The sequence below is a fragment of the Triplophysa rosa genome, linkage group LG8 (assembly GCF_024868665.1).
Source record: "Triplophysa rosa linkage group LG8, Trosa_1v2, whole genome shotgun sequence".
Lineage (NCBI taxonomy): Eukaryota > Metazoa > Chordata > Actinopteri > Cypriniformes > Nemacheilidae > Triplophysa > Triplophysa rosa.
This window is the reverse complement of record NC_079897.1, coordinates 25,654,452-25,798,630: the sequence shown is the minus strand read 5'-3', so window position 1 is coordinate 25,798,630 and position 144,179 is coordinate 25,654,452. Positions and strand designations below refer to the sequence as shown.

The 144,179-nt window shown below is 39.8% G+C and overlaps 3 protein-coding genes and 1 long non-coding RNA gene across 4 annotated transcripts; 2 read left to right on the top strand and 2 right to left on the bottom strand.

Moving 5' to 3' along the window:
- Positions 1–19,940: 19,940 nt before the first annotated feature.
- On the bottom strand, positions 19,941–46,163 carry emc2 (ER membrane protein complex subunit 2). The gene is made up of 11 exons (XM_057340035.1): positions 46,074–46,163; positions 44,637–44,750; positions 41,895–41,959; positions 40,230–40,315; positions 38,769–38,826; positions 30,466–30,551; positions 30,234–30,293; positions 27,636–27,717; positions 27,393–27,503; positions 24,786–24,890; positions 19,941–20,531 (listed from the first exon to the last, which is right to left on the bottom strand). The coding sequence occupies exons 1-11, from the start codon at positions 46,111–46,113 to the stop codon at positions 20,445–20,447; spliced, it is 894 nt and encodes a 297-aa protein (XP_057196018.1). The 5' UTR covers positions 46,114–46,163; the 3' UTR covers positions 19,941–20,444.
- A 1,364-nt stretch (positions 46,164–47,527) lies between these two features.
- Positions 47,528–48,824, bottom strand: LOC130558537 (uncharacterized). The gene is made up of 3 exons (XR_008963438.1): positions 48,630–48,824; positions 48,443–48,489; positions 47,528–48,333 (listed from the first exon to the last, which is right to left on the bottom strand). It is a non-coding gene; the product is annotated as an uncharacterized LOC130558537 (long non-coding RNA).
- An 11,492-nt stretch (positions 48,825–60,316) lies between these two features.
- On the top strand, positions 60,317–94,614 carry eif3ea (eukaryotic translation initiation factor 3, subunit E, a). Its single transcript, XM_057340673.1, has 13 exons — positions 60,317–60,425; positions 61,020–61,137; positions 61,265–61,382; positions 66,390–66,432; positions 67,477–67,581; positions 74,147–74,272; positions 75,261–75,385; positions 82,036–82,162; positions 83,506–83,607; positions 88,078–88,187; positions 92,855–92,957; positions 93,437–93,571; positions 94,378–94,614. The coding sequence occupies exons 1-13, from the start codon at positions 60,336–60,338 to the stop codon at positions 94,414–94,416; spliced, it is 1,341 nt and encodes a 446-aa protein (XP_057196656.1). The 5' UTR covers positions 60,317–60,335; the 3' UTR covers positions 94,417–94,614.
- A 2,346-nt stretch (positions 94,615–96,960) lies between these two features.
- Positions 96,961–143,415, top strand: rspo2 (R-spondin 2). Its single transcript, XM_057340716.1, has 6 exons — positions 96,961–97,405; positions 97,616–97,970; positions 116,407–116,595; positions 124,134–124,277; positions 124,622–124,810; positions 142,210–143,415. The coding sequence occupies exons 2-6, from the start codon at positions 97,868–97,870 to the stop codon at positions 142,329–142,331; spliced, it is 747 nt and encodes a 248-aa protein (XP_057196699.1). The 5' UTR covers positions 96,961–97,405; positions 97,616–97,867; the 3' UTR covers positions 142,332–143,415.
- Positions 143,416–144,179: the final 764 nt, after the last annotated feature.

The window sequence follows — 144,179 nt, the reverse complement described above, 5'->3', positions numbered from 1 at the left end:
GGAAAGAGGAGCTTCGAGGGACGAAGGCAAGAAGTTCCCCGCCACATCACATGAGTCAAACATCCATGCGTCTCACAAAAACAGCCTTGCAGCAAATACCACAGACTCAAAAATACTGTTGTTTTTTTATCTTTTGTGGTTTGTTTTGACATTAAAATGATTTTAAAGATATGTATTTATTATATTCAGCATCATTATTTAACCTCAGACGATACAATGTTAACTGACAGAGGCAAGTTTGACTAATGTACTCGGCTTAGACACACATGGAAAGGAAACGTCTTATTTTGTCTATGAGGGAGTGAAACCATTTTTGTTTTTGATGACAAAATTAGTGTCACTGACTTCACATTCATTTACCCCTCCTTGGTTTTTTGGTTTATTAAAGTACTAGTACACCCCAAAATGAAACGCGTCATTGTTTACTCTTTCTTCTAAGAAACACAAGGATCATTTTTAAGAATTGTAATGATCACTTTTGTTGAACAGTGTGACAAAAAGTTCTTTTATCAACTTTGTGTGCGAAACAGACTGACGTGACGTTTAAATCATTATTCACTCATTCTTTAAATCCTGCCGGTCACATTAATGTTAGTTTTTAATACATCATTATCCATTCCAGGTGGGGAATGATTAGATCATTAAATATTATTATTACATATCTGTATGATGATGCCAGCGCTGCTTTTTCACAATGCGCAGGCTGGGAACACAAAAATATTCCCACCTCAGCTTGAGGTCAGTGAAGTTCAGACTATTTAATCCAGAGTTTTAATGGTTCGATTACGTGTCTGTTTCTCATGGGGAAGGTTTACACCCGAACAACACAAACCTCCTTGTCTGAACGCTCCGATGCAAATTGACTGAATGATGTTATACTGAGAACTTTTTAATGGCCGCTGTGAGAGCCATGAACTGTACCAATATTACCTTTGAAAAGGATACATATTTTTGGACCGACGCTACAATGGTGCAGACCCTCAGAAACGTGCATTAATGGACGCGAGAGTAGAGTTGTGGGTAATTATGGGGAAATGAAAGTAAAGGCGATACTGACAGCATTGAGCCTCGCTGTGCTAATGTAACAAAACGCTTCTCACTTTAACAGAGCAATATGAGAAACATCTGTTTCAACAGCTCCCGCTTTCTAAAGCACTTTCTCAAGCCGATGAGTGCATGTGAGCACTGATTGTGTTTCGCTTTCATTTGGCTGTTGGGCGGCCTGGTGGCAGGTTGAAAGTGTCTTTCTGTTTCAATTAGCAAATTCTTTTCTCAGTTATTGTCTCAATTTCCTCTTGATTATTTTGATTTGATTAAAAAGTGACGTAGAAAATATTTGATAGAGTTTAAGCTTGATCTGTAAGTTAACAGTAGGAAGAAAAGGTTGTCACAAGAGACTGAAGAGAGACCAAACTTAAATGCATCGATGGAATTCGTAATGGACATTTATAAAATGGAGCAAATAACAGCATTTGTAAATCATAAACTGGAACAATTTGCTTTGTACGGGGAAACATGGACCATACTGTATATATATGCAACCTCTCATAGGCCTGATTTTATTTTTTTATCAATATTTACGATGTGAAGAAAGATCACTTCCTAACATCGTTTTTTTGTTTCCATTTTTTCTTCTATGTTTATATTCCGGATGATGTCATTCCAAACCTGCATGACTTTCTTTCTTCTGCAGAACACAAAAGAAGATATTTTGAAGAACGTTTTTAACCAAACAACATTGGACCCCAGTGTATGGACAGAAAACCACTGAAACATATCTCAAAATATCTTCTTTTATACTACACAAAAAAGAGTCATACACAGGTTTTGAACGACATAAGGGGGAATAAATGATGATTTTTTTCAGTGAACTTGCAACTTTAATTAGAATTTTGTTCAAAGTTTAATTTTTACTGAAATTATATATTTGAAGTGCATTGTATTGTTAAATTCTTCATCTTACATACTCAGTTCACGTCCTCATGTCCTTGTTACGAGGAAAGATGCTTAGGGTCAAATTCTCTTCCCGTCCATAGCATTAGAATCCCACTGTGTTTCTATTTTCACACACTACCCCGCAATTCCAGGACAGATCGGTCTCAATAGACCCAGAAAATCAAATATTAGCCTTCAAAAACACAGTATGTGGGCACGACCGTGGCAGTTAATGACCTGGCCCTTGCCCTTAATCCACACCTCCCACGGGTACATGGCGGTGTGGCCATTCGTTCCCGCAGAATGAGAGGAATGTCTTCACGCCGAGCAGAGGTCATTGGTCACTTGAGGGTCTTCAGCGAAGGCCACAAAAACTTGCTCCGTCTGTGAGAACTTGCTCGCGCACACACCTCCAAAACACTACAGAGTCAATTCTTGGAAGCGTCAACATTCTCTTCTCAGATTGCAATGTTGATACTGTACATTTAGTGGGAAGGAATAGCTAAAGGTGTGTCTGCATCCCTGTGGGCAGTGGCTACTGGCGCCTCTATTGTTTCGTTCTGTTATTTCAGAGCTTAGAAACCCCTGAATGTTCATTTTCTCTGGACGTTTGTCTGAGAGTTGTGCTGACGGTTTTCTGGAGGTCTCCATTTTTTAGTTCCATATCTGATTCTCTGTTTCCTCACGTTGCTCTGAAACAGGCCACACAGAGATAAAACTGTGGCCAACATAACGTCACTGCCTGCTGTCAAATCCTGTTACAGAGACCGACTGCTTCAAAACAAAGCACGCAGAAATGGGATGAGGCCGTTGGGAGTTACTGAAAAGGGCAGACGTGAGTCGAATCATGAAAGCGTTGATTCTAGTCAGTGAAATCTAGTAGCCTATTTATTGTTTTTATTAGTTTTTGTATAAATAGTGCAGAGAGCACAGGAAAGTGAAAAAAGATCAGGTATTATTATTATTATACAATTTTTTAAAATACTACTACTACTACTAATAATAATAATAATTGTTGATTTATTGACAGCTATGCTATTGGCTACTGTGTTGTGGTAATGTTAATGTAAACATCATATTCTTATGTAGCTTTCGACTTCAAACACGGCAGAAAACGACAGAAACCCTACAAACATGTGTTTCTCATGCCCTATGGAATTTGAACATACATTTCCTACCGTGTCCTTATGTGATCCTTACGATTCAAAGGCCTTTAAATAGGCCAAAAATCACAATGAGTCCAAGTAACTTCTAAAGCTATTAGACATCCTTCAACAGCCAATTAACATAGATAATCCATTAGGACCACCTCTGTGGCTTTATTGTTCCTCGCACAAAAAGGAGAAAGGATTGTGGTACAGCATTTGGAGGGTGTGCCAAAGGCAGATGAGGACAAGCTAAATGTAATCACAGTCTAAACCATCAGGTCTTTTCTGTTGCGTGAATGTAAATTTGTGAACGGTTAATGGCTGAAGGTCTTCAAAAAGCACTCACTTGTCATTGATTATGTCAGGTTCACTGACGTGAAAGAATCAAGTGTATTTTCGACTCTTCCCTTTCTAAATGTCTTGCAAGACGGGGGTTTTGTTGGCTGTAGCATGGGTCTGGAGCACAGGGTTGAATGAGCAAAAATACCCTCCTGGTGGCAATGGATTTAGAGTCTCTCTTGAAAGTCACTGGATAATAATCGGCCAACAGCGACCCCAAAATCCAGAAACTTTCTGCTTGGGCAGGGCTCATAATGAAGGAACAGGTTGAGTCAGATGGGAAGCAAAAAGGGGCATTTGTATGTTTGCACATTTTTGGCAAGAAATCATATATAGGCTACTGTGTTATTTAAAGAATACAATGTCAGTAAAGCAACGGCAAAATGATCATCCATCGGCAGATGTTCAGCGGTAACGTACTTTGAATGTCAGGACAGCCACCGACCATTGACTTCGCATTTGCCTTATATTGCTGAGAAAACGTATTTGCTGCACATTTTTCCATTCCATTTACCAAACGTTTGACCTTTTTCATTCTATTCGGGCTGACTTTGGCTCAGAAACTGTTAGAATACACTGTATGAATTGCACAGTTCACTTCAGGCTATGTGAAAACATCTCTGAGACTGACGTTTTGATGTTTCTCTCTCAGCAGGCATTTGACCAGACATTCGGAGGAAAAAGAAACGAATCATTTCTAGTGCGTTCTCTTGGAGCATCAATGTACTCTTTGCTGGCTGTCTAAATCTGTTAAGGTTTGGTTTTAAACGGTTCTCTTCTAACACTGAGGTCGATGTGGCCCTTCGCTGCCCTGACTGGCGAGTCTGCGGTCTCACCATTTCATGAGCTGTATACAATAACATTTTACTAAGTTCATAAAGCTCTCATGAATGTAAGAATTGCTCTCCCCCATAAAACAGGAGGTGTTTAAGGCATGCCTGTAAAGTTGAAGCAGTGGAAAAGGGAAATGCATAGGGGGGCAGGACTCCAACGTGTTGGACAAGGCCAGATGATCCTGCCTGAAATAATACACTTATTCACAATGCTAATCAAAAATGAAAACGTATGGTAATAACTTTTACTTCTGCACATAATTCACATTAGGCAGATGGTGGAAATTGGTTGGAAATAGATATTTTTAAGGAACTTTTTTTAGTTACAGGCCAAAGTGTCAATGTTTGGCGGGTTGGCACGGTCCCTAGACGCTAGATGTCATAAGTACACAACCTGGTTCCAAAAAGTATATTTCTTCATTGATGAAACACATTTGGTTGGCTACCAACATATATTGCTGATATTTCATTAGATCTTCATGAGATCTTTTGCCAGTGCAATATTTTTTAAAGGGCTCTTAAAAGCAAAGACTTACGTTTTTCTTTGTCTGCTGCCTTTCACGAATTCACGTCACAGCTCAGGTTGGCCATTTGAAGGGTTTGAGACTGCCCAGAGGAAAAATAATATTTCAGTCAACTTAGTCAAGTGTCTCCTAAAAGTACAAATCAAATCTAAACAAATGAGACAGTTGGTGAAATACATAAAGAGTATGGAGTTGTAAAGTTAAAGAAGATTGTATAGATAAACGAATCTGGATTTTGGGTAAATTTGATGAGGAATGTTTGAGTTCATATTGAAATCTTCAGTAATATTGACTTTTGATTGCAGACCTGGCAAATCTGAGTTCAGTTGGTGACATTGAAACTGGAAACATTTGTGAGATTTCTGGGTCTTATTCTCAGGAGAAATATTAAGGAAATGTTTCCATTGGCTCTCCTTTCATTCTCATTGATGTCTTGGATAAATCAAAGAGATATTAAAGAGCTCTCATCTGTGATTTTTCTTACTTATGGGTGTGCATTGCCATGACATCATTTTCCTTCAATTCCAGGGTGAATAGTCACAGAGCAAAAATGATCTGATACCATGTCAGCTTTTTGTAAGTCATATAAACTTTAATTTCTCTTGCAAGGTTTTTTAAAATCACTTGACCATGATCAAAATGTGGTCATTAGGTCCATACAACTTTTTCATAATTTTTTTTCAGTCATCCGAAACCATGTGGTTTTCAATGGGGTATATGTATGCACACGGGCCGTTGACGTACTTCCCCTAAAATCTTCTGCTCTCATAGTGCTGAGATAACACTGTGTTTACAAAGAAAACGTCCAAATTTCAACGAACCGACAGCACTACTGCTGAGCATTGTTATATGCCTCTGTGACCGAGCCTTTTTTATTTGTGGATGTAGCTTGAAACGTGTTGCTTGAAGCCCTCAGGTTGTTGACCATAATCCTAAATGCATCTTGAAGCGGCCGAGTGCACCGGACGTAACAGAGCTGTCTGAGAGTTTAGGGGAAGTGTGTCATCGCCCCTTTTGCATATACCGCATTTGCTTACAGTATGTCATTTCACTTTCTGTGATCTTGTGCCCATGAAACACACAACACCTGTTTTCCCTCTATTCTACTCTTTTTACAAACTATCTAGCTATTAAATAGAAGAAATCCCTGTTGAAAATGTAATGAAAATTGTATTTTTTGACGCATGGTAGCTGGTTTAAGCTGGTTTGAGTGGGTTTAAGATGGTCATGTGCTTGTAGCCTACCGGACACGCAGTCGCCTTATCGAGGTCCACTGGGTGAGAAAAGACACACACACACTTCTCTGATCATCCACAGATGTTCTGATAACAGAAAAATGAGAATGGATTCTTGGGTAGTGGTATGTCTAATCATATTTCTGTACAAATAACGATAAGCCATTCAAGCCAAAATGTTAAGGTAATTCAGACAGATTGTTGTTGGATGTGCACCATGGCTGATGTAAACAGGCACATGCTTAGTGAATACATCATGTGGACATCAGTGGATTAAATGTCTAGTCAAGGCATGTCACATTTTTCATTAGTCAGCTTAAAATGATCTCATGAAACACAAGCCATACAGCCCGAGACAGTCGATCTGTGCATTGCTCAGCTACCAAAGGGTCACTGTCAGAGCGTTTCATTATCAGTCAAAAGTAACTTCCAACCTCAAGTTGCTCAAATGCTGCCTGCAGGATCTCTCTGAAGTATGGGATTTAAAATGTCATCTGTGCTTATGGAAGCCATCGTCCTTTTTGAGCCAATTAACTTGAGTCCTAAATGTCATGTGACTAATTGCACCAGAGCAGCAGGCAATGACATCATTAAATCTCTGATTGGCCCTTCACTATTTAAAAACTAACATTTACAGAAGGTCTATTTCATGCTTATTAGAATTCTCCAATAAACCACCTGAATAACTTATTATTTAAAGAAATTAGTATTTTTCTTGAAAAAAAGGTGATTTTATCCGAATGCATGCTAACCAACCAAACATTGTCACGTTTTTGACACCCCTTACCCAACACAGTCTCATTGTCACGAACTGTAATCTATTCCTTCATGTCCATGGACACAAAATTCCCCCTTTTTTCGTATCACCCAGCACTACTTTCAATCTAACTGGGTTAGAGTAGCCATTTACTCTGGCCTGGACTATTCTGACACTTTGATATCTGTCATTTATCATATATGAAATTTGCCTCAAGTTTGAACTTAAAATTTAAAGAACACCTTTAAAAAGACTGGGTTTATAGTGACCAACTGAAACTGGAAGTATGAGTTATGTAATACCCTCAGGCAAGATTGCATGTGTGCAGAACTTCACACTTTCTCACCTTCCCGTCCTACTGTCTGAAGAGTGCCGCCACGTGTAATGAACCTCTTTAGTAACTCTGCACCCCTCCTGCTGTGCTAACATCTCTCCGGGAGACCCGTTTCACACACATCGCTCAACTTTAGCACTGAATGTAAACACAACATGTTCCCCGTGTAAACTCGATGAGAAGGCCCACACAGAATCTGCATAAAGTTCAGCAACTCGAACACATCCCCCAACCATTGTGTGTTTGTTTAATAACATTTTGGGCTAATTTGATCATGTTTCAACTACCCATAAAAGACTAGTACTATATGATGCGTTCTGTTTAACATATAGTTTACAAATTTATAACCAAATTAATTGTCTGGCGATTGCATTTGGGCCTGCTAATATAAATGCTTTGTAAATCCAAAAAAGCATTTTATGGTTGAGAGATTGCTTACAGTTCAGAAGATTTGTAAAAAAAAATTGTGGGCGGCAGATATTTTGCTCTTCTTCATGAGAATTTGATGAGAAATCTCTGACTTTTGATTGCAGACGTGGCAAATTTTGAGAATAATTTGAAACATCGTTGAGATTGTTGAGACACCTGTGAGATATGAGATTATATGAGATCATATTAAATTTGCATAGATATGGCTATGTGACTTTTTGTCACCACTGAGATTGTCGACAAAGGATTTGTGATTGTAGAGTAATGTGTAACCTTAGGGGTCTTGCGTCAAAGAAATTGATTATTAATAAAAACTTAACTGGACTCCAACCATTGGCATGAAAAGACGAGAAGAACAACATGTCAGAAATAACTGATGTGGATAACATTCCAGGATGGCCTAAGGTTTCCCACAGGCCAGGCATGCTGTTCCCCTTTCTTTATTAAATTGGAAATCTATGAGAGCAGTTTAAGTGGACACAGAGACCTGGCATTTCATCATCTTGCTTCCAGAACATTGCGTGATTCTTGCATGTTTAAAGTCTCCTCACCAGAAAGGATATGTGGTGGACTCTTGGCACGATTACGTTACAGAACTACTAAACTATTAAAGGGGTCATACCATCCCTTTTATATTAGCATTTAATTTCTGAGGTCCACAAAAAATATTAGTGGTGTCCTTTGTGCCAAAAACAGTCATCATTTAGTTTTTATGACATCTTTCACACTTGAAGTATAAAAGTGTCTTTTTTACTGTTTTGCTGCTGTGGATTTACAGTAAGACTTCTGTTTAAACTGTTCTATCACCTGATAAAGTGTCAAATCCACTGGTATGGCAAATGCCTGGCTGGTGACATCAACTGAAATTGCCGCAGAAACCCCGTCGTCGTAGTAGGCCGGCATGCATTGCCAGGCAGCATCGAGTGTTAAGACAAGCAAAGTGAAAAATAACAGCACTTGATCTGTCAAAAGTAAGAAATGGCAGAACCGTCTACAGGACGTTGTGGGTTACAGAGCCAGGCTCATTAATCTCGTTTGACTGTTCTGCGTGCTGAGCCAGGGTCAGCGTGTGATCTTACCCCGGCACACATGCAGTAGGGTTGGACTTTACTATCCCACCATTCCATTCCCCCAAAACATCCCATTCCCCCAACCCAAGAAATGCTTTGGCACCCACATTCTTCCTGAGATCAAAAATAAAGGATCCAAATTTGGCAGTCATCATCTTTGGGTCTTGTATGGAGATGTCCTTCTTCAGTCATGTGTCCTTTACTGGTGCTATTTTTCAACCTACAGCAAAGAGAGAACACAAGAATGCAAGTCATTGACTCGGGAACATAATAACTTTGGTTTTTAATCCGACCTTCTTGAAAAATGAGTCCAATTTGGGTTTTGAGGAGGCGGCCTCATCCTACTGCTGGTTACGGTTTTATCCCCAAATGTGTGTATGTGTGCTTTCCATCAGTTGTGGATGAAAGTTCACAATAAATGCTCACATTAGAGCATCCAAATGTAGCCAAAGTTTTTAGTGACATTTGGCTACGAGTCAGATGGTGTACATCAAAATTGTTGTATGTGGAGGTCATTTTGTTACCATTTGTCTGTTTGTGTAACTGTCTGACTAGGATTTAACCATGAATTATGATTTGATATCATAACTGAAAGGGCTTTACAACTAATTGCATGTCAAAATACAACAGTTGTTCAATTTAAACAGTGCCTGGAGTAACAATGTTTTGCATTGATTTGTTTGTTGTGGTTTTAATCTTTTCATCCCTTTCCCGAGTTCAGTTCTTTTGTTTGTCATGGTCAAATATTTTAATTCGAAAACTAATATTACATAATAACACGAGTTGGCAAAAGCAAATGCAATGCTGTAGGTGGGCTGTTTAAACACAGGCGTCTTCCAACAGCCTTTCATTACCATTGTTTTCATTCAACCATCATTCATGAAGCCAGCTAACCACTTAAACTTTGGTTTATTGTCCAACCTCTGAATAGCTCTTTTTTCTCTTCACTTCTCATTCCAAATGTGATAAATGTTGTTGGATGTCTAATATCGGTGTAGAATTTGAGTAGATCTCTAACTGTGTTTTGTATTATTCTTCCATCAAAAGCAACCACTCCAGTTGTAAGAAATTAGTTATGGTTCCTGTAAAGCAAGATTTCTGAGGGCGATGAATACATAAACCAAAGATTTTAATATCTACATGCGATCAATTTTGCTGCTGTGATTAGAAATAAATGCCTGACAAATGAGACGTGTTATGCCTATTATTAATCTGTGCCTATTACTTACTTTTTAACAACTGTAAGTCAAACAGAACATAATATGCATAATATGTAATCATAGTTGTGGATATCTAGTTTGCTTCAAGCAAAACATAGACTATCTTTCAGAAAAACCTCATACACTTGACTAGCTCTTTCTAAAAATGCTAAATATTGAATGTTGATTTTTTAAAGACTGTTCAGCAATGTGCATATTCCAGAGAACATCTGGAGTTTAGGGAAGAATCAAAGTTAAAATATGTTTCAATTATCATTTACAAATACTTTCAATTCAAAACAATGCACGTGATGGCAGCGAACAGTTTGCTTTTGTCATCTTTGGCACGTCTAAAGATGTTTATTCTCATTTCCCAACATAAAAACTATTGAACCGTGGCTTTTTGGCTGGTAGGCTCTTGGAAAAACAGTTATTGCTTTGTAAAATATACAACAAAAACCACTGTGTCTCAATAACTACAGGAAGAAGAGAGAGAGAGAGAGAGAGAGAGAGAGAGAGAGAGAGAGAGAGAGAAAAGAGAGAGAGAGAGAGGAGAGGAGAGAGAGAGAGAGAGAGAGAGAGAGAGAGAGAGAGAGAGAGAGAGAGAGCGAGAGAGAGAGAGAGAGAGAGAGAGAGAGAGAGAGAGGAGAGAGAGAGAGAGAGAGAGAGAGAGAGAGAGAGAGAGAGAGAGAGAGAGAGAGAGGAGAGAGAGAGAGAGAGAGCGAGAGAGAGAGAGAGAGACGAGAGAGAGAGAGAGAGAGAGAGAGAGAGAGAGAGAGAGAGAGAGAGAGAGAGAGAGAGAGAGAGAGAGAGAGAGAGAGAGAGAGAGGAGAGAGAGAGAGAGAGAGAGAGAGAGAGGAGAGAGAGAGAGAGAGGAGAGAGAGGGAGAGAGAGATAGAGGGGAGGGTAGAGGAGAGGTGAGAAGAAGAGACGAGCGAGAGAGAGAGAGAGGAGGGAGAGAGAGAGAGAGGAGAGAGAGAGAGAGAGAGAGAAGACGAGAGAGAAGCAGAGCGAGGAGCGAAGAGAGAGAGAGAGAGAGAGAGAGAGAGAGAGAGAGAGAAGAGAGAGAGAGAGAGAGAGGGAGGCGAGGAGGGGAGGAGGAGTGAGGAGAGAGGGAGGAGGAGAGAGAGAGAGAAGAGAGAGAGAGAGAGAGCAGGAGGGGAGAGAGAGAGAGAGAGAGAGAGAGAGAGAGAGAGAGAGAGAGAGAGAGAGAGAGAGAGAGAGAGAGAGAGAGAGAGAGCGAGAGAGAGAGAGAGAGACTGGCTGTTTAGAATCAAGAGAGTATTTAGCCCTAATAATCGTGTGGGGCAATTGAGGCATTGAAGTTTTTGCAGTTGGCCACGTGATGTGGAGAAAGACCCGAGACTTTGGAGCTCTTCAATATTACCTTGGTTGTTTGTGGTGGTCCTTCTGGCATCTCGTTTTCCCACAAACAGATGGTATCCCTCCTGCCAACTATTTAGAGAGAGAAGCAGCCGCAATATGTTCCTCACACCAAAAGTTTTGCATCAGATCTCTTGTGCATGCTACAAACCATGCCATCTTTGGCATCACTGCAGAAAGTAGTTTATAAGGTACAGTAAGGGTACTTTTATTTTGCTTATAATTATATCAAGCAGGTTTGCAGTATGTTAAATGTAAGATCTATTATCATAAAATGATAGAATAATGAACCAATTATTATAAAAAAGTCACAATTATGTGAACGAAACCCCTAGCTTGAGAGAGTGCTGGTTGGCAATGCAAAAGTCATGCAATTGAGCTAAAGCAACATCTCCACAAAATTAAGAAAACTCGAGGTTACACAAAGCATAAGTTTCTTACCTTTTTAATCAGCGAGATTGTGAAAGTGATGCAGGGAATGAAAGAGATTTACAGCATGAATGTTACATTCCAGACATGCCCTGTGGAATAAGAAGAGTGAAGAAGAAAAATCTGGGATGCATTTCAAACAAACAGCTCAAATCTGGCAAAGATCCTGTTGTTTGGATGGGATCGCACGACAGGGATGTGGTTACATGACAGATCTGAGATATCCACAATATCATAACCGGCCACATCAAACGGTTCAATCTCTGACTCAGCTCATGCTGAGAAACATGTTTGTCAACATAGGTTGACCGTGCTCTGTTTGCGCAAAAGTCGACATGTTAAGATACCGGACATGTAAAACTTACAGATGCACGAGAATCCAGCTTGGTGAGCACAATTAAAGAAAAACGTTGGGATGTGAGGGAACGGAGATCATATCTTTTGGTTTGTAAAATCTTTCAAGTTTTCCAATGATTATTTTTAAATTAGCAGCGGCCAATTACCTTTGGTTCTGTGGAGGAACTGAACATGCTCACCAAGGAAAACTAAACAGCCTACTGGTAAATCAAACCATGCGTGTCCACAAATCTTTTCGGCACATGCGGATGTCATAAATAATACTGTTGTTGGGTTGAGTGTGGAGAGGACAAAAAAACAATAAAAGAAAACATTATAAAGCATAATAAAATTATACATATTTTCAAGCAGGATGCTAAAATCGCCAAACCTCCATCCCGCGAACAGTCAAAACAATATGCTCCCCTCACCACAAGAGGCAGAAAACGATTTAGAATCATTTTAGTTTTAATATCATTGCTTTTTATTAACGGAGTCCTTCACAATGATAAAGCCCAAATAAAATGTGACAGGACTGAGCTAGCAAACAAAACGCTAGCAGCAAATGATATAATAGTTTGTAATATAATGATATGACATTATGCCGTTATTTGTGCTTCCTAATAGCTGGTGTCATTTAGATACAGTTCATCCTGACAGTTTAAAGTGAAAATCACACTCCAATACGTGTCATCATTGCAAAATAATAGCGCAATATATAATTGTATAATTACGGTAGACAAAAGCTTCTGCCGGTAGAAGCGCTATTTTAGGAAACGTTCCACGGGGTCATATTTGGGGAACGACGTTATAAATGACCAATGAGTTGGAGGACTTGTTGCACAATAACATTGGACCCTCTGTTGTCCACACCAGCACCCATGTGCAATCCAAAGAAACACCAGGTTACATGTGCGCTACACAACACTATTGACAGTCCCTGGAAAATTAATCTGAATTTTGAGTTTTATTCAGTCAAATTGCAAAAGTAATTGCAACATGCTGCCCATGCAAAAATCATGCTCTGATTAGCAAACTTCAAAGCTGTTGAGATCCAGTGCTTCATGAACAAAACTTCTATACTTGCAGGGGCGCAGGTTTATGCACATGTGAGAGATAGACGTAGACTTGTGTTGTTCACAAGATATCTAAACCAAGAAGAGGAAGTGTCAGCATCAAAGGAGGGAGATGTAGTGAAATTCCTTTCGCCTCCAATAGCTGCCATTATGAATTCTTTCTGGCACATGTCTAAGACTCCTTTGTCCTGGAGCTGAAAGGCATCATTGTTTAGGAAGAAGAAATGAGAAGCAGAGCGAAATACTCGTGAAGAAGTTAGCGCAAGCACAGAGTTGGTGTTTTTTGAAACTCAACACGAACATCTTCTCACATCAACGTAACGTGTCTCGACCTGAACACTATTCGCTAAGTAAAAGGACCTCGGTGAAAAAAGGAAAAAAAATTGTCGTAAAAGTTCATATTTTGGGTCATCTGTTTGATGCACAAAATTCTAATCGTACAATATTATGTACCGCACATTTCACCTTGCAACACATTTAACTTTGTACAAAATATTAGTCTTATATCAAAGAGGTAATTTAACAAAATACAAGACTGATTATTTCGAAGGGTGTGCATGTGATGACTAGCATCACTTTGTGATGGTTGGCTGCATTGGAAAGAGTCTTTTCACACTATTAACACAGGAAAGGCAGTAATGTTCTTCTTACAGCATTATATGTCAATGCAGGATACTCTGCACGGTTAATTTCTAAAGAGCTGCTTGTAGAAATGTCAATAAGACTTTTGGTAGGTACAGCGAATCCTGTTAGCTGTAAATGGGAACATACGATGCACACTCACGTCTGACCGGAAAAGATACATTGATTAGCTAATTTAATTCGATCTATTTTACATTGAAACTAGCATTGTGCAGTTTGTGCACTTGAAGTTTTTGACATACATGAACTTGATTATTTTAATCTTTAATTGTTAAAAAGCTTGTTTGGGCCAACAATACTATTCTGTTTTATGCTAATCCTAGTGGAAAGCCCTCATGCAGCATACATTTGCAAAGGTTAGAGTCTGTTTAGAGTCGCATAAAAATTCCTTTCAATTTTGTGGTTACTGAAAAGTTCCTTGTGAAATATTTCAAATTTAATCCGAGACTCCGGCCCAAATCTTTTGTCAAGATTTCATTTGAAGTCTTAAAAACAGGCCTCCTCAAGGCCACCTGTGATTCACACCCCGTTAAAGCCTCACATTGGATTCATTTTAGAGCACCAGTCTGAAAAAAAATGGATTGGAGTGATAAGGTTCTATGTGACATTTTTATCAAAATTGAGTTCTTCACATATTCTTATTCTGTAACAACGTATTTACAGTATGTAATGTTTTTTTATAACGTTGTGCACGTTTTGGGACATTTTTTAAAATGTAAAATGGAACGCAAAAACTTTGAAGCATGTAATCTCAAAATTGTTCAGAACGCGGATAGTTCAAAAGCGACAAATTTTGTCTAAATGTGTGCCTCTATTCCCCTCACATCCTGACAGATTGTTGAATTTGCTATGTGAAGTGCAGGCTTGACGCTAGCAACTCTGTCCACCCTACGAGTACTTGCATTTAAAGTAGGCCTACCGCACAAAGTGATCACACATAATTTACAACTTTAAAGTAAAATCAGTCAAACTGACAGATCTGGCAAAAAATCTGTTACTTGTCAAATTTAAAATATTCACAAAGGACTTTGATTTCTCGCCTGTCTGTGGTAAAATTTGACTTGAATTGTGAATCTGGAATATGTATTTCCATCATATTATAACTACATTCTTTGGCAAAACTGCGGAGTGCAACTTGCAGTCATTGCTTAAGATGGGAAGAACATTCCACTTTGGGCTAATACATGTTTCATGAATATAAACAATAAGATTTGCATTGGCTCTGTGAAACTGCACATTTTTTCCTTTTTTCACGTGTTCATATAATGAAATATTACAACATGAATAGATTTGAATCAGCTTGCTTCACTGATACCAACTGAAAAAATGCACCATTTAAAAAATATATCATTTAAACTTGATTTAGCATTGCGCCATATCCTTCAGGCAGACTGAAATAACAAAAGCAAATAGCCTTGAGACTTCCATTTTGACAAATTAGATGTTATATATATATATACAAGACTGACATCTGTAAAGCAACATGCGTACACATGACTTCACCAGAGCGGAAAACTGCGATGGCCATTCTAAATCAATAGTGTCTAAGAAAATAATTATTTTACCCAGTAGTCAATAATGTAGTCAATGCTTGGACAGCTCAGTAAATGAAGGGTAAATTCACAGAACGAACTTCTTTAAAAAAAACTTGGGTTGTTTTTCATGGCTGTACTTGGAGGATCGTTACATAAGAAAACACATTGTTCCTGGAAATTGTGCATTTCACTTTAAACAACACATGCGTCCAAAAAACAGATATAAAGTAAGAGATGCTGAGTTAGTTCACATAAGGTTTCTATGCATCACGGAATTGGCCAGACATCAACCCAAAACATTGTTTTATACTGTAAAACAAGTAGCACATTGAACAATGAGGTGTGATAATATTTCTCAACGCAATCTCACTTACGCACGTTACTGGCACCAATTGACACAATTCATCAATAAATCTTTAAACGGAAACGCGCTTTTGATCCCCAGCTTTCAAAAGCTCAATAAAAGTTTTTTGCTGACGTCTTGCTGTCTGTGTGGAGAGTTTCCATGTCGAATATCAAAGAACCAAATGGACTCCCTCCAGCCAAAAGGACACGAGGCCACAGGAACTACTGTGGTCTGAGAACATCATCTTGAATTTATTTATTTATTTGCTTTTTGAAGTGGAAAAATATCCACATATTCCGACATATTCCGAAAAAAAAAACACTTTTGCCCAGGTGATGGAAAGAAAAATACAAATGAAACTAACCCACCAGAATTATTTACTTGACTTGTTCGAGTTCTTCCAAACAGTATTTTTTATTCGAAAATGTCCTGCCAGTAGATAATGTACTGTGGATGCATTTGTATCAGTCATGTTTAGTTGCTAAACAGATCATTATCCTCTCAATTCCTCCATCCTTGATTCCATTCCCAGAAATGCAAAACATTGTTTCTTGATTGACTGGAAAGGGTTAACGTGCCTCATTCTTTATCAGTCTCTAAACCAAAGACAGACAGATGCTGTGGGTTGGGGGGCATTCCAATTTTCTTGCCAATTCCAACCACCGAGGGAATTCTATGGGGAACCATGGGGAGACTCCCTCTTTCCCCACCTCCTCCGACTTCCTCTGATCGTTTAATTTCTCTTCGAAAAATAGCACAGAACAAAGTCACTTTCTACACGAGGAGATTTATCTCCATTCCCCGTCTGTGGTGCTGAGTGTGTGGATTACAGATGATTAATACCTTCTCTGACTCATCACCTGGGGAGTATCCATAGGGGCTTAAGTGTGTAATGCACAGCAGACATCCAAGTGTCTCCTACCCGCCCCCAATTCCCATGCATCGCAGATCACCATTGGACTAATCCGCCAGCTCGCCATCCGGGTTTACAACCAGGCCGAGCTGTGACATAACATGACTGAAGGCTGGTTGAGGCCTACGCTACTGCCATCCCGTTGGGAGTGAGGTATTAAAAATAACTCGGGGAACTAATCCGCAATGCTTTGTTTTCGACCTTTGAGGCGTAGCCTTTAAATACTCCAGCTGCTTGATGTCTATGGCATGGATGGGTGCCTGGTTCGGCTGGTTTTCCATCTTCATAAGAAGAACCACAGACACGAGCTGTGATTACTGGAACAGTAAATCAAATGCAGTCAATTTCACTCTGACAGTGTTATATACACATTCCAATAAATGTCATTAGTTGCTACCTGTACAAATGTCATATGCGTAATTAGTAACTAAGTGTTACGGCGTGCCAACGTGATCACAAGATGGTTGACAGTTCCGAGTTGGCTTTCCAAACAGTTCTTATATTTTAAGAATAATATAACCGTATTTGACATCCTAAAATTGTCCAAAGAGGAAAGCACACAACAAACTACCGCCCTCTCGACTACAGATGGCACTATTGCGTCAAGTTGAAGCTCACTTTCAGGGTCTCGCGCATCAAAGTGATTGACGTGCTCTTTTACAGACCACTAACAAGCCTTTAATGACCTTTACAAGGGAGGGCATTCGCTTCTTCCATTCCTTGTTGCCTGGGAGACGGAGGTCCACATGTAAATGATATTCTCTCTCAAATGAACCATCCTTGATGGCTTCTCAAAAAGCTACACTTCAATGCAGCGGTTCCTGTAAAAATAACCGCCCTGTCAGTCTCCCTCCGCGGTCCCCGGCCTTTCATCGGTTCTGCTAGTTTGGAATGCGAAATCAAACGCAGACACATCCACCGACCAAAGTATTAAAACTGATGAGTAAATGACTTGCACCGCTTCCACTTCGGGTTTTCGAGCCCTTAACAAGTCAGCCGGTCCATGAGAAAAACGGGAGGCAATAAAGTCGACGCTCAACTTTTCCACCGGACCGCGAGTGAAATTATGAGACAATCGCCGCGATTTAATAAACAAAAGAGATTGAAGTAGCAGCTGACCCTGCACGGGCGACTGAGAAAATAACGCTTTGGTCCCGAAGCGCAGTGGCCGTTACGGACGCGCGCGGTAGGAAACCAGACCTTCACAGCATCTCTCAATCTTTCCCACTTGAGAAAAAACATTCTGTTCTATGCCTTTGTTTTAATTACTGGCGGATGGTCTTTCTGTAATTGAGGGGCACGAGTCCCAGTGTGAGACTGCCTGCTGCTCGGCCTTCTTTTAATGGGAGTTTCTGTTCCCCGTAAGTGTTTCAGCAGAGCCTCGCGACCGACTGAGGTAGCGTGAAGCCGGGGCTCTATCGCTTCAATTGGGTTTTCTGAGGGCGCATTACATGATCGTATTTATGGTGATTATTATCCTCTTTATTGATATTATCATACAAGCATACTGTGCGGTGCACGAGTGGGTTTATTTAAACTAAGAACAGTGGGCTCCTAACCGCGGTTCTCTTCAGCTACGGATGAGGAGAGCACGAGAACCTGGACGAATGAAAACGACTAACGTTAGTTAAAATCTCAAAGAAAACGAAAAGTGAGAGAAAAGAAATGATTCTTGAAAGGGATTGTTCACCCAAAAATGAAAATTCTGTCATATTTACTCACCCCCTTCGACATTTCAAACCTGTACGACAAATAGGGTTGCCAACTTTGTCACTATGAAATATGGGACAAAATTTGACATGCGTAGTGCAGAAATAAGTGTGATCAGGACCCGAAGCGGAGGGTCTTGTGTCACACTGGAGCATTATCCCGCTTATTATACGGCTACTTGCCACATGAGATAAAAACTGGACATGAAATGTGAACTGAAATATTTTATTGGCTCATTTTTACTGAATGCAGACCTTCCGCGAGAAAAAGCTGTCACATATGTTACTAAAATACATATTTATATTTAATTTGTCAAAAAAAAAACGTCAAAATGATTTGTTGCGTCCGGGTTACTGTGCGTTATTAGTTTTGAGAGGTTGTTATGTAAGGAATAATTGACGACCGGCATCGTCTCCGTGGCCGCATTACCACCTCGGGGTGTGCATTAACTTTCGATAATTGAACGGACCGGAGTCAATTATTCCGCTTATACCACGGTTACCACATCACAAGTAATTCTCACAGTTGCATAGAAAGCTGCAGGTGGTTGTTTAAAGCGTTTCCCCCCTCTCTTTCTACCTCATCAGCAAACGTATTTTTTGTTTTAAGCCAATCGTTGAACACATTTACTGCCCAAGCTGTTGTCTTTTTGGTGTTTTCTTCGTGTTTTTCACCTTCAATTTTGTCTAGTTGTTCTTCAGTGGCCGTTTTATGACGTTTGCTAATGCTGGCTGCCTTCGATGTTCGCTTTCTTTTTTTTCATATTCTGGACTGTCAAGCTTACAGCTTTCGCCCAATTTTCGAAATGTTCGTACTTTCCATAAATATTAAAAGTTATTTCTGGAAATTTAAATCATTCTCCATGTTGTTTGCGGTGGTGGACTGTAGCTACATTATCCGTTATAACAGTTAAACTTGGCGCAGTGATATCGAACTGTAATTCGGTCGACAGATCTGGAATTACTTCATAGGTGTGCGTTTGACTGAAAAATAATGCGCACCTGTACAACCTTTGTCAGCTAATCAGAATCAAGCATTCCACAGCCCCGTGGTATAACTGGGAATAACGAACCTGCAAATGTCACGACTGGCCAATCAGAATCAAGCATTCCAATGAGCCGTGTAATAAAGTATTTTAATACAACTAAATGCCCAATACAGAGCCGATTGAAGGTTGGTAAGGCTGTCCCGATTCAAAGGTTGCTTCAAATGCAGCCCCAAAAAAGCCTTTATTTCCGTGGGATTTTAAAGATAGAACGAATGTATCCTTTACAACCTCGGCTATCCCAAGATTCATTGCGCGCCTGTAACGGCTTGAAATTTTTAAATAATCATTCAAAACTTTAGTTAAATTAAAGTATGTAATTCACAAAAACTGTCCATTTCATATTATATATGATGTTGTTCATTAACATTATTGGTGCATTATTGTGTTTTGAAATTTGTAAGATTGGTTAATTTAATATACTGTTGGGCTGTTTTAATCTACATAAACGTGTCATATTCTCTAAAATAAAATATCATTTTCTGGCTCCGGGAAGTCACGTGTGGGACAAATCAGGCAGGCTCAATATACGGGACAGTTGGCAACCCTAAACAAAATAAGATATTTCGAAGAATGTTGGTGACCGAACAACGGCGGTACCCATTGACTTGCATTGGTTTTGTTTCCGTACAATAGAAGTGAATGGGTACTGCTGTTCGGCTTTTATTTTCTACAGAAGCAAGAAGTCTTTGGACCGGATAATTAATAAATGAAGAAATGTAAATCATTGTTGAAAAAAATGCAGTCCTTTATTTCACAAAAAGACATATTTTATAATGTTATTCTGTTGCATGTACAGTTAGCGTCGCTAGTCAAAGTCACATCTTTATTCTTTGTTAAATATCACTCGCTAATCACAGCCTTAAATCTACAACGACCTTTAGAATTAGAAACGTTACGAAACACGGATTTTCCCTGCGCTCTCACTTCCATCGCAGACACGGTCGATTCCCCCAAATCAATCCAAACACTAAGCTCTTAATAAATTAATAAAAAGAGTGCTGAAGTTTGGAAAAAGAAAATGTGTGGAATGGCTGGGGGCGTATGAAGGCTGTCCAGGAACCTCATACAATACAAAGATGGATGAACAGATAGAGAGAGCGTAGGCCGGGGCGGTTGGGTGGTCTGGTCTGTGGGTGGTGGCGGTGGTGTACTGTAGTGAGCAGGGAGCGCTGCCATGATGTTGTGGTGATGGAGGTTGGGGGAATGGGGGACAGCGCTGAAGTTTAGGACATGGTGATCTGCATGGACTCCAGCATTTCCTCCACCGCCTTCACCGAGCATTTGTTCTCTTTCTTCCCACGGCCGGCAATCTAAAAAAAAAGAGAGAGAGAGAGGTTGACGAAGGGACATTGTTGAATTACCAATGTTTTTGTACGTATTACTTCGAACACAAACACTGCGGCGCGTCAGACTCAATAACATGCTAATGCTAAAAGACAAGTATCGTATCTCTTTGCATGAGCTGCATTCATAAAACGATTCATCCTTTATTTTAAGAGGATGAAGAGCAATGACCGTTAGAAGTGGTGCGATAAACCTCAAGGGTTCAATGGCAGCTCTTTGACCTCTGGCCTATCCTGCACTACTGTGGTAATTGAGATGCAGTCCCAGGTCTTCTTTCTCTCCTTGTTCGTCCCGTGAGAGCAAGTGGATTGAAGGGCTACTACGACCTAATGAGTCACACGCTCGCTCATGAAGACCCAGCAGCCCCGTGGCCAAGTATACTTAGTCACGCTTTTGCCACATCCGGTGTGACTCATCTGCTGAGATTCTGTCTGCTCCTCAAACAGAACAAATTGACCACATCGGCCAAAGCCCACTTCTCCATCCTCCCCTCGGGTCATTGACACAACAAACCAATCCACTATCTGATAATGGCTGTGCTCTGTATCTCTTCTCATTAGTCACGTCTTAAGTCTGGAATATATTTTGGGCTAAAACTTTACTTTCCTGTTCAGTTATTGTAGTTCTACTAATATTTTAAATGAGCTTTTCATTGTTTTCATATACATTTTTTAGCTAATTTTGTCATTTTATTATTTATTCTTTATATTAATTGTTTAATGTTTCAGTTTTGTTTTTACATATTTTAAGTTAATCATTTTGGTGCCTTAACTTCAACTTTTTTTCAAGGATACATTTCTAATTTTCAAGTTTTTAAAATGATATTTTGACCTTTTATATTATATTTGATTTCAATCAACAGAATTTAAGTTAACAATAATAACATTAACTTATGAGCACCATAAATATATATTATATAAAAAAATACAAAAACAATATATGAAATATAAAAAAATGTAAAAAGCATTTCATTTGAAAACATAAAATGCATGAATGAATTGTGCAAGTTAATTATTAGGAAATAACTTTATTAGAAATTAGGAAAATAATTTCCATTGCTTAAAAAAACATTTGTGATGGTATAAAGATGCAGCATTAAATTACTTTAAAATGAATTATCTTAATATTCTCATAGGCTCATAAAATCACTCTGCACACAGGTTATGTAGTCATGTAATTGGTTATGTCACCATTCGGCTCTCGAATCAGAAGAAATGTTCTAATAGCAATTTGCAGATTGCCTGGCGGAGCACTGATTCCTGTACAGTAAACAGCACTATTTCAGACAAAAAGAAGTGCCAGTGAACTCACTGGGTAAATATAAATAAGCACATGAAGCATGGCAGAGAAAGCATGGCATTGGCGTTTCTGGATTTGGAAATGCATATCTGTTTCCTCGCAAATCATTCACGAGTCCTGCTGGACGTGTACACACACAGAGACAAATGTTATTTTCTTACCAGGAAACCTCGCTAGATTAATAGAGATGATATGTGGTCTGTGTGCCAAGCTGCTTTTCCCAGCATTCTCACAAAATCCCCATTGTGCAAGTGAGCTTTGTGGTTTCTCCTAAATGATGGATTCCATCACACTTAATTTTCAGACCAGCATAAAAGTTAAGAACTTCAATAAATGGTGCAGAGGACAACTCAATATTCACCAGTCCCTGCACAAAATGCACTTCACAGAAATGATGCATGCATGCTAACTCAATGCCTTTCATTATTAATCCCAAATTAAAAAAGAATCTGTTTGCACATTCTATACCAAACTGACCACACTGTATCTCTGGTCCCTGCATCTACAGCATTACGCATCAGAAGTCCTGTGGTGCATCCTAATCCATCAATGAGATGAGTCATCCTTCTATGAAACGTGTAATGACGCAAGCCTCGACGGCAGCTAACACAGATTGTGAGTTGTCAGTTGTGAATTATTAGTTCAATATTGAGACGGGGGGACGAACTTAATGCATTTACTCTTGAAGTCACAAGAAGACAAGTGCTAGGAAGAAGAGAGATGAGTCGAGGATATGCCATCAAATTCAATTCTAACAATTTAATTCCTCTCAAAGAACTTCAATGTGGCCAGCATGTGACCACTTCAGGTGCTCTTCACTTGCATCCTCTTACATAAAGGTATGCTTACAGTGGCTCATACCTGGAGGTTGACCTCCAAAAGACCTCATCAATCAAAGCTTTTCTGCTAGAGAGAATCAACTTCTCTTTGAAAGACCTCAGAAGTTCTTCAAAGCAAAGAATACAACAGGTTGACCTTCCAACCTGCTGTGACAAAATACAGGTACAGAATACAGTGAAGGGCAAGGGATAGATGGCTTATTCAGAACAGCCTTGGGTTAATTCTTTAACTGTTCCTCCAAAACTGACCGACTATAACTCACGGCTTTAGATGTACAAAATGTCTTGTCTTAAAGGGATAGTTCACCCAAAAATAAAATCATTTATTTACCCCCAGGTCGTTCAAAACCTGTGTATGACTCTTCTGTAAAACACAAAAGAAGATATTTTGAGAAATGTACAGGAAGCTAATGTAAGTCAATGGAAGCTAATGTTGTTTTGCTACCAACATTCTTCAAAGTATCTTCTTTTGTGTTCGGCACAATAAAGTGAAGTGAAAGTGAACTATTAGTCAGATATGGTGACCCATACCCGAAATGTGACCTCTGCATTTAACCCATCCAGAGAGTAGTGAACACACGCACAGCAAGTAGTGACCACACGTACACCCGGAGCAGTGGGCAGCTATCACTGCAGCGCCCGGGAGCAAGTAGGGGTAAGAAGGGCACCTCAGTCGTTACCCGCCGGCCCTGGGAATCGAACCGGCAACCTTCTGGTCACGAGTCTGACTCTCTAACCATTAGGCCACGACTGTCCCGCAAAAGAATTTTTTTGACAGATTTTTTATCTTTTGGGCGAACTATACCTTTAAGTTTTGTCCTCATTGAAAATTAACATCTGATGTTTAGGGTTATAGGGAACATGACTTTGGACCAATCAGATTACACTGTGGAAGGGACTAGCCTATGCAATGCGCTAAAAATAGATCCGAAAAAATTGTCACTGCCATGTCTTGACACATAATACTGTTGATGGTCTTTGACATCAAGATAGGACGTCAAGAATCATTTCCACCCGTAACCAATGACGCTCTCGTAAGTGGGGTCTCTGCTCAGGCAAAGTTTAGATCAGGTGATAAAGGAATCTAGAAAGAGAAATCCTTGATACATAGATAAAGTGAAGATAGAACGAGTGACATTAATAACCGTATTGGGTGGTCTGGAAATTCTTACAGAAAACTGGCCAAGTTTTAAAATACCCTCAGGATAACTTTGTAACCATGTACATATAATTGGTCCCCTCAGCGCTAATGGCAAGTTCCTGTTTATTCAAATTTCAAGTTTGTACTGATTAGAGCTGCCATTTTTCAACAAGGTCTGCCTTGCTGTTTGTCAGTGCTGCCAATAGAATCTAATACAAGAATTAAGTGGTAATGATCTCATGACACAGCCCTGAGGGACCCCATGGCACTGAGACACCCACCAACATATAGAGGGGCTCAGTTCTAGACAGTGTGACACCAGTCCTCCAACCACACAGGAAACACTTTAACAGTACCCACACGCTTTTGTGTGGCCCTTGATAGCCCCACTTGCTGAGTAAAGACCCCTTTATTACACTTAATAGTCAATGCTTGAATAAGGAATGTATACCACGCTGATGACAGTTAAGATTAGGAATAAATCTATAATATTTATAGTCTGTGTACCATGGCAACAGTATAAACCCCCTTAGTGATACCATTTGTGCTACACTTAAAATTTTCCTCTCTTCTGCTATCATTATTGCCTCCCTGTGCAGCCGTGGTGTGCACACTGCATACTTTCCCCTTCCTAACCCCCAAAGCCTGTGTTTGGCACCAGCTGTTATGCTTCATAGGGATAGTGGCGCTTTAACATGCAGACATAGAAAACAGCTGCGAAACACTATGCCAGGCCCTGTGGGCTTAAGTCAACATACTAGCTGCTCTCTGCCCAGGCACGCGCATCCAGTGCACAACCAGCGTGAAGGCATGGCATACTCTCACCGTCTGGTGATGTGCTCTACTGTCTGTGTATCAGATTGTGCCCCGAATCGGTGAGAAAGAGAGAAACCAGGCAGCCAACCAAACCACAATAACAGTAACTTGTGAAGTTCTCTCACCTGATAGGCTCTGCTGATTTGAGAGGTGGCCCATGCGGCGTATTTCACATTATCCTTCTTGACCTTTGCGCTAACTTTCGGGCTGGCAGCGATATGACTCGCCGACTGCAAGAGAGGAAGATAAAGAGAAAACAAACGAGAGTGAGACATACCACAGTGATGGAGGAGACACGAAGCGGCCGTATTTACACAGCAGGGGAATACAGTTGGGATAGTTTACCCCAAAATGAAAATTCTGTCATCATTTACTCACCCTCTTGTCATTTCAAACCTGTTTGATTTTCTTCTGTCTGCAGAACACAAAAGAAGATATTTTGAAGAATGTTGGTAACCGAACAACGGCGGCAGCAATTCACTTCTATTGTATGGACACAACCAATGCAAGTCAATGGGTCCGCTGTTGTTCGGTTACCAACATTCCTCAAAATATCTTCTTTTGTGAAATGTCTTCTTTTGTGTTCTGCAGAAGAAAGAATGCCATACAGGTTTGAAATGTCATTTTTGGGTGAACTCTCTCTTTTATAGAGTTCACACACATTCATACACAACCAGGTTCTAAATCAGTGCAAAAACCCCCAAAATCTATAACTGAACCGTTTCTGTTACAAGGACTGTATCTCCATTCCTGGAAAGTGTCAATAACGCGTCATAGAGACAAATGCTCATGCTCTACCACTTAAAGCCCACATAATGGAAGGGTGGCTAAACCCAGACGGCAATAGAAGGTATTTTTTAAAGGGTGGAAAATGTGAGGGTTTTGGGCCTGGCTGTGTAGCGAAAAGTCAGACCGCTGTGTCACTTATCATAGGCTGATGTGTCTTGCATCAGAGATATGCAGTGCTGACAGGGGCTGGGCGTTTCTGGGAGGCGGCGTGTGAACGGCGTGGTGCAGTGTGAATCATGTTATCCAGCCGCGCAAAGATCTCCCTTCCACAACCACTAATCCTCGATCGTTCCCTCATTATTGCTTTCAGAGCCCCTCGGCAGGGCTCACAGGACTCTTTCGTCTGGAACGTGAAAGTCTTTCCCCGTGAATGTGCTGAAACCTTAACTTCGCACCAATCAGCTTCATCTGTTTCTGGCACCTTCTAGATTTTTTGGGATTTTGGTGTGTGTATTTCATACTTTTTTAAATTATTGTCACCAGAAGCACGATCTCGGTTTCAAAACCTAGAGAGCTGCCTCGGTGCCTACATAGACACCTGCCCTTCTATAGAAGTCAGTGATAAAATGACATTACATCTAGAGCTGCACCGATATATCTGCCAATAGTCGCTATCGGCCAATAGTTTGAAAACAGACGATGATCAGTGCCGATAAATCCTGTCAATCAAAAGAGAACAGGAAAATGCACTGAATTCGTGCTCTGTATATAGAAAATGTTAAGAAGCATCATCAGTTTGATGTTCAATATTAATAGTCATAATATGAATTAATAAAATTTAAAAAAGACATATTAACTGAATTTTCAGAATCTGTACCAGAATAATCAGTATAGGTGGAGAAATGTAGTATCAGTACATCTCTAGTTCTTAGTCAAAGTGATATAAAAACGAGAGAATCTTTTTTTACTATTAAAGTCACTATTATTCAAGATTAAACTACTTGTATATTATTACAAAATGTAAAAATATAAAATAAAGGTTATATTTTTCAGAATATTAGCTCGTTTGAGGACTAAAATCATTGTGTGTCAAGAAAAATCTCATTATTTAACTTGGCCTGCATCCTCTTCCGTACATACTTCTCAGTAATGAAATACTTATTCCTTCTTCGTGAAGGGAACATTCGATGCCTTGATTTTGGCGAAACGAGGGATCTTAAAAGGCAGCATAATTAAGTTGCCTACCTTTTAAGAACAGCCTTCCCGTAAGGGGTGCGCCTACGATGCTGTAAAACACTGAATGCGGAGGCCGCGTGCTATGTATTGCAACAGTTCGAACACTCGTGAGGTGGTTGTTTTTGGCAAGTCTCATCCTATTGGCCACATACCGGTGGAAAGGTCATTCACATTCAGCGTCTCCCTTTAGAGGGAGATCTCTCTCTGTTTTGTTGTATTGACTTGCTTCCGTGCCTGCTTCTGCCAGCCTTGACACACATGCAAATCACACATCAAAGACAGCTGATGACCGTCGCGGCTCTGTGTTTGCACTACCGAAGCGTGCATGTGTGCGCGACCGTATGTTTGAATAGTGCGTCTGTGTGTGGCTCCCTGCGCGCTCTGTCAGCCTTCTGCTCCTGGCTGGCTGTTTGTATTCATATGTCAAGAGTCACTTACAAATGATGCATTGGTGTTAATGGACAACATCCTGTTTAAATAAATACAGATGAAAGGCTTATTCAGCGCAGATATTGCCGAAACCTCTGCAGCGGAGCAACGTGTGAAAGAGCAGCGGCCATTTCTCTTCCATTCTTTTTGTTGTCAAAGGTTTGTTTATCTTTGGCATAAACACAGAAATGCCCCACAAAGGGTTACATTACAGCAAAATTACAACCGGTGGTTTTTCCAACACGGAAAATGGAAACGCAGAATGCGACTGGCCCTACGTGCACCAATTACGCCCCCTGTATTCAGTGTTTGTTTTCTAAGTGCAGTATAGATCTCACCATGTAAAGGCCGAACAAGGCCCTCATGTTTCTGTTGTTCAGCTTCAGTGCCTGCGCAAAATACTTCCTGGCCAGCTCGAGGTTTTCCAGCCCTCCTTGGGTGTACTTTACCTGCAAGAGATCGGAAAAGAAACACGAAGGTAATGTTTTGTTACAGGCGTACTGACCTGGTTGAGAGTAGTTGACAAACGCTAGAAGGCAGAGTTATAGACTGTGAGGCATGGAAAAAGACATTTACTGTACCTCAGCGTACTGTTCGCAATACAGGTGATTGTGCGGGTTTGTCATCATCAGCTCTTCGAGACAAAACGCCGCTTTCGCATAACTGCGGGAATACAAATGAGGGTAACACATACTCTAAAACATTTCCCAGTAGCTTTGTGGCCGATTATGCAAAGCAGAGCTCGGTCTCGCTGACAGTCATAGACGGGACGGTCTGAGGTTTCCCTTTAATCAGCTTTTAAGAGGGTTAATGGAAATCTGTGTATGAATGCCCATATGGTCAAATGATGAATGAAGTTTTGCAACAGAGGTGGCAATTCTGCCCTAGTCCTCTTTTCCAGAACCTAAAAGATGAATGAGGGGCAAAAGCCGTGAGATCGTCATTGCATTTCTAGACGCCGTCTACCAATCTGTCCCTTCTTGGATGAGATCACTACTAAGCAGACTGCTGAGCTGTTGATCTTACGCTAATCTACAGTTCCATGTCTAAGACGCTCTCGACTATATGAGAATACAGTACGGGCATGAGCGTTTCCCATCGCACCGACCAAATAACCAAACAATTTCACGAAGAACTGCAGGACCATTACAGCAAAGCCGCAAGACACAAAAATGAGCCGAATGTGTCCAAACGCCAGTGACGAGGACGAAATGCTTGTTACCGTCTCTAACATCGACACGTTCCTAAAACCGCACGGCCTTTTCAGCTACTGTAAGCTAGCACTCGGTTTCATTTCGTGCGAGGTCCACACATCTAGGCCCGCATCGTACGTGCTTGTGCACACAAATCTATTTATCACAACACATCAAATCGTGAAACAGAGCTGGACCGCTTCCAATCTAGTTGTGGATGCTAATCTTGAGCAATCATACGGCTAAGAACTGGCAGAAAAAAACGCGCTGACGTAAACGAGGCTTTTTTGGGTGGAAAAAAAAGAGCGTTGGCATTACCGACTCGCACGAGATGATGAGCCTATCTAGCCATTTAGAAAATGTTAGAGACTTTGAAGAAAAAAAGAGAGATGGGCGAGAGAGGAACACAGACAGTGAGAGAGTTCGAGAGAGCGAGCCAGTGAGATCAGGCCGCTCAGAAGGTTGAAGGCTGCTTGCAATTACCATTTCCTCTCCATAAAAACTTTCAGATGTGCTCTTGCCGTGCCATAAACTCTGGCAGAGCGGAGCGAAGAGTGAGAGAAAGAGATGGAGCCAGAAACAGAGAAGGCAACACGGGCATCAACCAACATGACTCCTAACTCAAACACACCTGAGGATTACATGACACCTCATTCAACACTATAGCCAATGGACCAAGACCGCCATCTATATTTGTGTTTGCAAAGATGTTGTTGGTTATTGCACCATATATAATTGTTTTTAAGACAATTGCATTTCAATTACAAAAGAAAATCTGAACATGAATCTGTCATAGCTCAAAGCTGCGTAATCAGCTGGGTGGCGTTTGTTTCTCTTCATCTTGTTTTGACTGGTTGGGAGAACGGGTGGCACCTCATTCTCTTGGGAATTGAACTTTTTCCCCTTTTCATTTCTTTCACAGCGTAGACAAGGTGATAATACGGGTTTTGCCGGAAGAGGAGGAAAATGGAAAAAAGGGAGTCTGTGACCTAAAATAAAAAGCAGACACTGACACGCCTATAGATAGGGGGTTGTCAAAGAATGGTGTGATATTAGAAAAGTTGTGTTAAGCAGGCAGATAATCCTCTCACCCCTGGATTTGCTACAGCAATAAAGCCCTTTACACAAAACCGTCTAATAAGCGACTCTCTCACCGAGCGCCAGCATTCCTACGGCCTGCGCCCTCTGACCGTGACAACGCACACTAACTCCCAAAGCCCACCTTGCAGATGATAAGTCGAAAACAATTAAAGAAGGATGGAGGAGACAAGACATACACAAAGTTCCCTACAATCCTGATGCGTGGCAGAAAGTAACCTCTGGCAAAAGAGATATCAGCAGGGGAGCGCAATCTTTTCCCGGGAGTTGAAGAGAGGGCTCAAGGAACAAATCCTATTAAGGCCCTACTCCGTGGGACAAACAGACACCGGGCTTTAAGAAGGGCCCCCTGGCTGAGACTGGCATTTCACTGGCTTTTACTCTGAAGCGTCCCAACGCTCAGCAGTAACCATCAGGCTTCAACGCAAGGTCCTGAGAATGACCTGCAAGTTTGCGGTGAATGTGACCTCGTAACCCTCCTAAACATCACGTTCCGCACAGACAACTTCTGGATATTTTGTTGACACCTTGGTGTTTGGTGATTTACTGATAATGACACGCAATAATATAACCAATTTTAGGTTTTTACAATGTAAGAAGTAAAATGTTGATTTACTGCTGAATTAACTTAATACCTACACAAACACTTGTTTCTTGTCTTATAGGAAAGATACACCATATAGACCATGTAAATCAAAAAAAAAAAAAGGTCATACAATAAAAAGAGACTTTTTTAAACTTATGGAAATTTTACATAAACGGCAATATTAATCAAACTATCAACTTCTCGACCCTTCTCAGCCGTTCCCAAAAGAGTAATGATCCTATCGCGCCCTGACTTTAAGGGGGTATAACAAAGACTAATAAAACAAAGTGAGAAATCATTACTCATGCTCGTTGATGTAGAGTTCGGACAGCTCATGCCATGCTTCCTGGTCTCCCACAAACCTGCAAGACAGAAGAGTGGTCGTTAGCTCATCAGAAAGGCCACTCGGGACAAAAGGGGGGTTAGGGAATGGCTTGGGGGGGCCACTCAATCACATGCAAAACCACTTTTAATTAAAAAGTGGAGGGGAAGGGGAGGAGAACGGGGGTCTAAATCCTCTTGTAAAACACTCACTGCTCCAAATATTCGTTGAGCTCACGGATGGCTTCGCTGCTTTTGCCTTGCGCTCGCAGGATGGAGATCTTGCGCTTCCGTGCTGCCTGTGGGTTGACATCACAGAGGATTAAGGCTTTAGTGTTTCAAGTGTTTGTTTGGAACAGAAAAGAGCAAATAGTGAAAGACGGATGTAAAAAGATCATAGAAAATTTGTGAGCTGAAGGAATCTGCAAATCCCCCAGTTGTTCCGAGCCCTAGACAGTAGGAACAGCAGAGGCAGGGGCGTAAATCCCGGGGGGGGATGGAGGGGACACGCCCCCTCCATCCGAGGGTTGTCCCCCCCAAATCATTAAAAATCACACTGTCTATTGTGCTAAATATATTTATGTATACCTAAACTAATTGTGTAATTAGAAAAAAATACAAACGCAAAAAATGCGTTTTAAGTTTAGAAACAGTCCCCTGCCTCACAGTGGTTTGGCCCACTCCCTGCTTTCCCCGTTCATCTCACCTACGCTACACATAAGTAAGGTATGCGGCGCAGTTCAGCAGTGGTTGTTGAACTCCAGTAGGAAGGCTATTTTATTCACGTTAAACGAAGTGATTCTCTTTAATGTAGTTGATGCTGATTCATTCATAACTTAGTTGTGGCAAAAAAGGCTGATTACTGATGCATTTTTCCATGTTAGCGATTAAAACGCTAACATGGAATCGCTAATATGGCAGATTAAAACGTTACTTAGCTAGTTAACGTTAGCTTGTTTACAATAGTGCGTCACACACTGCAACTAACACGCCGAAGCTGTTTCCCATGCATTGTTTTATTTGGGGCGACCTGGCATAATGTTAACATTAACGGCCACAATCAGCCACCGATCCTTGCCATTCAGGTCCCGTGTCACACACAGTCGCGCCCATACCGGTGACAATTTAGTGACTTTGGCACTATATTTAGCGAATTTCAGACCCCTTTTGTCCACAAAAGGCGCACAGCTTTCATTCAGTTGGAAAAGCTCATTTTCTCAGCATCTATTTTGTGCAGTGTGTGCACGGCGGATACGCTAAACATTCAGTTGACTGAAACTCGACGATTCATCAACGAGTACAACACAGAATTTAAGCATCTGTTACTGTAACTGACTGTTTGGGTACATGAACATGAACTTAGTACATCTATGCACATAGTTTGTTGGCAGAGGAAGTGCACTACATGGGAAAATAACCACCACTCTTTAATGTAGATGTATGGTGACTTTGTCAGACGATGTTGCAGTATAACTCAGGATAAAAATTAAAAAGTGTTTAAAAAGTGACTCATTGTTAACATGTAGTATCATGGGTAGTGTGTTTTATACTTGTTTCCTGTCTTGACAACAGAGACAAAAAAATGGAAATGGAAACAGCTTTATTAGGTGTTCACTTGTATTACAGTACGTGGCAGTTATAATATGACTGCAAGTCTGAATGATAAACCTATGAATTTAACGCATATTGTTGCTTTGTGACGCAGTAAGTACAATTTTGACTATTATTTGTGTCCCCTTCAAAAATTGCTCTTGAGAAATTTTATGTTTATTGTCCCCCCCTACTGTTAAATGAGATTTACGCCCCTGAGCAGAGGCACCAAAATCTAAAATCTTGAATTTACAAAAATTTGATAAAACATGGTTAGACATGCAAGACGTTGCTTTTGATGCTATATCAAAATGACGTATTTTTAAACTCTCAGCAAGTAATGCTATGATGTAATGCAACATGTTCACATTTAAACTTTTTATTATTCAAACTATCCAAAAATACAAGTGTTAAACAACATCAAAAATAGCCTTCCAGCATCAGCCTTACATTCACGCATTTGGCAGACATTTTATTCAAAGTGCATTTTACATGTATGCGTTTCCTTAGATGCGTGTTATATAGCTTTAAACTCTGCGATACTTTGATCTGGATTTCGATTTAAAGCAACAGACATCACGGGTGCGTGTCAACCGTGCCGGGCGCTGCTGCAGTTCGGCCTTCCTCCCCCGAGGCCGTGTTGTAATAAACAGCCTTGCACCATAAGACCGTCCAATACGTTTCCCTGAAAGCATATTATTACCGACACGCTACATCCAAGTCATAAGTAATATACCAGCAGATACAGAAGAGTAATGTCTTTATCAGATTAGAAAGTTTGCGGATTCTGGCGTGCGAAGCATCGGCTTTCTGCTGAGGGACAGGCGAGGATGCTGCTCGCTCGAACGGGAGAAGATAAGTGAAGACTCAACTTATTTAAGTGGTGAAAACAGCCCGCTGCCAAAGAGCCGTGGGCCATATGCATTCACATAAACTTACGAAGCACGGTTTGCATCAGCCACAAAATAACGTCCGCCTTGTTCCGACGCAGAAGTGACCTTCAGGCGGATTAGAATCTCATCAATCTGAATCAGAAAGTATTACGCCGGTTTTGACGACTTTTCCAGGGCCGCTTCTTTCCCTTTGCTGGTAAAAGGAGACCGAGATGCAGAAGCTTTACCATTAGAAGAGAACCTCTCTGCCCTAGATATTATTTATGGACTGGCACTTGATAAAGTGGGTCTTCCCTGCTACCACAGCACGGACCAAACCCCATCAAGCTGGGCATGAGTCACGTCTGAAAGGCCATAAATCTGGAACTGCTATGATACTACCGTCACTCCAAATCCACTTATCCATCAACCAGGCAGCCGAACGAACCTGCTTCACTTGCCGCTTTAAGCCGAGACACACTAACACACACAAGAAATGAAGCCTAAGAGCTGCCAAACCTCGACTATACACGAGTCTGATAGTACTTACTGGATCAGTAGAAGATGTGGTTTCACATTTCTGGACTATAGATGACAGGTAAAATAAGGCCGTAGCTATAACCTCAAGCTGTTTGGACTATCGCACTATTTCTGTATCGCCATACAACTTCATCCGCAGAACGTATTTAAAGAAACTATGGAATGGAACCAAACACCCATTTAAAATAGTTTCAGCCATCAAATTTTATTGCTAATATTCACTCACTTTACTTTTTTCTACTTCGTGCTGAACAAGGTGGAAGACCACAGGTCATGTACTGGACCCAATATCGGTCTTCGAGCACTTGGGACCGATAGAAACATACAGGGGCTTACGAAACTTTATTAAACAGCGAGCTATTCCAAGCCATTCCGCTCTCTTTCCCTCCCTCTCGATGTGATCCAGATCATCTCGTTTTCATGCTCCTCATGACTCTTTCTGCTAAAGTGTTTTTGAGTGGCTCTCATGCTGAAGGACCTGGCTGTCTCTATCAATCCCTGGCTCCACTTTCACACGACTGCCGTTAAGAGTCCACCTCCAGGGATTGCATGGACGGCCATCGTTCCCACAGGGTGAAGAGGTGCCGTCTCGCAGCGCTGTGGTATACCGACATGACCTGACTTCAAATTCACCCTCAAATAGAAGAATAACCTGCTACTGGTTTTAAAGGGATAGTTCACCCCAAAATGAAAATTCTGTCATCATTTACTCACCCTCTTGTCATTTTAAACGTGATGTATGGACACAAAACCAATGCAAATGAATAGGTGCAGTCGCAATTCGGTTAACACAATTTTTTTCTGCGGAATAAAGTAAATCATACAGGTTTGAAATGACAAGAGGGTGAGTAAATGTTGACAGAATCATTAAAGGGATAGTTCACCCAGAAATGAAACTTAGGGAATTTTTAAAGAAGAGTTACAGTACAATAAATGTGAATGTCGGCTCACACTGTCAATCACAAGCCTTAAATATTACCGTCTGACGTTCTTCAAATTTTCTACTATTGTGTTCAACTAACAAATGTTCTTTTAAAGGAAACATTTTTTATTTTCTACTGCAGAAAACAAATAAATATTTAAAAGAATGTTGGTCATCGAACAATGGCACACTGCAAAAAGTGATGTGTAGTGTGTTCAGGGACAACACATGTTGTGTCAAATTTAACACAATATGTGTGCAAGCCATTTTAACACACAAATTGTGTCAGATAATTTAACACACAAATGTGTGTTTTTAAGCAATTAATGTGTTACCATGTAAAGTATTTTTAGTTTTAAAATTACGCCCTCCCTTCAGGAGATAACACATTTACTGTGTTAATTTTTCCAGGGGTATTTTTTAATAAAATGCACACTATGTGTGTAGAAATCTACACAGCATGTGTCATTATACTATTAACACAGTGATGTGTGTTGTTTTTTAACACATCAGTTTTTGCAGTGCAGTGCCTATTCACTTCATATTGTACACAGGTGTCCATGGTGTGACACATAGTAGAATTTAGAAAACAAACTGTTAATATGGCATTGTTTTATAATAATATTTATATTTATCATATGAAATAGCATAAGAGAGATTTGTCTCCATTGCTCTTTTTTTTCTCACACCAAAGGACACATCAACTACCCAGACACAAAACCAATGGGTCAATGGGTACCGCCATTGTTCGGTTACCAACATTCTTCAAAAAAAAAACATTTCGTGTTGTGCAGAAGAAAGAAAGTCATTCAGGTTGGAAATGACATAAGGGTGAGTAAATGATATCGTTTTTGGGTGAACTATCCCTTTTGCAAAATGTCAGTTTAGATGACATCTGAGCCAGTTTAGATGACATTTCTAACTGTTTTTGAACTTTAAAAACCCGCAACTGTGTGTAATTCTAAGGGTCAAGCTCAGGAGGTCTCTCATTGACCTCAGTTGCTTACACAAGCAAAATCATGTTTATCAAAAAGTGCTGAAAATCAAGTCAAATAGGCCTGTCAATCGCAGTGAAAATAAACAGATTACTATCTTTAAGTCTTCGCATGGGAAGACCACTTTAAAGAAAAGTATAGGGCGTGCTGCTGGTGGGGTAGAAGCAAAGAAAACAAACAAAATATGATGCAACGATGCATTAGCAAATGATTTATCGAACAAACTAATCAGAGAGAGACAGTCATATCGATAGACAAATGCGCCAGGAAGAATTCTTCCAAATCATTGCTGTAGGTATTGAACCATAATGAGCGATGTAAGGTCTAGGAGTTCGAACATTTTTTGGACACCGCCATGGCAGAGAAACCTTGAGCAATTTTTGTTGATTCAACAATTCTGGTTAATGGGTACCACATCTATTCCACAGCCTATAATTACAACAGTTCAGTTTCCAATCGCAGCCCCGCATGCTGGGATGCCTCACAAGTCCTCACAATAGTCGCCAATTTTCCGCCATTTTCTTGGACCGTGCCCTTGTCCCATTCCACTGATCATGTTAAAAAAACAGCCTTTAGATAAGCCTTGCCACCACCAAACATTTACAGACAGGTGACCTAGATGATGTCATCTCTCCCACACCACAACCTCTGCCACCCCGCCCACTAACCAGCCACAGAGAAATGGATTGTGGGACAAAACGGTCTAGTCGACAATGCACAAGGGCTCTTATTTTATTTTATTCTATTCCATTCCCTCCCCTGATTTCAAAAACACGTACGATTTGATGGGGAGGTGGCTTGAGTTTAGAGATCAGGAAAGAGGAATCCAGTTTGGGCCCATCAAAGAAATCTGGGCTGAACCTAACTGTGTCCGGGTAGGGTGGTTCACATGGTGCCTGCCTACAACATTTCCACAAGTAGGGTGCATTCTACCAAACCCACAGTCAAGTGAGAGTGTGATGATAACACGTGGAAATTTCATGCTTTTCACAGCAAAAAAAAAAAACAAGCTTCACTGATGGTGTGTTTTGGTCTTTTATAGGTGTGATATCATCAGGAGGTTTTTGTGGGATTTCTCAGAGAGCCACCAAAATCAAGTTCAAACCAGATCGGATCCTGAACGAACGCAGTCACACAATCCCACAGCATGACATTTCACAGTGTCCATGTATTTCCTGCGATGAAGCGAGGGTTTAAAAGTCCAAGTGTCCCGTCAGCCCATTTCACTTCATTTCCCTGACTTCCTGGTGCAAAAAATGATGGCTGTCTAAGTGATCATTCACAAACGCACATTTCCTTTTCGATGACGGCTGCAGACATTTTCTGAACGAGACTGGTGAGGTAATGAGACGTGGTTGGACACTATTTTCCAGCGATTTTCCTGCTTAACTGTGTGTAAAAGGATCATTTCATTATATTGATGATGACAATTCACATTTGAAAATTTGGTTAAATGACAGATCCTCTAACAGATCTGTGGAGAGAAAATGTCATTTGGCACATTCAGCCTTTTTTCCATGTCAAAGCATAATTAATTATCACAGTTGAACAGTTTTGGATTATCTTAAAAAAAGAAGAAGAAATAAAGAGGACAACTTTATAATAAGGTTCCATTTGTTAACATTCGTTAAAGCATTCGCTAGCATAAACTAACAAAGAGCAATGTATTTTTACAGCACATCTTAATTTTGTTTTGTCGGTAAACAGTTGTTTAGCGTTATTTAAAATAAGCTCATTGAGTATTATTTAATGCCAAAAATATATTAGTAAATGGTGAAATTCTAAGTAATAAACGCTGTAGAGGTATTGTTCATTCACATCGACTGATGTTCAAATAAAGAACCTTACAGTGCAGTTGAACCAAAATAGTCTTTCACATAGATTTCCCAAAAGGCCTGTGGTTAACATGTTTACAATAAGTGTATATAAACACTGAATTTCACAAATTATTCTTCCCTGCAGGTGTTCAGTAACAGGATATCACATTTTTCCTGATGGTTTTCATTACTGCGGCAGGCTAGGGTCACACAAAATGCAAGACTTTGACAGGGACATTTACAAAATCACACTACTGCCACTTTTTCCCTACAAACCGTGTTTTGCTTGGACAACACCAGGACAGAAACGCATTTCTCAGAGGGAACATTTGTCTCATATCTTGTAAATGTTAACAGAGGGGCAAAGCGATATGATTACTAGATTGTAAAGAGTAATGTAACCACAGTGGTTTGATGATATCCTTTTCACGCCATTCTTCTCAACTGCCTATTTACACGCCGTTGAATATATGCTCGCAATTTAAACCCTGATCATGGGAATAGGCAGAGTGCCTCGGTTAAAATGCACGAAAAACAAACACAGCAGACCTTTCGCTTTCAGAAGAAGAAAGACGGACTGGTCCAACGGTAAAAGATTAAAGTTAAATAAATATCAATTGTAATGATATAATAAATTCAGGGGACAGGCGGTAAATGCTCTCAATACAATGTCAATTATTATGCCTGATAACAGTACGAAAAACAGTATATTTATGTCTACACAGAACGCGACCGGCACGACGCATACGATGTAGACACAGTATAAAACATTGTAAGTATAATTCTGCCAACCCAAACTGCTTTTAAAATGTGAATTAAATACAGTAAGAACTCAATCCACAAGAAACTAACACCATAAGCAGACTCTGAAACATTAATGCAAACATTAATGCCTTGTCCTTCCGGTGACTCTCAGTTAGCGTTGGTGGCGAGGAAAAAACGAAGAAGAGGCTGTTGGAGGATTCTGCATGTGAGGGTTACAAACAGGCAAACAATAAGATGTAGAATAAACAAAAGGCTCTTCATTATCTTTGCCAGTGCAGAGAAAATGTTATGTGTAAAACAGCATAAAATATATAATGTGTGTTTTAAGCCAAAACAAATACAGTATGGTTATGAAAACACATGTATTTCATTGCATGGTGATCACATGCAAGTCCTTATGTAAGAGAAAAAGGAAGGAAAAGGAAGGTACAATGCGTTTTAAGGTAGGAACAGAATGGACAAACACAGTATACAGTACATGGACACCAAAAAACACTCAATATAATCTTACATATATTTCGAGAAAACAAAACAAATTGTGTGTGTTATGCCAAGACTAGAGAAATCAATAGTAATACTTATGTGATCTTTAAATAATAAATCAGTTCAGACTGAACCGCAAACGTTAAGTTACCTAAAGATTAATTGTTTCAAAAATAAGAGAATTGAGAAGCCCTCAACGGGGTCTCAGGACAAGCGATAAATCCCCATCTTCAAAAGAAAAGGCATTTATTCTCGCCAGGGTTGCCCCCGCAATGTTTAATGCAACTAAAGTCCATAAATCAATGGTCTTTGTGTGTGTGCGTGTGTGTGTGTGTGCGTGTGTGTGTGTGTGTGTGTGTGCGTGCGTGTGTTTGTGTGTGTGCGTGTGTTTGTGTGTGTATGTGTTATTTTGTGATGGGGCTCAGGTCACTGAGGGGGAGAGAAAGTTTTATATGTGCCACAGACAAGTTAAAAAAACATACAAGGTACATTTCAGGAAGTTTCAAGCACAATCTTGAGATTTTTTGCTTACCGTATTAGTCGGGTCATCCTGCAGTATCGAGTCGTACAGCTTGTTGGCGTCCTCATACCTTTACCGGCAAAGGGAGATCATATTTTAGGAAAATCAACAGAACGTCGCTCATATGAAATTTGGTGGTAGGGATATCAGATACACTTTTCACAGTAACCAACTTCTTGTGTACACAGCGCCGTGTTTCCATAGTGACCGAAAATACATTTTCTGTGCGTATCTAAGGGGCAGAAATAAACAGTCATTATCGTAGCAGCTCAAATGGCCGGTATTGTCAAAGGTTCACTAGCTCGCCGAAGTGAGTAATCCACAAACATGATTGCCTGCACTTTAATTTACCTCTAAACAAATCAGCCTGCACGTCCACCACAAATCAGGCATCGTTTCTGAGAGCCGTTCGCTTAAAAGGCCTTCCGAGGAGACACGTATATGAGTTACAGATGTCAAAAACCCAAATAAATACTCTCCTCAAAGCACATCAGAGCATCGGCCTCTTCAACCTGAACCGAGGCTTGGAGAGCGTCGCGTGTTTATGAATTACGATGCTTAACTCATAAAGTGTATTCTGAGTAATGGAGCGGATGATGCCACAGGCACTTCACTTGTCATGTTGAATAAGCGTGGCGGGATGGAATCGAGCTCGATTTTTTATTAGGGACAACCTGCGAAGCTAATGCTTACGCAGCCAAACCCCCGGCCTTATGATCAAAACCTGTTTCAGCCCTCAACCAACAACAGAAGCAGCTCTGGTTCCCATTATCATCGAGTTCCAACGCCACTCCTTCTCTCACATCCACATTAGAGCTCAAACTCTCTCTGGCACATCTCATACGGCACCAGCCGCTTCGACTTACTCTGTTTACGTAGGATCCAGCTTTGTGGGAGCGGGGAGGCCGAGCGTCTGATGGCAATTAGACCCACATTTGCAGTTTATTTAATACAGCAAATTTGACTGCGCAGGAGTGATCACTTACAATTATGAAACGACTCCTGGCATAAGCGATAAACAAGTCGACGATATGGTGACCAGACCGAACAGACCTGAAATCCTTTGAAATTCTATACATTAACATCAATTTACCATTGGCGTAATTGTTTGCTCAAAAGTAGATGGAGAGCGAAATTCTCTAGCAGAGAAAACACAGGCCTAGGTTTGTGGGAGCGCCTGTGTTTACAGGTCTGGCCTGGCTTGTTTTCCTAACCAGGGAGTTAAACAAAAAAAGAGGGGTGGGGGGACTATCGAAATAATATCGGGAAAGACCGGAATTCCTCGCTCAGGCAAAAGAGCCACTGGACTACAAAAGGCTCAACCCATTTCTCTCGCTTTCCCACTTAGCGACAGTGGCTTGAAAAATAAACAGCCTCCCTTACCACGTATCCTGCCGCTCACGTCCCAGAACCCCCCACCCCTGCAGCCTATCCAAGGCTGTGGTGTTGAGAGGGTGCTGTGGTGTATCATACCTCTCCAGAGCCTCCAGCCGCATCCCTGCTAATCGCTTCACTCTGTGACTGTCTGGAAACTGCCTCTTCAGCTCCTGCAGACAACTCTACGCAAAGAACAACAACACCAGCGAGCATGAGGATGTGAGCATGTCCATAAACCAGCAAAACACAATTCACAATGTTAACAAAAACAAAGCAGTTAACTTTGAAATATGTGGGCAATTCTAGCTTCTGGGTGTGACTTTTTAAGTCAAAACTTGAAATAAAAATTCTCATAGAATGTATTTATTACCAATATATTGAATCATCTGTTTATATTTTACTAAACCCCTGATGATAGAGTCCAGACATCAGGGAAATATCAGTCAATGCATAAGTTTTCTATTTTAAAAGAAAGAAAAAATCATTCGTAAAGGATGTGACAAATAAGGATACTTTTGGAGAACATTCTTTGTAGGATTTCTGTGAATTGAAATGTACAAACCAGAAGCAATAATACCAGACAAATGGAGAAGGGATGACCCTTTATAGACCACAAAATAGTTACTATATTTTATTATTTTTTCATGTGCCCATTTATGAGGAATATGGGCTGTTATGGATGTGACAGTTCACTTACCAGACTATGGAAAACTATGCTTTAAAAACACACCAACACATAAATGGGTATTAAAACCACCAAATATTGGCATGTGACCTATCAAAACACTTTTAATTTTAAGATTTTAATTTTAAGATTAAGATATTGCCAAGTTGTGGCACAAACAGATAAGTAGCACAAATAACCAGTAGTTAAAAGTATTTTTTAACATCAGACTTTCTGTAGTTAATTCTAAAAGAAAGAATTTAATTTTTTTCATCAGAGACTGACATTGCCAAGCTTATATTATGAAGCCCTCAAAAATCCTCCTTCAGGGGTGATGAAATGTGGGCTTTGTCCATTTTTCACCCACAACGTTTAAAACTTTATAGACCTACTCTAAAAAGTGTGATGTGACTAGTCTGACAAGACAATATTACAGGGAAGGCTTCTGCTGACCATAAAGTGAAACAGTAACTTTTCTGTCCGTGGATGCCATGATAAACAGGTCGGCCATACAGCTGTGAGGGAAGACGTGAAAAATTGCAAGTGACGTGGGTGAGAATTTAGAACGCTGCACAGCGGGATCCCACAATTCCACACTGGCTACTATAAAAGTCAGAGGCAGGATGCTACATTTACCAGCTCTTTCCCTCCGAGATGAACTGGGTCCTGGTTTTTTTTACACACTCATGACTTGGTGAGGGATGGTTACTGTCAATTCCAATGTTTTTCTGGTTCGGATGGAAAGTTTGCTCTGTGGCTTAACCCGACTGACCCATTGTGCTCACAGACGTTTTTTCCCGCTGTTTTCCTAGCCACCGCTAGGAACCTCAGAAACTGACTACTTTACGTTTTTAAAGTCAACAAGAAGGGTCTAAGTAACATCTTTTTCTATGGCTGAGCACCTCTGTTATTTTTACTGTCCTCTTAAACCATTTCCTAAACATCTCTAAAAAGAACAGACAAAATGTGCTTTTATGTTTGAAAACTATTTTAGATTTGGCAAGCAGGGTGAAAAGCTCATTTTGCGGTGGCTGATGTGGGGCAGGTGAGCAAGACGAAAGGAGAAAAAAAGTCACTGAAGCATAACAGAAACTCACCCAGGCCAAATCGTCCCGACTGCAGTCCAGCGCCGCGATCATCACCTGCTCGTAAATTATCCAAACTGGGTGAAGGAGACAAGCATAAAGCGATACCACATTAGCAGGCCTATTTTTCAACCTTGTAGCAAAGATGATGAATGAACATACAGCCCATTTGAACTCAAGCAAACTGTGACGTTTCATTAGAAAAGACCATCTTAAACATCCATCAGTAACAGAGTTTATCTTGGTAATCTCTGGGTGTGGACTAGCTGGCAGGTCTTATGGAAACGGTCAAGAAATTCACACCATGACGCCAAATAAAACCTAGACGATGAATTTTGACAAGAAAACCTTAGCGTATTCATTGGTTTTATGTATCAGTTCAATGATTTCCATCATCTTTATGTCATGACATGTTACATGCTGAAATTAAGCACCTATTCGCTGATACTTGAGTAATAGGACAGAAATGTTTGAATCAATTATTTTTGGATTTATCTGTTCCAACATTCTCACATGTACATGTGGGTACAACCTTCTGCTTCTTCAATTTTCTCACAAAACATGTTTGTTTCTTAAATATTACATGCACATCAACACCGCCATTTATTTTTTTAAATTTGTGTGACAGAGTTGACATCACAGTTGTGACAAAAACATTAACACAATTCTTAGTTTTATTTAAAACAAATTATAGAATTCACAGGAGCTTTTGTGACCTCGGTGAACTTATCTTTACCATAAGTTCTGATATTTCTGATGAAATTGAAGAGTTTCGACAAGCATGCCCACATCTATTGGCTGAATGATTTCAACAGTGTTAATTGAAAAAGAACAAGAAAATTCAGCAGAGCAAGAAAAACTGATATGCCAAAACAAACAAATGCCTAGAGGTTTTTTTCTGTTTTTATGATTCCAAGTCGTGCTTTGATAATTACCATCTTGTTTCACAGCCAATTTAAGAGCTGGTTTCAATAAAACCAAGCTGTGTAATGTGTTTAGCCTGCTCTTTAAAGACGGTATGAATCATAAAGACGACAACAAAAAAGTAGCCGAAAAAGCTACATCATGAATCAATAAAATCCATCATGAATCAATAAAAATCCACCATGAATCAATAAAATGCAACTAGTCATCACACAGCGAGTGCTTGAATTCTACATTTCACTACATTCAGACATTTGTGTGAGAGGGAGAACGATGTCTATCTAAAATTTTCACTTATCTTTTCGTGATAAGATAACAGACCCTATCTAGATTTTTGAAACTCTTCCTAGAGCCACGGAAACATTATTCTTTTTTGTTTGCTTGTATGAGTACATGCATCACTGTAAATGTCTTTCTAAGGGCTATCTGGCAACTTGTGACTTGGCTCCTTCATTGTTGTTTGCAAAGATTCCTCAACCGGTGGTGACAAAACATCCAAGATACATTTAATAATAGTTATTTGAGATTACATGTGGTTTTAAAATAACAATACAGATGAGAAGAAAAATGGCATAAATTCAATTTGAATAGAAAAGAGCTCAATTTCTACAATTGGTAAACCAAAATTGTCATCTATGAAGTGAGTTTTAGAGCCAATATCAAGGACTGGATCACCTCTGAGATAATGATTTTAGCTGAAAGGAGTCTTGGCTTTACAGGCTATGCTTGACAACATGAATGCAAGACTTCATCTGCTTGTCTGGCCTGGAAAGAGAAGCTAACTGACCAAAGCAAATAAAGAATAAGCCATCTGAAATGTGTCTGCCATATAAACCCATATTAATTTAATAAGAAAAGCTGAAAAGTCTCTTTGTTATTGAACCTTTAGAGACAAACCAAGACCAGAGAAAAGAAAAATTGTGTTGTGTTGTTTTTAATAATCTGCAATAGTTTTATTCATAAGCTCAGACATTAGGGAACAAAACATTACTTTCACAACGAGTTCCAATAGCATACTAGATGATTTTACATAATAGTAATAGTATTCAGTCAAATTGTGAGCGAAAGCTGTCTTTGTTAACATTACTACCTTAATTAGCTAAGTAACATGTAATTTAACTGATGCAAAGTGAAATGTATGCCAAAAACATACATGACACACGTGCATGCAGACACTCATCCGGCGCATGCTAACGTGCACTCAAGGTTGAAGATAAGAAACTTCTGTACGCAAGGTCAAAACTCAATGCTCAAGGTTTTATGCGTCATTTCGAGTGAGTCATCCTTTTAGTGAAGTGAATTCTCTGACTGATTAAGTCTATGATTCATACAGATGACTCCTGCATTTCAATTGAGTGCAAACTCAGGTTGACTGGGTATGACACTTCTGGCCATCACTATGCATATGGCAGATGTTTTCGTCCAAAAGAGTGCATTCAAGGAATACATGTGCAGTAAGCGGCTTTACAAGTCAAACCCATAACATACAGGAATGTTTTTAATAAATAAAACGAAAATGACAATTTACTAAAATCAGCATTTGTGTGCTTGAGAAATTCGACTAAACACGTTCTTGCACTAAATTGCACTGACATTTTTGACTCAAAAGACATTGCTGCATTGCAAAATTAATATTAATCGGTGGCTGAATACCATGCGACTCAAAATATTGCTGTATTTATTAAGCTAATATTTATTTAAGGACTGCCACTGCCTTTGAAAACCAAGTCATTTACTTTAAGAGCATTGTAAATGAGAATGCAATGGAGACGATACGGAAGGTTCTTGTGCATGGCTTTGTTTTTGTTTAGACACACTAATTGTACTTACTGTCATCTCCCAGTTTAGATGCGTGCTCATTAATCAGCTCTTCACCGACATCCACAATCTGCTCACTGTTTCTGTAACTCTCTTCTCTCCACTTACGGAGTTTGTCACGCATCTCTGAAATGTAATAAAGAAACGCATTAGCCCTCTCATTTGTTTTTTCATCAATTATTTATCATTATTATAGCTTGCATTTTCTTTCTTTCTTTATTAATCTGACTGCTTTGTTTTAGCAATTAAGTGATCCATTAGACTGACATGTCCTCTGACTCAGACCTCCATCTTGACTCTTTATAAATAAAACTTTTTCAAACTAACTAGATAAGAATAAAATAGTAAAAAATACTGTTTCAATTGCAATCATTCATATAATAGAGTTAAACAGATAAATAAAACACACACATGTGAAATTCATATACATGCTGCGTGCTCCTATAGTTAAAAAAACTATATAGTTCTTTAAGAGTGCATTTTTCACTGTGGTATTTGTAATACATTAAACAAGCAAAATACATGGATGGCTCTTTAATACACTTGTAAATGTATAACTCATATGAATTAAACTCTGAAACTCATTATATAAAACAGAATCCTAAACTTCTGTATATCTATAACAATTCATAATCATAATTGCCACTGGTAAAATAAACATTAATTCCCATGCAGGTATGTGCGATAAATAATACAATAATAACTCCAAAAATAGCATATTATATATCTGTCACAGTTGGTTTTACTATAGTAATACTATAGTAAATCTGCTATAGTAGATTTTTAAGAGTTTAATCTCTGCTTTGCTTAGTGTACACTTCTGTACATTTGGGCAATATACAAAAGCACACACAATAAATATGATGAGTGACTGGGCATCAAAATGCTTGTCAATGGATAAATTTGCTGTATTACACAGAGAATCAAAAAGAACATCAAGAGTTGATCAGCTGAATCGTTTAAATCTCTAGCTGTGAATGGTTGACATGTAACGTTACATCAGCTTAAATACATCTGCTCTCAAATAAACTATGTAAAACATTTACATAAACTGACCGGACAGACATAAAAGCCAAATAGTCAGAACAATCTTAAATGAAACAACTGTCTTGTGTTAGCTAACGTTACTAACAGTTAGCAATGATAAAAACAGGCACAATGCTTTCAGAAACTATTTAACATTTAACACACAACTCACATTTTTGTGATATAATATTAAGCAAGGATATCACAGGATGTTGTTGCCCTAATAAACAGCTTTTGTTACTACCCTGTAGAATCATAAGCTAACTGGCTACTTAGCATGCTATGCTGAATGAAAAGCTTAACTGTTAAAAGACTAAAATCACGAAGCATTACAAAAGCACATAACTTGGATCATGAAAAATGAATACACCGAAACACTGAAGCCATTACAATGCGTTGTAAACAAAAAAATACGTTATTTACCTTCCCAAGTGACATCGTACAGCTCCGATATGGACGACATGTTTTCTAAGCTCCCTCCTTCCTGTGCGCTGATTGGTGCATAGTCGTGACGTCAAGGGTTAACGCCGTAAAAGGGGTCAAAAGAAGGGCATAGGTTAAACCCAAACATGGGTCGTAAGATTTAATCGATTTCTATCCATGTTTCTTTGTTTAATATGATCTGCCTCTGTAAGTTTCGCTTTTAAAACGACGAGCCATCAAATAAGAACACTGGTTTGAGAAGTGATTCATTGAATTAACCTTAAATGTATTTTTGCATTGTTGAACAGTACCCTTAAGCAAAGAAAATATGTTTACCTATAAGTTATATTAAGTGTGAATATATAAGATCATTTATTATGTATTTAAATACATATAATAATATATTGTTAAAATATTACAATGTTACAACATATTGAGTTACACATAAGGAATTGCTGTTTTTTATATATTAAGAAATAAATAAGCACTTTGTTCGAATAGCAAGGTAAGGGTAGTAGCTTAAATACATTTTAAAACAATCTGTGAAGACATAAGAAAACAGTATTAGAAATAGGGAAAAAATAAATGTAAAAAACTGAAAAAAATCAAATGCAGGTACACTGTAAAAAAAAATATCGTAAAAAAACGGTCAAATCACTGGCAGCAGCGGCTGCCAAACAAAAACCATAAAATGAAGATGAAACTCCGTAAATCAAATAATGGGGAAAAACATTACATTTACGTAATTTTTCTTTAAATGTTTTACAGGGAAACACAGTTATTTCATAGACTTTTCCTTAATTTTTACGATCAAACACCTTCAATAAAGTGACTGCACATAAGGTTTTACAGAAAAATATTGTTATTTTATGCTTTTTTTTCTGAATTATAATGATAAGCCTCCTTAAACTATGTGAAAGTACTAATGTTCTGCAGAAAAACACTGTTATTTTACAGTTTCTTTCCTGAATTTTTTCAGTCAAATACAGTAAATGCACTTAATGTTCTGTAACTTTACAGATATTGTCCATGAATTACTAGTCAGATACTGTCAATAAAATGAAAAACACATGTTTAGGATTGTAGAATAACATTTTATTTAGGTAAAAATATTAATCATGAACACAATCACCATAATTTGTAAAAGTACACTCAGAATACACAAAGATTAACTTCTTTACATTACAGAATTACAGTATACGCTTTAAACAAATGGTTGAATATAATAAAGTAAATAATAAGTACATCACCATACAATACATTCATCAAATTCTTATAAAACAAACTTTTAATCCTGGAGAAATACAAAACAGTTTCAAGTTGTGTTTAAAACATTTACACAGGGTCACAAATAGATATTGGAGGAAGTTTTGATAGTATATTTGGACAAACATCAAACTGTCAGAATAAGTAAATCATACCATAAGTAAAAATATACCACAAAAAAAGTCAATGAGTCTGTGGCAATATGCAATGTAGTAGCAATGCTAACTTAAATGTAAGTCTTCCATCATTAAATCAGCAAAACAAGTCACCAGTTTAAAGGAATAGACAATGTTTCTTTCACAAATTATGTAAATGTTTACGTGGATGTTATTACAGTATTAAGCATATACAGTTGCGCTCAAAAGTTTACACACCCCTTGCAGAATCTGGAAAAAGCTGTTGGCAGCACTGGATGTTTCTATCTATTGTAATAGTTGTGTATGAGTCTCTTGATTGTCCTCAATGTAAAAAGAGGAATCTCAACATCATACAGTTACTGCTGGACATGAGTCAAATATCCAGAAATGCTGAAAAAGCAAAGATTGTGGAGGACCTGGGTGATTGTTTTGAAGATCAGTGGACAGTCTAATGACTCATGACAAACAAGAAACCCTTAAACAACTATGACTAAACATAAAAACTCATTGATTGTTTAGGTAACATCATACATTAAGAATCAGGGGCATGTAAACTTTTGCCCTGGGCTATTTTTAGAAATTCTGTTATTATTCTTTAGTGTGAACTATATGTTAACATTTCTTTAGTGAAATAACTTGCTCAGGGCAGGACTAAATTAAAAATAAACCTTAATTTTCAAAAATCCTCTTATTTTCCAAACGTTTCAGCTTTTTCCAGATTCTGCAAGGGGTGTGTAAACTTTTGAGCACAACTGTACATAATATTACACATTTGTTAATACAAATACTCAGGTCGAATGTTTAAACACTTACTACTGATGGAGTTTGGGGGCCTGGGTAGCTTTTCTTCCCTTCATCTAAAAAATGAGAGCAAATGTTTTATCATTAACAGTTATTGTTGAAATTAGTGTTGAAATTGGAATGCAAAAGAAAGTCAGAAAGAAATCTAACGTTTCATATACTTACCAGGTGTGTGTACTGCCCAGGCAAATCTTATCATATATTTCTGTGTACTTAAAGAAAAACACGTGTGAGAAGAGGAAGATTACTTAAGCTCAATATTATGTAGAATGTTATAGCATTGAAGTTAGTGCTAATATCGCTAATCTCGATTAGCATCACACTAGACGAAAATACAAAAACAAGTTTTTACCTTCTGCTGGTAAAGCTGTTAATGCGTGTGATTATTCTCCAGCAGCCTGCAACTTCCACACGACTTCGTGTCTTCAGCGCTGTTTACATATAACTGTACCATCAATACTACTGAAACTAACTGACAGACATCAATTCCTCGCGTATCTTCAAAATGAACCAGTGAAGGGCGCGAACAGCTCTAATTGGCTAGTTTCCTGAATGACAGTCAAATCAACTAATCATTTTCAAAGCAGCACAGGGAGTCAACCAATGACATCTGTTTACCATTAGCAAGTGTAGTAAAAACAGCTATAGTTAAGATAGGTTGTTTTTAAAAGAAAATAGTTGTTTAGTTTTATTTGAATGTTGCTATATATTTAGTTGGTCAGATGTTTTCATTGCAGTATATGAAGTATATGAATAAAATTAACTAATGTATGGTACAAGTTTAATGGACTGTAGTGGTTAGGCCATAGCCATTCATGATATGGGAAAAGGTGAATTTATTAATGGTTATCATTAATAATGTTTTTGTTGGCTAGACTATTGCAACTATTGTCAGGTTTACTGCCACGTGCTGTCTCTCCCTGTTGAAAAAAACAGCATATGCTACTGTAGTTAGGTATGTTTTGAAGCATGGTAGCTGGTTTGAGCTGGTCATATGCGGGGCCTGGTTGCATAAAGCACCTTAAGTTTTTCCCTTAAGTATGACACTTAAGAGGTGATTTCCCTTTACAGAAGACAATAGGAGAATAACTTAAGTAAAACTTAAGGTATACAGTACTTAAGGACACACTTAAGGCAAAATTACATTTAAGGTGCTTTATGCAACCGGCTGGTCCTCAGCTTAAACCAGCTACCATGCTTCAAAACATACCTAACCAGCATATGCTGTTTTTTTCAACGGGGCTGTCATATCACTTTCAGGAAACATGAATGTTCCAACCTCAAGAGTAGTGCAGCTTTGTAATTTTGACTGTGTATTGTTTAAATGTACTGTAGCCTAACTAAACAGATTGCTAAAAATTTTAATGTAAGAATATGCATATACACTAATAAAAAAACCAAGATCTGACTTAAAAATACAGAAGAAAAACGTTAAATTATTTGTATAGAAATAAACCTTTATATAATGAGCAACAAATTTAATTACAGAAAATTATCATCATTTTACATAAATTTGTATGTTATTTAAGAAAGCAGTAAAAATACTGTATAAATATTACAGTATTTTTTCTCTACAAAAACAAGAAAAACATGTAATTTGACATTATTGTCTTAACACGTAAAATAATATGTGGGTTATTAATTAACAGATAATTGTCCGTAATTTTAATAAAATTTGTATACAATTTAATAAAAAGAAAAAATTACAGTAAAATATTAAGGTTTTTTCTTGTTAAAATACAATCTTTTTTTACAGTGTATGCATGGTATTAGTATTGCATAATGCAAATACTTGTGTACCTCATGAACATCATATTCATGTTTTAATTTGAAAACTTGTCAAACGTTCTTGCCATTACAATTTTGACCACATGTACAGAACAACGAACTAAGACAAACTAATGTCAAATTGCAAGCCAAGCTGCAGTCAGACTAAAATCAAATAATGTCTTGTTTTATGTCCTGTTTATTCCTTTTCTTGGCATTACCAATCATCAAATATGTTGAGTTGATTTGGTAATGACAATCTGACCTTGTGTATATCCTTTGAAGTAAGGAATATTTAATTCTCAAGCTTTAGTGCATTTTATTACCACAGAGAGTCTATGTAGCATTCGTAAATGTTACTGTGGTTTCATGTGCTGTGTCTATTTTTTCTTTCTATGTGCTCAATTGGTCTCTTAGGAGCTGTGGATCTGGCGCAGTGTGTTTCAGTCTGCTGTGTCTACCACATCGTGCATTCAACCAAGCAGACTCAGCACATGCTTGTTCATAGCAGCGTAAACTAAAATTGATGTCATTCCCATTGTGGCTGCTCATGTATTGTTGAAACTTTGCCGGGGTTTTCGTTTCATAAAGGCCATTGCTAGAGTAGTGGTATAAAAAGAACATCTACAATGTCATCGTCTCTGCTGGCAAGCATGGACAGGGAGTAAAAACAAACTGGGACCAGCGCTGGCTCAGCACATATGCATGTTGTAAAAAATGTTGCCTGATGTTAGTCTAGTGAGTATATTTGCATTTTTACAGCATCTTGAAAACATTTTTTTATGTTTAATAGTTCATATACAATAAGTACCTGGAGTACATTAAAATGCATTTATATTACTTATATTTATATTATTGCCAAGTGTGCTTGCACACACAAGGAATTTTCTTTGGTGTTGGAAGCTTCTAGTACAGACATTCAACACAATGACAATACAATATAATACGATTTACAGTCTAAAAGATTCTAAATTGTGCATATATAAAATAAAGACTATTTTACAGAAAATGGGGGATAATAACACATATAGATCTGAATGTCTTTGTGTTTTTTACTGGAAGACTAAACACAGTTTAACATTAACAATAAAAAAGCAAGCACACACCAGTAAAATAAAGACATTTTCACTGTCTGAAAGGGTAGTCTGTTAAATACCAACTTGTAACCTGTTCAGCAGACCAGACAGCACAATCTCTCTAGAAATTGTGGAGGTTGAAGACAACCTGTGTTCACGGGTTCTTCAAGATGCCTTTACAGGTGTCAATTTCATTCACAATTGGGTCTGTATAAGTGAGGAAAAAAGGTAGCACATGCTCCGTGTTTACTTTGGACCTCCACTTCATGCCAAAAGTGTCACCATAAGGAGAGATCAATAGCAACCGTTTCAAACCCAAATTGTGCTTCTTAACTGTTCCTTGAATAGTTTTCTGTGCCTTTGGAGGACCACGTGTGACAACCAGACCTGTGTTTTCCCTAAAATGCCTTAGTGCACAGAAAGAGTGCATTCAAATGAAAGACATTTCATTTTGATTTCTGACAGAAGCTTTTAAGGCTACTGATCTCTGACACGAGCCGTTATAAAGGCGAAGGGAAGCTCTGGGTGAGGTGTTCTGTGTCTTTTAACAACCACTAAGCTTTTCCAGTCTTTTTTTTGTTCCGAGCAATATCTTCCAATTACAGAAAATGAAGGCAGATGCAATTGCAACAGTACTCGAGCTCAGCTTTTGGAACCCGCTGGCTCGTGTTTGTTTTGAAAGAAAATTTCAACCCCAGGTTGGCATTCAACCTTAAACAAACCGTGCACGTGACCTTAATTATGGGCTCGGTTTGTTGTAGTGAAACTTCTTCCACAGCACTTTTGACCTCTGTTCTGTCCAAAGTGTCGAGCCAGTGGCAGAACATTATGGCAATTATTCCCCAGACTCTGCCGAGTCCGACACACAAACAAATGCTTTCTTTTTCCCTTCTCCTGTTGAATACATGACCCGAGGCCTTTTGTTTTCAATTTTATTTCCCCCAAAACTCCAAATAGCAACAAATCCAGCACATTTTCTAAGCACTGAAATTTTCGTAATCTATTAGAATTAGATCACTGCATGTAATGACAGAATTTGACCTTTTTAATGCTGGAAATATAAAAAAGAGAGAAGTATTATTCTTTAAAAAGTATGCTACTCCAGCAATATTACATTTAGAATTGTTTTTTATTAAACAATATGTTAGAAATGTATTATTTTATATTATTTAATAAATGTTGTATTTCTATTCAAAATATTATTTAAACTGTTATTTCATGTTTTATTCATATTTTGATTTAAGATCATTTCATTTCATAACAGAACTTGACTTAAATTTAAAAAAAATATTATTAATGTTTGTGTTGCTACAGCAATATTATTTAGCAATATAAATGAAAAATCTCTACATTATGTGGCGATAGATAACAAAAAGAACGTAGTCACGCTATGCCATTGTTTCTTTTTTCTCAAACATGTGCTGTAAAGCTGTGAAACCACAACCAAAGAGCACCTCATTTAAGATGACAGCCAGGAAACCTTTTTCCTGTTGTGAAATAGTTTTTAAGCGTACAACACTGCACATTATTCCCTTTCCTCAATTGGAACTCATTTTGTTTAGCATAACATTTCCTGAGACCGAATGCGTCACGCCTCAGTTGCCCTCAATATGTGGGGGCAATAGAGCATGACCCCCAACTCACCCGTGCCACTGTCGCTCCTTGGACCGAGTTCGTCAGATCCATAAAGACATTTCAGAGTGTTCATGTGTCTTCTGGGGTTAGCAAAGCACAACCACATCAGAAAAGATACAGGACTCCTACTGTAAAAATGCCAATACAAAGGAATGACTGTTGTCACCAGTTTTGTAAACAGAAAGCACAATTAGAAACCGCTGGAAGTATAGCTTGTTTTTAAAGCGCGTCTGTAATTTCCTCAGCTTTACTCTGGCGGTGCCGGAGCTCAATGATTTCACAAGACCACTGCTTGAATCGGTCTTCCCAAAGTTGCAGGATCCAAAGTAGCGGTGGTCTAGGCCTTCGCTATTGTTGCAACTGAAGACGTCTCTTTCCTCAGGGGGTCTGCGATCATTTGAGGTTTTGGTACTTTCAAAAATGTAAAGTTAGCGCCATTTCATTTTCATTTTTAGTTAGCTCATTCTTGCCTTTTCTTTATGGTATTTAGACAGGCGAGACCAACCAAGGTCATCTAGGCCTTTTCTCAATGCATTTAACATTCGGTATAAATATTCCATTCAGAAACCTCTTAAAAATGTACATTTAGTTCCATTTTATTTATACAGCACGTTTTGTATTGTAACTCAAAAACTTTACCTTTTTTTATGTATCAAAATTATGAACTAGGAAAATAATATGACAGACAGGTACAGATAAAAACGGTATGTTTTTACAATATGTTCTGTCTGCGTCGCTGCTGTCATTCTTTTCAATACAATATGTATAGTGTAGTTTTATTTAATTCACGTTTTCACAAGTTCTCACAATATCTCGAATGCATTCGCACGTCCAGAAAAACATTAATGGACATTCAGCTTTTTCCATTAAATCATTAAAAGGTTTGAAATGTTGAACTCGATTGTGGTTTACATGTGCGCTGCAGATGTCTCACCGCACTCGGTGCTATGGGAGGCTCTGTGCGAGTTTGCATTGTTCACTGGCCCCCTTGGCTACAGCGATAACCCAAGTCCAATGGCATCAAAACCGACGGTTCTGAACTCAGCACTGGGCATGAGATTAGCGATCCGGCTGATGAATTATCACTAGACACGTCCAACGGACGAGGTGATGCATATCTAAAAAGGGGGAAAAAAGAATAATTTGAATTCATATTACTGGCACTGGGGCCCAGAGAGAATGTTTGACTTTGAGGTATATAGCATGGAGGCATTTTGTCTTTTAAGAATATTGATTTGGATTCATTTGATATTGGAATAAAAAGCAGCTGCATCATTTGTCTGGCAGTGTCTTCAACATAATAAGGCAGCTGTCAGGGGAATGGTTTTTCATAGAAAGTTTGGCTGTGTTTTACTACGTCTATCATACTATTTGATTAGATCTTTTTTTGCATTGCACGTCATGAACTTTATTGAGACGTGTTCAGTTTTTCAACCTATCATCTCCATTAAGACGCAGTTGAATATTAAGTCTTAGCCAAGTTTCATTCAAAGATAACACGGCTTGAAGGAATCTGGGATCCAAGAGCAAAACCTAGTAAAAGAACTGATGTTGCCCTCATGAGATGATGATCATGTGTGTTTCTTGTAGCATGTCACCCCCAACACAGCTCAGAAATAAGGGGCACGTCAAAATATACATTCAAAAGTAAAGGAAAGCATTTAATAAAATACGGTACGCATGCGCAGTGGATCTGTAACAGCATAAACACACCTTACAAGACACAGTTGTTTTATATACAGTATAAAGAACTGTATGTTAGTTTTTTCAAGCATCCAAATTCTCAGTTCATCCTTTGTAAGTGCCCGGTGTCCCTGGCATTTTTATTTACAGCACAGACCCTAATGAACGTAGACTAAAGTGCGCCTGGCAGCAGCAGCCCACACAAAGGTGCAGAGAAACTGGCCAGACGTAGTTTCTCTGAGGACCACCCTTCACTCTTTCCCCCCGATGGAGTAAGAAACAACAGGGGGGCGTGTCGACACTGCACTTAACAGTTCTGCATGGTTACAGAGGCGCCTGCAGGGTCTCGTGATACACACGAACAGGGTAGGATGCCAGGCTGCTCAATGGGGTGTTACGTCACTTCCTCTGTGTACTATAGTGATGGGTTTCCTCATCTTTAGAATTTAGGTATGTGTTTGTATCCCCAAAATACATTTAAATTAAAATGCTTTCTTTTAATTTCACCTTACAGTTTCTATAGATATACACTATACAGTATACCTCTTTCCTAAGTGCTTCGACTAATTTAACAATGAACTAATTTCATATATTGCCATACACGGTGATGTAAAACGTCATGCGTGACATTATAAAGTGTGATAGATTTAAAACACAAAATAAAGAAGTGGTTTTCAGTTACATGTCTTATGTAAAGTGCTGTTTTTTACTTTGAGGCTTGAGGTTTATGATAGTGAAAGGAAGAAAGATGTGCATTAGTGTGGAATACTTAATTGTGCAAGTTATTATTTTTGTGGTCAGACCCACCACTTTTCTCAGTTGAGATGGGTGGAGATGGAGTGTAGGCGTGTATTCAATCCAGCGTGTTGTGGAGCATCTGCAAGCGGAGTTTCCAGACAGAAGAGTTGTAAAAAAGCAGCAACAACATCTGGGGCAATCAGAACTTTTCCTGCAAACATTTTACTGTCTACCACAGACATTTAAACCATCCATTTCCATCTACATAAACATTTCACGTCCAAAGACATCAAGCAAGATATTTTTGCAAAATATTAATTGAGTCAGTTTTATACATCAAATTGATTTGCAGCTTTTTTCTGGGAAACGTATATTCCCTCAACCATGAGCTCATTCAACACTTCGTCAGTCAAACAAGGTTATAAAATTTAGGTTAGAATTAGGTCTCCTTTTAAGAAACTGCCTTTAAGCATCCAGAGGGATTTGGGTTTACTAACTCCGTCCAATTGCAAATGCAGAAAGGTCTCTATTTTTCCGCAGTAATGGGTACGTTTCCCTCAAAGGAACATCAACGATTTAATCACCTTAGCGCTCACAGTTTCCTGTGCATTAACAAAGCCACAACTTGCTATGATTCACTGTAAAGCACAGTTCCTCTTTTTAAATGGGTCTGTTTGGGTTAAAATGACCTGTTACGGAGTAGTACCGAAGCCAAGAGAAAAGTTTCTGAATCACCAGTGTCACTTGTACTTAAAACACTAAGTATTTACTACACTGTATACACTCCAGTCGCTGTGTTTGAGCAAGTTTGTTGCTAAGGTCTGTAACTACACATGCTGTATCCATAAGAGATGTTCTTACATGATTTTATTTTAGATTTTGATTTGCACCTACAACTTCTGAAAGGTATTTGTCACACCAAACCAACAAATGAGATGTTTATTGCATGACAGCCCAGCTAGAATTACGTTAATGTCATACTTCTCGTCGTTTTTATTATCTACACAATAAGGTGTGTTATTTGTATTTGTACTGTAATATATAATGTTTTGTGATGTATATTTTGTTCAATTTCGTAAAGGATGTGTAGGAGAACTTTACACCTCTCTGTCTCCTATAGCGTCAGTTCTGCTTGCTGGAGAGGGTAAACGTGGATTTTCCAATGTTGTGCTCCAGAGGCTCCTTCATTAAAATGATTGGCTGGTTGAAACAGGAGAAACCAAAGCGATTTGGCCTCAGAATTAATTTTTCGAACGTAAGACTTAATGTCAATTAGTATTCTATTGCGGCGTTTAACCTATGCTCCTTCATTTTCCAATAGCCTCGGCCAGCATTGCCTCTTTCTGGAAATCATTGCCTTATCAAGTTTACAAGCGAAGACTGATGATCCTATTTGTTTATTTCATCACGTAAAAAAACAGATTTGTTCTTAAAATAATAAATAGAAACAGTTTGCCACCCATAATATTTCAAATGTGAATCAAAATAAACTGTTTCACATTTTATGTGACACCTTGATTCCATATTGAAAAGGTGCAACACATAAGAACTTTAAAAATAGGAACAGTGAGGAAAAAAAATCTTACCTTAAGTGCTCAGGCATTTACAGTCCCCTACATGGTGCCAATTTGCACAGTTAAACCAAACCACTTTGTAATACCTGGTAATTTCCTTAAAGTTACGCCATGAATAATAATTTCACAAGAATTCTCACGGATGCCCTCCCAAGCTTTAGTGCCGGCTGATGTGCCAAATTGTTGAGACAGGGAGAAATAAATGTCCTATGCAAAATAATAAAACAAACAAGAGTATTAAAGAATTAAGTCCTTTCTTTGCTTTGGTAAAAACCCAACCCTGTCTAAATGCATATGCTTGCTTTCATGCACAAAATACATTATGGATGGTGAAATGTGGGACAAAAAAGGTTTCTCGTGAACTTGGAATGTTTAGTGGGTGTGACAGCAAAAACGTTCAAAACAATACAAAAACCCTCTCATGCACAAATAAAGACTGTGAAAATTGGCTTACAGCATGGTAAAGCAAGCGAGAAATTGTGATGTCATTTCTTATTTTTAAAAGGAAAAGTTAAAAATCATATTAACCTTTCGATTTCAAGACACCAACAAGTTATCAAGCCTCAAATTAGTATTGAAAATCAATAGACAAATGTTGTTGCAATGGCAATGGCAACGACAATAAACGAGACCTTTGTTGTGTACTGCATGTTACGAGTGCTCAAACATAGATGTCTTTAACTATACTTCTGTTGTTTTCCTTCCAGCATTCAGAGTTTGAAAAACGTCAGAGGTACGCAGTATAACAAATTGAGCTAAGTGACAATTCAGCATTTGTGACTCACTCGTACGTGCAGACAGTCAGGAGAATGAGGGGTTTCACTGTTACAAGTGGGAAATTGTTTAGGGATTTAGAATAGTGCCGTGTGGTTGTCAAGTAAACATGGTGCTAGTGGAACCTAATAGAGATGGACCATTTAAGAGCTGATATTGGCTCTTCTCTGCAGTGTATGGCCAACACATGGGCATCTTTAGAAGACTGCTGCTATGAGGGGTAAAACACTTTGTGCGCTGCTGTTCTCATATTATCTTCTCTTTTCCATCTAAGCTAGCACCCCATGGAGCAAACCCTGCAATAAGTGAACTGTCCGTAAATCAAATTGCATGATTAGTTTGACAGTAACAATGAAAGCTACACTTGAGTGAAGTTTTTTGTTTTGATCTTTTGAAGTGTAGATAAATCTGTGAGGTCACTTTCCCTGGGTCCTTTTCTTGAACTCTTGCTGACATATGTCAGGATGAGGAGGAGTTTCAGTGGGTTCTGGAAGACGCTCAATATTTGAGCAAGATTTTAAAAATTCAGCAAGCTCACTTGGCAAAGCACAGCCCTCTTGTAAATAAAATGTTTCATTGTATCGATTTTGCAGTCAAATTATAGGACTTTGAAAGTTTTACAGCGTAATCATGCTCCTATTTCCCTCTTTAAATGAATATCAGAGTACTATTTACTTTCACAGATTCTATTCTATTCTATTGAAAGTGTGGAGTACAGTTGAGTAAACTTTTTTACTTTTCTATTGACTATTATTTTACATTTACTTCTATCTTATTTTATTATCTTGTTTATCCAATAATTTTTTGTTTAATTTTTAACTTTTTTATTTCATTTTCTACTGTTTCTGTTGGTTTTCTTGTTATTCTTATGTATTATTAACCTCAAGTATGGGGTCTCCAGCACTCACTCTATAGCCCCACCAGCAGTTCAAAAATGCACTTTTCAAACGGCTGTAACTTTTGAACCCATTGATCTACAGAAATTCTACTCGGCACATGTCATGCACTCATCACGCTTATCGCATTCCATGCGTTACATTAAGAGGAGCGGCCATCTTGATTAGATGTGTGAGTATTGCGTTTTTTCGCTACTAGTCCAAATTGTGACAAATTGTCATGAAAATTGGCTCAGACGATCTTTGGACTGAGCCGCACAGACGTGACCCCACAGACATGCGATTATCGCTGTTGTTCAAAAGTTAGGACATGGCAAACTTTTCAAAGTTGACCCAAAAATTGATCTGAGGCTGTATCGCGGCCATTTTTTGATCTATCGGTACAAAACTTTGTAGCATAAGCTTCATCGACACCTAGGACTGGGACCCTTGTCAAAATTGGGAACAGCGCCACCTATGGGTCGTGAGACTTCAAAAATTGCTATTCTTGCTCGTAACTTTTGAAAGGTTGTCAGAAATTTGTGATCTCTGTGTCTACGGATTCCTCGTGTCATGCCGGATTGTTAGATTACGAATCAGTCACGATTGAATGATCGGCCTGTCCGCCATTTTGAATTGGTCATTAATCTTGATATATTTTGAACTGTATGATATATCGGCACCAAATTTGACACACGTCACCGAATTACAGTCCCAAACGTACCCTTGAAGTTTCAAGACAGCGGCACCTAGCGTTCATAAGATATAACGCTTTTATATAATTGCTTATAACTCTTGAACACTTTGTGTGAAATTTGTTTTCTATTTGTTTTCTATGTTCGATTGGCCCATGTCTATGTTTGAATCTCTGAAAGATGTCCTCTGGTCAAGCACGTCAACTGAGTGGCACGTAAACTGAGTGGCACACCTGATAAACCGCAAGCCTGGAGTCTCTGAGGTTGATGGTTCGAATCTCATCTTGTGAATTTCTGTACGTTTAAATTTAAGTGTGCTTTATTGGCATGACAAAATGTTAGGGCTGTCAAATGATTGATCGCGATTAATCGCATCCAGAATAAAAGACATGTTTACATAATCGATGTCTGTGTACTGTGCATATTAATTTTGTATTTATAAACACACATGTACACAAACATGTATATATTTAGAAAATGTTTACCTGTATTTATTTATATTTTACAACCATTTAAATTATATGTAAATGTTAATTAATATTAATATTTTATTTTTCCTAAATAAATGCGTATGTTTTTATTAATACAAAATTAATATGCACAGTACACAGACATACCTAATGTAAACACAAACTTTTATTATGGATGCGATTAATCGTGATTAATCGTTTGACAGCCCTACAAAATGTACATTCGTATTGCCAAAGCATTTGCAGCCGGGCTGCGTACAAATAGTGCAAGTATGTAAACAAACAAAAAGAAAGATAAATATAGTAATAATAGTGCTGGTAAGGCTCTGCTCTGTGCTTGCTGCATTTTGTGGGCTTGGCCCCGTGTCGCTGCTTGTTTTCTACTGTTTTTATTATTTAACTTGTATTTACATAAACATTTAGACAAAATAAATATACCTGTTGTACCAAGTAAATTCTATTTTTTATTTTCTAATCTATTTGTGTAGAAAAAAATAGAGTAAATGATTAAAACAACTTCATTCTAACATTCTGCTAGTATAATGGTATAGTTGAATAAATGATTAAAACCGTTATTATTTATTATATTTTAACTTTATTATTTTAATAAAAATGACTCTAACTATAGAGTAAATTACTTTAAAATATATTACTTATGATCATTGGTATCGTATGGCACTTTCTCAAAGAGGCGGTCTGCTGGTGTGCGTACGTTTTTTTTTAAATAAAGTTTTCTTGTTTTGAATCATCAAGTCCTCTTCCGTAGCCAAGATGGCGGAATATGATCTTACAACCAAAATCGCCCACTTTCTGGACAGGCACCTGGTTTTCCCACTGCTGGAATTCCTTTCAGTAAAAGAGGTATATGTGTAATTTAACTTTTTGCATTAAACCATGGTGTAGGACTATTTTCAGGTATAAAGAATACATAGTTTTAACCACGTGCGCGCGCGTGTCAGTCACAGTGCTGCTGCCTCACCGGCATATCCGGGTTCTCTAAAGCAGAGGAGAGCATTACTGCTGAATCAGTATAAACAATAACAGAGTAAACAGCATTTAAAACGAATGAGAGACTGTCTTTTCATAATGCAGGCCATTTTTTAAAAGCAGTGGGCTGTGTTTTAAAAACCCAGTAAGTTGTCCAACGTTACCTAGGCTGCATTTTAGGCAACCTTGTGAGCTGGCTACATAGTTAGCATTTATACAGCGAAGTGAATTTCAATCTATACAGCATTTTAGGTTGACATTTTTTACCAATGTAGTAAGATTTTGGAATACCAAATTAAGTTTAAATGTAAGCTTGTCTTGTTGATGTTTTTGTATTATTCTCAACTGTGTTGAGATTTTGTATTATATTAAATATATTTATCTGCGCTATAGGTAGTTACAGGTTTTATAATAAGCTTATTGGTTATAAATGTGCTTTTTGGTCTGTCTTCAATAACTACTTTGTAGATCTACAATGATCATGAGCTCTTCCATGGAAAGCTGGATCTTCTCAGTGAAACCAACATGGTGGATTTCGCCATGGATGTTTACAGGAACTTATTTCCTAACAAAGACATCCCCAACTGTAAGTGATGATGTTGTTTTTTGTCTTATGACTGAACAAAGCACTGTTAAAGGTGTTTATTAGCAAAACATAATAATTAGTTGCTGTAAGAGTTTCTGACCAACTATGATGTGTCACCTCTTTGCAGCTCTCAGAGAAAAGAGGACTGATGTTGTGGCTCAGTTGAAGCAACTGCAAGCTGATACTGAGCCAATCGTGAAGGTGTTTGAAGACCCAGAGACCACCAGGCAGATGCAGTCGACTAGGTAATTATGAAATTAGCTGGGCCTGGAACTTTTAAATGTGTCCGCCACCTGTAATACGTTGGTTAGATCCTTAAAAAAAATGTCAGATGGTTCTTATCTAAATTTTGAAACCATGATTTGAATCCAGACCATTATAAAACAATGGCTTCTATTATTTGAACTAAACAATTTTATAATTACATAATATGTCAATATGGTTGTCAAACTAAGGGAGCGTGTAGAATTGTTAAATGATTATTACGCATGGCACATGTGTAATATTACACATGACTATTAGACTTATATTAGATTATTAGATATATAGACTAATAGGTCACTTTCACCTTTCACATAATATGTACTATTTGCATTTCTGAAACGTAAGTGCCAGCAAACAACTGGAATCAAAACCGCAAATGTGCAGAGTCAAATAATGCTTAAATGTTCCTAGTAATGCTAAGGTATTGAATACACGCTTCAGGGTGTATTGTGGTTGCCTAGCAATTAAAAGCGATCATCTTTCCGTACTTTGCTGTACAACTTTAGTGCGTCAGCGGTTTTTATTGGAACACAACTTACGGAGAATTGTTTGGATTTTAAACTAAATTGTGACTGTAAATTAGTAATTTTCCTTTAAATATAAGGTATCTTTTGTCCTAATTCTAAAGCACGTAGAATTGCAGAAAGATGAGACATTCCTCATGGATGTGGGATGGAGCCCTTTGCAATGCTAGACGATACTCCAAACAGAACATTTGTGGCTCTTCTCTGGATGGTCAGGCTTAAGTGTCATTTAATTAAATCGATGTCAGGACATCAGCAGGCATTTGTAATCACAATTGATTCATATTTGATGGAAATTGCAGTGGGGATGAGTGTATGGTTTCATTCTGCAATTTCAGAAGAGCAGAATCCTCGTGCGTACTGTGGTGAGTTTGGAGGGGTGAGTTTGTCTAATGCTGACTTTGCTGTAATTGAAATATTTTGGTAACTCGGTTCTCGTTCTTTGCTTGCTTTTTTTTTGAACAAATGAATATTTCTTTATTCATTTGATAACTGCTGCACTGATCAATCTAGATGTTTTAGGCTTGGTTATTTGGTGTAGAAGGCATTATTTATTTAAAAACAAAAATCTTTCATCATTTACTCACCCTCATGTCAGTCCAATAATGTATGCTATGTATTTAGGTATTATAAAAGAATAGAGCGAGTGTTCAAAATTCAATCAAAAGTGCGCTAAAAGTAGTCCATTTGATAAGTTTTCATGACCACAATTTAAGTTGTCATTAGACATTATTACACTCCACTGGAATTGCAGCGATTGGAACATTGCTTAAATGAGATATGCATTCAGGTTTTGCAATTTGGATGAACTGATTTATAAAATGGGTCAGGCTCAAAGCAAAGATCTGTTCACCAAACGAATATAGCTACTTGTTTTATAAGAGTTGTCTGTATTTCAAGATTTATAATTATTCATAAAGTTATACCTCACAAAAAGCAATGAAATTGTTTCTTGTATACATGTGTTGTGTGGACTGTTTCTGTGGTGGTGGTGTTTTGTTGGAGCCGTTTTGCTATAAACCTGCCGACTGTACTTTTTCTCACATTCACAAACATTCACCAGATTTTGTATTATTCTGAGTTTGTATCGTTTTGTATTGTTAATCTCCAGTTGAAGTTGGAGACACAATTTTTCACTTATATTATTAAATATTCTCGTGTCTTTCTTGTTTTCTGGTCTAGTTTTAGTTTAGTTGTGTGCTAATAATTTAGGACTTTTAACAAATAAGGAATTTTAGATGCTTGTCTTAGCACACACCACAAATAAGTACATCAGCTGCGTCTGTGATCTGCAGTTAGTTATTGTTAATCGTTCTTTTGGACTAGCGCTAATACAGCACCTTGCTTCCATATATTTTGTCGTGCTACCAGTGTGTGTTTGCGGTGTCTCCCAAGTGTGAAATCGCAGTAGGTGGTATCGCCTTTTCTAGACATCTTTTACACCAGTTTGTTTTTCTTTTCTCCCAAACATGTTTTTGTCACAGTACAGGATTAAGTTTGTGGCCTTCGAACCAGGCACAGTCTTAATTAACCCGCTCAAATGGATGTCTGCTCTTCATTAACGAGTCACTTTGAAGTTTACTCGTTCGATTGGAATATTTCGGGTTTCGGAGGGCATTTTTCGGTGTCTGGAGTTTCACAGGCCGAGACGCCACCGGGAAGTGCATATCAGGACTTGTCTTTTATTTGTCCATTATTTGTTAATTGCTTGTGTGTGTCTGTGCGCACGTTTTTTCGGATGTTTGCAGTGTCTCTGCCAATGTCATTCATAGACAGGATGTAACAAGCAGGTGATATCGTGTTTGCGAATCTGTCAGGGTCAGTGTTTCGGGAGTGTTGGAACATATGAGGTGAGGATGGATTCGTCTCTTAAACGGCTGAGCCTGATGGACGCTTGAGCTGCTCTGAATGGCAGAGGGCCTAGTGTTCTCACCGTTCCCTCAGCATTGACCTCCGTGTTGGACTTGCTCCCTTCCCCCATCCCAATTTCTGCCTAGACGGGCAGTGATGCGAGTTGATTGAGTTAATGTATAATATCCACTAACAGACAGACGTGTACAGGCTGACAAGTAATAAATAGGTAAGGGAGATGCTAGGTGAGAGCCGACCTGCCAGACTTCTGACTGTTGGTCTTTCTGCAGTTTCAAAAAAAGTGGGCAGTAGACAGAAAGAGCTCTCTGACTGACATGTTTTGAGATCGATCAGTTTTTTTTTATTTGTGATGTTGAGAGGCAGGATTATGAGAAGTATATTTTAACACAGGATGGTGTGTCTATTAATGGCATGACACACTCCGTAAACTATTGTAATGGAAAACACTTGGTAAACTATATAGAGACTATAAGTGCAGTATAGGAAAACATGGCCTCAGAGCTGTTTTATATATGTGATTAATAGGATTTCACAATGGGCGGCACTACGGAGCAAAATATAAGTCATTCAGAGAAATCTCCTGTTGTCCTTTGCTTACTGTGATTGTTAGTACAGAATACATTTCGATTTGCATTAAATATAGAGCTTTGATTGATGAATGCATTATGGTGTAGCGGCGTAAGGGTGGCTCGTCCCCACCCAGAGTCCCAGCATCTGTCGGATAACAGTATAATGGAACAGAAGCAGTTGTGCAGGAGAACGCCTTTATAAACAGCCTTTGAACATTCCCACAAATAAAATAAACTTGCAACCTCCTCTCTCTGTCTGGGGCGCTCGGTGACGCACTTCTTCATTTGCCGACTTCTTTGGAGACCGGCCACATTTGGCGGAGGTGGTCGTGCGGTTAGCATGGTTACCAACCCGAGTGCCATGCCGAGCGTTTTGCCAAAACTCAATGATACAAGTAGCAGTAGCTTGTTTCTGCCTACCTGAAGAGTTGACAGTGGTTTTTTTTGTGCTTGTTTCTATATTTCCTCATTCTTTCATTTTGTTATGGCTTACATGCTGTAGGTGTTTTTGTGTGGCAAGCACTGATGTTTATTTCTGGCCTTTTGTCATTTTTTTATTTATTTAGTAGATCATTGAAATAAGACCGAAATGATGGAGGGAATGAAGGAGATGACACATTCGACTCATGAGAGCTCAATGAGTTGGTGCATGTTTGCTTAAAGGTGCCATTCCCCGTGATGCCAATTTTCAACCTTTAGTTAGTGTGTGATGTTGCTGTTAGAACATAAATAATATCTACAAAATGATAAAGCTCAAAGTTCAGTGCCAAGCGAGATATTGTCTTTAACAGAATTCGCTTTTCAAGGACTACAGAGAACGGCTGGAATCGGACTACAGCACTTTACTTCCCGGGTACATGATGTCACTATTCCGATTGCTTTTAGTAACCTCCGCCCACAGGAATACCCCAAAAAAGGGGCGAGGCCTTCTTCAGAGAAGATGAAGAGCCGGTGGAGTAGTGTTTGGTTATCAGAGATAGTAAACATTTGACTAAGCTGTGCGCTTAATTACTTTCACATTTACATCACAGTCCTACAGCTGGTAATAAGAATTCAGCTACACATATTCTAAGATAACCAAATTCAAATAACAGCTTCCGTGACTTCAACATCGGCTGTGAAAGCTGTTCTGTGTAACACACTGATATTGTGTGTGTGTGCGCATACCTCTAAAACACTTGTGTGAAACGTCCCTTGAGTCCTGCTTGCAAATGTCTCCTGGTCAATCTGCTTTTTTTATTATACAACTAGGGTCCAATATAAAAAGGCAAAACTAACGCTTCTGTTATTTGTTTTCATAACTGGTCTGATGCCAATCGGTCCGGTGTCATTTCCCTCGTCATAGTAGGAAAAAATTGCGATCTCTAAGAAAGATTGATGTTTGCACATGCGCTAGCAGACCTCCGTTACACTTCGATCGATCCGCATGTGTTTAACTGATGAAGTGAAGTTGACGCCAGTGTTACTGTTTATTGCTAAAAGCCAAAGCTTATGAATACACTTGCACTAAGAGGGGGACCGACCAATCACAACAGCCTGAGAAGCGGAAGCTCACTGATATGGTATGGGTGGGACATCTACAGACACACGCTCTAAGCAGGGAACCAATCACGACAGACCTGGTCAGCTTTACCAATCAGAGCGTTTTGGAAGGATGGACTTTATATAGACCGGAAAAATCCTATTGTATTGTGAGAAGAGGGACAGGGGTGAACGATAGACTTGAAATATGTGAAATATAAAAAGAACTAGAAACATGAAAATCCATTGTTAAACACCCAAAAACCATAATCAAAGCTTCAGATACAGCCAAAGAACGGCCGCTTTAAAACAATATCATGTCTCTTCATTCATTGATTCCTTTGTTTTCTATGATTGTGTATTAACTTCTGTATTTTTTAAATCTCTTGTCAAGCAATATTTTTATTGTTGAACATCCACCAAATGGTCACATCAAAAGAATTATGCACATTCTTACCATCTTAAAAAGTCATTTCTGACCACAAAACGTTTTTTCCTACAGGGATGGGCGTATGCTTTTTGACTATTTGGCCGACAAGCATGGTGTAAGTACTTTTGCTGATTCTTTCACCCTTTTGAGAAGTTCTCATGACTTTTCTCTGAACCCTGTGTTGTTTTGGGGGCAGACGGTAGGGGAGGGCCCCAAGCAGAAAGACATTAAATGACTTCCCAAAACCTTAACTTAACTTTGGGGGATTTTATGGCTTGCAGAAATTTCTGCGGACATTTACATTCTGTGGCGAATTGTTAAGAATAAACGGAATGGTCCGAGAACCGTGGGTATGGCCTCAAGAATGCTGGGGATTCTATATTTGATTTAACGGCACTCCCACCCCAGCATCCTGGGGCTGACCTGGGGCCTGTCCTCAGTGCACCTTCACAGCGCTGGCTCTTCTGATTGCCCCGCTACTGCCCCCGGGAAGGCCCCTGTAGGCTTAACATCCACACCGGGGTTCTAGTTTACTGTGACCACACAAACATACAATACAAACGCGCACACACACACACACACACACACAATGAGCTCTGTGTTCCAAGATGCTCTGCCAGCATGTTTCTCAAACGTCTGGTACCGTCTTGTCATCACTGTTTGCTAAACTCATGGATTGTGGTTTAAAGTGGTGGATGTGTGGTTTAACAACCCCCATGAAATCATATTTGGGATTTTGTGACTTTTAGCTCATGTTTATGAGCTTTTGAAGCTATTTATTTGCAAGTGCTCCCAAAAGCTAACTTGTAACAAAACTGAAAATTGTACAGTTTTGCAAAATATTGACATTATGCACATTTTTGTCTAATCAAATGTCTCTAGAGTTTGCTTCAACTTTTCAACCAACTAGCACTAAATGATTAAGATGTCTATTGGCTTTCTGTTTCAATTGAAAATGATTCAACAACTGCCCTTTAAGTGATTCCTAGGGTTTTTTAATGACCTTGGTATCAGACGTTTTCAGCAAATAATGATATAGTTTTGTTTCCGTGTGCTGAGGTTTGCAAACATCTATTGCTCATATTGCTGGAAATCAAATCTAACATAAATGATTTCCAATTGATTTGTGTTCTCTTTTAACTTCTGACTTGCCTTGCAGTTCCGCCAGGAGTACTTGGACACCTTGTACCGATACGCCAAGTTCCAGTACGAGTGTGGGAACTACTCAGGTGCAGCGGAGTACCTCTACTTCTTCAGAGTCTTGGTATGTGTTTTACCACACCCCCATCTTTAACAGATGACAACGTTGTGTTTTCCAGCATTCTCCTCTAGGACGTTCCCAGCAGGGCAATTTAAAAGAGCTTCTTTTCATCACGACACCCTTTCATTTTCTCCTTCGTAAATTGACGCCATTAAATGCATTCTTGGTCTAATGGACAAACTTTATTTTGATGGAGAGCTCCCCATTGAGAGTCTGAATTATTGTCTCCGCTTAATATGGTTCTGCTTTTTAGTACGAGACACTGCCAAATCCCATGAGTTATTAGCATTACACTTGCGCTTAGCATTGTGTTTTTCAAGTGACGCAGTGAAAAGTGGAGATCAGTCGCTCGCAGGTAGATTTTCTTAAAACGCATAAAACAATTTTGGACCCTAATTTATTACGAGTTATTGAGAGCCTTTCATCCATTGCTTGACTTGTTTCAACAGTCAACTTCTTGTAATTGCACTTGAGATAGTCAAAAGAACAAGAAGTACCTGATGATGTCATTCTTTTTCAAAAGTGAACGTCATGGCATATTAAAATCCTTGTCTTGTGTCTTCAGCACTGAGGAGAACTACCTCAAGGAGTCGGTCTGGGGTTGTTCCCGGGCCAAGTGTTCAGTGGCAGACCTCATAAGCTTTTGGGTTTATGGGCAGAGCTGCTCCCCATAGACTATTGGTGGGGATTTTGTGGCCTAATCGGTCTTGGTTTCCCGGGATTCCCTATTCTTGCAAGAGTTAAATGCAGCTTGCTTAATACGTATGAATTACACTAGGTCTGCATTCACACCTGTGAAATCTGATCTGTTAAAATCTAAAATCGCTTTGAATCTGACATTTTCAAATTCTCTGTGAGCCACTTTCACGTGTGGAACAAAAACGGATACATTTATTTCAATCTTTGCATTGTGTTTCCTATATAAAGGGCCAAGTTGAACATAATCCATTTTTGTTATTTGAACAAATTTCACTTGACGTTATTAATCACACTCTTGGTATTTCAAGCTGAAGCAGACGGTGGTACAATGGGCGGTTTGTTCAATATTAGTATTGTATAAATCTTTCTGCAACGGATTCATATTTTTCAGCACAAGTCCTGTATTTCTCTGTTCTCTTTTGTGGAATGACTCTCGCTTTACTTTTTTCTGTGTTGTTGTCTAGAGAAAGATCCAGGCAATGATGCACCGAGGACCTTAGATTAAATAATTTTCACCAGTGGAATACTTTTGGATTCAGATAATACCAAAGTAGATTTGTGGGGGAAGATAATTGCAGTTCACGGAGAGTACTGGCAGTATCCACGTTACACATGCGTACTCCTTATTTCCTCTATAAACAAAGAGCTCATTGCTTGGGCTCTGGTGTTTGTGGCTTCTCTCCCACTGCCTGTAGAAATGAGTGAAAGATGAACTTATGGGTGAAAGTGGCCGGACGCTCAAGGCTCAGTGATGTGCTGTCTGGCTAGTAGGTGGGTGGGGGGGTTAAGACGGCTGGGAACGAACAAATTGACCCTCTCTTTTCTCTCTGGTCACACTGTGTGGAAGTAGTCCAGTGTCTTGAAGAGAGGTGCCCATTGTCATCGCTGGCCTGGGCCGAGAGTGTTGCGAGAGACTCCACGCCTGGCTAAGTTATCGGACTCCTCTGCCGACGTGTGTTTCTCACATAACCGCGTAGCCTTTCTGAACGGAAAAGAATGCATTACCCTTTAGTCAGATGGCCAGACAGACCTGCTCTCACGTATGATTCACTCAGCCCACATTGTGTCGTAAAAAAACCCAAACGTTTGCCAAGCAACGCTTTGTCACTGTGGAGACGAGTCACTGATTAAAAAACGTTGATTTAAAATAGATTTTTACTTTTTGTAGGTGGGGTGGCAACTGCGTTTTAACATTTGTTGTTTGATGTCGACATGTTTCCCATTTGTAAATGATCTGCAGAATCAGTCATGCTGTTTGTTTTGTTTATTTGTTTGCTTGTTGTGTCCCTGTGGTTTTCGTGGGAGCCGAGGAAAAGGGCAGTCGACGAGCCTTGAATTGCACCCTTCACTACTTGTGTTTTTGTGGATTCGAGGATAAGAGGACATGACTAACTGCCTTCTACAATGGTGTTTTATCATACACCTCTGTGTTTCTTAAAGGGATAGTTCACCCAAAAATTGTAATTCTGTCATTTATTCACACTCATGTGGTTTAAAACCTGAACATGACTTCATCTGTGGAACACAAACGATGTTTTGAGAAATGTCGGTGGTTTGATGTCCATACAATGGAAGTCAATGTTATTTGGTTACTAACATTACTACCACAATGTCTTCTTTTGTGTTCTGTTTTGAAATGATATGAGAGTGAGTAAATCATTTACATTTTTGGGTGAACTGACCCATTAATTTGCGCCAATAGAAGCTAGGTTAGGACAAAGTCACTCACGTAATTTCCACCTTTTGAGCAGATGAGACCCCAACCAACATTGTTTACACCATTACCGCTCAGTCAGTGTAAATAAACAAAATGGCAAAATGCGTTTGTTCCCATTCAGTGAAGTATTTTGAAACCTTGCAATTGTTATCTGCTTGTTTACGATCTTAGACGAAACAAATAGAAAGTGTTTCGCATCAGCATTGGAACTGGCCCATGGAAAAATGTAGAAATGCATTTAATCGGTCCACTTTCTCAGGAATACCCGCCTCACCTTTTTTCTTCATTGTCTTCCTTATCCCCCCTCCTCTGTAGGTCATGCTGGGCCTCCCATCTCCTCAAGTGCCTCCTGGCATGGGAGAGGTTGGGCTCTAGAACCCCTCTAACGTGGGAAACGTAGCCATTTAACGGAGGAAGCCAGGCTTGCAAAATCCAGACCCAAGGTCCTGTTACAGCGAGCGCCCGGTGCGAAAAGAGCAACTTATTCATATCATCTGTTAATGCAGGGATTGGATGTTGAGAATAAAGATTGAGTATCCCGTCGGATCCCCGGCACAGTCAATTTATTGTTGCTGGTCAGTCAGCGAAAATGTGCCCATTTCAGGAGGCGGTGGAAAGTCAAGGTAACTTGTGGAAAAACCCAGGTATTGAAGCTATTCTTGCATGGCCACACCGCTGAAAGCCAGTCAGTGTGCAGAGAGCTGCCATAATGACATGGAGCTTCGCCAAATGTTGCAGGCAGGGACTTCCAGGAAAAAAAAGAAAAAACAAACACTTTTAGAATTGAAACGCTGACCTTTATGTTGGCAACACGGATGGCTTTTTCCTCTGGTTCTCCCCTGAGTTGATCTCGCTTTCAGCTTTCGGGCTTTGAAAGTCATTTAGACCCGTCCAACTTTTGCGAGTTTTGATCAAAGCTCTCCAGTGTTGCGAGTGGATGTGTAGTTGCGTCCGTACAGTGTTTATTTTTAAGCTGTTCCATGCAACCGTCTTGCGCTATGCAAATATTACTCCCTTGGCAGCTTAACATTAGGCAGATAGATTGTTTCGTTGACATTACATTTATCCATCTGCTTGTTTATACAATACAAATTTGACATCTCTTTAAGACACCATGATCCTTGACGAACGCCGTTTTCTTTCCTGTGCTGACACATTTCCAATTGAAATAGTAAGGTTGGGAAAACCATCATTCTTTTTTATGAGCAGTGCCTAATATCTTTAGTTCCATCACAGAGATTCACCCTGATTTGTTGCTTGAGAGGGATATTCTTATTCTAGAGAGCGTTTGATGGACCAGAATTATGTGTAGTGCAGGATGACTCATCAGTGTTTATGATCCATTTCCCCAGAAGAGAGAGATTGTAAATCTTTACTGCATATATCAGCAAATGACCTGAAAGCTAATAGAAATTGATCTAAAGCCACAAAACTCCCATTTTAGTTTGACAAGGTCTTGGACCTTTAATAATTTGCACTTGACCACTCTCGTTGTAGATGTACAAGAGCATTTCTTAATGGGAGGTTTTATTTGCAACTAGATCTCTTGTAAGACTTCCTATCAGCTGGTAAACCCAACCGCTTCACTTCCCATGAGCCCCTTTCCATCGCCCATCTCTCTTTTCTTTAAACACGCAGAGATGCTTCAGCATCTCTCTAACCTGCAACAGATGAACTCCTGCTTGTGTTTGTTTTCATCTTTTTTACACGGAATTTAAAACGGCGGCTTTCGTTCCTTTTAAAACAGAGATGGACCATGTTGAATCACGTTCATATTTCCTCACACGAAACCGGGCGAGTATCTTATTGGCCTTTCATAACTTAATTCCGCAGGATGTTTTGCTTTTGCGCTAAATGGTCAGGAGATTATCGCAATTTCTAGTTAATCAAGTTATCTAAACATTATTTCCAAGGGCCTGTTTCTGCTTATAAAGACCGTTATTGGCTTCTGCCGTCAATAGCAGCGGAACCGAACGAGATCGGTTGCAGCGTTTACTGACATGCCCAATTTTTGTTATTTGTCAAGAGAGAGACCTCAACGTATCGGATGCTCGGCAAAGCTGTTCCCACTTAAGCAACGGTCACACCCTAATCCATCCTCATCCAATCAAACCTGAGGATTTGATTGGTTTAGGCCTAATGTCTGGACCTCATTCTCTCACTCCTCCGTAAACGGACACTTTGATTAGCGTCCCACCACTCCGGTCCTGTCCGCATCCCGGGGCTGATCAAAGCCCACAGACATGTGTTCGAGCCAGTCACGGGGGCCGCACACATCATTAAAGACCCTCACCCACTGCACTTGAGGTCACTGCAAGTTCACGTGAGCTTTGGAGAGCTTTTCTTTCCTACTGACTCTATATGCGACTCTTCTCCACCTGTACATATTAGAGAAAGTGACTTTTGTCCTGAAAAGTTGTCATTCGTGGCTCGGTTTAAATGGTTTACCCTCTTGCGTCTTTTGATGTGTTTTTCATTTCCACAGAGATAGCATTTGACCCCAGGCTAGTTAAGGAGCACTTGTTTAACTCATGTAATTATTTCCCAGTAATGTCAGAGACCAGGTGGCCTTTAACCTTCGACTCTTGTCTGAGGACCTCTCTGATCTAACCTCCTGAAAAAACATTAGCATTCACGTCTGCGTTTCTGTGCGTGTGTTTGTAGCATGTTACTGACCAAATGTTGTATTATAAAATCTATAGATTCACTGTACGGATAGATTCGTTGGACAGAGTTGAGTTACAGCACTGTTGTGGTGTTGTTATGTGGGCTCAGATGTGCTTACTAATGGGAAATGCAGAAGATTTGTGAAGAGCGGATCGTGTGTGGCGCAGCGGTGGCTTTATCATAAAGTACAGCAAATGAGGTTTTATAAAAAGCTAAACAGTCTTTCAGGATACATTTCTTTTTTCCTTTCAAGTTCCTTTCCCGAAGATGACAGTTTAATCCGTTTATCCTCTGTAAATAAATAAAGAAGTCACTCCGGCGAGCGGCCTCCACACAGTAGCCAAGAATGCTGATCGAATGTGTTTGCAGATGCGGGGAAAGACGCATGTCAGAAATACAGTATTCACAAAATGAAAAGGTACTTGGATCTGTGGTATTGGAATCATGTGGCACCTGACCACAGGAATCTCTCTTAATTCAGCATATTTACATTTGTTGTGCACAAGCTTACGTCTTTGCTAAATTTGTAAGATGTTTAGCATTTGTGACCCTGTCTGTAAAATCCAGGCTATGGTCTTTAAAGAAGTCAAAGCCGGTGAAAATGAGTAATGTGTGTTTATTGCTGTAAATAATTATTATATCACGTTATATTACATGATAGATTTAAAAAAAAACAGTATTCCAATTTACATTTAGAATAGAGAATAAACGATTTTAAAGGGATAGTTCACCCAAAAATGAAAATTCTGTTCACCCTCAAGTTGTTCCACACCTGTATACATTTCTTTGTTTGGTTGAACACAAAGAAAGATATTTGGAAGAATGTTAGCAACTCCGATTTCTGAGGCACCATTGACTACCGTAGTAGTAGTAAAAACTATGCAAATTTTCTGTTGAACACGAAAGAAGATATTTTGAAGAATTTAGGAAAACAAACAGTTCTGGGGCAATGTGTACAGGTTTGGAACAACCTGAGGTTGAGTAATTCATGACAGCATTTTCATTTTTGGGTGAACTGTCCCTTTAATACTGAAAGTATGATTTTATCGACACTAGGTTTTATTATTTGCTCAAAAATACTGAAAGGCAGGATCATGTTTACATTTTTTTTTAAATAAACGACAAGGAGGCATAACGTAAAATGACACGCATTTTATAAATTTTAACAAATTTGTCCTGGGCAAAAGTTGACATGCTGTACGCTTGGTTCTTAATATTTTAGTGAAATATTGTTATTTTGTGTGGAACTAACTTGTAAAGAACCAAATGATTTTATCTGAAAGAGTTTATTGTTTAAGAGTTAATTTATTTCCGCACTAAATATAAAAGCAAATTGCAATTCTTATATACTCTCTTTAAAACAATTCCACTTGGTTTGCATAGACCACAAGGGGCATGCCGACTTCTGGGCAGAACAATGTGCAGTTTGAGCAGTATAGTGTGTGAACCGATGCTGATGTTTACTTTGTGTGTTTGTGTGTGCAGGTTCCAGCCACCGACAGAAACGCACTGAACTCTCTGTGGGGCAAGCTGGCCTCCGAGATCCTGATGCAGAACTGGGAATCTGCCATGGAGGACCTCACCCGCCTGAGGGAGACTATCGATAACAATGTAATGCCCCGCCACTCAGAATTCAATACCGCGCTCATATTCCCTTACATAGGCCATAATATTGACCGCCTTGTGTTTCAGCACCCCCTCCATCTCTCTGCTTCCTTCTCATCACCAGTCAAGCAAACTTTAATTGCACTGTTTTGTCGGTGGAGCTTGATTTTTAATTGAGCTGGGAAAGGCCAAGGGGTTTGGCTTGGGGAAAAGTATGTGTAAATAAAAAACAAAAGGCCCGAACGTTGTAAATTTCTATTTTGAACTTGAAATTTGAACTGAGCGTGGAAGGCAACAGAAGCCAAGTCTTGGTTTCTCAGAGGCAGAAGTTCATCGTGGTATGTTGTGGGAATTAAAGCTGCTTAGCATGTCACCTTTTTTAAGGGTTGTTTAAAGACCCAAAAATGAAAATGTGTGATTTATTCACACTCATGACATTCCAGATTCTTACGAGTGGACGACTTCTGTAGAACGCAAAATGAGAAATAGCGAACTAGATTTACTCTTATCTTCTTCTTTCAGAGAAGGGAGCTTTCAGGTTCTATCAAGGACAGAAAACCCCCATAAAAGTGTCATGAAGTCTTCTGAGGCCACACGATATTTGTGAAATTGAATTTGTTGACAATATTTCACTCGGTGACCTCAATGAGTCGGCAAGAACCAAATTTCCTGATCAGATTGCCAAGACTGTGAACTGGATCAGCCAGTTTATCAAATCATGAATCGGAGAATCACGAGCGCAATCTTGAGAAATCGCGCGTGGATGTGAATAAATTCCAGTAGCTTTAGCTTCATTTTTGAAGTTTCAGTGCTTTTCATTGTAATCACCTGGAAAGGAGCGACCAGTACAAGACTCGTTTTAAAAACTCCTTTTATTCCTTTAAAGAAAGTCATACAGGTATGGAAGCATGAGGGTGGGTAAGCTACCCCAGAATTTATTTTTAGGTGAAGTATTTCTCTAATACCTCCCCCCATTTGTTTTCTTTCTCTGCAGACGGTCAGTTCTCCTCTCCAGTCTCTTCAGCAAAGGACTTGGCTCATCCACTGGTCTTTGTTCGTGTTCTTCAACCACCCGAAGGGCAGAGACAACATCATTGAGCTTTTCCTCTACCAGCCACAGTAAGAACCTCCTGCAGCTGCAGGTTTTCCATCTTGGATTTGGTTTTGGTTTAACTCTAGTAAAAATGGATGAGGTGGGACACGAGCACGGGTCCAGGTCGGAAAGCCCACCGCAGTCCACAAACGAAACTGCTGATGCTGTGCAGACCCACGACCCCAGCGGTCAACGTGAAAACAAGTCTGGCGATTCATGCAAATGCTGACAATGGCAAACAGGCTGCTTATTCTACGAGTTCAGTGTTTAAAGGAATAGTTCACCCAAAAATGAAAATTCTGTCATCATTTACTCACCCTCAGTTCTTCCAAACCTGTATAATTTCTTTGTTCTGCTGAACACAAAGGAAGATATTTAGAAGAACGTTAGCAATTTTCTGTTCTGGGGCTACTCATTGACTAACATAGGACAAATTTAAATGGTAGTCTTTTAAATGGTTGCTTTTCTAAATTCTTCAAAACAACAGTACAAAGAAATACTTTTTTTCCTACTATGGTAGTGAATGATGCGACAGAACAGAAAATTGGTAACATTATTTTAATTATATTTCTTTTTGTTCAACAGAACTGTTGTGTTGTTCAAAACCTGATTATTCTTCCTTCTGTGGTACACCAAAAAAATCTGTTGTGTTCTGCAGAACAAAGGCATACAGGTTTGGAAAGACATGAGCTTAAGTAAATGATAAAAGAAGTTTCATTTTTGGGTAAACTATCCCTTTGAAGCCCTGCTGACAAAACCATGTTCAGCTTTGTCCTTTAAGAAACATGTTTCCTCATAAAATGTGAATAGTTTTGAAAAAAAAAAAAAACTTTATTAAACTGGAGTTTACACAGAATTTACAAGACCTCATAATTAGCTTTTTGTTAACTACAGAAAGTATTGTGACATTCCAAAGCATCCCTTAATTCATGCATGTTTCCCTTAATGCACTTTTGTGTTGATGACCAGATGTCTTGGTCTATTCAAAGTCACGGCAACACATAACTTATCTGCCTCCATTATGTTTTTTCCACTGGTTTCCATCTGCACAGATGGCTAAAGATGACCAGACCAGTAATTACTCATAAGTGCCCGACCATAGCGGGTGCAAATACGGATTGAGGTGACTGTTTGTACTGTTGCAAGCTGGAAACCTTGTTGAGGCTTGGCCCTTTCTTCTTGCCCTTGACCGCTACTTCCTGTTTCGAGGGCCAGTGACCTGTGGCTGTGAGCTTAGCTTGAATGTTTGACCCGTTGACTTTAACCCACAGCCTGGGTCTTAATTGTTTATCGCAGCCCCGCTCCAAGCCTTTGAGACAGTTGGCTGGCCCGACAACAGCCCTTTGGACTTAGGTGCTCATTATACGAGAACATTCATTATGTTTCATTTAAACCCCCTTCAAAAAGGTACTCCCAATTTGTGGTTGGATTTGTAAGATCACAGATCTTTGTTGCTGGGAATGATTTTTTAACTTTCGTATTTCTGTTGTCGTCGTTCTCTCGCTGCTTCTGCCTCGAGCTGTTATTTGCCGAGCTGCGGCCACGAAAAGCAATCAGACCTCATAAATCTGAATCTCGGTGTAATTTACTGCATTAGATACACTGCGTTTTATGTACCAAAACAGTGTTGCGTTCCTGGAGGGCAAGCGCATTGATCGTCATGTTTGAGTTGGAAAACAGCTTCGTGGTGTGTTAGTAAACCACTTTGACCCTTTGAAAAGACCTTTTGTTTTCTGTTCTTTTCGTTTTTGTTATTCTTCGTTTTTGTTTGGTCGACATTTAGGCTGACATCAGCCTGTTGTGTTCAAGTTCAGTCATAGTTGATTGGACGGTGCTTAGGAAAGGAGAGTCGTTTGTTCAAATCAGGATATGGTTTTTTGTAACTTTTTATTGCGAGACAAATAGGTTTAAATCGCTGCTGTTCTTCTGAATCTCCATATTTTGTTTGATTTTTCTTTTTGCCATAAATCATTATTATTAGTCAGCCTTTATGTTTCTCACTGGGTTTAGCAAATATCTAACCGATAAAAATAATCAAAGTGCTTGTCAGTATGCAATTATTGATAAAGCTCAGTGTTTTTTTCCATTTCCTGAAAAACAGCAAATTTGGACATACAGGGTTTTAGAAGGACAGCGATGGAATGTTAATTGCGTTGTAAAATCTCAGGCTAAAGAGATACCCTTTGGCATCGCCTATTTGTTCGTTTTTTTTTTAACGCCTTTAGATGAGAAACGCATGCCGCCCGTTTTTATAGAGTCACCCAGCGATTCTGCGTTTTCGGTGTGAACATTTTTTACGTCGTCATTCTGTCTAGCAGACGTCCAAAACAAAAACAGAAACCGACATTTTTTAGTGCAGGACAAACGGCACAAAAGAAAGGCTATCATATAATACGACTCCAAGTCCAAGGGCAGTTTGAGAAAGAATATTGTCACAAGATGACCTATGATGTAGGTGCAAACAGGAAAGCTAATACGGTAGAAACACTATCCCAGCCAGCGCAGAGTGGATTCAGAGTTTCACTTGATTTACCTCTAATCCCCCCTCCTCACAGATACCTCATGAAATTGAAACTGCATCTCTTTTTCTCCTTCGCTTCGTTTCTAGCGATAGCTCTCCATCCTCTCTCAGACGCTCTAAATCGTCTAGTCATTTAGCGGATGCTTTTAGCGACATACAAATGAGGGAGAACGCAAGTGCTTTGCGATGGAAGCGCTAACATCATCTGCAGCATCTCACTGCAAAGTTCCTAGACCTAGGGCAGTACGGATCCTAATAATTGTGATCGAATGCAGAAAAAGAAACTGAAGCAGAGGACAGGTTTAATTCTTTAAAGGGACAGTTCATGCCCCCCAAAAATTGACGTCGTTTCCTCATCCTCTGGTCATTTCAAACCTGTATGCAGAATGACAGATATTTGAAGAACGACGGCGGTACCCATTGATTAGCATTGGTTTTGTGATTGTACAATAGAAGCGAATGGGTACCGCCATTGTTTGGTTACCAACATTCTTTAAAATATCTTCTTTTGTGTTCTGCAGAAGAAAGTAAGTCATACAGGTTTGAAAGGACAAAAGGTTGAGTAAATAATGACAGAATTGTCATTGTTTGGTGAACTATGCCTTAAAATTTGATGTGCTTTTGTGGTATTGAAATGGTTATGTGCTCATAGAAGAGAGATGAGTTTAAAAACAGCTCCCCGAGGAGAGTTTGTTACACCCAAGTCTTGAAATTTAGCAGGTGACTAAGTCGCATCTTCACTTTAGCCGTAGTTGTCGGGCTCGGTTGACTAACTCATATTTTTTTGCTCTGTGAAGTCCAGAAAGGGCATCGTGACTCATGCGAGCGGTCTGGCCATCAGAGCCTCCCTCGGAGAGCTAGTAGGTGTAAGTTAATCAGGAACACAGCATGAGGTGTGTTGCAGTTTGCCATGAAGTCCACGACTACAAAGAGATGAGGGGCCGAAGGCTGCGGCAGCCGGGATCACACGCCGCCGAAGCCGCTGCCGTTTTTAGCTCCGACATCACAAGTGCCACAGGGCCCCTTGTCCCTTTAATTGTTTCGGCTAATTAAACCATCCGGCGATCCCCTTCCCCTTCCTCCAAATGACATGTGTTTCTCTTCGCTGAAGCTTTAGGGCCAGCGGCTCCACTTCCTCCTTGAAATTTAATTTGGTCCTCGTATGGGGGATGACGAGGGGTTCAAAGATGTTCAGATACCGCAGACGAAGAGGCTGTCCTCCAAATTGACTCGAAGTTAAGTGCACCTTAACAGGAGCTCTCAGTGCTATGACAAGGCATCTGTTGTATGGTGGGGTTTTTTTGGTTCACGTAAGAAAAAGCTCATGCACGTCTGTAGAGAGGAAACTTTGTCTTGGGTTGTAATAGTAGTGCTATGTTGCTTTCCATCTCAAACTGAGCCCACAGCTAGTTGACCTGTGGCTGAAAAACAAGTCCCCGGTGGATAGGGTTTCACTGCTCCGCTGGCCTGTAGTTGGTGATCCGTGTCTGGAAGGGGGTTTTCCTTCTCTTCTCTCCACGGGGCCACCAATGAACAGTGGTGCTTTTAACATGCAACATTTCATGTTCTTCTGTTTGTAGAGAATAAGCAAGCTCGCTATATTAAAGAAAAGTGAAACTGATGGCTCACGGTCTCTGTAGAAATCGGATGCGGTTACTTGCAAAGAATAAACATTCTTGCTAGCTGCATGTCAGAGCTGTGCGGTTAGCGTGCATGCCCTGACATGTTGAACTCTGGTGCAGGCGATTCGGTTTCGATCTCAAGACACCTTGGCAACCATGCAGATGTCATGCTGCAGAGATTAACATTTGTACCATTCAGATGCTTCAGAAAATGTTCTGAAATGTTGTCTATGGAGGACTAAACCTGCAAAAATTATAAATAAATTAATGTATAAATAAATAAATATATAAACGAATAAATGTAATAATATGAAAATAAATAAAGGAATGAATGGTTTGATAAAACAAAATAATTCGTTTTAGCTATTATTGATCTTAGCTTTAACTTTTTTTTCATTTTTTAAATTGATTCATTATTTTTTGTGTCCATTTTTTATTTTTTATTATTATTATTTTATTTTTAGATTATTTTATTTATCATTTCCTTTTATTTTTTACATTTATTTATTTATACGTTTATTTATTTTTATATTTATTTATTATCGCTTGTATTTATTTCCACTTTTATTTATTTATTCTTGAATTTATTCTTACTTTTCTTTGTCTTGTATGATAATTAGATGGGTTGGTCTTGCCTACTATTGGTTCAGCGTAGATTGAAGCGTTTGATCGATTACTCTTGACTTGTTTTGGACTAACGTCACGTCACTCACTGATCGTTTGCTTCGTGTATAACGTTAAGTAACTATGGCGGGCGCACAATTAGCTAGAGAGTTACAGCATTTAGCCAATGAAGTCGATAACCATGCATCAAATGACTGTGTGTCATTTAGATTAGGTGCGCTTATTGAGGATTTATTACAGATTGACGGCGAGATAAATGACAAAGTTCTTCAAAATCTGTGCGAGTCAGAGGGTGCTAAGGTGGTGACCAAGTTCTGGTTACAGGTCCTCTGCCAAAGAGGTTCATGAACGACCTCAGCAGATTCGTCGATTCTGAAAGCACAAGACGACTTTATATTAAGATGTTTAATAAACACAGACTTTCTTGTTACTTGATTTTGACATTCTTGTTAAGATTGCAAATTATTGGTATGATCGCCCGTAACGGCTGAAGCGAGGTGAAAAAATAAATAAAGCGATTTGACACGGGATTCGTACCCATACAATAAAGTGAGGCAGCGTGTCACTACGGTAACAATCACACTAAGCTATTTCGCAATGCTAGCTGCTGCGGATCTTTGCAATAATATCAAGATGTCACACAACAATATGCAGCTGGATGAATCAAGGGAATATGCCCGTTTTAACTTGTGACCTCTGTGTTATTTATCTCTTATGGAATGTAGTTTACGAGTACCGTTTAGTAACCACGTCTTTTTAGAAGGAATGGTTTCCATTTGATGGCCCCTGTAGTGAAAGAACGATGCTCATTACTACCGTGTTAACTTGTGACTTAAGTTCACTATGTCTCAATTCATTTACATTATGTTACATCATGTTACATTAAATCTTTACGCTTTTTCTAACCGAAAGGCTGCTTATAACTATCACTTTGACAAAGCGTTAGCTTGCGACTTCGGTTTACAAGCTCATCTGTGTAGTTAAACCTTATTACATTTTGTGCTTTATGATTTTCACCAGTTGAACTGTAACACCACCATAGCACCCTCTGACTCGCACAGACTTTGAATGTGCTGCAAAGAGGCTAACAACCGAGGGAGAACTTTGTCATTTATCTCGCCGTCAATCTGTAATAAATCATCAATAAATGCATCTAATCTAAATGACACATAGTCATTTGATGCATGGTTATCGACTTCATTGGCTAAATGCTGTAACTCTCTAGCTAATTGTGCGCCCGCCATAGTTACTTAACGTTATACACGAAGCAAACGATCAGTGAGTGACGTGACGTTAGTCCAAAACAAGTCAAGAGTAATCGATCAAACGCTTCAATCTACGCTGAACCAATAGTAGGCAAGACCAACCCATCTAATTATCATACAAGACACAGAAAAGTAAGAATAAATTCAAGAATAAATAAATAAAAGTGGAAATAAATACATGCGATAATAAATAAATATAAAAATAAATAAACGTATAAATAAATAAATGTAAAAATAAAAGGAAATGATAAATAAAATAATCTAAAAATAAATAATAATAATAATTAAAAATAATTAAAAAATGGACACAAAAAATAATAAATCAATTTAAAAAATGAAAAGAAAAGTTAAAGCTAAGATCAATAATATCTAAAACGAATTATTTTGTTTTATCAAACCATTCATTCCTTTATTTATTTTCATATTATTACATTTATTCGTTTATATATTTATTTATTTATACATTTATTTATTTATAATTTTTGCAGGTTTAGTCCTCCATATGTTGTCCAGCCTCCACAAATGACATCATTGGATCTCTTCACCAACCATGTGAACGAAGATACAGTTGTGTAATGTTTTCATGTACAGTGGGCGTAGATAACGGATATTCCTCAAGCGTGTCATGATTGTTGTTTTTTCAGGTACCTCAATGCCATTCAGACTATGTGTCCACACATACTGCGCTATCTGACCACAGCTGTCATCACTAACAAGGACGTCCGCAAGCGCAGACAGGTGCTAAAGGATCTGGTGAAAGTCATCCAGCAGGTATCAGACACGACTTTGGTCCTTTATTTATGGGGGGGTGCCTTGCTTTACATTTGTTTGCGCGGTATGTGCTTCGTGTTGATTGAGTCTTAATTCTAAAGACTAGTAATTCTTGGTATTACCTAGCAGACAAATTGATGTGAAAATGAATCAAATTAAATAACATTTATGGGGATATATAACTGTGGGCACGTTTATGTCCCAGGTAGTGTTTTAAATGACATTTAATAGGTTTAATATTAAGTCAAGCTAAGCTGTAATTGTTTTTTTAAATTGGGAAAAATATTATTTATTGAGTGAAATGGCTATATTCATGCTTTTAATGCTTTTTTTAATTTTCAGAAAAAATGAATGGATTTGAGTTTTATTAGGTTTTGATTTTTAAAATCCATATGGACTACGGTGAAAATTCGTTAGCTTTTTATTATTTATAACTCGGTTTATATTTGTATACCGAGCCTTTGGCACATTCGCAGAACAGTCCACGTTTGATTGGTTGGCCCGTTTTATTACGCACGACCCCATTGGCCAGGTGTTTAATTCTCTGTTGGTCTCCCTGGATTCATCCACACTGGCCTTGCATGCAGCGACAGATGTTTTCAATGGGAGGTTACCCATCACCAGATAAACAACACTTTATGCCTAATTTGTTCTCTGATGTTTCAAATGAGAACCTACTTTTATTTGAAGTTAATACGTCCGGCACGTTGCAAGGAATCTTATATTTCACTGCGTTTGTGGGAATGAATGAATGAGTGGTGTATATTGGCCTGAAAATAAAAGCTCGCTCCCTGCATCTCGGTTTATCTTTGTACCTCCTCAGCAGGCCGTGCGAGTCTTGAGCCCATTAGATTTGATAAATGGTCCTGGACGGTCTGATTGTAGTGTTCCGATGTCTCGGTGTCCAACAACAGTAGCTTCTTCAGAGATCAATGGCACTGAAATCCAAATAAGCGCGGAGTTTGCTTAATCACTTAAACATGTGTCCTGAGGTGGGCGCCGTTCTAACTGCACAACCTCCTCTCATGGTTACTCGAGCATCTGTGGTATTTAGATCTAGGGAAGACCCGAAGATCACATATCCGAATGGGAATCGTCCCATCAGGGCCTCTGTTAATGGGGTCTTTCAGCTCGTGGGTGTTTATAGACATGGCACATTAGGCAGAGGTCGTGCTCATTAATGTGTGCTTTGACTGAAAATAACCCTGCGTATGGTAAAGATAACACCCACGATTTTAAAGGGACAGTTCACCATTTCGATCATGTTTAAAACACTCCCAGCACTGTAGGTGTTTTATTTTTGCTGTTCTTTTAAATAAATGTTTACATGTTCTCTTTTTTAGGAGTCGTACACCTACAAAGATCCCATCACGGAGTTCGTGGAGTGCCTGTATGTGAACTTTGACTTTGACAGCGCTCAAAAGAAGCTGAGAGAGTGTGAGGCGGTAAGTCCCAGCTGTTGTTACCTTTTACCTTTTCATTACCTTTATTCGCAAACACGTCCTTGCGCAACTTCTCCATTAAAGGCCAAAATGACCGTGTCTTATGTTAATTTCTGTTTTCCACAAGCACAAGATTAGCTTTTTCCCACGACATCCCGGCTTTTCCTAAAAGCTTCTGTTAGCTAGAGTTCAGCAAGACAGTCGTTCTCAAAAGACGTTGAGCTCATGCTTTCTTTAATTGTCTAGCCACAGAGCCTTTAAATTTGTAACTGTCACAGATGATGCCTCCATTTCACTAATGATGAGTGCGGATGACATCATGCACAATCCTTGATCTCTGATTGGTCACCTGAACTTTCCCAGAACTGGCGAAGGTCATCAGCGATGCTGATGCTGTAACCAAACAAACAGCCATGCCTTCTGTTTCAGGCACAGAAAGGGGTCTCGGGCGGTCCCGGGCCCCTCTCAGAGCCTCTGACTAACCATTTGTCATGTTTTTATGATAGCCAGTAATTGTCAGATCAGTGGGATGGTTAACAAGAAGTGCTTTTGGTGTGCAGAGGCGGACGCACACGCTGGAAAGAGCTTTCTGCGGTACAGACAAGCCAGTGATCTGTATTTTTGTTCCCCTTTATAAATGGTCTTCTATAATGGTCACTTCATCAGTTTTCACCCCTGCCCTGCTTTGTCATTCTTTCTGTTTTTACCGTTAAAGCACAGACTTTGAGTGCCAACACGGCACTGAACAGAAGACAAATGCAGTCAAATAGAGCGAGTTTAGTTTCGGTTACATTTTTTGCGCCGGCTACTGTTGCAAGACACTAAATGGGTCATTGTATGAAGCCGGGAGTCTTTTCTAGATTAATAAGGTGCATTTTGAAGTAGATTTTAGACATTATGTCAGGCAAATAGTTTTCTTTAATCGTATTGCGGTAACTCAAGATAAATGCCTTCAGAAAGGTTACGCTTGATGTCTATTTCCATGTTTTTTTTTATTAAAATGTTACAAAAAAGTATAAAAAGGTAGTTTGTTTTTGTTTAACTATGTTATAAAGATGTTATTTTTAACACTATTTATTTGTTCGGTTATTTATTAACACGAATGGCATCATTTTGTAGAATGACCTTTCCAAAACCTTTCCTAAATATCGCTCCTGTCCTTCTGAAACATCGTATATCCGTGGTTTTTATTTTTTTGCCATAAGTCATTATTATTAGTCACCCTTTATGTTTGTCACTAGGTTTTGCAAATATCTAACAAATAAAAAGTATTAAAAAGTGCTTGTCAGCTTTTTTGTTTGTTGACAAAGTTTTTTCCATTTCCTGAAAAACAGCGAATTTGGACATACGAGGTTTGAGAAGGACAGCGAGAGTGTTTTTGTAACATGTTGGTTTTATCATCATCGTAGTGCAGGAATAGCATTTGATCGCTGTGCCACGTGATTATGAACAACACTGGCACGGCACCGAGATTCATTTGCCATCCTATCCCTGGAAAACATTACTTTTCGACATAAATTTGTTTGGTAAACTGCCACGCAAACGCTGCGGCCAAATCTCAAACTGCATGAAAAAGTATTTTGCTTTGAACGAGAGAGTATTTAGAAGTCTCTGTGTGATAAAAGCCAGAAATGGCCTTCAGGCGCATTGTTGGTTGCAGTAAACACATTACATTACAAGGATTCATCCCAAGCGTAATTAGCTTGAGTGCCTTTTGCCTTGTGTGCACTTATGTCGAAGCTCTTAAAACTCATTCCTGTTCTCTAAATTATTATGAATTCAAAGACCAATCACACTGCCCTTCGCCTGCCGTTACTCATGAACTTTGTTTAACAAGCACCCTGTGTTAAATAGCAGGCTTTTTATAGAAGAGTGAAATAAAGAATAACCCAACTTAACATCGAACCGTCCTGAAACCAGTGACGTGATTTATAAACATTTACTCCTGTGACCATTTCATTGGACCAGATGTTTTTAATTTTGGACGCTTATCGTCAAGGAGCACAGAAAATGAGACCCAAATCACCAGGAGTCACGTGGGTCTTTGCGGGTCTAACCAATCAAGTCATTTGGGAGATCTCCATTACACTTTGCATGCTGTGAGGCCGGGGCTCGTAAGAGTCGGAGTAATTAGCACACCTGCATCTGTGACTGCTGGACTTCCAGAACCGGCCATTGTTGTACAGCGAGAGCTCCGACCGGGCACCGGGTAAATGAACGCTAGTTAGTCATGACCCTGATTATGAACGCCCGAGGCATTATTGAGATCACAAGCTTCAAAACAACTTTCTGGCATGTGGATATAACTGGTTGGGCTCAGATGTGCGTCACCTCTAAACGCTCAGGAATATGAGTTTTGGACAGACATGTCTACAGCCCAGGGCTTTTCCTGTTGGACCGTTGATACCTCTCAAGTCATCAGTGTGTCTGCTCTTGGCCGCCTTTTACAAACATCTTTACCTTCAAAGTCGTCGGTTTCTCTTACCTAATAGGTTGTTAAGTGCAGTGCACTTTAGAAAAAAGCTAGTTTAAGGCAATAAAAACTGATGTAGAAAACGTGCCATATTAATATACATGACAAATGGGCTACTTTTACTATCCTTAAAATGATATTGACGCTTTCAATTCGCTTATTTATTTTTAAATGGATTCGTTTTTAATTTGAGTGTCAGTAAAGGACACGAAGATCGAAAAAAAAAAATGTTTGTGTGTGTGGGGAGGTTTATATACATAGTTATTATAGTATTGATTGTAGTTTTTATTTATTTATATTTTTGTTAATGTTAGTTAGTTTTAGCAATTTTGGTGTATGCTTTTGTCATTTTCTAATTTATTTATAGTTTATTTTTATGTTGCTAATAAGATTATTATTTTAGTTATTATTTATGATTATAATTTTAGTGTTATTATAACATTTCAGTTAATTAATTTTTTTTATTTAGTTTGTTTTTCCAATAATTTTATGTGAATGAACATAAACGTGCCACACACACATAATATATAAACACAAACAATTGTTTTTCGAATCAGTTACGATTAATCTAGTTGACCATACTAACTTAATAAAATTGCCATATTAATAAAACCTCCTGGTGTGTGTACCATTTTTTTGTGTAATTGTGATCATATTAAATTTACGCCAGAATAGACTGAATAGATGAATGCATTTTTGAAGTAATTAAGTATTTTTTTCCCAAGTAACTGCCGTTTACAAGCAATTTCTTTGCATAAAATCAGTGGCCGTGGCTCCAGAGGTCTGCAGGCTTGTGAGTCCAACTGGACACAGTCCTGGATCTGTAGACACTCACCGCATAGACGTTATGGGTTTTTTCTCGAGCTGTGGATCATCACATTGCTTATTTTGCATCGTGATTATCTTATCATGCTGAGCCAGTCTGCTTTTGTAGTTTGTCCTCCTCCAGTTGATCCGTCTCAGTGTAGAGCGGCACAATGGTTTGGGTTCATAATGGGGTATGTATTGCATTAAACATAGTCCCAACCTTACTTAGCACTGTTTTCCATCTTTGTAGAGACTGGGAAAAACAAAGAAAACTGCACTTCCAGTAAACGGAACTCGAGTTAATTTTTTTCTTTAAAATTGTTATAGCTCTGTTCTCTCTCTGAAAAACCTCAGCGGTAATTGTAGCACTCAAGTGAACTGTAATCAGCTCGAGATAAGTCACTGTCAGTGATAAAATGCGTGTTGGCTGATAGGGCCGTGGTCATGTAGTTAGGATTTCTTCAAGCAGAACCTCGCAGATAGTAGCTCTCAAAGCCTAAGCAAACAAAGCGTGGCCCGCGAGCACAGAAGACGTCGAACGAGGACTTAACGTGAACCGTGTAGAAACGGCAGGGGCTCGCACTTGTCTTCAGCCGTGTGGAATGCACGGCGATGCTTTTGACTGCTCTCCATCTGAGAGCCGAGGTAAGGGCACGAGAGCCCCTGTGCAGGATTTGGAGGTTTGTCATTTGAAAGGAGTGGCATTGGAAATCAGTTCAACCGCGCAACCCAGCGGAGCCCATGGCAATGGGCAAGACAAACGCCGATAAGCCACAGCCATTGCGGTGGGTTCGGGGGCTGGCTCTGTTCCTGCCCCGTTTCATGTGGGGACTGTGGAATGCCAAGATCTGCGGTTCGTTTAGAGCGCAGAGAATGACCCCAGATAGGGATTTTCTCTTTTAAGGATATCTAATATGTGTGAGCTATAGGACTCTCTTGGCCCTTGCAGCAATACATTTCCACAATTCTCTGGAATTCTATTTACATTTTTCCTGCTTTTGGCTTTTTCGTCCTGTCGTTGTTCTGCAACCTGTTACTGTTAGCAGAGGCCTCGGACTTGAGCTCGGAGTTTATACAAACTATAAAATATAAACGGATCTGTTCGTTGTGTTTGTTTAGCCGCAGACGGGTGTGTGTTTCAATGAGTGTGCCTATAACATGCAACCATGTGTAATTGTTTCAATCTTTTGAAGGTGCTGGTGAATGACTTTTTCTTGGTGGCGTGTCTGGAGGACTTCATTGAAAACGCTCGGCTGTTCATCTTCGAGACCTTCTGCAGAATTCACCAGTGCATCAGTATAAGGTAAGAGGATTGGTTAAAGTCTGGAAAAGACAGAAGATCCCTCTGATGTCATAGTCTTACATTTTCACACAAACGTTGTTTTGCTCTTGCTGTTTCACTTAAAAGGATAGTTCACCCAAAAATGAAAATTCTGTCATCATTTACTGACCCTCTTGGTTTTGTGTTCGTACAATAGAAGTGAATGGGAACCACCGTTGTTTGGTTACCAGCATACTTTAAAATCTTCTTTTGTGTTCTGCAGAATAACAAAAGTCATACAGGTTTGAAATAACAAGATGGTGACAGAATTTTCATTTTTGGGTGAACTGTCACTTTAAAACAATACTGCCGTTAAAAACGGACAAATTGAAGTGATAAAAAAAGAAGGTAGCAGGTCTGAAAATCTGTCCACAATGTGGGATTGCTTCCTGTTTCCTCTTCCATTCCCACTCTGCTCTGATAAGTTTTTATTGCTAGTGTGCTGGAGGAAGCGTGTCCAGAGACCGGCTGCCAGTGCCTCAATCTCACACATGCAGACACGCATTCAGAACCAGACATCTCCGGCACATCCACCCATCTGTTTCGAAGCATATCTAAAGGGTCTACATATTGGCCCTCAGTAGGATGTTAATGGCTGGGCTCCGTCTGTGGATAATCAAGCAGATCTGTCCACAAGACTTTTTATCGCATAGCCTTCTATAGCAATCTTGACATGTCCTCATTATCGCGGAGTTGTAGTCCTGTAGAAAATTCTGCCTGAGTTGATTTGCTTTGAGCGTAACAGTCCAAAACAAGGCCGTAGTTGCGATAGACGTATGTTTTTTCATTGATCCACACTGTTTGTCTTCTGGTCTTCTTGTAGACGTCCTGGTCTGCGTTTTGAGTGCGGCAGGTGTTTTATTGCCACTTTACTCTGTTACGCTTTTTTATTGCCCCTTCTACGGTATTTAAACGGCATTGTAGGTTTCCAGAGAAGACACGCGATGGTTTCAGTCCCCAAGATTTTCCATTGGTGGAAAAGATACGGTCTGTTTGGAAAGGGCGGTTTGGGCGGGTGTCACTGGTTTCCCCCTGCCTGGTTCCTATTAGCCTTCCGCTGACAGAGTATAGAGCAAAGAGGCCGCGTTGCTCTCCCGCCTGTTTAATGAGCTTTCATAACTAGTAGTCTTCGAGCATCTGTCCTGCATTCTTTTACCAGAAAGCACTTGACAGCAACTTGAGGTCCGCTAACAGGTTGCATCTACCTTGGGAGATTTATGACATCCTGGAAATCCCGAACAGTCCATGTTCACGCTCACCAACACGATATCATATACCACTTTTGATGAAAAGCTGTATTTGTAAAGCATTTTTCAGGCTTTTCTTAAAATTCTCCAGAGCGTTATCAAACTGTAGTCACAGGATTTCTCAATCTGTTTTCTAAGAAGTGCAACCTCACGGCGATCTAAAACCGGCCGCGCTCAGGTTCGCACACTATTTCCATGCTTCATTGTACAGCCTAATTGCTCTCTGCATTTTCAGCTCAGTATAAAACCAAGACAGGCCGTAGTCAAGGTTGAAACATGGAATGCGATCAGCCTCCGTCCAAATCTCTTGTTGCAGATAGTCTGGAGTTGATTTGGAGTTCTGGCTCTCGTAGGCGCTCTTGTTGCAATTGAATCCATTTTCTTGTCAAACGCCACAAAGGTAATGGTGAACTAGGAAGCTGAATGGTGATTGCTGTTTATCTGTTGAAGTTAGTAGCTTATAGAAGTCGCCTGAATGACATATTATGTCTGTTAAATTAAATTATAGGGGATTGGGAAGAAGAAATCCATTTTTGATTTGAGTGCATGTCATAGATACAGTATGCAGACGCTTACGGCAGTTAATTTTGGGATCAAATGAATATTATGCCAATTTTTAACAGTTTTGTTATGTTTAGCCATGGGGTACTCAGAAATGTTGGCTTTTTTTGCTTTTAGCTGCATCTAGCTGAAGAAAAACCACAACTACAAATCGCAGTATATAAGAGTCTGTAAGAAGGCTGTTTGAAATCTGTGCAAATTGTGTTTGACTTCCAAAAACTACATCCAAAGTAACTTTTTGCCATGCTCTCCAATTGTCTATGAATTAAGAAAATATTTTTTTTTTTTATAAAGACCGTTTCATCGGACTCGTGTGCATGGACTGCTGTTAACTTCCGGTCTGTGTTTGTTTATCGGTCCGGCTATTGTCTAATATATCATTTGATCTAATTTATGTTAATATTAATTTATATTATTGTTTTATTATATAATAATTGTATTAAATAAGCAATTTGTTGAATGTGTCCTGTAGTTTGGTCGCATATTAAGAAACCTTATGGTACACTGACATCTTGCAGTTGACCTTGGTATCGCAGTCTAAATTCAAAATATTGGCAAGACAAGTTTAGCTAAGTGACGGTTCTTCTCGGTTTCTTTTACTTGTTATCAGAAATCATCTACATGCACTCAATTATTTGTGAATGTGTACTGGAAGTTAAGGGCACCTACGCACGCATAAGCAGTACCGTTTGTTATGTTGTTTCTTTGAAACTGTCTATAGCCGCTTTCTTGCATGTTAGTGACATACAGTCTGTGGCACTATCATATCCTGGTTCTATTAATCTCTCAATAAACTGCACTTGAAATTTGTCCTCCACATGAAAATTTGTCCTCCACATGAAAAATTGTCCTCCACATGGATCTCTGGTGCTCTAATTACTATTACAGTTTGATTTAACCATCCATTTTAAATGTCTTTCTGTGCCTTCATGTGCAAATATTTTACAAATCTATGTATACAAAAAATGTGTAGAGAAAGTCAGCATCTCTTTCACAGTCAGTCTCTTTTAAAGTGTATGGCTCCCGGTGTGAGGCCCGTTACCCCTCTCCCACCGGCCTGGAATCGGAATCGGATAAATCAACTGTGAGGAGCCCAGTGCATGTAAGGGGTCGAAGTGAAAATGATCCTTACCCTTCACCCCCAACCCCAGAGGAGCAGGTTTAAGGCTGTGTAAAGTGAGACCGCAGTCAAGTAGCTTGGCTTAAACCGCCCTGTCAGGCACTTACGCTCGAGTGGCTCATTTATCCAGCCTCTTTCTTTTCCCCCAATTATTTTGTTCAGTCTTTGTGTATTTTTTTTGTTTTACATCATACCTTCATTTATATTACCGGAAAGCTTGTAGAAGTTGCTATCCAATACAAGACGTTTTTTTTCTCTCTTCAAGTTAAATTTCGTCTGGGAGAAATTAGATTAGTGCGTGTGGGCCTTTTCATTGTGCCGAGGCAGTGCTTGACCTTGGTCTTTGGTTCAGTTAGTCCAGAGGGTCGGCTCCGCTTAGACGAAACATGATCTTATTTGTTTTGGGCGGTTTTTTGACTGACATGTCATGTCTTAATCAGATCGGTGAAATAATGTTCATTGCCTCCGGTGAACACCGACGTGAACGAGAACAGAGTTTCAGTTGTTTATTGATCGTCTGAGTGTCTTCTTATAGCAGCAATTTAGCTTTTAATTAACTCTTGGATTGTATTTATTTTTATATTAAAGCTTCACTAAGGGTCTAGGCTTGGAATGGATGAGTCGCTTTCCAAACTTCCCCATGTTTTAATTGGTTTCCTGTTCTTTTTCGGCTGTAATTGTTCATCAGCGTACAGCTTGCTTTGCCGAATACTCCGGGGCCGCCAAAGAGCTTGGATTTCTTGTCCCTGCTTTAACCCCTGGAGTCGACAGGCATTCGTTCTCCCATACCAAGTGTCGCTGCATGATGTCGGACATGTGTTAGCCATCACCAACTTGGAACTTCTGATGTGACAACCGGCACATTCGTTGGCAGCTAGCTTTTGAATAATGAGCTTTATGACCAATCTACCCTGTCACGCATCGTTTTCTAAGGGTTTCACTGGGAGTGAAATGATATAAGCTGTCATCTCTGCTTGTCTCCAGATCCGTACCGTTGACGCGGCGGGTGATTGAGTTAACCTTTCACTGCGTGAGCCAATTAGTTGTTTGGATCCTGGCTGTAGGCTTAGCTTTAAGAACAGAATTGGACAAGCTTCCTTTTTTCCAGCTAGCATTAAATAAGCTCAGAAGATGATTTGAGGGTTTGCTCAAAAAATGCCACAAGGGGACCCTCTGTAGAAGTAATATTTCGGATCAAAGAACGCTAGAACGCCAGCTGCCACCGTCCTCCCTCAATGACACATCCATGGAAGTGACCAGTCAAAGATCAGAGGAAACATCTGGCTTTTATTTATGGACAGCAGCCCCAAAACACAAGGGAATGGTCAGTAGAAGTCAGTAGTGAATTTACAATCCAAACTTATTGGATTCTGTCTCCGAAACATGTTCCGTTTGTCTGTCGCCATCACTTACGGACACACAATGATGTAGTTGTATTCCCTTTTGAATGGCTTTCTTAGTTTAGGTGCATTTAGCATCATGGCCTTGCTTACATAATGTAAGGCATTTGTCACTCCTGAACAGACTCTTAAATGCTGAGGAATGACAGTAAACCCATTATCATCCAGCACTTTCCATCAGCACTTTAAACCTACGTGCACACACACAAACCTCTCGGTGAGCTTGTTATATAGCTCCCAATTTTCACGTAATACCATCAGCGTATATAATGTTCTCTCTCTACCATAGTTTGTACTAATGGACTCTTGTTTTCCTCGCAGTATGCTGGCGGATAAGCTGAATATGACTCCCGAGGAAGCTGAGAGATGGATCGTGAACCTCATTCGCAATGCCAGGCTGGACGCCAAAATCGACTCCAAACTGGTGAGGGACACTCATATTGTTTCACTCCTGTTCGTCTGCCTCCCTCCTCGAATGGCAAACGATTGATAGACGCTGCTGCTGTAGTGTCCTTTAATTAGTCGGAAAATCAAATTCAGCTTCTTTTGTGTAGGATTATATTCTGCTTTAATAGATAAAGTAGGCACAATCAATTACGTCAGTCGTTTTGCCCTGTACCTTACAACAAAAAAGCCCAGGTTTGCTCAGTGTGTCCTACCTCGAGGGTAGACGGACTTTGTCATTACCAACACTGCATGTCGTGACGCCTCTTTAAACAAAAAAGCCCTCTGATCTCACAAATCACATGGAATTCTACCGGAATGACCTAGAATTAGCTTGTGTGTGTTGTTTTAGCTGACTGTGTTGAGACTGTGAATATTAAAAAGAAAAAAAAGCGTGAGAGAACAGGAAAGCGTTTTTGCTACGTTGACATCAATTTCATCTTCTCTCATCTCCGGCAGGGTCATGTAGTGATGGGCAACAACGCCGTTTCGCTGTACCAGCAGGTGATTGAGAAAACCAAGAGCCTTTCATTCCGCAGCCAAATGCTGGCCATGAACATCGAGAAGAAGCAGAGCAACGCCAACAAGAATGAGGTCAGAGCATCTACTCATCCAACCCTGACCGGACTTCTTTTCTCACCGCTTTAATTTGCTCTCACCTCTGTTTGTCTTGATTCCTGTAGTGTACGCAAACAAATGATCTATCCAAAGTGCGTTCCTAAGAATGTTGAATGGCGATCAACCCTTTTATGTTGTTAAACTTGCTGGTTTACGCCGAGCGAGTGCTTTCATCATGGTGTTTTTCTTCAAAGGCCTAATGACAAGGTAGCACAGGCCGGCCATAAAGAAGAGGGTCCGAGTCCAGTGACTCAGCTCAGCGGAGTAAATAACGCTCGCTCACAATCGCACAAGCGTCTGCGGAGTTCCCTGCGTTTGGGAGTCACCACAGATGTTTTGCTTGGGGTCCAGTCAGTATCTGTTTGATCTGTGCGTGTGTGCGCGAGCGCGCTGATTGGCCCACCAAGACCTAGAATGTACACGCTCTGCTCTGTGAACTTTGAAAGATGGAGAATGTTTCAAAAGTATGGCCTTTAAGTGTCTTTGTTCTTCTTTTGTTACTCGCTTCACACACGCAAACACCAAAGTGGCAAAGGCCATAACACAGTCCCTTATTTTGATGTTTGGCTAAACGCAATTTTATGAAAACATTTCTTAAGGAGAACACAATTGAAAGGTGTGAACTTGTACTTGTTTGCACTTAGGAAAAGACATTTTTGTGTGTAGGACCGCCACTAGAAACACTCATTAGAACGTTCAGTGGACTATAATAAGGTTACCTGCTGTTTCTCTGAGTTTGTGTTGGTTAATAACGCCGTTGGCTTTCTCTTCTCTCTATTCAGACTCCAAACTGGGCGGCGCAGGAAACTGGCCTTTTCTGAGTGGCGCTTTGTGGACCGTACGCTTCCATCGTACTTTCCAGCGTTCCCATGCTGCGGCCGAACACGCTGTTCTCCGTCCCGTGTCCTTCAAAGGGGGAGAGAGGGAGGGAGAGAGCGAAAGACCTTATTTTTGCACTTGGGTCTGGTATGAAATAAAAAAAACCTTTCAAAACCATTTTCACCTCATGCTTGCGTTTTTATTCCTGGACTTTACAAATGATGGTTGAGGGTTAAGTGGTTGTGATCTTTAGCGTAATAGATGGAGTTTTAATGTTGCCTGAGTCACTGAGTGGGACGGGGTTTGACTCTGCGTTTTTGCGTCGCTGTAATGATGAACGAGTGTTTGGACTGCCGGTTTACGATGCTGTTATGTAGCGGCCCACACCGCTGCGGCAGACTAGGGGATGTAAGCGGAGAGGGTACAGAAAGGTGATCGGCCCGGCGCTCGCTGTCTGTCTTATTCGCCGCCAGTTGTCTGCTCTGTTCGCATCAACTGCGACTCCCGCTAACCGATCATGACGATCGTCGTAAGTCCTCGCCACGTCTCGTCTGCTCTCATCTCATCTTCGGTAGATAACACCTACGTTTTCTCTTTCTATCTTTATCTCTTTAAACATGCCGAGAGCTCGCAGACATTGCAGGCTGGGATTCGAAGCGTGTCTTAATGTCTGCTTTGGCCTCTCTGTCAGTTGACATGTTTATGGGCCCTGTCTCTCTGGACGAGTGAAGAGGGAGCTTATAGCTGCCACAGCGCTTGGGCTCTCGGCCAGACATCTAAAACAACTGACGTCACCTTTACTTTCCCAGCGAGCGAGAGAGAGAGCGCGAGCACAAAGGAGGGGGAGCTAAAGTGATTGGTTTACCGGTCCTTTGCCATGACACATTACGAAAATAAAACCCTCCTAGCCCTTAATTATCACATTCACCTTAGGAGTGCTGTCTCAGATGTTGTTTTAGTAAGACATCCAGACCAACAGCAGACGTGTGGCTGAGAAGGTTGTCCACCACAACGTCTGTCACTTCACTTAAAATAAATAAACAAACACCCAAGCGAAAGGTCAACATAGGGTTTGGTTAAAAGGGCTACATAATCTTTCCTTTTCGCATTGTTCGTTCCCGTTTTCCCACCGTGGAAAGGTTACGACGTTTGTTCAAAAAGGCCACATATTAAAACTACAACGTATGTTCCCTAATAAAAAATTTTGTAGGAATTATTTCTTGAGTCTTGTTTTCCATGAAGTGCATCGGTCAATTTCATTTTCCTGTTTTATGCACTTGGCAAGAGCGAGCCTATTTTTAGAGTAGATTTTCTGTAATATGAGATATCGCAATCTAGCTCAGTATAGAAGCTCGAGTCGACTCTTTAGCTTTCAAGGAATCGTGCCGGGTACTTTAGATTTACATTTAGGTTCTGCATATAGCATGCACTTGTCTCAAGAGTTTCTGCACTAAATGGTTATCGCCTAAACCTAGTCTGTAGGAGCTCTTAGAGCTCTTCTTTTCCTTTTGCTTTTAAATGCAGGTGAATGGACGTCATGTTTTTCATAGAAAAGCAACCTCTGTTGTCAAATACCCTTCAAACAATTAACATTCACTTTGGGGGAGTTTTACTTTGATCTTAACGTCAACGGCCTTGTGAAAGAGTGTCATAGCTTGGAAATGACAAACATTTTTCTTCAAGGAGTTTTAACCGTGTTCACGCTGCTCGTATCATGCTTGTTTTTAAAGGCAGGTGACTTTCCTTGTATATTTAAAGTGATGGGTTGTTGCTGTAAATAACCTGAAGCAAGTAATGCTCAGATGACCTGACTTCTGTGTCTTGTTAAATCCTGAGAATAAATCCAAGACGTTCTAAGAGCATGTGAAAATCGATATATAAATAAAAGATTAAGTGCCACACCTAGTGGTCAAGCTGGGTAAAACATTTCTTCGATTTCAAAGCAATTAATGTCCATTTTGGCAAGAAGCAAGATGCTTCCTCGTTTTATACGTTTTTATTTATCTTAGCGAAGATCTGTTCAAATCCGGAAAAGAGATAGGTTGTGTTATTTCTAGTAAATGAAACGATTCGATATTTTATAATGTTTGTACTTTTGCAGTCACTTCCAGAAATCAGTTTCTTTAACTTTTATGTCGATTTCTTCATGCCATATGAGAACTTTTCTCAGTTTGACATGTGTGTGAAAGTTGGCTACATGTAACCTTTCTCTCTCTCACTGCACATATTTGTTGTTTTAACTTTTTTGTCCGCTTCATAACTGTTCCAACTGCACGTCGGTCACTTGATTTCACTAATCAAAACTAAATAAGAAAAGATTGCAATATTAAGCAATACTATACATTACATATTTGGATGTAATAGCATGTAACTATTATGGACATATTTTGTGATATTACTTTAATAATATAAATATACTTTAATAGCATAGCCCGCGTTACGATATATGAAGTGATGGTTCACAAGATTTAGAAAAAGATGAGCGGTTCCAAAATACACAGCACTATTAGTTCAAGCCAATGCGCTAGGACCCTGGGGAAGCTTATATGTGGCGTATAGATACAGTGGGAGAAATTCCATTTGTCATCTTCGAAAACTTTAACAAGGAGGGGGAACAGCCCCTCTCGCTGACCGAGGGGCTTCAGAAACTGCTCCGAAAAGCCCCACAAGATCTTTGCGTCTCCACGTGACAGGAGCGTCTATATAGCATCAGCACCAGTAGACTGATACTCCATCACCACGCGCGCACTGCAGCATATGCCACAGTTACACACACAGAGATCCTCACGCACCTCAAGGGCTTATTCTAGAGGTTTTGCAGACTATTGCATCCATGTGTTTTCTCGCTCCGTCTGGGGAGATTTTCCGACTGTGATACGAAGGGACTTCTGAGAGACTCAACTTTTCCTGCGAGAGGGATGCTGGATGCTCCAGGTCCACTTTGGTACTCGGAAGGAACTTGATGAGTTTCTTTCTTCTGGACTCGCGCAGGTATATTTCTCTCGCAACTACTTTGAGGGCATCCATCCTTTCTTTGGAAAGGTTGCTTTTTTACTATTATAAGTTATATTAGCCCATTCAATTATTTTGCTTTGCGTCATTTGGACACCGAACAAAACTAAAGTTGTTTGAATGAAATAGTTTTGCTTGCAAACATCAGCGTACGTTTTTACTCGCGTTAGGTTTTTTCTCTCCCCCCAGACGTTACAAAGATATTTTTAGTTCGAACAAGCGCATTTTCGCTCTCTACCTAAAATGACATTTACCGGTGGTGAGAAGTCGGGGTTTCTCTATCCTTCTAATGTGTGACACAACGGAGTCCGGACTCCTCAACTCCCCACTCCTCTCTGGACGAATATACATATTAAATCAGCACACACGGACTTTGGAGGCTCACGGCGAGACCCTTTGACTCTTTCTGACCTGAGACGGGACAAACGCACAGCCGGCCAGATGCAGTTTCGACTCTTCTCCTTTGCGCTGATAGTGTTAAACTGTATGGACTACAGCCACTGTCAGACGCAGCAACCTCACCGCTGGAGAAGAAACAAAAGAGGTAAGTTCCTGCATCATGCGAGTGCTTTTCATACATACTTTAGTACTTCGTTTCCTTCACATTTCAGGGACAGTCCCACCTGGAGTAACATTATCATTACTACAATTTACCGTGACTTTGGTTTCTGTCAAAATTCAACAGTTACGCTTTTTCAATATTTGATGGGTTTATTTGATCAATTCGCATGACAGTGATGACGAGCTACAAGATTTGTAGGCTACAGTAGCAACTATCAACTGTAGAATTTTGGCAGAAACTATCGTAACCATGGTAATGTTTGAGGGTGATGTTCGGTGTCCTCCGCAAATTAAGACCCGCAGGGTCTGAACTTAAACTTTCAGTCAACAATATTTTACTGCCGAGCCACTGGGAAGCGTGTACAAAACTTCACGCAATTTACAGACGTTTCTACTTTGTTGCTGAAATATTAAACGTGTTTAATATCACCGTGATTCTTAACACGATGATTGTTTTGTGCTTTACTGTTTAGCGAATTTACGAATGGACCATTGTGGTACCTGAATACGTAAACTCTTACGAATTAAACCGCGCAAGGATTGCAGCGTCTTCGCTCGTGCATTCGGGAATAGTAGTTTAAGGGCCACATTCAAATATGCGTTTTTGCATCTGTTCCAGGTGATGCGCGTTCACGGTGCCATCATGCGTAAAGGCGCTCATTAACGGTTCCAAATCGCAAAAGCGCGTCACTTGTCTTTCATTGACATCCTTTGCAACTTTTTGTCTACCGTTTTGTTTTCTTTGGAGACGCTATGACTCACAAATCACTGACCCGTTTTAACCTGAAATTATTGTAAAGAGCTTACGTTTATATAAAAGACATCATTGGAAAATGTTGGACACACCGTTGTAAAATTGACGGATGAATAATAATTTTAGTCGCACAATTTCATAGGCTTGTAGATAATAGTGACGGTAACTGTTTAAAAGAAACTATTCAACTTAAAGTGTCTGTTGCATTTCAGTTTAGATTTGCTGGAGCTCTGTGTGTTGACCATTTGTTAATCGGGCAGATTTGTGTATGTGCGCAAGGCATACATAAAACCATTTTAATGCGAAATTCACCTTCAAAGCATTGACAGTGGGGCAGACCCTCTGGTGGCAATGTGATGAATAGTTGTGCTTTCCTTTCCCCCTTTCAAACGCGCTGACCCCTCTTTCCCTAAGCCGCTTTTAATTGATCTCACAGACAGACATTGATTAAGCTTCGAACAACTGGTGCGCGTATAACAATCCACACTTAAGAGCCGCAGGGATTTAACCCGTGGGTAGATATGAGGGATGGTCGATGCACACGGGACACATGGGTGTTGCAAGTCAAACACTTCAAACTTATTCGCCCCTCCCCTAAGTCTCGAACCCTTTCACACCACCAGTCATTCACTGCATGTGACAGTACAGCCTCCTCCATGGCCCCCATCTGAACTTGAGACTGAATAAATACACTTGCTGACACACGACCGATATGCTCTCTTAAATCCGCAGAGATGTAAATTGGGAGGCGTTCATAGATTTAATCGCATGCATGGCATGCCAGGGAAAACCTCTGCTTGGGCTGAGAGCCCCATCCACTGCCCATCTGCGAATAATCAGCCAGTCACTATAGAGAACTGGCACCCGTTTTTCTGCTCTTCTGTTCCTACAAGATTTACGATTTCAGATACTACGTAATATAATTTACTTTACGGGATCAAATTTGTTGGCAAAGTCAGGCTTGTTAAGCATTTTCAAGGGATCGGGAAAGTGCAGCGGGGAAAATAGTGGCAGAAGTGCATCTGCAGGTGTGAGAATCTTGAGAGAATGTGAGAATCTAAATGATGAGGCATATGTAAAGCATGCCTCCTTAAACCTGCACAGGCAGAAAGGTGCATGCATAATGTTTTCTTCCGCACAAAGAAGAAAGCGGGGCCAAGTCTGACATTTGAAATACTATGGCTGACCGCCACGCTTTACGTTTGCTTCCTTCCTATTTATCATGGTTATTAAAAGCAGCATGGGAGGCAGATCGCTATTCACTTGTGCAATTCTAAAAAACGGAAATATTTTATTGCCCTCAGTGCACTTATGACAGTTTAATGCGCTGGTATGCCTTTGTGCGCTCTACAGCACTTTAACCCAGGTATGCGCTCAGTCTTTTTAAACTGTGCTTTAAAAGGCTTTGTTTTGCCCACCACACAAAGTTCTCAATTTGCCAAACGATCATCTTGTTTGACACATTTAACAGGTTTATTTGCAAAAAGCTGGTAGGCCAAATTATTTAAAATATGCTCAGCTGCACAATTCTGTGTGATATTTGTATGTTTTTAGATCAAGCTTTTTATAGTCTCTATGCTACATGCATTTTCTTATTGGAATATAACAAAACCAGCAGTAAGAAACATTAAATTTGCACCTCCGTACCCCCCATTCAGTACTTTTCAGAACGGGAAACGCTGGCAGGGAGTTTTGCTATGATATCATTACTTGGCCCAGGGGTAATACTTTTCGTTTTTATTCTCTGGCTAATGATGCCACCTGCTGACTACATAAAAATTGTGGGCTCGCGTACCAGCGCAGGCCAGAGAGGAGATCCGTGTACGGGCTTTGCGAGTTTGGCAAGCCAGGAGGCGTGTTAACCCTTTCCCATCAAAGCTACTGTTTTAAATTTGCCAAGGTAGTTAACCTATTTTATAGTATGTACGTTACACATTTGAATTTAAATTGCATCCCCGCTCCTTGTGCATTCCTTTACGTAGTTGCACTTTAGTTGAAACGCAGCACTACGGTATTAAAGAAGCTCTGATGAACGGTCCGATTATGCTCGCAGTAATGGAACTAATAGAGATCTCTTTCCAGAGAAACACGGAGCCAGTAGTCCATGGGAAAGTGGAGGAGAGGAAAGGATTAGGTCCATCCCTGCACTCAGGAGCTACGGGGCAAAGACCCTGATGGGATTAGAGGGAAAGCACCTGTGTTTTATCACTAAACCATCACGCGGTTAAATCTTTAATCTGCTGTCAGCACACAGAGATCTGCTCCAGTGTTGTGCTGTGCTTTATGCCTCTGAAATCGTTTTATGAAGATAAATATTTTATGAAGAAGGAAAGCGAGAGGAGCCAGTGGAGAGAAATTAGAAAGTGGAACACGATCGGTTGACATGGCAAGAGTGAATGCGTAACACTATCGGTGTGGGCGCAGATGATGTGTGTAAATTAGAGAATGAATCATGCCACTTCGGTGGCGACGGGTAACACTATCAGGCCAGCTGATAAATAAATTCCCAGAGGGAGAAGTACAGGATGCGCAAGAGCTCTTTGGCATAAAATAATCAAGTTGTTAAAGCCAAAGCGTTTCATTTCTGCGCCAAATGGCAACAGGTTTCCCAAACATTCCCATTAAACTCCATCGGTCGAAAAGCAATCCAGCCCAAAACGGACCCCTTTGGGTTGACTCTGTGTTTACTGTGGTGGCTTGACACTCGACCAGAGATGTTTTGAAAGTACCATCGTTTTTATACTTTTCACAAAAAGCAACCTACAAACTTACTGTTGACACTGCATATTAAGCTTGGACGGAGAGATATGTGCTTTAACAGACAAAATAACACACTTCAGCTTTAAAATCCATCCGGACAGCAAGACACGGTACACAGAGAGAGAACAGAGAGAGCTGTTGAGTTTAGAGCTATGTTTTCTAGAAGTTTACCCAAGGTCTCAGGTTTATGGGTGTAAGTGTTAATGTTGGCCCTTGCTTAGCTCATGCACTTAATGTTTTGATGAAGTGCCTGACAGGAAGGCTAAATGCCCCAGGGTGCTTTTATTTCAACCAAGCAAGAGCAAAAAGCATGCCGCACTTCCCCCGGATAAAAGGGAAAACTGCTACAGATGGCGTGTCTTTTAAATTGGCCTTTTCTTATGATGCCTTTCTAATCAATAATGGAAGCGATGCTCGTTTCATCAAGAAAAGCAGTGTGTCCCGCTATAGCTGTCTCATCCAATTCATTACGGTTTCTTTGATGTTTTTTTGTTCCAGTGGCTTCGGATTTGTTGGGCAGCGGTTGCCAACTGTTGACTGTTGAGTACTTGTTGCGTTTCTCCACTGCATTGCAGTCTGTGGCATAATCTTTGAACAGTGAGTGTGCGTGAGAATGTCATTAGTGTTAGAACGTGTAGAAGAGCTTGAACTCGGGGTGCTGGAGAAATGGAGGGGTGGTTAGCATATTTGAAGAGATGAGAGGTGCATCACCTGATAAGGATTAAATCTCTTGCTGTCCTGCGTAACAAATATCGGTCTCTCTCTCTCTCTCTCTCTCTCTCTCTCTCTCTCTCTCTCTCTCTCTCTCTCTCTCTCTCTCTCTCTCTCTTCTTCAAGTCTAATTTAAAAAATTAGGGGTCCTATCTACTTGCTTCATAAACACATGGACTTATTTGGCAACAATTAAGATACACATTAGGTGTGTGTGTGTGTGTGTGTTGCTGTGCAAGATGCTTTACATAAAAACGCTCTGATTCTTTAAATTGCCCATCTGTTCATCACTGCTCTGCCACTCTGCTGCGTCACAAAACCAAGACAGTTGAGTGACCTCAGGCTTGGCCGAATTCCTCTGGTTTCACATAGTCCTCTGCAGACTGCATCTGTTTGTTTTCCTTTGCCACAAAAGCCAGAGTCCACACCCCCCCCTCCCCCGACCAATAAAGTCCGTTAGCTCGAATTCATTTAAACATGACACTTTTGCTATTTGGACGAATGCTTTTCTCTTGTCGCTGAGATGAACCGTTTATTGAGGAGCATTTTGTCTAACACGTTCCGCACATTCATACCTTGTAGAGAAGTAACCATTATGCGTTTTTTTTTTTATGTATGTGGCGTACGCAAGGGGGTCCTCGCCACCCAGCTTAATCAATGTCATCGGAGGATTCTCGTGCTGGCAAAACTAAACGCCAACCAGATGGTTTGCTCTCACGTCGTGTTTTACCACACTGTAAAAGTTCATTTTCGGAAACGTGAAATGTCTTATAAGTCTTATAATATGCTTTGTGTTTCCCAATGGCGATTGAAACCGGTGTGCAGACAAAGGGTTCAGTATGTTGTTCAAATGAACCTTCACCTCTGTTATTTCCTCAACAGCCAGCGCTCTAAAGTAACTATGCCCTAATGCTGTTCTTATAAAGCCATGTAATATCGTTTCGATTCTCTTGAGTTTATTAAGCTAAAAAAATTCGACTGTAGGACCTGTTTCCAAGAGGTGAGGATAAAACAATGATGCAGAAGAATTGTTTAAAAATGCAAGATTTTTCATAATCCATACAAAGGGCGTTTAAACGGGACATTTTGCTTGGATTTAGTCTGTGCTGGTTGGTTTATTTACATGTGGTCAGATGGATGTCTTTGCTTCACTGCTGTACTATTTTTCAAGCATTGTGCACACGTAATTCTTTAGGATGCTGTATCAAGTTTAAAGTAGTTACCCAAACAACGTGCGTCTCAAGGTCGTAGTTTCGCTATGCTAGATATCAAGCAACCGAATATAAATCAACTCTGCTGGTCTTCTGTGTCATACGCTTCTATATGAACCCCCTACCCCTCCCACTTTTCACTAGCTATATGAGAAAGGACCAGAGAGCACAGACAGGCTAATGGAGTGTCAGTTGAGTGTGCTGGACATTTTGAAGAATTTAATTGGTGGTTGAAAGTGCTTTGGAAGGGTTAGAGAAATCAAATTGCCTGGAGGAGGTTCTCAGTGTTCCCAGCCCTTGCCAGCGTTTATTCTGTCCTACATTTATGTTTGCTGGTTTCAAAAGCATCCATCTCTGAGCGACCCGCCCTCCTACCTAGTCCGAATCGATCCGCGAGGTCCTGTAACTTGAGCTCCCGAGGTCTCCGGGGGTGGAGGGAAATCGATTCACCTGTGTATCGCGATTTCTTCTCAAATGATTTTAGATCGATCCGTAAAAGTTCAGAATAAGGTTTTATGGTAATAATTTAATTTTATTAAATTAAATTAATAATGACAAAGTTGCTTTTATAGAGCACTTCATGAACATAATATACTCGCCTATTCTAGTTCTTTTGGTGTTCAGAGAAAACATTTTACACACATCTATTTAGTTAACATTAATTTAGATAAATATTTTACTGTATAGTAATTGTATTCAATTAAATTAAAACTACTCAACAGTCATTGATTCTTTGCGGAGGTCTTCCGGAAGTTAAGTTTGGGCCTCATAACGTTTGTTTACGTCGTTGCCGCTAGACAGCGGCAGAAACGCATTTTTATTTTTAACTCTAGCGCTAGAGCATATTTGGATGACAGACTGCAAGTGTAAATCCCGAAAATGAGCTTTTAGTCATCCGTACAATCTTTGTGGTTTATTTTCACGGTTATTCAGTACACTTGTTACTTTGATTTACAGTGTAAATTAAATTGTGTTTAGCTTTTAAAACGAGACTAACAGGTGCTTTTTGCATCTCTGTGAACGTAGTCATTTATTGTTAATATTGCAAAATATTCACACCTATTCTGCTGTCCAAAATTGATATGCATCCAAAATTAAAACCAAATCACGAGGTGCATTTAGAGCCCTGTCTCTGATAGACATCTGTGCCTACACAAATCGCTGGAATAACAACATGGGGAAGCATTGGGTTGCCATTTCCTCTCCCTGTCTCTCTAACACCCGACAGATGGACAGGCTCCTCGGTTCTCTTGTGCTTGATAGGACCTCTAATTACGCATCCACACCACATCAAACCAACCCTCCACACGCCTTGCATTCAGCGCTGTGCGGAAGTGAGTCGGTCAGAGGCAATAAAGCTTGATTTTTTTGCTTGTAATTTGTCCACCTGATGGAGGTGGAGTGCGTCTTGGGTCATTGGGTCTGGGTCGAGGGCGTGTGGACCTTCTAACAGCTTGGAGAGGAGGGCAACCACCCTGGCTGTGCCTGCCTGTGGAAGCAGAAGCCCTGGTGTGGTTTTAATCAAGGCCAGGCATGGTAGTCATTATAGTGCCCTGGTCCTGAGCTCATTGTCTTGCTTTGTCTCTTCCCTCCATTGCCTGTTTCTCTCTGTGATGATTCAACATGCACTTTAGACGTGAAGGGGTCACCAATGGCGTATACACATTCAGATGAGAAAGTAAGTGTCAGCTCTGCTGGTACAGTATGTTTGTGTGTGAACGATGAAGAGTATTCATTAGTGTATTCCAAGTCACCAATCATGCACAATTTTCGCTTATTGCAACAACAAAACAAAAGTTCAAGACATTCTGTTCTCTATTATATAAGAAGAAGAGTGCTCTTTGCAATGGCAAAGGGTCATTCATTATTCAGAAGATCTGTTTCAACGTTATGAATTTGTTACGGCTAGGAGTTTAAAACGCTAAATTAACTTCATTATCATGCCTTGACTAACATGGTTAATAAGTTCTCTCTCACAGACTAAAGGACTCATGTTCCCCAAAAGAAAAGGGTCTTTTTATTAAAAGGAATAATGTAGTGTCAGGCGATCATTACTGCAGAATTAACCCAGGGTGAAAAGGACTCCAAATTCAAGAGAAACGAACACAATGTGTGACATTGAGACGAAAGTGACACATTTGGCCAATCAAATTCAAGGAGCCACATAATGGTCATTATCATAAAATAAACCCTGGAATTAGCCTTAAAGGAATAGTTCACCTTCAAAATGAGAATTCGGTCATCGTTTACTCGCCCTGTGGTCATTTTAAACTTCTCAGAATTTTCCGCAAAACACAAAAGATATTTGTAAAAAATGTTGGTAACCAAAAACTGTTGGTCCCTATTGACTTCTATTGTATGGACACAAAACCATTGGAAGTCAATGGGACCAACTGTTTTTTTTTACAAAATATCCTTTTTTGTGTTCTGCAGAAGAAAGAAAATAGTACAGGTTTGAAATGACAAGAGGATGATACATAAATGTGACCCTGCACCACAAAAACGTCTTATAGCACGGGAACATTCTTAGTAATCGGCAAAAAATTATCGATTTTTGCTTAATGCCAAAAATCAGTAGGATATTAAGTAAAGATCATGTTTCATAAAGATATTTAGTAAATTTCCTATCGTAAATATATAAAGACTATTTTTGTGAGTGGCTGGCCTGCTACAGTGCCTCTGATTAACAACTTCAAAGGCAATTTTCTCAATATTTTGTTTTTTGCACCCACAGATTCCAGATTTTTAAATAGTTGTATCTCGGCCAAATATGGTCTTATCCAAACAAACCTACATCAATAGAATTTTTTTTTTCAGCTTTCAGGTGCTGTAAAAAATCTCAATGTCGGAAAATGTACCCTTAAAGGAGCTGTACTGTATGTTATAATTTTCTGTATTAAATCAAAACAATATACCTTAATATGTTTGTAGACATTTAGAAAACATGCTAAGTTCATAATATATTGGTTTGTACAAAAATCAATGCTTTAACCAGTTATTCCACTCTGAAATGTCTGTTTTTGTTTTGGTCCGTGTGACCCCGCCCACTGATGATTTACCCACTAGTGTATTTCCACAGCTCGGTTGCCGGTTGGCGACAATCACTGCATATTGCAGCAAACAAACGACGTTGCGAACTTAGAAAGAATTACTATATTATTTTACAACTTACGAGGAGAAATATACAATTTTATTACGGTTATTTAACGAGACAGCAATATGGCCCGTAAATGCCACCTCCAGAGGACGCAACCTCTGAAACGCAACGTATTTGCAAACGTTTAAATGATCAGATAAACTGTTATGCTTTCCATTACACTCCTGTAAGTGTCTGGCAACTCCTGTGAGCGTGGAGTCTGAGGAGGAATGAAGCGTTTAAGAAAGATGTGTAGGCCCTACTCATGACATCATGGTTTAGTATGCAGTACTCAACTCTTGGTCATGTACACTGCAGTATTGTAGTCTGGAATTGTGCCACCCAAGTAGGAAACAGAACCGAGTAGAAAAGCCCTGTTGCGCATAATTTGGGGAAATTCACAAGCTTGAGTTCTAATTTTAATTTGCACGAAGCCTTGAAATGCATTCCTCAGACTCTTAGGTTTCATAACATGTTTTGTCACAGAGGATTTCAATTGCGGTGTGTTTCAATATTGTACTACTTTAGTATGGCTCTATTTTTGGTCCCTGCCTTTTCTGTTGCTCTTTGCTAAATACCTGCTGGCCTTAGAGGTAGATAAATGTTTGCTCGGCCTGCAGAAGAGGAAACGGTAGAAAGTTTTAGGTTCTGGGGGACATCCATCTATTTTACATTTTTACGTTTTCCTTCCCTCTCTCTCAGTTATCCACTTGTATTACATCTTGGCTGAATTTTATTTGAACCAAAGCCAGACCTCAGAAGCACACTGTCTTCTCCTATAAACATCTGTCACAGTGAGAGGAAGGTACTTTGAAGGTAACAGCGGGCAGAGGTCACGAGTAGTGTGCATGATCACGATTTAATGGCTTTGGGGATGGACACTTGCAGTCTGTGATAAACATGTGCATGTTTGGTGTCTTTAGTCTACAAGCGAAAAAGAACGTCTGACTCGCATGTTTATGGGAGTTTGGGGGACATGCATGGAAGATGTTTTTGTCAGCAGACAGGTCTGTGTTGGTAAGAGGAAGAAGAGGTTGATGCTGAATGATTATTACAAAGCTCTTTTAGTGTAAGCCCTGCCCTAGGGAGCAGATGAGATGAGCAACTATTACATAAAACCCCAGCCTTGGTGTTAATTTGTATCTGGAAGTGCTCTTGCATGTCCTCGCTTGCCAGATTTTCACAAGGATCTGACCGGTTTGTAACAATACACGCACATGTAATACGTCGTGCCACCCACGTGCGGAAGAAAACCACAACAGTGGAACTTTTTTCTTTTTGGTTCAACCTTACGCTGATGGCACGGTTCTGTGGTATCCTGTTGAAGGCTGTTTCTTAATTAGCTCTGCAAGTTTGGCAAAGTTTTTGTCGGTCTCGTATAACTGCAGAGGTTATTTGTGGAGTTAAGGTTTCAGTCTTGGGCTTCAAGCTTTGAAGTCTCCCCCTCAGTGGTTGGGACCATATGAGGTCCTCAGAATGCCACCCCTGTGGTGCTCTCCACTTTTGACCCTATGGATCACTTCTGATCTAGCCTGGTAGGGAAGGGTTTATCCAAGGAGGTGGACTAGAGGTCTTGTTAAAGGGTTAATAGCTTTCATGTTCCCCAGGAAGGCGTAGAGTGCAGGCTTGACTGCATACAAACCCATGTAGTATGTTTAGGAATTTGAACCTCCTAACCTTCAGAATGAATATTTAGCACATAAGCGGTCCTAAACAAGTTCTACGTCCTGTGCGAATAATAGTAATTTGGATATAATCATCTTAAGTTTCTGTTGCGTTGCATTGGGATTGTAGTTTGTATATGATGGTGGCAGCCGGGAAAAGAGGGCCATGTGAGGCTCAATGGTGTGAAAAAATCCCAGGCATGCTGGTCCTCTGATCACTAGCTGTGACGTTGTTCCTCCAAGCGGGGAACCCGCCGCTCGCTTCTTAAGAACAGCATGTGTTACTGAACGCGGCGTTCAGAGCCCATCGTGCCACAGGTGTGAAAATGAGGTGTGAGGTTTATGTGTGATAAATTACCAACAGGTGTGCTAATTTTAGCTGTTCCACCTCCCACCCGCTCCACCACCTCTTGAATTTCTGCGCTTTCTATTGTTCCTCCTAGATAGTGCTAAGATCACACAAAGAGCAAATGGAGACTTTTGTATTAATCCCTAGTTTCAGATTTTTCTTCTGAGAAAAACACTTTGACCATTTTCAATGGTCTCACACCCTGTCTACACCAGATGCGAGCAACGCGACACGACAAACCCATTAAGAACAAGGCATTTGTTGCATCTCATCGCACAGCATCCAATGTGGACACATTTTTGGATTATAATGGGTTCTATTATGAGTTGATGCTTTGCATCGTGTCTGGTGTAGACAGGGTGTCAAACTGTGCTCAGATTTGCCAAAACAATCAAAGTAAACTACTTTAGTCAATAAATGCTATCCACATTAATTATGGAATTATACGCATGTCTTTTTTTAGCAGATTTTTTTAATTTTATGAGAAAGTTGATGCCCATATGAAACATAACTGAGCTGTGAAAGAGCAATAAATTTTTCCTCTGCATTTTCTCCCCGCACCCCTCTGTCTCTAAAGACTTGCGAAAAGAATTCACAAGTGGAAAAAGTCAAGAACTTCCAAGTTTCATCCTAAAAAAGTAAGCTGCGTAGAAACATAAAACATATATTCTTACACATAGCCCATCATGACACACTGGTTTTGTACTTTATGGCACATGCGCCCTCTTGTTCTCTATGGTCTGCACATAAAACCCTTTTCTTGTGTTAACGACATGCATAGCGTAACATGCAAAGTGCTACTTGACCTCTTAGTCGAAATACTTTTCATTGCTTGAATAATCTGAGGACGGTTTTGAAATGCTTAGGGTAGACTTACATGAAAGATATTTATATATTTAAAGCTATTACACTATCAGTGAAATAAACAGATATTTATAAACTACATAAGCAACAACCCAGTCTCAATGTAATTCGTGACATAGTCATGAAATTTAGAATCTATTGATTTGTGTTCTCAGACACGATTTTGCCCTTTTTTATATAACCCCACAGTATGTTTTTACACCTATGTACAGTACATAAACTTGTTGTTGGACACTCCATAAACCAAATTAGGACGTTAAAAATCCCTAGTTATGTACTCTTTAAATTGTCAAATTATAAATAGCCAAAATTGCTTCACATTGTAGCACTGCAAGTTGTTATTGAAGCACTAAAACAGAATATTGTATGTCTATCTGCTACTTTTAAAGTATGTATTCGGAGACAATCTAAGCCTACAGAGTTTGTATTAGTCACTGTCTAATTTAAGTGTGTGACTGTAAATTAGTGGCCTTTGATTATGACCTAATCAGTTCATTTGCGCATATTATCTCTAAAGATTGAAAGGCCATGCCAAGCTATTAGCATACACGTCAGCAGGTTAGCCCCCCGGCTCATCTAATCCCACTGCAAGCAAACATTGACACCACCACCAGCTGCCCAAGCTTAGAGGATATGTTTATTTAACAAGCTCACCAATTCAATCGCAAAGATTCCATCTCTGTCGATGCTTGCCATGTCTTGCGGGCCTGTATCACAGGAACACACTCGCTAAGCTAATAAGCCATTGCAGCAAAACAAATGTGTTTGCTCAGGCACACGGTGTAGAATCATTATAAGTAATGGGATAGCCCTAAATTGTAAACATATGCATACAGTACAATCTGTTAAAGTCTGAAGCGGAGGGGAAAAAACATGAATCCCCAAATCGTGACTGTTTCCAGCTGTCAAGTAGTCAGAGGTGAGGTCCAGCATATTTTCTGCTACAATACATTGGATAAGAAATGTGCCTTTGGAGAAAAATGTACCCCTGCCATCCCACGGCACTACGGCTCTGGTTTATTAATCTTTAGCAAAGTGTGACTTCCATATCCATGAAGAGTGAAGGCGAAATGTGCCACATGTGGGCAGTTGGATGGAGTTTTCCATGTACTGTCTTTAACCACGTGGAACGATGTGGAGCTCTCATGGGGCTGGCACACTTTTAGTGGGTGCTCTGAAAGTTTTACTGCGTGGAGGTGACTCCCAGTTTGTTTTCCCAGATTCCTGCCAGTGATTTTTGAACGTAGGCAAGTTTTTCCAAAATTCTTTTACGCCTAGGGAAGATCCTAGAAGCAAACATATTCTGCAAGCTAAATATGCAGTACTTTTAATGATCCTGTACAATATGGCATGACTCTCTAAATTAAGTAGTCTGGGTCTGTGCCAAATATGTGTACAAAAAATCTTTGATATAGTGGCATTTGCCCTCATAAAAGTGGAGGCTTTTAGGAAGCTCGTGGGAGGTACCTATCCATTTTATAGGTTCTGATTTCTTATTAACAGGTCAAACATGCAGTTTTCTTTCTTTTCAGAACTTATATTGGTTTTGGTATATAGGCCTATACATACAGTATTGTGCAAAAACTGGAAAAGCTTTTAAACATAAACATATGAATAGTTATTTTTTCAGTGAACATTATGCACGTGGTGGTCACGCCAAATCTCTATTTGAATGTTCATTGTTAAATATAAACTACTATTGTTTGTATTTTTTTTACAAGTGCCTAAAACTTTTGCACTGTACTGTGAATGTGTGTACTTGGTTGTATTCTTCAGTTATCACAAAAATACATTAAATTAGCTTCATTGTTGTGGATAGCATGCTTCGACATCAGCATCATGTCTAGACGTCGTTTTTGGTTGCAATTTTAACTTTATATGGCTTTGAATTTTGATTTATCTTATGGTATCATTGAGATTGTAAAAATAGGGATGATGTCACCATGTGATGTCATAGGTATTTGTGTGTGTTTATGTCAGGGTTTTTGCTCTCTCTTCCCAGATTTGGTGGCCCAGGGCAATGAACGTCACGGTTGTTTGTGAGTCTTTAAATGTACCTTAGATGGTTTTTTCGGTTGGATCTCACTCACTCTATAATTACTGTTGATCAGGATTCAAAACAAATGTAGCCAAAGCTGAATGAGGCAACCCGTTCCAAACATGCCATCATATCTTGTGTTATGAGCTTGCGATTCGCATGAATGAAAAAAACAAGAAATTGCGTTTACCTGAATGAACCACAGTCTCCTCGCAGTTGTTGGACAGAGTAAAACTAGCATCGAATATTGCTGGACTTTCACAAACGTCTACAGAATGTTTGCATATACTCCAGTAACCAACAAGTGTTCTGTCCACACTGAATGAGAAATTGGGTTGCATCAGGACACCTTCACACTCACAATGCATACACGTCTGAGAAATGCAACACTAAAAACACAAGACCGTAAATGACGTCTATGATGCGTCACCAGACAGTATGCTTTTTTAGTTTTTCTTGTAGAATATCAAATATTTCAAATCTCCACAGTTTCCACATCTGCCCTCGTCTTCCACATCATCTGCATCTGACGTTCTTGAGAGGTGACATCTAGAGGAATGTGCTGACTATAGATGAGGGGAAAAGTAAATGCCACCTTTGCCTCAGAAGTTATCAATTCCAAAACTGGAAAGATTGAAAGAATTATGGAAAGGTATGAAAACAAGCGAAGAACATAATAAGATCTTCAAAAGAGAAATAAGTCTCAGTTTGGCTTTTCAAGCAAATCTAGATATTTACCTCTAATCCAATAGTATCCACACTTTTGTATTCCCCAAGTGGCCTTATTCTTGGCTGATGGAAGTGGAAGCTTCAGAGACCTATGACCGAGCCATTCTGTTGTCACGCTCTAGACGATTTGCAGACATTGTCTCGTCTTCTGGTCAGCCTGCAGTGATTTCAAGTCCTTGTGTCTTTAGCACAGATGTTCAAAAAGGCCAGGGTCTTTGTAAATACAATTGTTTAGGTTGTAGATGGATCGTTTAATGCATGATGAAAGAAAGGACTTGCATATTGTGGTTTGGTGAAACATTTGTCCCGCGTTCTCAGTGTAAACGGTTTCACTTTGTTATGGGAAAGAAGAGTTCAAAGAGAGTCGCACAGGTTGTCCGAAGTCAGGAAGGGCCGTAGGAACAGTTTTAAAAGTTGGACAGCGGACACATTAAATTGCATTTGCAATTCATTTAAAATCTGTAACGTGGAAATGATTCGATTGAAGAGTCGGAAATCTATACCAGAATGGAGCCAGGTGTGTTTTTGGAATTATGTGCACCAATTGTGCACAATAGGGAATGTGAATGAAAAAGTAAACGGGGTACGTTTAGATTTTGTGTTGACTTTAAGGAAGGGATTTTTGTCAAGTTAAAGTGGAGGGAAAACAAGAAATGCGTTCTGCAGTTTCCTTTTGAAAAGCTGACGAGAAATAACTTTTCTTTAGTTCCGCCACACTCGCTTGCCATCGTAAGTTACTCTCCAGCAGGTTAACATGACAGACTTATGGTAAAGTTTAAAACTCACACTGATATGAGTCTTGGAACAAAAAAGACGCTTAGCAGCCAAATAAGGTTTATCCACTGTAATTTATGTAGAACTGGAAATTCTGCCAAACCGACACACTTGGCTAATTAGCATTCTTGAGTGACTTAAAAACATAGCCAGAGATGCATGTATGAAAGCCAGTCAGTTCTTTCAGTTTTTCTTCGACGGACTTTTATGTTTAGACATGGGCAAATTTCTGAATGAATAAGATGCAAGTTTTAAGTTCTAAGTGTCTAAGTCTAATGCAGAATGTGAATTAGGTTTCATTGAGGCACATTTCTCATTCGACTCAGTGTCTGTTTAATATTGAAGGCCAAATTTGACAGAGCTATTGAAAAGCCATCATAATTCTGGTTAAGAGCTTGAATTTGATCCCCACGATGAACTGACGAAAAAACGACTGGGAATGGAAGTCTCCAGTCATAGCTCCAGGTATAAATCAGCTGGCGGTGAAACGCTTTCCGTAAAATGTGGACGCGGTGGGCCCACTAGAGTGGCTCTTGGACACCTCTGCCCTAGACACACAAAATCCCAGCCTCCTTTTTGACATGCCTGTGGTCGGAGCTGGGAAAGCCGTCCTCAGACATGCTGCTGTTCCAAAAATCTCAAATGAGGCAAATCTGTCCAGCTGTCGGCTGTGCTGTCTCCCTTCCTCTTTCCATTTATAATTATACGTCCAGTGAGACTGGGGTCCCATCAGTGTGCCGTGAATGTCATGTCAAGAAGTTGATAACAAGCAAAACAAAACGCAAGCGAAGCCGCACACGTGCAAAGAGTGTCCCTGTTTAAAATGTATCTTGATATCTTGTTTCAACGCATTAAAATAAAAATGTTAGTGATGAATTGTGTCTGTATTTATACCTTTGGTTATATAATGTAACATGACATTATAGACAATAACTGTTGTACATAGTTAAGACAACATACACCATTAGGCTCTGCATTGATTACCCTTTAAAAGATATTTCAGTCAATAAAATCTTTGGTGTCCAAGGTCGTAGATTTCTGCCAGTGGGTTAAATCTTGCACGGCACTGTTTGGTTGATCGATGGACCAATGCAGTCCTTTATGGGTAATTTTCGTGCTCATGTTGACAGCAGCAGTTAAGAAATAATTTAGCACCGTTTTGCTAAAAAGCTCTGACAGATAAAATAAATAACACCCATATGATTAAGAAAGATGTTGATATTAAGATGATTAAGATGATATTGCCATACCACCATCAATTAGGGAAATTTAGTAGGGAAAATGCTCTTATAGTTTTCAGCTTTTTGAAGTTCCAACCTCACGCCAGTCCTGGTTTCCGCCGTTCTCTTCACTAAGATCGCAATCAGGCCTGAAGTGTGTGGGCTGAGCGAAGGAGATTTTTTACCAATTTACGGTGAATGTCAGGTTTCTATAAACATATTCAAACTGTATACCATATGTCTATATGCATGTGGTTGGGGAAAAACGTGTCCACATCATTTCCTCATGAATACTGAGATCACGGAACATGAAACGTAATACACAAAAATGATTTTTTTTAACAATACAAACGGCCAATTGATAGACCTTTGTCAAAAATGATAAATGGTTAAATATTCCTTCTTGACGGAGACATTGTCTTTATCAGCGGGATACTTACGGAAATTTCATTTACTTTGAAACTACATTAGTTTTGTTTTTATCAGTTATGCAATATCTAGAATTTGACAGCGCTGAGCTTTTCAAAGGGATAGGAGACAGGAAAGGAGATAGAAGGACAAGGTTTTGTTCGCGCAGACTACCACAATCAATCATTGCTCCATCTTTTTGATTTATAACACGAAAGAGCAACGTTTTTATGAAGTAATGTAAACATGCCCTTTTAAATGGTGTGTACTCAATTATTCTTTCAGACTGAACAAAATGTGGTCACGGAAATGCACTTCAGTGCAAGATCTGCGTCTCTTGTCTTCCACAATTTCTTGCATGATATTTTATAAAGCATTGTGGTGGGTCGCCCAGTTACGTCTGTTACCGTATCTCTGTTTGTGATATTTAAAACTTGGCTCAAATCAATAGAAATGTCTCTGGTTTGCTGCTATTGTGTGCGCCCAAGGACATTTTCCTGTAAAGGGAATGCTAAGCAACTTACATTAAGAGACCTTTATTGTGGAACGGTATGGTCGTTACTGGCTCCTTTGTTTTCTACCAGCAACACGATCCGGCTCGGAGTCGATGCGGTTTTAGGCTTTCAACGACTGTCTGAACTCTACATACAGGAGTTGAGATTTGAATCACATCACTGTACCGTTACATTCAGAATGGTTTCCTCTGTAAGAATGTCATGGTGAGATAAAGTCACCGTCATGACAGTTTCTTAAGCCAGTGAAACTTTTATGTACCAATAAAAATGTCTTTGACAAGTCTACCGTATAGCAACGCATGGATAAGTGTTCGACTGAACACTGCGAGCTTCCTCTGCTCATGTCGTGTGGTGTAGTGGTTACAACCAGACAGAATAAAGAGGAGATAGACCACACATAGACAAACGAATGGGTGATATCGTTACATCCAATACGGTGGCCGTGAAATAGGGCTGCAAATATGAACTCTTGAACGTGAGCATGTGTTTAAAATCTATTCAGTGCCAAATCTCAGATTTTAGGTGTCGACAATATTTTGCATAGCGAATAAACAGTAAATTGGCTGGATAACACATCCCCCCCACTCATCTATCCGCAAGATCCGCATTTTATCATTATTAAGCTACACTTGTGTATTCATGAAGTAGATTATAATATGGATAGTCTTATCATCTGCTTATTTCTATATTTCAGTGATGTTTTGGGCCTTCTTAGTACTCGGCTTTGACATCACAGTAACATGTCTTTTTTTATTCTTCCTCAGCTAGATACATAACTTATGTATAAGCACATTAAAGTGTTGTTCATTGACTAATGAATTATGCTCAAAACATTACATTTCCAAAATGTACGTATGTTTTTGGTATGCACTTTTCTTTTTGAATGAGTAGTCTGTCTTTAGGAACTTAAGTAATGAGTGACATGGTGAGTTTCTGTTTACGGTGTAAAGCCAAACTGATTTAAAGAGGGACAAAAACGGGTCTCGTGGGAAGAGAAGCAGAGAAGCAGAGAAGCAGAGAAAATAACGGGAACATTTATTTAGGTTAAAAATATAGTCATTGATCCATTGATCATTGATCCATATCCATTTGGAACTGTATTTTTGACAAAAAAACAGTCTAGGATGATTTGGCATCTAACCTCAGATTACTCCAGTGGGACTTCTAAAGTGTGTCTGTTTATGTTCTGCCTATGTCTAATGGTTCAAATCCATATACTACTTGTGTCTGTTCAGCATTGTTTGCTGTTGTTAGTTGGTCAAATCGGTCTCTTTTGTGTCTTGCAGCTAGCTATGGAACTTACCCCATCTGTAAGGGCTGCTCGGTGTGTTCCAAGGATAACGGGTGTATGAACTGCCAGCCCAAGCTCTTCTTGTTCCTGAGGAGGGAGAGGATGCGGCAGTACGGCGAGTGTCTTCACTCCTGTCCGTCAGGCTTCTACGGCATGAGAGGGACAGAAATCAACATGTGCTCCAGTAAGCATCTACCAATCCCCACTTATTCACAAAACACCTCCGTGTATATACAGTGCATTGTGGAGCAGGTGTGCGGATGCTATAAGACGAAAACACAGCATTGCTTTAAGCATTTGGTTGACTCTTTGATATACAGTACAAACAGCTGAAAAATATTGTGGTCTCTTAACTGAAGAGGCTCGGGAGGCACATCTACTAGATACAACATTACGAAACTAGGAAAACAGAATTCTTCTTCTTCCCTTCTTCCCCTGTATTTTATAATCTTATTTTAACATTTGAGCCAGGCCTGAGACGTTTTGGACCTTTGAGGTTAAGTGAAAAGCATGAGGTGTTGGCCAAATGCTTTTTATGAAAACAGAACTCTAACTCTTTGGATTGTTTGAGCCAAACTTCTGACAGACAGGCTAGAAACCTCCGAGCAATGTGTCAAGACCTACATTGCTAATAACCCAGACAAAGTACAGACGCCCTTACGAAAATCCTCTTCGTTCTCACTCAACAACCTCGAGACAGCTTTGTCTGCCAATTTTATTCCGAAATTTCAAAACAACGTTGCTTGAAACGCCTCATTTACCATAAACTGGATATATTAATCGTGTCTGCTTACCGTTATAGAACTCTTTTCACAAGCAGCCATCAAAGTGCACGGAAAAGTGCCTCAAGTCATTACAACCTAGCTTTATGTACGTCATAAGTTGTAGAGCAGGGAGAAGGATCGTGTTTTGTGATACTGTGCTCTCCAACCGTTCCCTGTGCTGGTTGAAATTTGATTTTAAGTGACACTGATATGTGGCCTGCTAATCTGGATTTCTTTCTGAGAGACCGTCTCCCAGAACAAAACTTCATATTGTCACGTTCCATAAAATCTCAGCGCAAAGTCTACTTTGATGTGATCGCAGTCTCAGTCATGACTTTGTAATCCAGTTTCGCATTTGACCCCCCTCCTTAAATTACTCTTTTTCTGTCATCTTCGCTAAGCCGTCTGTGTCTTTCAGTCATAATGGGATGTTCTATCAGGGATAGTGTGAGAAGAAATCGTGGGGTCACTGGAAACGATTTGGAGGATGACACACAGCAGCTATTCAAAGACGCTAGGTTCTCTTTTCTCGGGCTCTCGGGCTCTTCCAAGAGCCCAGAATGCTGGATTATGTGGAGCTGATAGTGTATATAAAAACAGGCTCTGAAATCACTTAAGCACCAGCTGTTTATCATTATACCCTGAGTGTGTGTGTGTGAGAGAGAGAGAGAGAGAGATCCTATCTTGTTGCACAAATGCTTTGCAGATATGTCGGGCCTGAGCAGAAACATCGGCAAAGAGGAAGACAGGTTTGCACTCCATCAGTGACTCTTTCCTTGGAGCCGTAGGGGTGGAGCGTTTAGGAGATTTTGCAAGTTTCCCTTCACCAGATTGAATGCTTTGAACTACCACTGGCAATCATGACCCGTAGGAAAGCTAAATTGCAAATGATATCTCTTAAATATCTCAGTTGTTTCGCACAGACAGCAACATGGAAAGCAAATGGTGACTTTTGCTTCTCTTTCGGAAACAGACCCTGGTAATCTCACGTGTCTCCAAAGTTAAAAAAAAAAAAAGGTCTCAACAGTGTCTTGAACTGGGATCAAAAGTCAGAGTGGTCAAGATTGACTCAAGCATTTCTCAATGCTCTCAAGACCAAAGTATCTGAGTTCCACATTATTGTGAAGCTCTGTGCTTTTACTCTGTCACCAAATGTCTGTGGGTGTTTCTGCCCTTTTCTTTTAGGAGAAATTTGAGCAGAAACATCAAAGACAAAGTTGATACCTAAATGAAACATAACTTAGAACTCAACAACGTGTCCAAAGATATGAAAACGTGCTAATCTAAGAAAATGGGTGAGTTTTTCCCAAAAGAAAAGTGGATTGCTCGAGGTTGCTGTTTCATAGCCCAAGAGTTTGGAGTTCTCGGCTGTATTTCATTTAAGTATCCTGTGATTTTTCTCCTACAATTGCTTAGCAGAAGTTGATACAACTGAGACCATTTTTAAAGTAAATATAAAATTCATGTAGATTGTATAGCTTGAATAATCTGGTTTTGGATACATTTGGTAAAGAAATGTTGGCTTTGTTGTGACTAAATTGCAAATTTAAGCTCACTTGCATTGAGATCTCACATTTATCTACACTAAGGTTTTCTTGGCATTTATCTCAGAAGAAACATCTTGAAAACAACTGTTTTTATTTGTTTTCCATCGCTGTCTATGTGAAACTTTTCTTTTTTATTGAACGAGACATAGAGCAAGCAAAGATATTCATTCAGCCATAACTTTTACAGCAGTCATCAAATTACTTCACCAGCTGACCATCACAGGGGAGGTCATTTGCTTTTATGGATGTGAAGCTGGACTCCGAGTATTAACGCTCATAGTTAAGTGACTTCATGACTTAATGAAATATTCTTCTGATGATGGACAGTCCACGGTGCTAAGAGGTCCTCATCTGACAGGCTGTCTGAGAAATATTGGACCCAGATGACCAACAGCAATTCAAAGAGATGTGTGTGTATGTGTTTTTCATTGTGTGAAGTTTCCCCTCCTCTTTTTACTCTCATGGAAACTCTTTTTAAGAGGCTTTTGATTGCCAATATCCTGGAAGTGTAGTTCAAATATCACAGCTCATCCAGGACTAGTATATGTGCCACACGAGAGCCCCCATGTCAGGGATAATTTTTTCATCCCATTTAATACCATGTTTTATCGTCCCTGGTGTTGTAAAATATGTTACTGCTGTACTGTTGTTGCAGTTATTCCCACTCTGTCACTGTTTTAAAAACGGAAAGCAGGCGTTGGTGTAACGCTGTTCTATACCTTCCTAAGCCTTTGTGTTTTACGGGTAGCTTTGATATTCCAGTGGGACTGGGATGGACCTCAGCCACACGAAAGGACCGTTGCCTAAAGTGGTACCCAAATGCTGTTAAAGAATTAACACAATTCCGTAATATTCCTTGCCGATGCTGCCAGAGTCTTGTGCCCTCTGGAAAAAGAATGGGTTGTTCCAGTCATAGTGAGCTCATTCGGGACCTGCAAAAGAAACTGTTGCCCTTGGCCCCCGTGTTTCAGTTCCTAGACCAAAGGACGTGATTCGCCAGACTGTATAAGCGACACCCATCCACATCTATCAGCATTTCTGTTAGGAAATGGTTCTAAGTGGCTTCTACTGAATTCTGTATGGTCATTGAAAATGAAGACAGCTGTCTCCTGTTATTTGCTGCAGTTAAAGCAACATTTTATTCGCATCACCTTAAAGGCCGCTGTAAACTTATTATTTTGGACATTTGAGCTCCACTTTAAACTTCAGAAGCATCAGCATACAATTTTGCACAAAACTTTACTTTTCTTAGACATTTTCTGGTTGACGTTTAGCCAATGGTCCCAATGTAATTTTTTGTCGAGAATTTTTTTTGAACCAACAATTCATCTTTATTTACGTTATTTAAGGCCATTACATTCACATTTAGGTATTTAGCAGACGCTTTTACCCAAAGCGACGTACAGAGAAATTAGCCAATACAATTGTTCATGTTAGTTTACTGTGCAACTAATGTTAACAGATGCAACTTTTGAATATAAAATGTATTAGTAAATGCTAAAAATGAACATCACCTAAGATTAATAAATGCTTTAGAGATACAGTATTGTTTCTTTGTTATATCATGTAAGCTAATGATTAACTTTTAAGCAACCTTACTGTATTTACTGTATACTGTACTGTAAATTATGACCATATATGGGGTTTTGAGTGTCCAAATACTTTTTGGAGATGCTGAATGTAGTAAAAAGGCATATCAACAAGTCAGTCAGCACTACGCATGTGAATGATACAAATAGAAACCCCAAAGATCCTCAGGAAAAACCCAGAAGGTTTGGTGCACCCACTGGCGTGGTGAGATGACATTTCTGGGTGTGAGAAAGTCAACCGCACGATGCGCTCACCAGAATCCACTGAAAAAAGCTGGTCAGATGGTCCAGGCTCTTTCCACAAAGCCTGGGAGGAAAAATGTGGCATACACCACCCCCCGAAGCATGGGCATCCCTTCCACACCACAGGATGTCTGTTGAGTACTGCACATTGGTTACAGTGACCTCAGGACTGGATACTTAATTTACAAGACGCTGGCACATACAGTATGATACAAAGCCCATTTGTCATATAAAAACAAAGTTAAACATTATTTGCATAAACAGTGAAGTAAACTTTCAACAGCCTTAGCTAACGTGGTTTGCAGTTGCTCGAGTGTGACACTGGCTAGCATGTCCACAGTATAATTTGCCTTATTGTTTTTTTGTGTTTCGTCCAGACCACAGCAGCGAGGCATTCCTGCCACAAGTCTTTCAGGATTAGATCACCCCCAAAGCTTGACGATTCAACTCAACATGCACTTGACTTAAAACCACATTGAAAGCCAAGTGGAAAGAAAGGGCAGGCATAAATCTCAAGCAACGGTTCGCAGTGAAGCTGGCATTTTAGACTTCCTTTAACATAGGCGCCTTGAAAGTTCTGTTTGTTCTGCTTCTTGTCCCTTTTATAAATCGCACCGAGGACGAAGTGGCTGCATCAGCATTAGATTCCCACGTCTGTGCGAAGGGCCCAATTAGTCCTTTTTGCATCTGAATCTTTAAAAGTGTCACTGAGTTTCATTCTAGTGGAGCAGAAAAGCTTTTCAGAAGTGTCCGAAAAAGGTTTCTTAGTCTACAAGTAGCTTCGGGGTTGGGGTTGTTGCTCCACATGAGGTAACCAGTTGCGCTGATGGGTTTAGAAGATCTACAAGATCGCCATGCTCTAACCACTGAGCCACAGGAAAGACTTCTTTAAAGGATTTCTTTAAACTTCCAACCTATTTACGAAATATGTCAAATTCAGACTAAATGTGAAGGTGTAATGCTTCGAAACGTTCATTTCATCCAGCTGGAGTGTTTCAAATAGAGCCCACTATGACACATCTATAGTACGATATAAAATTAATCTGAAACCAAAAATGGAAATCAAATATACAGGTCACATTGATACACACAGATATGATAGATATATAGATATTCTTTTTTGGTGTGTGATGACAAGCATCTTTTGTGAGCATTTACTGTATTCTGTAAGTGTGTGATATAGTATTGTTTGGATGTTAATATTCCATCATATTAATATTCCAACATACATTTTTATTATTGATATTCATTTCTGATCGAATAATGTTTTTAATAATCCAGCACCTGCACGCAGCATTGTGGCCTTGCGTCAAATCAATTTCATTCTCTCATCTTTTTCCTCTCGGAGCATGCAACCCAGGAGGTGATGACAGCCGTGCTGTGCCTGCCATTTATCAGGCGCTGGAGTAAAGCTGCTTTTAGGCAACAAAGCTGATTTATTAGCTGTTGTTCCCCATCATAGATTGTACATGTAGGGACACAGAAACTCTCAGAGCTCTAGTTACTCCGAGAACAAAAGCGATTGGAACCCTCTGTGTGGCCGCCTTCTTCCTCTCAGACCCTGCGCCAAGATCTCTACAGCACAGCGTAACTCGACCAGCTCGAGCACGTGTTTATCAAACAAAAGATGCCGTTCTGCCATGGTGTCTTAAAGACAAGGGTGTTAAAACATGTACCTATTGTCTTTTTTTTGAATGGCGTGTTTTGAATTCTTGTCCTGCAGCAGCTGCCAGACAAACGCGGCTCATCTCTTTAATCTTTGTCTGCGTGTTTAATCTGTTTCAGGTTTTGCTGCACATTACATTTGGGTTATGCGTGGTATGCCCACACTTAATTATTTTATTAGCAATTTCTGTGAATAATAGTAATGTTGTAAATTACCAGTGGTGCGTTTTATTACAATCAAAGTGGCTAAAAGCCAAAACATAAATATACTTTAAAGTATTAACTATTATGTACTGTGTGTAATGTACAATTTTGTCACAATCGTTGATGTTTAAGTAAATATGAGGAAGATGATTCAATATGAATTTGTGTGGAGGAAGGGGGCGGAGTCTACAGGGATTCAGGGGGAGAATGGGAGGGACACTCTTGCTGGGAAGGAATGTAGGAGATGGTTTAATTTACATGATGGTGAGAACCTCACAAAACCCAAAGAAGCTCTGTGATAAAAGCTCAAGTCTTATTTTTATGTTTTTCTTTTGAATATTCACTATCGCTTTTGAATTGATAGTTCACCACTATATTTATATACTCGTATCATTTCAAACCTGTTTGACTTTCTTTCTTCCGCAGAACACAAAATAAGATATTTTGAAGAATGTTGTGAACTGGCACCCATTCACTTGCATTGGTCTTCTGTCCATACAAGTGAATGGATGCCGGTGCTGTTTGGTTACCAACTTTCTTCAAAATAATATTTTCGTGTTCTGCAGAAGAAAGAAAGTCAAACAGGTTTGAAACGACAAGAGTAAATGATGACAATTTGAATTTTTGGTTGAACTATCACTTTAAGAAAATGCTCACCTACTAAAATGTACAATACTCCCGCTAAAGAATCGCAAGCAGGTGCCTAACGTACCTGAGCGGAACCCAGTGCTTGACATGCTTGGGAACAGCTGTAATGAGAGCTCCAAAGCCTATCAGGCAATCAGGCCTCTGAAAAGGCTTTTAAGAAGCGCCATAAATTAGACTGCTCCTTTTAATTACGCAGGCCTGCACATCGCCCTGTTGGTGCAGGTCATGTAATTTTGCTCTGCCTGACGTGCTATTTGAGTCACCGCTTGATGACTTGCTGGCACGCTGCCTTTGATACGCTGTGGCAAGGCGGGCGTGGGAGGATCGGAGTGTGTTGACCCCTCATGAAAACTCCACCCAACTGTGATGTGAACGCAGACCGTAGACGCTCCGACCCCTTGATGAGACTAGGTCATTCCTTTAGGGCTATAGTGCTGACAACACCGACAATTTGGGTCAAGCTGGTTAGTGATGGTTTGATGTTTGCCTAGGTGGTGGACACACATTGCCATGCTGCTCACCAAGAAAACTCAGCTTGCAAAACTGGTCGACCAGTTTGGTTTTTCTGGTGATGCTGGTTGACCAAAAAAGCCTCCATCTCAATCTGGGCTCCAACAACCAAAACACATATGGTGACCAGCTTTGTTTCAGCAGAGCAGACTAAAACCTTTCAAATTCTCACAGAAAATCCACTTTTTGATTTTAACCAAAGAATGGTTTGTGTTCTCTCGGCTTTGGTGCATTTGGTCTTCCAGATCAGACGAAAGTAGAACTTTTGCTCTGGCTGTTGACTCCCGAATGCTGAGGTGATCTGTTTTCCCTTCTTAGGTGAAAGGGGTCGCTGTGAGGTAATGCCTATAGATGTCACATCCTGCGCTCCCTGGCTCGAAATCTATGTCAAAGTATGCTGTGCTGTGATATCTCAGTCCCCTAAAGAGAAGAACCTTGCAAAGCATCAAAACCCCTTTGTTCCTAATCCATAATCGCTCACAAAGATCCCCTCAGACCTTCCATCTGTCTTGACTGCTGTCCTGAGTAGCACTCTGTCTTGTTTCTTCACAGGGTGTAGGATAGATAACTGTGAGGCCTGTTTCAGCAAAGACTTCTGCACAAAGTGCAAGCCTGAATTTTACTTGCACAAGGGCCGTTGCTTCGACAAGTGTCCAGAGGGCTTTGCTCCCTTGGAGGACAGCATGGAATGTGGAGGTATGTGCCGTTTAGTAAGTTATACCGTCTCTGTAGCTTTGTCAAATGTGTCAATGTAAATGTATTACAAGACAGTCATTGTCTTGCATATTCACTAATAATTCCATACAAATAATTCCATACAATATCATTTTAATATTGACGAATGCATTACTTTTACGTGTGATTATAAAAGTGTGCCATTCAATCAAATCCGTAAAAAATCGATAAACACTTGTTGTTGCAAAAGTGACCAAAGTCAGCCATTTTTCATTAGCGGTAAGATCTCTGTGTTGTCATTTCTACTGTAAAATGTGATAGCCATTGGTTTCATCCTGTGCCCTTAAATTGTCTCTCTCTAACAGAGGGTTGTGAGGTGGGCCAGTGGACCGAGTGGGGGTCCTGCAACAGACGAAACAAAACCTGTGGCTACAAATGGGGGCTGGAAACCCGTACACGGCACATTGTGAAGAAGCCACCAAAGGACACAATACCGTGTCCAACCATCGCCGAATCCAGAAGATGCAAAATGGCTATGCGACATTGCAGGAGAGGTGAGGCACTCACTGTGTGTGTGTGTGTGTGTGTGTGTGTGCGCGTGCGCGTGTGTTTGTGTGTGTGTGTGTCTTTTTGATTGGTTAAGCATATGTGGATCTCCTCATGGCTTCAATGCGAGTTCTTATTTAAGATACAAATCATGTATTCCATCTGCAAATCATCAATATAATTAGATTTCCAAAGTTTCTCCACCAGAAGAAGAAATGTGTTGTTTTTGTCTGCATCTCAACTGATTATTGTTACGTTGCGTTTTATTTGACTGAAAAGTCACCGCACTCCTCCGATTTGGGCTTCCAGTGTTGACTGGCATTTTCATTCTTGATTTATAAGTATTTTTCCACGCTCACTTTAGCCGGCTCGCCATGCGTTTTTTTCATGAGAGCGCATGTGTTCTCTCACATATTCACCTCTCTTCCCAGCGGAATATCTCAAAGTATAAAGTGCAGGTTTTCTCAATGGTGCTCTGTTTCCTTTCTCTATAAGAGAGTTATTTGCGGTGGGTGCTGCATGTGTTTAACCACTAAAACAAGAAGTCAAATCGGGGGGAAAATATTTTTTAAGCAAATAGAGCCAAGGAAACACATTTTATAACGTGTTTAGCTTTCGAAAGATGGGCCAAGTTTACTTATGGAAATAACTGTCTTATTCAGAAGGGCTTATCGCGGAGAACACGCGATAATAATGAACTGAGACATTTCCTTTTAGCGTTTTTAGCTCTGCGCACCTGAATGAACTTAAATCTTTTGCGGTCATTGACTTATGATACTGTCACACCAAGGGCGCATGTAATTTCAATTTCAAAGGTCAGCACGTTCAGTAACTCAGTTTACTCTAATTTTCCTCGCAGAATGTTTTTGACCGATTATGGAAAGGGTAATTTTCAGCAGTTCAGAAACCCAGAAGCCCGAGGCTAAAAGAGATTGAACTTTCTCGAAATGCAGTATTTATTTAGGTACCTCAGTCTTGCATAATATCACAATTTCCATAATGTCCACTTTTTTGTTTAAAAAAGTCACGGGATCGGATCTCAACCGCTGAATGTGGCCCTAAAACAGTACATCATAAGACTAAATTCATTCGTCTTCAAGTCAAAGAACGGTTGAGCAAAACGCTGGATAGTCCTGGTTTACTCTGTAAATGAAAGAAAATTGAAAATAGTAAGCTTCAGTCTATATGGTCGTATTTTGAAGAGGTGCTGGTTGAGTAAATATATTTTAGACACGTCAGTTTGCTCTTTTCTTTGTTCAATGGCTTTAAGGTGGGGAGGGGTTTTTCTGGCACTTCTTCCTCCGGTACCTTTCATTGGCTCTTTCCACAGGAATTTTCCCTCCTCAATTTAGCTCCTGTTGACCTTTTCCAAAAGTATTTTATAGCTTCTTTAATTAAAAACTGGCATTACTGGTCTCAATTATCTCATCTGAGGTCAGTGATTAAGAGCCATTTGTTAAAAGTGTTAATTGAATCGCAGAGTCAGTCAGTCCTTTATACCTTTTGTTAGCCTTTAGAAACCACTAAAAGCACCTATATGGTAATATGGTCTGTATGAGTCAACAACTAAGTGTAAATTTAAACTACTGTACCAGTTTAACCCTTGTTTGGGTCTGTGGGACCCGTTTTCATTTTTTATCAAAATAAAAAGGATACAAAGAATTATTTTTTCAAATTTAGAATATCTGTGAAGAACATATGAAGAGTTTGGTTCCAAAATGAGATAAATCTGTTTTCACAAATCATGTTTTTTATTTGTGCATTGCAATTAATATCAATCAAACTGGAGTTGGTTTGTTTTGATTTAAGCCATAATAACTAAAAAAATACAGCTAACTTACACAATAAAACACAACAAAAACATGATAACATAATAAAAAACATGATTTATGATTTTTCTTTAAAACGGAGTTATCTCATTTTGGAACCAAGCTCGTCATATACCAGGACAAATTTTCAATGAACACACACTGGACACCCCCCTACACATTTATATTACATACAGGATGTTCGGGTCTTATAAAATTGTAGGTTCTGTGTACCCTCCTTTTAGTGCGTGCGTGCGTGTGTGGGAAGGGTAAACCCTACGGTATGGGGACAAAATGTCCCCACAATGATGGCAATATCCAAAACCCTTGTCCTTGTGGGGACCTTTTTTGGTCCCCATGAGGAAACAAGCTTATAAATCATACAGAATTAACTTTTGTGAAAATCTAAAAGAGCAGGAAGTTTTTTGTGATTGTTAGGTTTAGGGGGTGGGTTAGGGGTAGGGAATATGATATACAGTTTGTACAGTATAAAAACCATTGCATCTACGGAATGTCCACATAAAACATGGAAACCCAACGTGTGTGTGTGTGCGAGTGTGTGTGTGTGTGTGGCGTGATGTGTGTGTGCGTTGCGTGTGTAGTGTGTGTGTGTGTGTGTGTGTGGTCGTGTTGTGTGGTGAGTTGTGTGTGCGTGGTAGTGGTGGTGTGTGTGTGGTGTGCGTGCGTGTGTGTGTGCGTGTGTGTGTGCGTGTGTGTGTGCGTGTGTGTGTGTGCGTGTGCGTGTGTGTGTGTGTGTGAGAGAGAGTGTGAGTGTAAGTGTAAGTGTGAGTTTTCTGTTTCTGCCCCTGCCGTTCCCGCAAAAAACGCGTAGCACTTCAATTCATAAATGTGATCTAACAAAGGTACAGGGCAAATATGAACAATATAAGCTGTTTATATTGCTTGTAATTGGGATGAAGTAAACATCTGTGAAGTATTTTAACATAAAGAGTTCGATTGTGTTGAATTAAAAACCCCAAACTGCTGCGGGTCCACGAGACCCACAAACACTGGCTGAGTAACAAAAATATGCACACCACACAAGTGTTAAGGTAATACTCGGCTAGAAAGAATTATTTTATTGTTGGTATTGCCAGTTTTATTATATCCCTGTATTCCCCAAACTAGTAATCCAATGCACCAGATTTCTTGTTCTTCAGATGTCGTCTTAGCTACTTAAGCACAGTATTCAGCAATACAATCAGTCATTGTGTTTACATGCACTTATGGATATCGTGGCGATACTGACATTAACCACAATTGTGTTTTAATCATGTTGGCATGTATTGTGTCAACGGATAGTTATATATCTCCGTTTGTTCAGATTATGCTGATTACAAGTGTACAGGAAACATGTAAACTTCTTAACTTAATAATGGAAAAAATGACGTACATGTAAACATAGTCATTGTTTTACCGGCACATATACGTCAAGAGAAAATAAAGTGCACGAGTGACCAGGAAGTAGCCAAAGCCCTCGGAATAAAGATAAGGAAGCTTGGAGAGACTTCATTTCATGTGAGGCCAGATAACATAACCCCCGACTGACCTCTTACATTACACTGGATTCTGAGGATTTTGCACATAAGTCCCTGAATGGTACCTAATACGACGGCTTTGCGCTGCAATTTAACAAATTACTCCGTGAGACATAAATAGGATTATATAGAAGGACTAGGCATGTATGCCTGTGTCCGTTTATGTATGCCGTTTCAAAGGCAAATTGCTCTATGTAAGAAGAGAAATAAGGTAAAAGATGGAGGGGAGGGGCTATGCTAGAATAAACCCTCATGATTATGGCGTACGTAAAGAAGCATGAGATACTATAGGAATACAGTAGGTATAGATTACATAACACGAGACCTTGCAGATTGCTATGGATTACATAGAGACAGGAAATACAAGAAAGTAAATAATGTCGGAAAGGAAAAATGAGCTGTACTTGAGAATGTATTTCTGGCATTGTCTATCTGATCTTTCAGCTTTCATGTCTGTAAGCTTACATGTCGCCAGTCTGAACCTAATGCACATGTGACTGAAGAACAGATGAACATGTAGGCGCCATTCGTCTAAATCGCTCACATTCACCAGCCCTGTTTTTTAAAACAGCATGCGCTAACTTTATAGAAGTCCACAATTACTGTAGATCAGGGTTCTTTGTAATCAGTATACATCGTGGATGCTAGCAGTATTGTAACTACGTTAACCAGCAAGCCTCCATTGGTCAACCAGCATCTTTAGAAAGATAAAGCTCGCCGACCGGCATTTGTTTAGCGTGGAAATTCATGCCGGTCTTTTCAACAGGGTATAATAAAGAAATAAAGAAAAGCGAATCAGACTCGCTTGGCTTCTCTATTTTTGAGCTGGGAGCCTGGGCCGACGCTTTCCCAGCAGGCTAGTCAGTCTCTTTCTGGCAGCGTGACGGGACTCCTCAGGGTGGCGTATTGAGTGGGCTGTAAACACAATTTATTAATAGTCGCCCGGCTGCTTGCAAAAATGAAGTGCCCGCTGAGCTCCAGCTTGCACCTAACATGGCCCCTGTCATCAAATCAACCGACTAACCGGCAGCACTAGAGCAGGCAGGACAATGCTTTCATAATTCAATGCTAAAGTGCTTTAGAGTGATATTCCAGCAGGGATTTCCTTTTCTGGATTTTCTGTCAGTTGCACCACTTTTCTGTGGATAGATTTTCCTTACTTGCACAATTCTGCCTGGCGTTCTTCTGAAGGAGGTTTTCCTCAAAGGTTCTCAGCCCTTTGCCTTTCTCAACCAATAAGCAGCATGTTACTTTACATCAGCGATAGTAAATGTTAACAGTCTAAACCACTTTGAGTGTTAATGCCTCAAATCATCGCTCTAATCCTGTAGTAATTCGCTAATGTTGGATTTGGTGTGACTGAGGTTTAGACACAAGCACGGCATTGAGACTTATTGAATAATTTGGCTGTTTGTAGCAAAGCGGCTTTCAGATTCTCAGACAGCTGGAAACGAAGTATTGAAAAATGTGTACCAATTAGGTTCTTTAAAAACATTAGGAACAAGTAAAACCCCATAGCACCATATCCGGGTTCTAATCTACGTGTTGCTGCTGTTCTTCTGAAATCTCCATGCTTCGTGAATTACATTTTTTGCCATAAATCATTATTATTGGTCACCCTTTATGTTTGTCACTGGGTTTTGCAAATATCTGACCGATTAAAAGTATTAAAAAGTGCTTGTCAACTCTGACAACACGGTATTTTATCATGTAAAAAGTGCAGTGTTTTTTCCATTTCCTGAAAAACAGCGAATTTGGACATCCAATGTTTTAGGAGAACAGCGAAGATATTTCAATGCAAATTTTAGTTTTTTGCTGGGTGCTTAAAAAAATGCACCCAACAAAATTAAAGATCATAAGATTTCATATAAAACCTCAAATGTGCATAATGTTATGTAAGTAAATACATAAATGCAAATAGTATTTCATGTCTTCAGATATTTGGGGTTATTTTGCAACTTGGGTGGAAACAGATAAAATGCGCGATATGTGAGAGGGGAAAAGAACTACTTTCTGGAATGATTTTCTGTTTTCTCTAGATGATTCTAGATGGTTAAAAAGCCTTTTGTTTTGCAATTGATTTCCCATTTGTGTAACAGCAGAAACAGTTTTTCCTCTATGTCATTCTGTCATTCAAGATCCTTTCCATCCCCTAATATAGCTTCCACATCAAAACTTTAGTAGCACTTGGTTTTATGACTTTGCGTGTTACATTTTTCCACCAATCTCCAAACAAAATTCCAAGAAAGAAAGATTTGAGTATAGAATTTTTGTTAATCACGTATTGGCTCTGATGTCTTCAGGTGTGGAAGCATCAAGGTTGTTTAAACCCTCCACACCAGTACCAGAAGCTGTCAGGTGATGTGACCCTCAAAGGCGAAACTAATCATGAACATAATGTAAAAAGTAAGTACATGTTCATGTAATAAATTCTACACTATATAGAATACCAATTGGCGTTTTAGAGCATCCTAGTGGTAATTTTGTGAACATGCCAGACAAATCTTCCCTGTAAACATCCTGGAGAGGTCGAGTTGGGCCCAATCCCATTTCTACCCCTTACCCCGTCTTGATTCTCTTTTGGTTGGAGGGGTAGGGGTAAGGGCCATGTAGACCTTCAAACAAAGATTTTTCGGGACCACACTTCAAACGAAGGGGTATGAAATTTTCCAACATGGCTGCTCATGCGAGTATAATGTAAGCCTTTATTTTGGCTTTAATAAGGATTTAAGCAACAAATAATCATCTTGTTTATGTTGTATTTAATGTTGTGTTCAGTTTCTTGTCTTGAATACTTGAAACGTTTGTAAAAAGTCGCTAAATTTTGCTAACGTAACACTTTACTGGTTGCACGATAGAATCGCAACATATACAACTGCAAAAAAGTAATTGTAACCAGGGCCGTCTCTGGAATGCAATCACGAACCGGGGGAAGCAGAACTCGCTCCGAGCCCCTGACCAATGTGGCGAACAGACGAGACAGAGACTGGTCTTACTTATTTAAACTGTCAGGTGGCCTCAGCCCTTCTGAATCTTAGTAGTCTTGCAGGAGAAAGTCATGTGCAGATGACGACCCCTGATGAGATCTCGACTGGGTGTTGAAATTCAGGAATGATAAATGATAAAAGTAAAATCGCAGGCCATCAATGGCTAGAAAAGCCTGTCCAGCAGGAGCACAATGTTCGCTGCTTTCCCAGGTCAAGTGGAGCTCACTAATAACTATTTCGGGTGTTTATCCGTGCCTTGCGCCTAGGTTTGTTGTGACTGGTTACCAATGGACTAATCTCACTTTAATTAGTTGACTCTGCAGGTCTGACAAGGGAGGCCGGGGTTTCAAAGCCAACACGCCTTTATGCAGTCACACACTTGCACATTCACATATAATCTCCACTGTATTTCTTGGTGCACTTTTGGTAAGCTTTGTTTTGTAGCGCTGATAATGTTATTGGCTGTTTCACACTGTTCCTCCCTTGTTGGTTGTTTGAATAAAAGCATTCGCCAAATGTAATTGTTCACTTAAAAACCTAGCTGGATAGCGTTCAGTAGCATTTGAGAAAGGACATTTGGCCTGAGGTCAACAGTAGATTGGGTTTGTCAATAGTTATTGATCCTTAATGATTCTCAATAAATTATTCATAAGAACGTATTGTGATCAGTTCAGGTTAAGGAGTTTAAGAACATACTTATCAATTATTAAGGATTGGAGTTGTATTTTACAGTACATTACACTAAGTGACTTTTTGTCAATCATTTGACTAAACCTTTTATCCAAATTGGCAATATCTGTCACGCCATTAAAGTCTCTAATGGGTCTTGCCAGTGGTAATTCTTCCACAGGGCGTGAAAGTCATTACCAGTAGTTTCTGGCCACTTTTTTAACCTTTTGATTTCCTCCGCAGCTACATTCTTTGTATGGGAAAAGGGGAGTTTCTGACTAACTCCCCACAAAGTGCCCTACTCCCTGACCAAAATAAATATGGCCCCTGTCATTCTGTCAGCAGCTGTCTTCAGAGAGCAATATTTGAAACACCCCATGATCCCGGTGCCTTTTATATGGAGAATCCGTCGTCATACCACAGGCATGAACCATAAACGTGGAGTCCTGTGGAAGAGTTAGGGTGAGAGAGAGCTCCCTGCTTTATATCTGCTTCATCTCAAGCCCCTTTATTAGGAGACGCCATGCCCTTTTGGGGAGATTTTTTTCTATCTAAGGGCCTAGGAGCTTGTTCTGCATTCATACTCTTATACAACGTATATATGATGTTAAGACTCTTTTGTTATATGCAGCTTGAATAATTGACTGTATCAAATTAATAGGTAACACAGCATTGTGCAAAAAAAGCGATATGCGTTCTGCAGACTGGTTGTAAGCTGTAATTTACTGCATTGTCTTAAATGATTCACTAATGGAGGGTAAATTGAAAGACATTAACTGCGTGGAAAATCTGCATTTACATTTACGCATTACGTAGACTCTTTTATCCAAAGCCACTCACGTTGCATTATACTATACATTTCTTTTTGAGTACAGTATGTGTGAACCTATGACCTTGGCGTTGGTATAGCGCCATGCTCCAACCACTAAGCTACAGGAAAGTTTATTTGGACAGCTATGCGTCTGTTTTGCGTTTTGTACTTAATATACAAAAAAATTGGTACTTCTTAAAGGGGTCATATGGCGTGAATACGTGTTTTTCTGTGTCTTTGGTGTGTTATAAGTTGCCCATGCATGTATTAGACGTGTAAAATTGCACAAATGAAAGTGTGGGAACAAAAGATGCATTCTATCTAGAAGCGAATGCTCACCCAGACTTGCCTGAAACGCCTCGTGTAACCACACCCCCACAAATCTACGTAACATGATTTGACTAAGACCGCCCAAATCTACACGTAGTTAAGGTGGGCGTAATTGTAAATCTCATTGTATCGCCTGTCAGTACAATTGCTTTGGAACCTGATGTTCCAAATATGGTAAGAGGCGTTACAACATTTCCGTGAAATGCTTGCAGTATTCCACCAATCACTACGCACTGGTGAACTGGCCAATCATAGCACACCTCGCTTTTCAGAGCCATGAGCTTTGTAAAAAATCTGCGCGTTTCAGAGAGGCGGAGCAAAGAGGAGATACAAACATGCACGGTGTGTGGAAAATACGTTTTTTAAACTTTAAATGGTGTATACACATTGCATCACATCTAAAACAAACTATAATATTTGTTTTAGCCGTGCAATATGACTCCTTTAAGACAAACCTCTGTTTGTGTACTGAACTGTCCTACTTTGAGACACCATTAATTAAGAACAAAAAACTAAATATTTAGTACGTATATTAAGTGAAAAATGAATGTGTGACAATAAAGCACTTTAAGAACATTATGGATGTGTACTTAAATAAAGTGGACACTTTCTTACTTGAAGTCCCTTTGGCAGTTATTTGGATGTTTTTCTTTGCATATTAGTGACTTGGAAAGTGTGCCTGAAACGTACATTGATCTAAATCATGTATTTTGTTGAAGTATATGACTGGAGAGCATGGCGAGTAGCTTAGTCTATATACTCACATTTTTTGCCCAAAATCATCATATCAGTCACCCTTTATGTTTGTCACTGGATTTTACAGATATCTATCCAATAAAAAGTATTAAAAAGTGCTTGTCAGCTTTGACAATACACTATGTAATCATTTAAAAGGTACAGTGTTTTTCCCATTTTCTGAAAAACAGCAAATTTGAACAACACAAGGTTTCAGAGGGACAGCGACGATAAGAAACTTTGAATGCTGCCCTTCTGTCCTCCAGACCTCCATATAGTTCCACAAGGGCCCCACACACGCTTTCATCTCCACAGACACATGAAACAGTCGTACACACATCACACATGATAGGGCACTTCCTCCTCACAACCTTCAATAAACATGCATTCATATATATATATATACCCACACATGAGCACTAACGCAGGCTCTACTTCTGATAGTGTGTATGCAACGCTTCCGTTTCATGTGCCCATAATATCCATGGGACACTGGCACAGCCCAAATCACCCCCTCTTCTGGGCGAGCTGGCAGCAGGGGTATGACTTTCAACATCTGGTGCACAGTTGCATGAGCCTAACCACTATTTTTCTCGTCCCTTCTCTCTCTGCTCTCTCACTCGCGGGCATTTTTATTGAGACATCACAGCTCGTAATCAGAGCCTGGTGATACTGATGGAAGTTGTGGCTTCTGACCCGCTCACATCCAGAGGCCTGGACCGCTGAAACGGACACCCAGACAAAGCAAAGTGTTGTGTCCTACTGGATGTATGTTTAAGGCGTGTGTGAGTGCATGGTCGCATGGATCAAGTGAATCGCAAGTAATACTGTGTCAACTTACAATTGCGTAAATGCACCAAGATAAACAGATGGGTTTTGGGTTCAAATGTATCCCGAGGGATCTAATCCAAATTGCTGTTTTTGCAAATTGCAAATTGTATTCAGTGCTGTAATTTTAGTATAGCAGTGAAAGAGATCCTTTGGTTTGGTCATTCGGACATGTGTCGTATTTTTTTGCTGCACCTTTGCTTCCCAGCATCTCTCCACGTCCCAAGATTCCATCCCACAGTGTTTATACTGAATAATACCTGGATGCAGGACAAATCTCCGCTACCCTCTAGTTACTGTTGGATGTTTTCCCTAACATGCTCCTATTTTTCTTCTCACCGGTCTTGAAGGAGCATGGCAGCAGTATGGGGACCAGTGGGATTACCTGCTCCGGGGAATCAGGGGGTGGTTCGTTTTACTCAAAAATCAGCAAGTGTGTGTGTGTCTTTGAGATGAACCTTTGCACCAAGTTGCACTGAACTAGATCCTTAAAACAATAAACACAGGCCCACAGATGTCAGTGCAGAGCTAGATCCCATTCTGTTCTTCATTTTCAGGTTGTCTCAAAAGGATACAAGCACACCTTTTCAGACAGATGAAAGAACATCTGAAGGGAGTTTTTTTCTTTATAAATAATTCAATTGAGATCAAGAAAGAAGAGCATCCGTGACTTCACTTTAAGGCCTGTCTGATTTGGCACGGCCCCTGTGCCTCATGGGCACTTCCTCTTTATGTTGAAACCCACTCAGTTCCTCATGACATGAGGCAGATTTCCTCTCCATTTCCCAGTGGAGATGGATATTGAGGGCCTTGTTCTGAAACGAGATATAAAGAACACATCATGCTGCACAATTTCCTCTTACATCCTCCAGAAGTGCCCTGGGGGAGCCGCGAAGGGCCGGACGCATGGCTCTGAAACACATATGGCCCAAACAGGCTTAGGTACAGGTATGGATCAAGCCATGGCCAACAATGTTGTAGTGTTTATATGAGGAACAGATCAGATTATGAATTTAACATGGACCTCAGAGGTGAGTCCCAGAGGTGGCGAAGGCTCTAAAAGAAGGCCCAAATGTTTCCCGTAACTGCACAATGAACATTTACTTTCCTGCCAGCACAATCTCTTTTTCAGCCTTTTTATAAAACAGCGCACGTCACAATGTAAAATAGTTCCTTTGCATCCATATGTACATGATGGAGTCTGAGGTCTGGCCCCCGTATTGGGGAGCAGCAGCGTTCGCAGCGGCAAACACACGCGGGCCATACTTCCCATCACCCACACCGCTCGCAGGAAATGCAGCTTCAGGAATGAAATGGAAAACAAATGTTCCATCAAATAGTTTTTGTAATTGTAGTGTGACGGGGTCACATCCTTGGCAAAGCTGGCAATTTTTTCCCTTGTTTCTTTCTTTTTGTTTCAAACATGGAAATGAGCTTTTAAACTTACTGTAATCGTACAGTTAAGCTGTACACGCTCCTGGAGCGAAGCAGTGTGGAGGATTTCCAGAGAGGAGATATATTATCCCCAGAAATGTTTGCGAAAGCCTTAGTCGTAAGCTAATTCTAGCAACAGCGTTTTCATATGTGGAAACAATGAAGACGATGTTTTCAGTACACAAAACATTCCAGGATGTTAAGCACGAAATGCTTGGAAAGATCGGCGGCAGGGTGCGTCAAGCGCTACGTAAATTCCTTTCAAGGCAAAATCATGGATAGTTAAATCGATAAGAACGACAGAATGCTAACCTTCGCTGGCCACGGTATATCATTCCTCTGTTCTATCAGTATGAAACAGATGTTTACGTAAATCTGACAGATCAAAGCACTGCGCAGAAATCGTAACGATTAAACGCACTTAAGCGACTCCAGAAAATACCTCAGCTGCTGTTTGCCTTACCGACCCATCAGATATGATGAAATAAAATTGTGATGTGCGACAAACATCACAAATCTGCGGTATTCCCTTGATCTATTTATCGCCCCACTTTCTCAGCTGGTAATAGCGTGGACGCTCTCTAAAATAGCGCAGAGGTTCTCTTTGATAACGCTGTGGGAGCTTTTTATGTCGCTATTCAGGAACGTAATATAACATTTAGGCAGTAATTAAATGAAACTAAAGCTAATTATGCCTCATTTTCGGAGGGACACAAGACGAGAGCTCTATATACTTATGCACAGATGTGGGGGTGAGTCAGGCATGGAGATAGGAGACCGCAGAAGCTGTTCCGCAGTCCTTTTTGTGGGCTTGCGGTGGCAGATATATCAGCTTCTGTGTGTGGTGGGCATAAAGGGACGATGTGGTAATTTCCCAGGTTGAGGATTCACGGACTGAGCGATCAGAACTTGTCTCTAGAGTATGCGGGTGATTGATTTATTACTGATTATTTCATTTGTTTAATAAAGTCCAAAGCGACATGCAGTGCATTCGGGGTGTAAATGTTATGTTAAGAATCGAACCTTGGCTATATTGTTGCATGCTTTATCAGCTGAGTTTATCTGAAAATAATTTTTATATTTTGATAGATTGAATGATCCAACACAATGCTTTTTGGGGCGTTCACACTGTGACAAGCTCAGATAAAAATTGCGGCTTTCAGTCCATAAGCTTGCGTAAATAAGAGACACAGAAAGTAGAAAACTAGGCTCTGTGACTAAGTGTTTAAAAAAAAGAAAAACTAATCCGTTTTAAATGTTTTCCAGAACTAAAGTGGAACAGTCTGAAGGCATTATGTTGAATGCAACCCCGCAACATAAAAGATGACAGCGAAATATTAACAGATTAATCAGTGCGTCGGTTTGTGTGCTAAAGACGATGATCTAATGGTAGGCTCTCACTTTCACATATCATCACATCTTCAGCATCTTCAAAGAACCGTTGCGGTAGACTGACCTGCTCCTTAATCTCTCTACACTTCCCTTCACCGTTGCACGGAATTAGGAAAATAATGACCCGCCTAATCTCAACATTAGCTTTTCAGATGGAATGCATGTGTTTTAAATCATGTTGTCTGATAGTAAGCAGAGCTTCGGAGACGGAGAGAGAGAGAGAGGTTTGATCCAAAGTAACCTTGTTAGGCTAAGTGACACTGTGCAGAGAAGCTTCTTGTCAGCTGGTTAGCAAGATGGACTTCTGCCTTCTCCGGGTGAGAGTATTTCACTTGTTTTCCAGTATCATTGGCGTCTCTCTCTCTCTCTCTCTTCCAGTCTCTCATCTCTCTCTCTGTTTGTCTTTCATCTTTCACTTTCTCGGTTTTGTTAAATATGACCTATTTGTATTGTACAGTATGTAAAATTTTCGATCTGTTGCAAATGAAATGCTTCATGTAAAGTTCATGTTCTATGCTACAATTTCTATTTGAAAGAGAATTCAGAATGTTTACTTTATTTAATATCATATTTTGGGTTAAACAAAATGAATTCAGTACAGTTTATTTGCATGCCATATACTACAGAGTTGTTCCATTCTTGTTAAAGTTCGCTTCAAAATTCCTTTTATTTACATTTATTTAAGCTCATGTCATGAGCTGTGTATGACTTTCTTTCTTCTGAAGAACGCAAAAGAAGATGTTTTGACGAACATTGGAAACCAAACAACATTGGACCCCACTGTTTTTCAGACAAAATGTCTTCTTTCGGGGTCCGCAGAAGAGTGGTATACAGGCTTCGAATGACATGAGGGTGAATAGATGACAGAATTTTTGTTTTTGGGTCAACACTAAGTTTGTTTGTTTTTTTACATTGAATTGAATTAGCAAAAGAACATAAACGTCTGCATACGTTCATAATGCCAGGTGATGAAAACAATGTGTAAACAATGCCATCTGCTTCATCTTTACGTGACACCGGGTGTGAGTCACCAGCAAATAAAGTTCATGACTTTAATAACGCTTCAGTGATATATTGGTGCAAATGATACTCAGCTAGTTAAAATTTTCAGTGAATATGACAACAAGGTATGCAAAAGTTGCGTATTTGTTTTCGAATCCTGTCAGGCCTGTTTGGCCAGTGTCCGATATACAAGTCAAGGAGAGCTGGCTACGGTTATGTTCCTCTTCACAGCATTATAAATGTATGTGTTAGGAGGCCTATAATGGCTGCTAATCCAATTTCTGCCACTGAAATCAAATCTCGCTGGCGCCAGCGGTCCTCTCTTTCACTCGCAAATAATGATGTGCTTTTGGTGTCTTCATGAAAATGACGCACCACCAAAACGGCAGCTTAATCATCTCACAAAGCCTCGTACCCTGTTTTCTATTTTCTCATTTTGTTTTAACTCATTCTTTTATTATGGCTCCTTTTAAGGTGGGGGGAGATTAAGAAGCAGCAGAGAAGGCAATTATTCATTGTTGATTCCTTGAAAGATGAGAAGGTTCTGAGCAGAAGAAGAGCCTTCGCAGAGAGGCTCATTTACCGCTCGCCCTTAATGCGTTCTTGAGGTCAGCCATCGATTTCTTTAAACCGCATGCTACGTGATAAGATTAGGCCTTTCGATTCCTGAACTGCTTGAGTCATGCAGATGAAATCACTTTGGGTTGGATTTGAGGATGGATGGCGGCCTTTTCATTTTGGTCACGCCCTCTTTGATACCAGGCTGGTTTAAAGGGATAGTTCACCCAAAAATAACATTTCTGCCATCATTTACTCACCCTCTTGTCATTTCAAATACTTATGACTTTCTTTCTTCTGCACAACACGGTAGAAGATATTTTAAAGAATGTTGTTGACCGAAGCGCCAGCACCCATTCACTTTCATCGGTTTTGTGTCCATACAGTAGAAGTGAATTGGTGGCGGCGCTGTCTGGTTACCAACTTTCTTCCAAATATCTTCTTTTGTGTTCTATGGAAGAAAGAAAGTTATGATGATATGTAAATGATGACAGAATTTTCATTTTTGGGGGAACTATCCCTTTAAGAAGAAACCCTGCAAATTATGCAAAGCGTGTTTTAAATGTGGTAAAACGTGTTAACGTTAAGAGCGCGTTTATATTCAATATGGTTTTAAACATGGCTCATCCATTCAGAATTTCAAGTCAGAACAATCCATTTTTTTAAATTTGAGCTTTTCATCTCCATTAAACTCAAATCCATCAAACCCTTAAAAACTGTAACATTTATATAAATGCCGGTGGTATCATTTGTTATTTTGACGGCACGTCATAAGAGAAACCGAACTCTGCGCGAGGGCGAGAGCCAGATAGAAGAGAGATGCATTAAAAGAAACGGGTAATTCATCAAAAATGGTGTGCCGAAGGAATTTGTGGTTGATCTGGGTAACTTCCACGCAGCAGTGCACTTTGGGGTTCATCTCACGTTGCCAGGTGTTCTGGCAGATTACATCCCTGCGTGTTGCAGAAGCAACGAGAGAAGCCATTTCTCCACAAGAAGAAATCTGAATGTGGAAATCATGCAGACATAGAAAATGTGTTTCAACTTACACCTGTGTTCTCTTTTCCCCCCTTGACACTTGCAAACCCAGGGGAAAACTCTCTCTTTTGTTGCCAAGGAGTGGTAATCCATTTTCCGTGCAGATATCGGCCGTTTTAGGGCCGTGCGAGCGCACACAAACGTCCTGTTTTTCATTACCGCTAACTTGTTTGTTTGTTTGATGCTGAACATCATGTAAAACGAGTGTCTTTTGGCAGATGGTCGCTGTATCTACAAAGAAGGAAGGCAATCAGCTTAGGAAAGACTTTTTTATTCCACCAAAAAGAAAAGTAAATGAACCAATGTTTATAGTTAAAAATGCATTTTGGTTTTATATGTTTGACATACACAGCATGTTTACTTTCCCTTTTTCCAACAAGAGAGCCTTAAAACTTTATTTTTGGTGTCTTTTGTTTTTCCCCAAAAAGTCTGCTGGAAAGAATGCAAACTGCACGACTTCTTTGGAAACGCAACGCTCGTCTTGACCGTTCTCTGTGACCCTTGCTAATTGGAGTTGGCAATTAATTGTAAATATTAGATCAAAATTACAAACACGGGCTTATGTAAACATCTCAGGCATGCCAGAAACTCAGGTTGAGACGCATTAAACAGTTGAACACATCTTGATATGATTTTCCAATTTAGCCATTGTTTTGACCTGCTGAGAAAAGGTTTCCGTTAGGATTGGTTGCCCTCTAGCTGTCAGATATGAAATATTATGAAACCTCACCTTCTTCAAACTTTCCAACTGCACCGTGAGTTAAACCGCTCAGGTGTGCACTCATATTACTAATAATTTTCCGAAACCGTTCCTAACAATGTGGAAATGAAAAACAGCACTTTAGGATAACCCTTTGCCAAAAAAAAACCTCGTGTCAAGAAATGTCTTTTAACGTCTGTTTGACTGAAGATTTGGAATGATTAGATCTGCATGCTTCATCTGAATACTGTATGTGGTCCATAGAGCCCTAACCTCAAGTGTAATTCTCTCGTAGTTAATCACACTGTTATCCATACTATAAACAAAGTTTAATGAGACAGGATATTGTTCGAATGGTTGGGAAAGAACATGTGTGTTCTGGCCTGCTATACGGCTCTTTTTAATATAGAAGTCTGCTCTTTACTGCCATCAAAATCCGTCCCCCAAACTTATTGCAGACTACGTTTATAAAACACACGGCAAAACCGTTTCGAACCAAAACGGCCTCTCAGATTGAAAAACGAAAAGAAATTGCCTGTGGTCATTACGTGCTTGCGTTTTGTGCCCGTATAAATCTGTTTTGGCTCACTTGGAACTATTGAAAGTGACGTGTATCACAGAGGTTCAGCGGTTTTGTTGTTGCTGTTGTTTTAGAGCGGCCTGCACAGAGTTTCGGTTCAGTTCAATCGGGCGAAATGAAGTTGGTTTCTCCACACGCACACATTGTAATAAGCCGTCATGTAAGGGATGGCGCATTCGCATGGTGCCAGATTGCGGGACTACAAGAAATGGTTCCCCAAAATAGCCCGATCGTATTAATTGCAGGAAATTGCCGGTGGAAGATTAAGTGAAATTGTTACATTATTTTTTTCGCCACCGAAAGAGAGCAAAAGCAGCCGTGCTCGTTTTCTCAGGGTTGTTTCCACTTAACAAAATCATTTTCTAATGGCAATGGGGTAGCTGTAAGAGAGCCAAGTGTGTGTGTGAGATCAAGTCACCACACATTATGCTGCCTTGCCTCATTTTGTGGTGCTAAATGGCTTGAACAAGTGCAATAATAAGATTTTGCGTCGGGCATAAAGAGCGATCGTTTTCCGTAACCTGTATGTGAACCATAGCATAGCTAACAGAGAATGCGTGCCAGATCGCCACCCAGCATCCGCGCTTAACTCGTTTTTCCCCGCTGACAAATTTTCTGTGCCTCTTAGTCACACTGTCAACGATCACACATGCACACCTCCTTATCTTATTTGCTACTGTTGGATCAAACCAGCCCCCCACACCAAACGGGTTTCTGTGAGCCATGCTATCCCAGAATGCTTTGCCTGGTGCGTGACACCTGGCTTACATTAATTCTGGTCCGAGAAGCCTGCCTGAGAAGTGAACGCGTGCACTTTGCTCCAGTGTTTTCTAAGCTGGTGTGCGAGCGGGGAGGGGGGTGAGGAAAGGTTCATTTGGTCTGGCGTTCTGCTCGGTGGGCCGCCATCTTTGAATCATACAAACATCGTTCACGTGCTGCCCAACGTCTCACTCGGTATGCTGAACGTGCTTTTTCTCTTTCTCCTGTTTTGCTACAGGGGGTTCGGGGAAGGGGCACCGAACCAAAGAGCAGAAAAAGAAGTCCAACAAGCAGAGGCTGCGCTTCCGGGCCCAGAACCAGCACAGCGACCACCTGGCCTCGGTTCGGGCTGCCCAGTGAAAGACTTTTGGGCGGAACGAAGACCAGAAAGCTGCTAACCCCTGCTCCACACACACACCTCCAAACAGGATTATTCACACTCGCGTGGACACGCTCCACTCGCACTGTCTCCCACCTCCTGCTGCATCCCGCGCCAGCCAAACGTCCCTCGAACCCGTGACCCCACTGTGACATCATGGAAGACTATACCAGCTGTTCATATGGCTCATATCTCATCCAATTTGAGGAAGGAGTGAGAGAACGGACGTACGGAAAGATGCTGGGGAAGGAGGCGAAATCGGAAGACAGAAGGAAGGACGAAGAGAGTTGAAAAACGTAATTGACTGATAACGAAAAAGCGAGAAAGACTTTTCTTTATTTATGTACACGTACACCATCCCCTGCAGATCAAGGCAGAGTGTGTCATGTATTGCCTTTTTTGTCAAATCGGTACTTTGTCTTTGATAGCAATGTTACGAACACGAAACCATGCATAGTTGCAAAATTATTCTTCTCCGCACAGAAGGTTTGCGTCCAGACCGCTTTAGGCTTTAACTGTATATTGTGGGTAAGAATCTTAGTTGTTCAACTATAGCATGGCCACAAACTCATGTGTACATAGTCGTCGAGTACATCTAATAATGGTAGTAACATTGATAAAAAAGCATTACTGTATTTTCAGTATTGACGCCTTCAGCGTTTAAATGTGTAAAAGAGGTTATAATACCAGCTACAGTTAAATAAAGAACAAAAAAGCTCAATAAAAAGCATAGCCTTCACATAGCTATTACATTTATATGGTATATAATTGATTTATTTATTGATTCATTTTTTATGATTATTTTTATGTTTGGTGAAAATGATGTCTCTGTACCTGATACTCCTCAAAGCTGAAGCATACTTTGAACCACTTATAACAATACAAATATCCCCAAAAGTGGACAGTGATCGTGTCTGATTTGCTGGTAAGTGTTTCTTAGAGAATCGTTGTGTAAACTTGGTTTAGCATCCTGTACTTTAAGTTGATTTCACACCCTGCAACAGCTGAAGTATATCGGCAACTGATTGATAATGTGTATATTGTGTGCTATTAAAACGCAGTTCATGTTGCAGTTCGTGCCGTTGTGTATTTTCGGAACTTCGTCAACATCCCGTCAAGTCGAAAAGACCCAAAGCACTGACATTATTTCACAGCACACCAAAAGACATGCCCAATTAGCGGCAAAGAATAGAGCCGTTATTGGTGGAACGTGACATCGTTCAGAGCTGACTATAAGTCTTTGTAACAGATGCAGAAGCTTCATTTTATTCACAGATACTGAAATAGCTTCACACATTGTTCATACAGCTATTTATAGAGGGGCCGGAAACAAAAGGATTATTTTTTACAGCCGTTCTGCCAAAACGGTATAAATCGAGTCTTAGCTAATTAACCTTGAGCTGTGCGCTGTATAATTGCCAAAGAGATTTGATTCATCATGTCCGACAGCAACTTTCCAGCTTCTGGTTCACCGGTGAAGTCACATTTCCACAGGAGTATAAAAAGAAAAAGCAAGACACAAATTGTACTGCGTGTCACTATAAAAATGGTGGGTTATTTTTTAATCCAGTCAAAAAGGGACGAACCCAACCGCTGGGTTGTTTAAACCCACCAAATTAAACTATTTTCTGGGTTAATTTAACCCAATGCTGGGTTCGTCCCTTTTTGACCCAATATATATAAAAAACGAGACAAATGATGCTTGCTGTAGTTATTTTCTTTTCTCATTTTATAGCCTTTTGAGCAATCTGCTTGTTAAACCTGATGTCACACACCACCATATATGGAAGGTCACATGTGACCCTAGATGACAAAACCAGTCTTAAGGG

What these genes read in the sequence shown, in the direction of transcription:
- rspo2 (XM_057340716.1), top strand. Translation starts at nt 97,868, where the DNA reads ATGCAGTTTCGACTCTTCTCCTTTGCGCTGATAGTGTTAAACTGTATG. An exon ending in CTGGAGAAGAAACAAAAGAG is followed by an intron (nt 97,971 to 116,406) that starts GTAAGTTCCTGC and finishes TGTGTCTTGCAG; the next exon opens with CTAGCTATGGAACTTACCCC. An exon ending in TATGCGACATTGCAGGAGAG is followed by an intron (nt 124,811 to 142,209) that starts GTGAGGCACTCA and finishes GTTTTGCTACAG; the next exon opens with GGGGTTCGGGGAAGGGGCAC.
- emc2 (XM_057340035.1), bottom strand. Translation starts at nt 46,113, where the DNA reads ATGTCGTCCATATCGGAGCTGTACGATGTCACTTGGGAAG. An exon ending in GTCGGGACGATTTGGCCTGG is followed by an intron (nt 40,316 to 41,894) that starts GTGAGTTTCTGT and finishes TTCTTTGCGTAG; the next exon opens with AGTTGTCTGCAGGAGCTGAA. An exon ending in CCTTGTTCGGCCTTTACATG is followed by an intron (nt 24,891 to 27,392) that starts GTGAGATCTATA and finishes CCTCTCTTGCAG; the next exon opens with TCGGCGAGTCATATCGCTGC.
- eif3ea (XM_057340673.1), top strand. Translation starts at nt 60,336, where the DNA reads ATGGCGGAATATGATCTTACAACCAAAATCGCCCACTTTCTGGACAGG. An exon ending in AGGCAGATGCAGTCGACTAG is followed by an intron (nt 61,383 to 66,389) that starts GTAATTATGAAA and finishes TTTTTCCTACAG; the next exon opens with GGATGGGCGTATGCTTTTTG. An exon ending in CACCAGTGCATCAGTATAAG is followed by an intron (nt 88,188 to 92,854) that starts GTAAGAGGATTG and finishes TTTTCCTCGCAG; the next exon opens with TATGCTGGCGGATAAGCTGA.